This window comes from Thunnus thynnus, chromosome 2 (genome assembly GCF_963924715.1).
Source record: "Thunnus thynnus chromosome 2, fThuThy2.1, whole genome shotgun sequence".
In the NCBI taxonomy this organism is placed as follows: Eukaryota; Metazoa; Chordata; class Actinopteri; order Scombriformes; family Scombridae; genus Thunnus; species Thunnus thynnus.
Genome location: NC_089518.1, coordinates 3,315,081 through 3,459,259, shown reverse-complemented (window position 1 = coordinate 3,459,259; position 144,179 = coordinate 3,315,081). Strand labels below are relative to the sequence as shown.

At 42.2% G+C, this 144,179-nt stretch overlaps 1 protein-coding gene across 1 annotated transcript; it reads left to right on the top strand.

The window, feature by feature from the left end:
• Positions 1–45,352: 45,352 nt before the first annotated feature.
• LOC137171917 (uncharacterized) lies at positions 45,353–47,183 on the top strand. Its single transcript, XM_067576115.1, has one exon. The coding sequence runs from the start codon at positions 45,505–45,507 to the stop codon at positions 46,465–46,467; it is 963 nt and encodes a 320-aa protein (XP_067432216.1). The 5' UTR covers positions 45,353–45,504; the 3' UTR covers positions 46,468–47,183.
• The last annotated feature ends 96,996 nt before the right edge of the window (positions 47,184–144,179 follow it).

The window sequence follows — 144,179 nt, the reverse complement described above, 5'->3', positions numbered from 1 at the left end:
TGCGGAAAAAACACCGTGACCATCAAGGTAAAACAGGTCGGCGAAAACACGGCAGCTGGCTCTGAGTGGAGTGGCGGAGAGAACAGCAGAGATGACTCGGCGAAGACGCGCAGGGCAGAGCCGGTCCACGTTATCCCGAAGTAACTTCATTTCCTCTTTCTCCGGGGGAATTTGAGGACGCTGGTTGCAGCAGCGGTCTCTCTCGGGTCCAGGAATGTGTTCGGGTGAACACGGGCAAAGTCTCGTCTCGTCCGACGAGGGGAGTCTTCGATGAGGGGAAAACATGTTCGTGGGGTAGTCAAGCTAACTCACAGGGGAACAGGAGTTACCCCTAGCTCAGTGACATGGGAAAGACGTATATTTCGGGCGTGCTCGCTTATAAAGGGGTGGTGATGTCATGGCTGCGTCCTCAGGACGCTCCGCTGTGCAGGAGCGTCTCCGCCAATGAGGGACCGATATTGACTGCTCCCTGCTGAGGTGTGAAAATCGCAAAGCATTCTTGGAAATGGAGTTTGCTCCACCCTCATGGCAGGTCCATTACAGTTTTAATACGGAGCTCCGGAGCTCCAGCCTTCCTGAGTTTTTCCCTCATATAGGCTATACTTTTTCTTAATCATTACTACAATATATGATTAGATGTGTAATAGTCTCCTCAGCCAAGTTAGAAAAAATATGTGCATGTATGAACAACAGCAATTGCAGAAGATGACAGGCAAAAAGTAATCATGTTAAATAATCATGATCTCAATATTGAACAAAAATGATTGTGATTATAATTTTTGCCATAAACAAGCACCCCTAAAAACAGCTAATTGTGATTTACATACACACACACACACGCACACACACACACACACACACACACACACATACACACATACACACACACACAGAGTTTAAATATGTATGTGATCAATTGTAAATATGTTACAATGAATTGTTTTCTGTAAGAAACTCTTACTTGCACATTTTTCAGTGTGCTCCTAAAGTTATATATATGCTCCTAATTTCTTTCATTTAGGAGCACATGTACTCCTTGAAAAGAAGTAAGGATTGAACACTGCTGTCACATGTGTGAAAGCACTAAGTAACTGGAGTGTGGTGCAGTCCAAGGGCTTCTGTCACAGGCAGTAGATGTTTACTTTACCCATCCCCCCCCCTCCCATTCTCTCTCTCTCCCTCACAGTTGGAAGGAAAGATTTCAAAGTGATCTTCTTGTGAAAAATCCTCATAAATCCCATAACTTTGGCCAAATCCTACATAAAAATATCCTTTTTTTTGTAGGAATTTTCGTCGCGAATCCATTGATACAGGTTTGAAAGTGGTGGGACTTATAGTTTAGACGCCAGATGCCCCAGTTTGGCACAAAGTCCATGCCCAGAATTTGCCTCCCCATTGGTTTACATTGTAAGGTGTAATGTCGCACTCCAACTTTCAGGGCTTACTAAATCTAAACCGTTCGAGTTATTACAAAGTTTTTAATAACTTTTGCTCAACACAGTGTGATAAGTCATGTATTCAAGTTTGAAGCCGATACCATTAACGCCCTAGAAGGAGATAGCGTTTATTCAAGGTCCAAAATTGGCAAAAAATCGTACTTTGAAATGGACATTGCGGATTTCCTGTTGGATTTAGGTCAGGGGTGTCAGCGTATGATTTGTAGGTCTTGCTGAGACGAATAATTGAGTTTTGGTTCGATCTCTCTACGACATTCCTACGGGCCGTGGTGGCCGTTTCAGATACATAGGTGGCGCTAGAGAGCACATTTTGGCACTTTGGGGTTTAATTTTTACATTTTATCAAATTTTTCACCATTCCTGATGTGCGTGCCAAATTTGGTGAGTTTTTGAGCATGTTTAGGGGGTCAAATTTAGAGTTAAAGTGGCGTAATAATAAAGAATAATAATAATAAGAAAGAAACAAACGGACGAAAAACAATAGGGTCTTCGCCCTTTGGGCTCAGGCCCTAATTAAAGCTGCAAGCAGCGTTGAACGGGCCTTCGCGCCCTTGCGCACGTCGGGCCGCGGCGCAGTCAGTTGAGCTTGTGGGAACCAAGAAAACGTTTGGAGATGATCAGTGTGAGAGTCTTTTGACACACAATACTAACTACTTTCTCTCCGTGAGCGCACGCCTCTGTTTATCACAGATAATTATGGCTTATGAAATTAAAATATTGTTAACCTTAATCAATAATTCAGGCACCAACTGTAGCATGTATGAGGAACACAGTTGATTATTTGCCATAATTATCAATTATCTAAGATAATTAACTAATTATAATAATTAATAGAATTATTAATATGAACTAACAAGCACGGAGCACCACCCGGAAACCAGGACCAATAACCGAACAAGGTAATCTCATAAATGGGATTTCACCTAGAATGCTAATATCTGCGAGATATCAACATTCAAGGGTGAACAAAGAAGGGTTGAATTCAAGCTCTGACTCCTTTAATCAGCCACTTCTCACAATATGTTACACACAATAATGACAAAAGAACTTCTCTTTAAAGATATAACATTGTTTATTAAACTTAGCAAAATTAACGAAGTTAACAAATACTTCATTCAATAAACAGCTATTCTAAAATCTAATTCTACCAAACAAAACACAAACAGCTTTGCACAGAGTTGGACACTTGCAGGGGAATGCGTGTGTGTGTGTGTGTGTGTGTGTGTGTGTGTGTTAGTAGCAAGAGAGGAAGGAGGGAAAGCGATCGTGAGAGGGAGAGAAGCGGCACTTTTGACCACAGAGAGCGCACGTACGGACGGCAGTCTGTAACGTACGTTGTCTGGTTTCTGATCGACAAATCAATTTACTTTCTCACTCACGGTGGCACAAAAGTAGCAGTTGTCCCGACCGGGAAAAACACAAAATAGTCTAGCGTGGTGAACACAACTAACAGGCAGCAAACTTAAAATACTCCTCAGAGTAAAGCAGAGAAAAATGGACTCGGCGGTCCGTCAACTCACACAACAAGAACAACAGCAATAAAGCTAAAAAGGCTAAATGCTAAACAACAGCAACTGATGCTGAAAAGAACACACAACTAACACTGCCTATGCCCAGACTTATGCCTCTTACTTGGTCGCTTCAGAAAGTGCGCAGGTTGTGTGTGTGTGTGTAGTCCGTCTTAATGTCCATCTTTGTTCTTGGCTCGGAGGCAGACGGTGCTGTTCTCGCACGTCGTCGAAAACACGGCAGCTGGCTCTGAGTGGAATGGCGGAGAGAACAGCAGAGACAACTCGGCGAAGACGCGCAGGGCAGAGCCGGTCCACGTTATCCCGAAGTAACTTCATTTCTTCTTTCTCGGGGGAATTTGAGGACGCTGGTTGCAGCAGCGGTCTCTCTCGGATCCAGGAATGTGTTCGGGTGAACACGGGCAAAGTCTCGTCTCGTCCGACGAGGGGAGTCTTCGATGAGGGGAAAACATGTTCGTGGGGTAGTTAAGCTAACTCGCAGGGGAACAGGAGTCACCCCTAGCTCAGTGACATGGGAAAGACGTGTAGTTTGGGCGTGCTCGCTTATAAAGGGGTGGTGATGTCATGGCTGTGTCCTCGAGACGCTCCGCTGTACAGGAGCGTCTCCGCCAATGAGGGACCAATGTGGACTGCTCCCTGCTGAGGTGTGAAAATCGCAAAGCATCCTTGGAAATGGAGTTTGCTCCACCCTCTGTCACAGGCAGTAGATGTTTACTTTACCCATCCCCCCCTCCCATTCTCTCTCTCTCCCTCACAGTTGGAAGGAAAGATTTCAAAGTGTGGAAAATCCTCATAAATCCCATAACTTTGGCCAAATCCTACATAAAAATATCATTTTTTTGTAGGAATTTTCGTCGCGAATCCATTGATACAGGTTTGAAAGTGGTGGGACTCATAGTTTAGACGCCAGATGCCCCAGTTTGGCACAAAGTCCATGCCCAAAATTTGCCTCCCCATTGGTTTACATTGTAAGGTGTAATGTCGCACTCCAACTTTCAGGGCTTACTAAATCTAAACCGTTCGAGTTATTACAAAGTTTTTAATAACTTTTGCTCAACACAGTGTGATAAGTCATGTATTAAAGTTTGAAGCCGATACCATTAACGCCCTAGGAGGAGATAGCGTTTATTCAAGGTCCAAAATTGGCAAAAAATCATACTTTGAAATGGACATTGCAGATTTCCTGTTGGATTTAGGTCAGGGGTGTCAGCGTATGATTTGTAGGTCTTGATGAGACGAATAATTGAGTTTTGGTTCGATCTCTCTACGACATTCCTACGGGCCGTGGCGGCCGTTTTAGATACATAGGTGGCGCTCTCGAGCACATTTTGGCACTTTGGGGTTTAACTTTTACATTTTATCAAATTTTTCACCATTCCTGATGTGCGTGCCAAATTTGGTGAGTTTTTGAGCATGTTTAGGGGGTCAAATTTAGAGTTAAAGTGGCGTAACAAGAAAGAATAATAATAAAGAAACAAACGGACGAAAAACAATAGGGTCTTCGCCCTTTGGGCTCAGGCCCTAATTAAAGCTGCAAGCAGCGTTGAACGGGCCTTCGCGCCCTTGCGCACGTCAGGCCGCGGCGCAGTCAGTTGAGCTTGTGGGAACCAAGAAAACGTTTGGAGATGATCAGTGTGAGAGTCTTTTTACACACAATACTAACCAGTGTCTCTCTGTGAGCCCACCCCTCTGTTCACAGACAATTATGAATTATGAAATCAAAATATTGTTAACCTTAAAAAATAATTCAGGTACCAACTGTAGGATCTGCGAAGAACACAGTTAATTATTTGCTATAATTATCAATTATCAATAATAATTAATTATAACAATTAACAGAATTATTAATATGAACTAACAGATACGAAGCACAACCCCGAAACCGGGACCAATAACCGAGCAAGGTAGTCTCATAAATGGGAGTTCACCTAGAATGTTCATATCTGAGAGATAATCATTCAAGGGTGAACAAAGAAGGGTTGAATTCGAGCTCTGACTCCTTCAATCAGCCACTTTTCACAATATGTTACCAATAATGACTAAAGAACTTCTCTTTAAAGACATAACAGTGTTCATTAAACTTAGCAAAATTAACAAAGTTAACAAATGCTTCATTCAATAAATAGCTATTCTAAAATCTAATTCTACCAAACAAAACACAAACAGCTTTGCACAGGGTTGGACACTTGCAGGTTGGACACTTTTGTCCGACGTTATCTGACCATCAGATGTGCAAAACGATGTCGGTGCGTGTATCTGTGCGCGCGTGAGTATGGTGTTAGTCACAAGAGAGGGAGGAGGGAAAGCGATCGTGAGAGAGAGAGAAGCGGTTCTTTTTCCACAGAGAGCGCACGTACGGACGGCAGTCTGTAACGCACGTTGTCTGTTTTAAGATCGACAAATCAGTTTACTTTCTCACTCACGGCAGCACAAACACAGTAGTCCCGAGCGGGACAAACACAAAATAGTCAAGCGTGGTGAACACAACTAACAGGCAGCAAACAGGCAGCAGCGGAGCGTTAACTGCAGCATGACCGAAAGAAGCACAACCAGTTAGCCTCTGCTAGCCTCTCAGCTAACCCCGGCTCTCTGTTTAGATCCAAACGGAGCACCGAGTCCCGATTTGTTATTTAGGTTAAAGCGGAGAACAGGCAGCAGCGGAGCGTTAATTGCAGCATGACCGAAAGAAGCACAACCAGTTAGCCTCTGCTAGCCTCTCAGCTAACCCCGGCTCTCTGTTTAGATCCAAACGGAGCACCGAGTCCCGAATTGCTATTTAGGTTAAAGCGGAGAGAATCAGCGGGTCTGTCGGCCAGCTGAGTGAAGTGAAACCTGCGGAAAAAACACCGTGACCATCAAGGTAAAACAGGTCGGCGAAAACACGGCAGCTGGCTCTGAGTGGAGTGGCGGAGAGAACAGCAGAGATGACTCGGCGAAGACGCGCAGGGCAGAGCCGGTCCACGTTATCCCGAAGTAACTTCATTTCCTCTTTCTCGGGGGAATTTGAGGACGCTGGTTGCAGCAGCGGTCTCTCTCGGGTCCAGGAATGTGTTCGGGTGAACACGGGCAAAGTCTCGTCTCGTCCGACGAGGGGAGTCTTCGATGAGGGGAAAACATGTTCGTGGGGTAGTCAAGCTAACTCACAGGGAAACAGGAGTTACCCCTAGCTCAGTGACATGGGAAAGACGTATATTTCGGGCGTGCTCGCTTATAAAGGGGTGGTGATGTCATGGCTGCGTCCTCAGGACGCTCCGCTGTGCAGGAGCGTCTCCGCCAATGAGGGACCGATGTTGACTGCTCCCTGCTGAAGTGTGAAAATCGCAAAGCATCCTTGGAAATGGAGTTTGCTCCACCCTCATGGCAGGTCCATTACAGTTTTAATACGGAGCTCCGGAACTCCAGCCTTCCTGAGTTTTTCCCTCATATAGGCTATAGTTTTTCTTAATCATTACTACAATATATGATTACATATGTAATAGTCTCCTCAGCCAAGTTAGAAAAAATATGTGCATGTATGAACAACAGCAATTGGAGAAGATGACAGTCAAAAAGTGATCATGTTAAATAATCATGATCTCAATATTGAACAAAAATGATTGTGATTATAAGTTTTGCCATAATCAAGCACCCCTAAAAACAGCAAATTGTGATTTACATACACACACACACACACACAGACAGAGAGAGAGTTTAAATATGTATGTGATCAATTGTAAATATGTATGTAATGAATTGTTTTCTTTAAGAAACTCTTACTTGAACATTTTTCAGTGTGCTCCTAAAGTTATATGTATGCTCCTAATTTCTGTCGTTTAGGAGCACATGTACTCCATGAAAAAAAGTAAGGATTGAACACTGCTGTCAGATATGTAGAAGCATTAAGTAACTGGAGTGTGGTGCAGTCCAAGGGCTTCTGTCACAGGCAGTAGATGTTTACTTTACCCATCCCCCCCCTCCCATTCTCTCTCTCTCCCTCACAGTTGGAAGGAAAGATTTCAAAGTGATCTTCTTGTGAAAAATCCTCATAAATCCCATAACTTTGGCCAAATCCTACATAAAAATATCATTTTTTTGTAGGAATTTTCGTCGCGAATCCATTGATACAGGTTTGAAAGTGGTGGGACTTATAGTTTAGACGCCAGATGCCCCAGTTTGGCACAAAGTCCATGCCCAGAATTTGCCTCCCCATTGGTTTACATTGTAAGGTGTAATGTCGCACTCCAACTTTCAGGGCTTACTAAATCTAAACCGTTCGAGTTATTACAAAGTTTTTAATAACTTTTGCTCAACACAGTGTGATAAGTCATGTATTAAAGTTTGAAGCCGATACCATTAACGCCCTAGGAGGAGATAGCGTTTATTCAAGGTCCAAAATTGGCAAAAAATCGTACTTTGAAATGGACATTGCGGATTTCCTGTTGGATTTAGGTCAGGGGTGTCAGCGTATGATTTGTAGGTCTTGATGAGACGAATAATTGGGTTTTGGTTCGATCTCTCTACGACATTCCTACGGGCCGTGGTGGCCGTTTTAGATACGTAGGTGGCGCTAGAGAGCACATTTTGGCACTTTGGGGTTTAATTTTTACATTTTATCAAATTTTTCACCATTCCTGATGTGCGTGCCAAATTTGGTGAGTTTTTGAGCATGTTTAGGGGGTCAAATTTAGAGTTAAAGTGGCGTAACAAGAAAGAAAGAATAATAATAATTAAAGCTGCAAGCAGCGATGATCGGGCCCTCGCGTCCTTGCGTATGTCGGGGCTCGGCGCTGGTGAAGGGCTTCTGTCACGGGAATATAGATGTCCCCAGACCTGGGGTCCGTTTTACAAAGCAGGTTTAGTGAAAACTCAGAGTCTGTTAACCCTGAAATGAGGGAAACTCTGAGTTTTCCGTTTCAAAAAGGGAGGTAACTCAAACCAGAGAAAGAGGGATAACTCTAGCCTGTTTCAGAGAGAGGGGTAACTTAAGCTCTCGGTCAGTTACCGTAGCAACAGACTCTATGAATCTAACCTGGTCGGGACCAGGTTTTTCTCAATGAACCTCGACTTTCTCTCAGTCTCCGCCCTCTTTCAGAGCCACACACTCCATTTGATTTCCTCATTCATTCAGGCAGCAGGCGAGTTTTGGCGTAGCCTAGTTCTGCCGTCTGTCATTTAAAGAAATCATTAAAAAAAATAAATAAATTAAAAAAAAAATCAGAGTCAGTATATTAGAAGTCCATTAGGCACAGTAAGTGGCGACTTTTTTTCACTAACATGGCATGTCCTTTTGATAACGATCCCGTGGATGAAGGTGCAGCATTACTGCGCAGAGAATTAAATATTCGTCGAGAGATGGTTATCAGACCACGCATAGATGTTCTAGCATTTCCAGCCATTATCTTTTTGAGCGGTACCGTTTCACGTCACAGTCCATCATCTACATACACAACCTAAGCCGTCTTTACATTTGCAACATTACCAATCGTAGTCATGCTCTCACATCCCAGCAGATATTGTGTGTTGCGCTGCGTTTCTTTGCAAATGGTTTGCAAAAGTTTTTTGTACAATGTCGGAGCCAGCCACTGGCCTTCCTAAAGTCTGGCTTAGGGCCAGCTCCTCTGCCTCCGTTAGAGGTGGCGGTGCTGGACCACCACCCGTTTTACGGGCATCTGCCTTCTTTCTGTTGGCTGAGTAGAAGTCTGTGTTAGTTTAAATAGGATTAATTATTTAACAGAACATGATGTAGATGAGAAGACATTTATGTGTGTGAAACCAGCATTATGTTGGGGATAAAACAACTGCACAGTCAAACAGCCACTTAATATTTACTTTACAATGTAAAACATGATCAAAATGAGGTTCCCCCATGAGATTATGCCGAGGTCTCACCTGTTTGAACAATGTTTTTAAATTTCATCCTAAACTGCTGCCAAGTGCGCTTGGACCTAAATGAAATAAATTAATAGGCCACCATTCAAGCAGTTTTCCTCTGTAATATTATTGTGATTACAAAGGACTACATTTAAACTTACGCAATGACCGAGCAGCAGCCGTCTCCCTCTCTTTTGCAGCTGCAGCGGTGTTGCACTTCTTTCTGAAAACATGCTCAAACTCGTCGTATGAGCGAATTAAGATGTCTAGTTCTAGGGGGGCGAAAAACGCAGCCATCCTCTTCCCCGTTGCCATGGTGACTCGTTGAATCGGGGCTCCATTGATGCTGGCTTTTTATAGTTGTGGTGCACGCGCTTAACTCCAGGTGAAACTACTCCGAGTTGATTAAACTGACTCAAATCAGCTGTTCTGGAACCGGAAACTCAGAGTTTTCTATCTCAGAGTAGATCAACTCAGAGTTCAGGATTAGACTCAGAGTTTGTTGAACCTGCTTTGTGAAACGGACCCCTGAGCTGTTTTCAGACAGTGCAAGGGGAAATTAACGTCACATCCTCAATCACCTACTCTGCCTGCTGCAGGGGCTGCTGCATTGAAATGTGGTAGGGGGCGCTATGGAGCCAGTTTTCATCACTGACTGAATATTGGTATTTAGACGTGTTCAGGCTGGGAGTCTTATCAAACATGTAAAGTTTGGTGTAGACTCCAGCATTTACACTAAACTTATAGCAATTTCGCCTGTCATGGCGAAACATCAAAACTCAACGCCACGCCACGGCCACACGCTTCAATGCTAAGTAAATGTTTTGATAACTTTTGATCACACACTAGTGTAGATGACACACACTGATTTTGAAGTCGTTACCATGAATTCTGTAGGAGGAGTTCGTTAAAATACAAGGTATGCGAAATGGTCAAAAAAACGCGAAAAATGACCACTTTTATCAAGATGGCCGACTTCCTGTAGGACTTACGATATGGCTCCAAGAGGCTTTTTTGTGCGTCTTGACATGATACATTAGCCTCCCGAATTTCATTTTCCTAGGTTCATCTGGAAGGCGGGGCTACAATTTTGAAATTTTCAAGGGGGCGCTGTTGAGCCATATTGTCACGTCTATGCAAATGACCTATCCAGGATTTTAGCTGGTGTCGCTCCAGACATGTGTGCCAAGTTTCGTGACTGTAGACCCATCCCTTATCCCTAAAATACACCATCGTATTTCATGGCGAAGGATGTGTCGCCATGGCAACGGCGTTTGGTCATAGGTCATGACCTACCCAATGTAGCATCACCAAGGTCTTACATCTTAGCTGAGTCAATTTCAGATGCATCGGCCAAATTTCCTAGGAGTAATACAACAAAGAACGACGCATGATACTTCCTGTTGCCAGTAGGTGGCGCTATGACTCTCACTAAATATGGGCCTGAAAATGTGTTCAGACCGGGACTCTTAACAAGCATATGAAATTTGGAAAAGATCAGACCATGTGGAGTCAAGTTATAAGGCATTGAAATTTCATGGCGTCACATCGAAATTCTCCGCGTCGCCATGGCAACACCTTTCCACGAAAAGTCACCAACTTCATAATATACCATCTCCAAGGTCTTTAGGCTATTCTGAGTAAATTTGAGGTGGATCCCATCACCGTGCCACCCACAGAGCGTCAAAGTGTAAAACATGTAACTTCCTGTTGCCAGTAGGTGGCGCTATGACTCACATCCAATATTGACACATGGATGTGTTCAGGACGGGACTCTTTCCAAGCACAAAAGGTTTGGGTCTCTTAGGATCGTGCATGCCGGAGTTATGGCTGTTTGAATTTTCACGGCGAAGGATCGAAATTCGCCGCCCGACCACACCCCCTCAACAATGTCGAAAACTCACCGTTTTGATAACTTTTCATCTCCCAGGTCTGTAGATGATACTGACCGAATTTCAAGTTGCTGAGGTCAAATCCCTAGGAGGAGTTCGTTAAAGTACGCGGGCTAAAAACGGCAAAATTGGCCTGAAAATCGCAACTTTGAACCAAAATGGCCGACTTCCTGTTGGATTTAGGGTATGGCTCCAAGAGACTTTTTGGTGCGTCTGGTCATGATATATAAGCACACCAAATTTCATTGTTCTACGACCATCTGTATCGTGGGGCTCGCTTTTCTTAATTTTCTAGGTGGCGCTGTCGAGCCATTTTTCCCCGCATTTTTTGCGAGACGCATAAAATCTGCGATTTTCACCAGAACTGACGCGCACGCCAATTTCGGTGAGTTTTGGTACACGTTTGTAGAAGTTATTTGAGGTCAAAGAGTCGCAATAATAATAATAATAATAAGAATAATAATAATAATAATAATAATAATAATAATAATAATAATAATAATAATAATTCCTTTGGAAACAAGAGGGCTTCGCGCTGGTCAGCGCTCGGGCCCTAATTAAAGCTGCAAGCAGCGTTGGACGGGCCTTCGCGCCCTTGCGCACAGCGGGCCGCGGCGCAGTCAGTTGAGCTTGTGGGAACCAAGAAAACGTTTGGAGATGATCAGTGTGAGAGTCTTTTTACACACAATACTAACCAGTGTCTCTCTGTGAGCCCACCCCTCTGTTCACAGACAATTATGAATTATGAAATCAAAATATTGTTAACCTTAATCAATAATTCAGGTACCAACTGTAGGATCTGCGAAAAACACAGTTAATTATTTGCTATAATTATCAATGATCAATAATAATTAATTATAACAATTAACAGAATTATTAATATGAACTAACAGATACGAAGCACCACCCCGAAACCGGGACCAATAACCGAGCAAAATAGTCTCATAAATGGGAGTTCACCTAGAATGTTAATATCTGAGAGATAATCATTCAAGGGTGAACAAAGAAGGGTTGAATTCGAGCTCTGACTCCTTCAATCAGCCACTTTTCACAATATGTTACCAATAATGACTAAAGAACTTCTCTTTGAAGATATAACAGTGTTTATTAAACTTAGCAAAATTAACAAAGTTAACAAATGCTTCATTCAATAAATAGCTATTCAAAAATCTAATTCTACCAAACAAAACACAAACAGCTTTGCACAGGGTTGGACACTTGCAAGTTGGACACTTTTGTCCGACGTTATCTGACCATCAGATGTGCAAAACGATGTCAGCAGGCAGCAGCGGAGCGTTAACTGCAGCATGACCGAAAGAAGCACAACCAGTTAGCCTCTGCTAGCCTCTCAGCTAACCCCGGCTATCTGTTTAGATCCAAACGGAGCACCGAGTCCCGATTTGTTATTTAGGTTAAAGCGGAGAACAGGCAGCAAACAGGCAGCAGCGGAGCGTTAACTGCAGCATGACCGAAAGAAGCACAACCAGTTCGCCTCTGCTAGCCTCTCAGCTAACCCTGGCTCTCTGTTTAGATCCAAACGGAGCACTGAGTCCCGATTTGTTATTTAGGTTAAAGCGGAGAACAGGCAGCAGCGGAGCGTTAACTGCAGCATGACCGAAAGAAGCACAACCAGTTCGCCTCTGCTAGCCTCTCAGCTAACCCCGACTCTCTGTTTAGATCCAAACGAAGCACCAACTCCCGATTTGTTATTTAAGTTAAAGCGCAGAGAATCAGCGGATCTGTCGGCCAGCTGAGTGAAGTGAAACCTGCGGAAAAAACACCGTGACCATCACGGTAAAACAGTCCGTAGAGAACTACCGTGTTCAGCTGCACAGATAGGAAATCCCTCGGCTGACAGGATGTACCACTCGATGAGGAAAAATATTTTACCCTCGCCTTTTTGGTTGGCAACAACGGTTGGCAACCAGCATATTGGGTGCATTACTGCCACCCTCTCCCTGAGTTTTTCCCTCATATCAGCTATAGTCTTTCTTGATCATTAGTACAATATATGATCACATATGTAATAGTCCCCTCAGCCAAGTTAGAAAAAATATGTGCATGTATGAACAACAGCAATTGGAGAAGATGACAGTCAAAAAGTAATCATGTTAAATAATCATGATCTTAATATTGAAAAAAAATGATCGTGATTATATTTTTTGCCATAATCAAGCACCCCTAAAAACAGCAAATTGTGATTTACATACACACGCACACACACACACACACACACACATACACACACACAGAGTTTAAATATGTATGTGATCAATTGTAAATATGTTATAATGAATTGTTTTCTTTAAGAAACTCTTACTTGCACATTTTTCAGTGTGCTCCTAAAGTTATATATATGCTCCTAATTTCTTTCATTTAGGAGCACATGTACTCCTTGAAAAGAAGTAGGGATTGAACACTGCTGTCAGATATGTGGAAACACTAAGTGGAGTGTGGCCAGTCCAAGGGCTTCTGTCACAGGCAGTAGATGTTTACTTTACCCATCCCCCCCTCCCATTCTCTCTCTCTCCCTCACAGCTGCAGAGAAGGATATTAGTGTACTCTACTTGTGAAAAATCCTCATAAATCCCATAACTTTGGCCAAATTCTACATAAAAATCACATTTTTTTGTAGGAATTTTCGTCACGAATCCATTGATACAGGTTTGAAAGTGGTGGGACTTATAGTTTAGACGCCAGATGCCCCAGTTTGGCACAAAGTCCATGCCCAGAATTTGCCTCCCCATTGGTTTACATTGTAAGGTGTAATGTCGCACTCCAACTTTCAGGGCTTACTAAATCTAAACCGTTCGAGTTATTACAAAGTTTTTAATAACTTTTGCTCAACACAGTGTGATAAGTCATGTATTAAAGTTTGAAGCCGATACCATTAACGCCCTAGGAGGAGATAGCGTTTATTCAAGGTCCAAAATTGGCAAAAAATCGTACTTTGAAATGGACATTGCAGATTTCCTGTTGGATTTAGGTCAGGGGTGTCAGCGTATGATTTGTAGGTCTTGATGAGATGAATAATTGGGTTTTGGTTCGATCTCTCTACGACATTCCTACGGGCCGTGGTGGCCGTTTTAGATACATAGGTGGCGCTAGAGAGCACATTTTGGCACTTTGGGGTTTAATTTTTACATTTTATCAAATTTTTCACCATTCCTGATGTGCGTGCCAAATTTGGTGAGTTTTTGAGCATGTTTAGGGGGTCAAATTTAGAGTTAAAGTGGCGTAATAATAAAGAATAATAATAATTAAAGCTGCAAGCAGCGTTGGACGGGCCTTCGCGCCCTTGCGCACAGCGGGCCGCGGCGCAGTCAGTTGAGCTTGTGGGAACCAAGAAAACGTTTGGAGATGATCAGTGTGAGAGTCTTTTTACACACAATACTAACCAGTGTCTCTCTGTGAGCCCACCCCTCTGTTCACAGACAATTATGAATTATGAAATCAAAATATTGTTAACCTTAATCAATAATTCAGGTACCAACTGTAGGATCTGCGAAAAACACAGTTAATTATTTGCTATAATTATCAATGATCAATAATAATTAATTATAACAATTAACAGAATTATTAATATGAACTAACAGATACGAAGCACCACCCCGAAACCGGGACCAATAACCGAGCAAAATAGTCTCAAAAATGGGAGTTCACCTAGAATGTTAATATCTGAGAGATAATCATTCAAGGGTGAACAAAGAAGGGTTGAATTCGAGCTCTGACTCCTTCAATCAGCCACTTTTCACAATATGTTACCAATAATGACTAAAGAACTTCTCTTTGAAGATATAACAGTGTTTATTAAACTTAGCAAAATTAACAAAGTTAACAAATGCTTCATTCAATAAATAGCTATTCAAAAATCTAATTCTACCAAACAAAACACAAACAGCTTTGCACAGGGTTGGACACTTGCAAGTTGGACACTTTTGTCCGACGTTATCTGACCATCAGATGTGCAAAACGATGTCAGCAGGCAGCAGCGGAGCGTTAACTGCAGCATGACCGAAAGAAGCACAACCAGTTAGCCTCTGCTAGCCTCTCAGCTAACCCCGGCTATCTGTTTAGATCCAAACGGAGCACCGAGTGCCGATTTGTTATTTAGGTTAAAGCGGAGAACAGGCAGCAAACAGGCAGCAGCGGAGCGTTAACTGCAGCATGACCGAAAGAAGCACAACCAGTTCGCCTCTGCTAGCCTCTCAGCTAACCCTGGCTCTCTGTTTAGATCCAAACGGAGCACCGACTCCCGATTAGTTATTTAGGTTAAAGCGGACAGAATCAGCGGGTCTGTCGGCCAGCTGAGTGAAGTGAAACCTGCGGAAAAAACACCGTGACCATCACGGTAAAACAGTCCGTAGAGAACTACCTTGTTCAGCTGCACAGATAGGAAATCCCTCGGCTGACAGGATGTACCACTCGGTGAGGAAAAATATTTTACCCACGCCTTTTTGGTTGGCAACAACGGTTGGCAACCAGCATATTGGGTGCATTACTGCCACCCTCTTCCTGAGTTTTTCCCTCATATCAGCTATAGTCTTTCTTGATCATTAGTACAATATACGATCACATATGTAATAGTCCCCTCAGCCAAGTCAGAAAAAATATGTGCATGTATGAACAACAGCAATTGGAGAAGATGACAGTCAATAAGTAATCATGTTAAATAATCATGATCTCAATATTGAAAAAAAATGATCGTGATTATATTTTTTGCCATAATCAAGGACCCCTAAAAACAGCAAATTGTGATTTACATACACACGCACGCACACACACACACACACACACACACACACACAGAGTTTAAATATGTATGTGATCAATTGTAAATATGTTATAATGAATTGTTTTCTTTAAGAAACTCTTACTTGCACATTTTTCAGTGTGCTCCTAAAGTTATATATATGCTCCTAATTTCTTTCATTTAGGAGCACATGTACTCCTTGAAAAAAAGTAAGGATTGAACACTGCTGTCACTGCTGCAGTCCAAGGGCTTCTGTCACAGGCAGTAGATGTTTACTTTACCCATCCCCCCCCTCCCATTCTCTCTCTCTCCCTCACAGCTGCAGAGAAGATTTTAGTGTACTCTACTTGTGAAATATGCTCATAAATCCCATAACGTTGGCCAAATCCTACATAAAAATATCATTTTTTTGTAGGAATTTTCGTTGCGAATCCATTGATACAGGTTTGAAAGTGGTGGGACTTATAGTTTAGACGCCAGATGCCCCAGTTTGGCACAAAGTCCATGCCCAGAATTTGCCTCCCCATTGGTTTACATTGTAAGGTGTAATGTCGCACTCCAACTTTCAGGGCTTACTAAATCTAAACCGTTCGAGTTATTACAAAGTTTTTAATAACTTTTGCTCAACACAGTGTGATAAGTCATGTATTCAAGTTTGAAGCCGATACCATTAACGCCCTAGGAGGAGATAGCGTTTATTCAAGGTCCAAAATTGGCAAAAAATCATACTTTCAAATGGACATTGCTGATTTCCTGTTGGATTTAGGTCAGGGGTGTCAGCGTATGATTTGTAGGTCTTGATGAGACGAATAATTGAGTTTTGGTTCGATCTCTCTACGACATTCCTACGGGCCGTGGTGGCCGTTTTAGATACGTAGGTGGCGCTAGAGAGCACATTTTGGCACTTTGGGGTTTAATTTTTACATTTTATCAAATTTTTCACCATTCCTGATGTGCGTGCCAAATTTGGTGAGTTTTTGAGCATGTTTAGGGGGTCAAATTTAGAGTTAAAGTGGCGTAACAAGAAAGAATAATAATAAACAAACAAACGCACGAAAAACAATAGGGTCTTCGCCCTTTGGGCTCAGGCCCTAATTAAAGCTGCAAGCAGCGTTGGACGGGCCTTCGCGCCCTTGCGCACAGCGGGCCGCGGCGCAGTCAGTTGAGCTTGTGGGAACCAAGAAAACGTTTGGAGATGATCAGTGTGAGAGTCTTTTTACACACAATACTAACCAGTGTCTCTCTGTGAGCCCACCCCTCTGTTCACAGACAATTATGAATTATGAAATCAAAATATTGTTAACCTTAATCAATAATTCAGGTACCAACTGTAGGATCTGCGAAAAACACAGTTAATTATTTGCTATAATTATCAATGATCAATAATAATTAATTATAACAATTAACAGAATTATTAATATGAACTAACAGATACGAAGCACCACCCCGAAACCGGGACCAATAACCGAGCAAAATAGTCTCATAAATGGGAGTTCACCTAGAATGTTCATATCTGAGAGATAATCATTCAAGGGTGAACAAAGAAGGGTTGAATTCGAGCTCTGACTCCTTCAATCAGCCACTTTTCACAATATGTTACCAATAATGACTAAAGAACTTCTCTTTGAAGATATAACAGTGTTTATTAAACTTAGCAAAATTAACAAAGTTAACAAATGCTTCATTCAATAAATAGCTATTCAAAAATCTAATTCTACCAAACAAAACACAAACAGCTTTGCACAGGGTTGGACACTTGCAAGTTGGACACTTTTGTCCGACGTTATCTGACCATCAGATGTGCAAAACGATGTCAGCAGGCAGCAGCGGAGCGTTAACTGCAGCATGACCGAAAGAAGCACAACCAGTTAGCCTCTGCTAGCCTCTCAGCTAACCCCGGCTATCTGTTTAGATCCAAACGGAGCACCGAGTCCCGATTTGTTATTTAGGTTAAAGCGGAGAACAGGCAGCAAACAGGCAGCAGCGGAGCGTTAACTGCAGCATGACCGAAAGAAGCACAACCAGTTCGCCTCTGCTAGCCTCTCAGCTAACCCTGGCTCTCTGTTTAGATCCAAACGGAGCACTGAGTCCCGATTTGTTATTTAGGTTAAAGCGGAGAACAGGCAGCAGCGGAGCGTTAACTGCAGCATGACCGAAAGAAGCACAACCAGTTCGCCTCTGCTAGCCTCTCAGCTAACCCTGGCTCTCTGTTTAGATCCAAACGGAGCACTGAGTCCCGATTTGTTATTTAGGTTAAAGCGGAGAACAGGCAGCAGCGGAGCGTTAACTGCAGCATGACCGAAAGAAGCACAACCAGTTCGCCTCTGCTAGCCTCTCAGCTAACCCCGACTCTCTGTTTAGATCCAAACGAAGCACCAACTCCCGATTTGTTATTTAAGTTAAAGCGCAGAGAATCAGCGGATCTGTCGGCCAGCTGAGTGAAGTGAAACCTACGGAAAAAACACCGTGACCATCACGATAAAACAGTCCGTAGAGAACTACCGTGTTCAGCTGCACAGATAGGAAATCCCTCGGCTGACAGGATGTACCACTCGATGAGGAAAAATATTTTACCCTCGCCTTTTTGGTTGGCAACAACGGTTGGCAACCAGCATATTGGGTGCATTACTGCCACCCTCTCCCTGAGTTTTTCCCTCATATCAGCTATAGTCTTTCTTGATCATTAGTACAATATATGATCACATATGTAATAGTCCCCTCAGCCAAGTTAGAAAAAATATGTGCATGTATGAACAACAGCAATTGGAGAAGATGACAGTCAAAAAGTAATCATGTTAAATAATCATGATCTCAATATTGAAAAAAAATGATCGTGATTATATTTTTTGCCATAATCAAGCACCCCTAAAAACAGCAAATTGTGATTTACATACACACGCGCACACACACACACACACACACACATACACACACACAGAGTTTAAATATGTATGTGATCAATTGTAAATATGTTATAATGAATTGTTTTCTTTAAGAAACTCTTACTTGCACATTTTTCAGTGTGCTCCTAAAGTTATATATATGCTCCTAATTTCTTTCATTTAGGAGCACATGTACTCCTTGAAAAGAAGTAGGGATTGAACACTGCTGTCAGATATGTGGAAACACTAAGTGGAGTGTGGCCAGTCCAAGGGCTTCTGTCACAGGCAGTAGATGTTTACTTTACCCATCCCCCCCTCCCATTCTCTCTCTCTCCCTCACAGCTGCAGAGAAGGATATTAGTGTACTCTACTTGTGAAAAATCCTCATAAATCCCATAACTTTGGCCAAATTCTACATAAAAATCACATTTTTTTGTAGGAATTTTCGTTGCGAATCCATTGATACAGGTTTGAAAGTGGTGGGACTTATAGTTTAGACGCCAGATGCCCCAGTTTGGCACAAAGTCCATGCCCAGAATTTGCCTCCCCATTGGTTTACATTGTAAGGTGTAATGTCGCACTCCAACTTTCAGGGCTTACTAAATCTAAACCGTTCGAGTTATTACAAAGTTTTTAATAACTTTTGCTCAACACAGTGTGATAAGTCATGTATTAAAGTTTGAAGCCGATACCATTAACGCCCTAGGAGGAGATAGCGTTTATTCAAGGTCCAAAATTGGCAAAAAATCGTACTTTGAAATGGACATTGCAGATTTCCTGTTGGATTTAGGTCAGGGGTGTCAGCGTATGATTTGTAGGTCTTGATGAGACGAATAATTGGGTTTTGGTTCGATCTCTCTACGACATTCCTACGGGCCGTGGTGGCCGTTTTAGATACATAGGTGGCGCTAGAGAGCACATTTTGGCACTTTGGGGTTTAATTTTTACATTTTATCAAATTTTTCACCATTCCTGATGTGCGTGCCAAATTTGGTGAGTTTTTGAGCATGTTTAGGGGGTCAAATTTAGAGTTAAAGTGGCGTAACAAGAAAGAATAATAATAATAATAATAATAAGAAAGAAACAAACACACGAAAAACAAGAGGGTCTTCGCCCTTTGGGCTCAGGCCCTAATAATAAGAAACAAACAAACACACGAAAAACAAGAGGGTCTTCGCCCTTTGGGCTCAGGCCCTAATAATAATAATAATAAAGAAACAAACGGACGAAAAACAAGAGGGTCTTCGCCCTTTGGGCTCAGGCCCTAATTAAAGCTGCAAGCAGCGATGATCGGGCCCTCGCACCCCAGCGCATGTCGAAGTGACGCTCAGTCGAAGGGCTTTTGTCAGTGACTTGTTGTGTAAAGTTTGAGGCAGATCCAACCGTGTACACTCAAGTTATATCAATTTCCTCTGTCATGGCGAAACATCAAAACTCAACGCCACGCCACGGCCAAACCATCATGATCATACACTAGTCTAGATGACACACACTGATTTTGAAGTCCTTACGATGGATTCTGTAGGAGGAGTTCTTTAAAATACAAGGTATGCGAAATGGCCAAGAAAAGGCGAAAATGTACCATTTTTTTCAAGATGGCCGACTTCCTGTTCGACTTACAATAAGGCTTCAAGAGGCTTTTTTGTGCGTGTTGACATTATACATGTGCCCTGTGAATTTCATCTTTCTACGTTAATCTGGAAGGCGGGGCTGCAATTTTGAAATTTTAAAGGGGGCGCTGTTGAGCCATTTTGCCACGCCCATTCAAAGCGACCACATAGGATTTTAGCTGACATCACTCTAGACATGTGTGTCAAGTTTCATGACTGTAGAGCAATCCCTTCTCCCTGAAAAACAGTATCATATTTCATGGCGAAGGATGTGTCGCCATGGTAACAGCATTCAGTTTTGGGTCATGAGCTGCCAAATGTAGCATCACCAAGGTCTCGTTTATTAGCTGACTTAATTTCAGGTGCATCAGCCAAATTTCCTAGGAGTAATTAGACAAAGTACGACGCATGATACTTCCTGTTGCCAGTAGGTGGCGCTATGACTTTCGCTAAATATGAGACTGAACATGTGTTCAGATCGGGACTCTTAACAAGCATATGAAATTTGGAAAAGATCAGACCACGTGGAGTCAAGTTATAAGGCATTGAAATTTCATGGCGTCACATCGAAATTCGCCGCGTCGCCATGGCAACACCTTTCAACGAAGGGTCACCAACTTCATAATATAAGATCTCCAAGGTCTTGAGGCTATTCTCAGTAAATTTCAGCTGGATTCGATCACCGTGCTGCCCACAGGGTGTCAGAGCGTAAAACATGTAACTTCCTGTTGCCAGGAGGTGGCGCTATGACTCATATCCTGTAATGTCACATGGACCCGTTCAGGGCGGGACTCTTATGAAGCACAAAAGGTTTGGCTCTCTTAGGATCATGTATGCCGGAGTTATAGCCGTTTCATTTTTCATGGCGAAGGATCGAAATTCGCCGCCCAGCCACGCCCCCTAGGAAAGACTAATGAGAATTGTTTTAATAACTTTTAATCTCCTATGCCTGTAGATGATACGGACCGAATTTGAAAGTCCTGGGGTCAAATCTCTAGGAGGAGTTCGTTAAAGTATGCGGGCTGGAAATGACAAAATCGGTGCAAAATTTCAACTTTGATACAAAATGGCCGACTTCCTGTTGGAGTTAGGCTATGTGTCCTTGAGACTTTTTGGTGCGTCTGGTCATGATACATATGCATACCGAATTTCGTTCTCCTACGACAATCTGTATCGAGGGGCTCAATTTTCTTGACTTTCTAGGTGGCGCTGTCGAGCCATTTTGTCCCGCTTTATTTCGAGACCCATAAAATATCGAAATTTTCGCCAGTCCTGACATCTGTGCAAATTTTCATGAGTTTTCGTGCATGTTTAGGCCCTCAAAAATGCGTTTGTTTCGGAGGAATAATAATAATAATAATTCCTTCAGTTTCAATAGGGCTTCGCACCGGTCGGTGCTCGGGCCCTAATAATAATAATAATAATAATAAGAAAGAAACAAACACACGAAAAACAATAGGGTCTTCGCCCTTTGGGCTCAGGCCCTAATTAAAGCTGCAAGCAGCGATGATCGGGCCCTCGCACCCCAGCGCATGTCGAAGTGACGCTCAGTCGAAGGGCTTTTGTCAGTGACTTGTTGTGTAAAGTTTGAGGCAGATCCAACCATGTACACTCAAGTTATATCAATTTCCTCTGTCATGGCGAAACATCAAAACTCAACGCCACGCCACGGCCAAACCATCATGATCATACACTAGTCTAGATGACACACACTGATTTTGAAGTCCTTACGATGGATTCTGTAGGAGGAGTTCTTTAAAATACAAGGTATGCGAAATGGCCAAGAAAAGGCGAAAATGTACCATTTTTTTCAAGATGGCCGACTTCCTGTTCGACTTACAATAAGGCTTCAAGAGGCTTTTTTGTGCGTGTTGACATTATACATGTGCCCTGTGAATTTCATCTTTCTACGTTAATCTGGAAGGCGGGGCTGCAATTTTGAAATTTTAAAGGGGGCGCTGTTGAGCCATTTTGCCACGCCCATTCAAAGCGACCACATAGGATTTTAGCTGACATCACTCTAGACATGTGTGTCAAGTTTCATGACTGTAGAGCAATCCCTTCTCCCTGAAAAACAGTATCATATTTCATGGCGAAGGATGTGTCGCCATGGTAACAGCATTCAGTTTTGGGTCATGAGCTGCCAAATGTAGCATCACCAAGGTCTTGTTTATTAGCTGACTTAATTTCAGGTGCATCAGCCAAATTTCCTAGGAGTAATTAGACAAAGTACGACGCATGATACTTCCTGTTGCCAGTAGGTGGCGCTATGACTTTCGCTAAATATGACACTGAACATGTGTTCAGATCGGGACTCTTAACAAGCATATGAAATTTGGAAAAGATCAGACCACGTGGAGTCAAGTTATAAGGCATTGAAATTTCATGGCGTCACATCAAAATTCGCTGCGTCGCCATGGCAACACCTTTCAACGAAGGGTCACCAACTTCATAATATAAGATCTCCAAGGTCTTGAGGCTATTCTCAGTAAATTTCAGCTGGATTCGATCACCGTGCTGCCCACAGGGCGTCAGAGCGTAAAACATGTAACTTCCTGTTGCCAGGAGGTGGCGCTATGACTCATATCCTGTATTGTCACATGGACCCGTTCAGGGCGGGACTCTTATGAAGCACAAAAGGTTTGGCTCTCTTAGGATCATGTATGCCGGAGTTATAGCCGTTTCATTTTTCATGGCGAAGGATCGAAATTCGCCGCCCAGCCACGCCCCCTAGGAAAGACTAATGAGAATTGTTTTAGCAACTTTTAATCTCCTATGCCTGTAGATGATACGGACCGAATTTGAAAGTCCTGGGGTCAAATCTCTAGGAGGAGTTCGTTAAAGTATGCGGGCTGGAAATGACAAAATCGGTGCAAAATTTCAACTTTGATACAAAATGGCCGACTTCCTGTTGGAGTTAGGCTATGTGTCCTTGAGACTTTTTGGTGCGTCTGGTCATGATACATATGCATACCGAATTTCGTTCTCCTACGACAATCTGTATCGAGGGGCTCAATTTTCTTGACTTTCTAGGTGGCGCTGTCGAGCCATTTTGTCCCGCTTTATTTCGAGACCCATAAAATATCGAAATTTTCGCCAGTCCTGACATCTGTGCAAATTTTCATGAGTTTTCGTGCATGTTTAGGCCCTCAAAAATGCGTTTGTTTCGGAGGAATAATAATAATAATAATAATTCCTTCAGTTTCAATAGGGCTTCGCACCGGTAGGTGCTCGGGCCCTAATAATAATTCCTTCAGTTTCAATAGGGCTTCGCACCGGTCGGTGCTCGGGCCCTAATAATAATAATAATAATAATAACTCCTTCAGTTTCAATAGGGCTTCGCACCGGTCGGTGCTCGGGCCCTAATAACTCCTTCAGTTTCAATAGGGCTTCGCACCGGTCGGTGCTCGGGCCCTAATAAGAAGAAAGAAACAAACACACGAAAAACAATAGGGTCTTCGCCCTTTGGGCTCAGGCCCTAATAATAAAGAAACAAACACACGAAAAACAATAGGGTCTTCGCCCTTTGGGCTCAGGCCCTAATTAAAGCTGCAAGCAGCCTTGAACGGGCCTTCGCGCCCTTGCGCACAGCAGGCCGTGGCGCAGTCACCTAAGCTTCTGGGAACCAAGAAAACGTTTGGAGATGATCAGTGTGAGAGTCTTTTGACACACAATACTAACCAGTGTCTCTCTGTGAGCCCACCCCTCTGTTCACAGACAATTATGGATTATGAAATCAAAATATTGTTAACCTTAATCAATAATTCAGGTACCAACTGTAGGATCTGCGAAGAACACAGTTAATTATTTGCTATAATTATCAATTATCAATAATGATTAATTATAACAGTTAACAGAATTATTAATATGAACTAACAGATACGAAGCACCACCCCGAAACCGGGACCAATAACCGAGCAAGGTAGTCTCATAAATGGGAGTTCACCTAGAATGTTAATATCTGAGAGATAATCATTCAAGGGTGAACAAAGAACGGTTGAATTCGAGCTCTGACTCCTTTAATCAGCCACTTTTCACAATATGTTTCCAATAATGACAAAAGAACTTCTGTTTAAAGATATAACAGTGTTTATTAAACTTAGCAAAATTAACAAAGTTAACAAATGCTTCATTCAATAAATAGCTATTCTAAAATCTAATTCTACCAAACAAAACACAAACAGCTTTGCACAGGGTTGGACACTTGCAGGTTGGACACTTTTGTCCGACGTTATCTGACCATCAGATGTGCAAAACGATGTCGGTGCGTGTATCTGTGCGCACGTGAGTATGGTGTTAGTCACAAGAGAGGGAGGAGGGAAAGCGATCGTGAGAGAGAGAGAAGCGGTTCTTTTTCCACAGAGAGCGCACGTATGGACGGCAGTCTGTAACGCACGTTGTCTGGTTTAAGATCGACAAATCAGTTTACTTTCTCACTCACGGCAGCACAAACAGTAGTCCCGAGCGGGACAAACACAAAATAGTCTAGCGTGGTGAACACAACTAACAGGCAGCAAACAGGCAGCAGCGGAGCGTTAACTGCAGCATGACCGAAAGAAGCACAACCAGTTAGCCTCTGCTAGCCTCTCAGCTAACCCCGGCTCTCTGTTTAGATCCAAACGGAGCACCGAGTCCCGATTTGTTATTTAGGTTAAAGCGGAGAACAGGCAGCAGCGGAGCGTTAATTGCAGCATGACCGAAAGAAGCACAACCAGTTAGCCTCTGCTAGCCTCTCAGCTAACCCCGGCTCTCTGTTTAGATCCAAACGGAGCACCGAGTCCCGAATTGCTATTTAGGTTAAAGCGGAGAGAATCAGTGGGTCTGTCGGCCAGCTGAGTGAAGTGAAACCTGCGGAAAAAACACCGTGACCATCAAGGTAAAACAGGTCGGCGAAAACACGGCAGCTGGCTCTGAGTGGAGTGGCGGAGAGAACAGCAGAGACGACTCGGCGAAGACGCGCAGGGCAGAGCCCGTCCACGTTATCCCGAAGTAACTTCATTTCCTCTTTCTCGGGGGAATTTGAGGACGCTGGCTGCAGCAGCGGTCTCTCTCGGGTCCAGGAATGTGTTCGGGTGAACACGGGCAAAGTCTCGTCTCGTCCGAAGAGGGGAGTCTTCGATGAGGGGAAAACATGTTCGTGGGGTAGTCAAGCTAACTCACAGGGGAACAGGAGTTACCCCTAGCTCAGTGACATGGGAAAGACGTGTAGTTTGGGCGTGCTCGCTTATAAAGGGGTGGTGATGTCATGGCTGCGTCCTCAGGACGCTCCGCTGTGCAGGAGCGTCTCCGCCAATGAGGGACCGATGTTGACTGGTCCCTGCTGAGGTGTGAAAATCGCAAAGCATCCTTGGAAATGGAGTTTGCTCCACCCTCATGGCAGGTCCATTACAGTTTTAATACGGAGCTCCGGAACTCCAGCCTTCCTGAGTTTTTTCCTCATATAGGCTATAGTTTTTCTTAATCATTACTACAATATATGATTACATATGTAATAGTCTCCTCAGCCAAGTTAGAAAAAATATGTGCATGTATGAACAACAGCAATTGGAGAAGATGACAGTCAAAAAGTAATCATGTTAAATAATAATGATCTCAATATTGAACAAAAATGATTGTGATTATAATTTTTGCCATAATCAAGCACCCCTAAAACGGCAAATTGTGATTTACATACACACACACACACACACACACACAGAGTTTAAATATGTATGTGATCAATTGTAAATATGTTATAATGAATTGTTTTCTTTAAGAAACTGTTACTTGAACATTTTCAGTGTGCTCCTAAAGTTACATGTATGCTCCTAATTTCTGTCATTTAGGAGAACATGTACTCCTTGAAAAAAAGTAAGGATTGAACACTGCTGTCAGATATGAAGAAGCACTAAGTAACTGGAGTGTGGTGCAGTCCAAGGGCTTCTGTCACAGGCAGTAGATGTTTACTTTACCCACCCCCCCCCTCCCATTCTCTCTCTCCCTCTCAGTTGGAAGGACAGATTTCAAAGTGATCTTCTTGTGAAATATCCTCATAAATCCCATAACTTTGGCCAAATCCTACATAAAAAATCACATTTTTTTGTAGGAATTTTCGTCGCGAATCCATTGATACAGGTTTGAAAGTGGTGGGACTTATAGTTTAGACGCCAGATGCCCCAGTTTGGCACAAAGTCCATGCCCAGAGATTGCCTCCCCATTGGTTTACATTGTAAGGTGTAATGTCGCACTCCAACTTTCAGGGCTTACTAAATCTAAACCGTTCGAGTTATTACAAAGTTTTTAATAACTTTTGCTCAACACAGTGTGATAAGTCATGTATTAAAGTTTGAAGCCGATACCATTAACGCCCTCGGAGGAGATAGCGTTTATTCAAGGTCCAAAATTGGCAAAAATTCATATTTTGAAATTGACATTGCGGACTTCCTGTCGGATTTAGGTCAGGGGTGTTAGGGTATGATTTGTAGGTCTTGATGAGACGAATAATTGAGTTTTGGTTCGATCTCTCTACGACATTCCTACGAGCCGTGGCAGCCGTTTTAGATACATAGGTGGCGCTAGAGAGCACATTTTGGCACTTCGGGTGTTAATTTTTACATTATATCAAATTTTTCACCATTCCTGATGTGCGTGCCAAATTTGGTGAGTTTTTGAGCATGTTTAGGGGGTCAAATTTAGAGTTAAAGTGGCGTATAAATAAAGAATAATAAGAAAGAAACAAACACACGCAAAACAATAGGGTCTTCGCCCTTTGGGCTCAGGCCCTAAGAAGAAAGAAACAAACACACGAAAAACAATAGGGTCTTCGCCCTTTGGGCTCAGGCCCTAATAAGAAACAAACAAACACACGAAAAACAATAGGGTCTTCGCCCTTTGGGCTCAGGCCCTAATAAAGAAACAAACGCACGAAAAACAATAGGGTCTTCGCCCTTTGGGCTCAGGCCCTAATAAGAAAGAAACAAACACACGAAAAACAATAGGGTCTTCGCCCTTTGGGCTCAGGCCCTAATTAAAGCTGCAAGCAGCGTCAGATCACGCTTTTTAAAAATGAGGGATATTTCTTACAAGTGTGGTGTGCTTTTATTTTGAAAGTTTGATTGACATGTGTACTGTCAGGTGTGTAGAGACAATAAGTAACTGCAGCTGGACACAGAAAAATACTCATATATTTGAATGGAGAGTGTGAGCGAACCCACACCTTTTTGAACATTTACTGCTTCTACATAATTTTAGATACATACTTCATTTGAACTTTAAATGAGTCACGAGACTTTGACCTACAAATCTTGAATTTACATGTGTTTTCTATCTTTTATTGTTTTTGAGATATTAGAGTGTGAGTTTTAAAGTCTTTTCTTGCTCCTCCTGTGATTTTATAATGAGTGTGTATTGCGGAATGTTTCACAGCACTGAGGAAGTGACATCACCAGGAGCAGTCGGAGAGGAGGATTTTAGAGAACGCTTCTTGTGAAATATCCTCATAAATCCCATGACTTTGGCCAAATCTAACATTAAAAATCATATTTTAGTAGGAAATTTCGTTGCGAATCCATTGATACAGGTTTGAAAGTGGTCAGACTTATAGTTTAGATGTCATAAGCCTCTGTTTGACACAAAGTTCATGCCCATAGATTACCTCCCCATTGGTTTACAATGTAAGGGTGATGTGGGACTGCAACTTTCAGGGCTTATTAAATCCAAACCGTTCGAGTTATTACAAAGTTTTTAACAACTTTTTTCAGCATAGTGTCATAAGTCATCTATTAAAGTTTGAAGCCGATACCATTAACGCCCTCGGAGGAGATAGCGTTTGTTCGGGGGCCAAAATTGGGGCAAAGTCTTATTTCGAAAAGCTGATTGCAGACTTCCTGTTGGATTTAGGTCAGGGGTGTCAGTGTATGATTTGTAGGTCTTGATGAGATGAATAATTGAGTTTTGGTTCGATCTCTCTACGACATTCCTATGGGCTGTGGCAGCCGTTTTAGATACATAGGTGGCGCTCTCGAGCACATTTTGGCACTTCGGGGGTTAATTTTTACATTTTATCAAATTTTTTACCAGACCTGATGTGCGTGCCAAATTTGGTGAGTTTTTGAGCATGTTTAGGGGGTCAAATTTAAAGTTAAAGTGGCGTATTAATAAAGAATAATAATAAAGAAACAAACACACGAAAAACAATAGGGTCTTCACCCTTTGGGCTCAGGCCCTAATAATAATTAAAGCTGCAAGCAGCGATGATCGGGCCCTTGCGTCCTTGCGTATGTCGGGGCGCGGCGCTGGTGAAGGGCTTCTGTCACGGGCATGTAGATGTCCCCAGACATGGGCTGTTTTCAGACAGTGCAAGGGGAGGTTAATGTCACTTCCTCAATCACCGATTCTGCCTGCTGCTGGATCTGCTGCATTGAAATGTCGTAGGGGGCGCTATGGAGCCAATTTGCATCACTGACTGAATATTATCATGTAGACGTGTTCAGGCCTGGACTGTTCTCAAATGTCAAGTTTCAGGCAGATCCGACCATGTTCACTAGAGTTATAGCAACTTCCTCTGTCATGGCGAAACATCAAAACTCAACGCCACGCCACGGCCACACGCTTCAATGATAACTAAATCTTCTGATAACTTTTGATCACACACTAGTGTAGATGACACACACTGATTTTGAAGTCATTACGATGAAGTCTGTAGGAGGAGTTCGTTAAAATACAAAGTAAAAAAACGCGAAAAATAACCACTTTTATCAAGATGGCCGACTTCCTGTAGGACTTACAATACGGCTCCAAGAGGCTTTTTTGTGCGTCTTGACATGATACATAAGCCTCCCGAATTTCATTTTCCTAGGTTAATCTCGAAGGCGGGGCTACAATTTTGAAATTTTCAAGGGGGCGCTGTTGAGCCATATTGTCACGTCTATGCAAATGACCTATCCAGGATTTTAACTGGTGTCACTCTAGACATGTGTGCCACGTTTCGTGACTGCAGACCCACCCCTTGTCCCTAAAATACAGCATCGTATTTCATGGCGAAGGATGTGTCGCCATGGCAACGGCGTTTTGATATGGGTCATGACCTGCCCAATGTAGCATCACCAAGGTCTTACATCTTAGCTGAGTCAATTTCAGGTGCATCGGCCAAATTTTCTAGGAGTAATACAACAAAGAACGACGCATGATACTTCCTGTTGCCAGTAGGTGGCACTATGACTGTCACTAGATATGGGCCTGAAAATGTGTTCAGATCGAGACTCTTAACAAGCACATGAAATTTGGAAAAGATCAGACCATGTGGAGTCAAGTCATAAGGCTTTGAAATTTCATGGCGAGACATCGAAATTCGCCGCGTCGTCATGGCAACACCTTTCGACGAAAAGTCACCAACTTCATAATATACCATCTCCAAGGTCTTTAGGCTATTCTGTGTAAATTTGAGGTGGATCCCATAACCGTGCAACCCACAGAGCGTCAAAGTGTAAAACATGTAACTTCCTGTTGCCAGTAGGTGGCGCTATGACTTAGATCCAATATTGACACATGGATGTGTTCAGGACGGGACTCTTTCCAAGCACAAAAGGTTTGGGTCTCTTAGGATTGTGCATGCCGGAGTTATGGCCGTTTGAATTTTCACGGCGAAGGATCGAAATTCGCCGCCCGACCACACCCCCTCAACAATGTCGAAAACTAACCGTTTTGATAACTTTTCATCTCCCAGGTATGTAGATGATACTGACCGAATTTCAAGTTGCTGAGGTCAAATCCCTAGGAGGAGTTCGTTAAAGTACGCAGGCTAAAAACGGCAAAATTGGCGTCAAAATCGCAACTTTGAACCAAAATGGCCGACTTCCTGTTGGATTTAGGGTATGGCTCCAAGTGAGTTTTTGGTGTGTCTGGTCATGATATATATGCACACCAAATTTCATTGTTCTACGATGATCTGTATCGTGGGGCTCGCTTTTCTTAATTTTCTAGGTGGCGCTGTCGAGCCATTTTTCCCCGCATTTTTTGCGAGACCCATAAAATCTGCGATTTTCACCAGAACTGACGCGCACGCCAATTTTCGTGTTTTGGTACACGTTTGTAGAAGTTATTTGAGGTCAAAGAGTTGTAATAATAATAATAATAATAATAATAATAATTCCTTTTGAAACAAGAGGGCTTCGTGCTGGTCAGCGCTCGGGCCCTTATAATAATAATAATAATTCCTTTGGATACAAGAGGGCTTCGTGCTGGTCAGCGCTCGGGCCCTAATAATAATAATAATAATAATTCCTTTGGAAACAATAGGGCTTCGCGCTGTTCAGTGCTCGGGCCCTAATAATAACCCTTTTGGATACAAGAGGGCTTCGCGCTGGTCAGCACTCGGGCCCTAATAATAATAATAATTCCTTTGCATACAAGAGGGCTTCGCGCTGGTCAGCGCTCGGGCCCTAATAATAATAATAATTCCTTTGCATACAAGAGGGCTTCGCGCTGGTCAGCACTCGGGCCCTAATAATAATAATAATTCCCTTGGATACAAGAGGGCTTCGCGATGGTCAGCGCTCGGGCCCTAATAATAATAATAATTCCTTTGCATACAAGAGGGCTTCGCGCTGGTCAGCGCTCGGGCCCTAATAATTCCTTTGGATACAAGAGAGCTTCGCGCTGGTCAACGGAGTATTGGAGTATTTGGTAGTTCAGTGTTGTAAAGAGCAGTTGTTGATAAAAAGGTAGGCTAAGGCCAAGATCATGTGTGATTATCCAGTAAGTCTGTGGGCCAAGGCGTAGGTCAGCATTATGTCACCTCTTTAATTATAGCTAAACCAGTGCTTTCATGATTGAAAAGCATAATTCAGTGGATAATGCACCAGAAATGCATTTCCTGTGGAAAATGCGTGTGAATGCTGAAAACTGTAATAAATTGTAAAGCATTGCTGAAAATACTAAACACTTGTTCAGGATCCCCATCTGTACTAATAGAATTTGATCACCATGGCATATTACATTTAAGAGATTTGGCAGTTAATAAGTTGTATGGTGGTGTTTTATTTATGACCATGAGTTGGGGCTATTGGTGCCACAATTCAGTATGTCATGCAGATTCTCATGGAAAACTTGTGTACCAAGTTTCATTTCATTAACAGAATTGCAGAAATATCATGTTATTAAGTTATGTTAGCACCCACTTTGGGCAGAATTTTATGAAATGTTACACACTTCAGTAATGTCACCTTGTGTACAACATTCCCAAATTTGGTTGCAATCCCATTCAGTATTGAGAGGTTTTTCACATTAAGTGCATTAAGCCACGCCTTCAAAAGTTTACTAACCAATAACAGACAAACCGTGAGGATTATCCAAAAACAAATAAATACATTTTGTTCAGGGTCCTGTGAATGTGGTATCTACCAAGTTTGGTGAAGATTGGATGGAATATGTGCCAACATAAGCAAAACGTGTTTCTCAAAAAATCCAAAATCTTGAGTTTTCATCCACCACCCTTACCATGGCGACTGGTACTTTTATGACCTCTGCCTAGCAGGTTGAACTGATCCACCTAAATTTGGTAAGACAAGCCTTGAGACCTTGATGATGGTATATTGTGAATGTTGTGAGTTTTCATTGAACGCTTTTGCCGTGGTGATGCAGCAAATTTAGATGTTTCACCATTTCAGAACAAACTGTTGTAACTCGATTCCACATCTTCAGATCTTTCCCAAATTTCACGTTTCATAACAGTCCCGGTCTGAAGACAAGTACAGGCCCACATTTAATCATAGTAATAGTGCCACCTACTGGCAACAGGAAGTTATAGGCCCCATACTTTTACCAACTACTCTTAGCAGGTTAACCAGATCCTCCTGATATTTGATGAGATAAGGTGTAAGACGTTGATGATACTAAATGGTGAAGCTTTTGAGTTTTCATCAAAAGCTGTTGCTATGGTGACACATGAAAGAGGAAGCTATTTTTGAGCGGCTAGGGGTATTTGAAAACTCACGAAACATGGCACGTGTCAGAAGTGTTGAAACCATGACGTGTAATTAGTGGATGTTCTCTAGCACCACATAGTGAACACCGGAGGTGATAGTTATTTCTTGCATGCAATGTCCAATATTCATGAAAATGTACATCCATGTCATTTGCCTCCTGGTAAATGTATTGCTGCAACAATATTTCACTTATGTAGTATTGTCTACATGCAACAGGAATTGAAGCCAAATTACACATAGTTCATCAAATGTATACACATTTTCTAATAAGTCATATCTAGCACTACGCACTGCACACCAAAAATAATGTTATCCAGTCAAACAATTTCCGATAATCCTGAAAATTAAGAGCTGTATAAATAGATCTACAGTGCCGATACCATAGCTGCTGCTCCCTCCGATGTGTGAAATGTGCAAGCGCCCGTTCATCGCTGCTTGCAACTTTAATTATTGTTGTTATTATTATTAGTAGTAGTAGTATTATAGTACATTAGTCCATTGCATTTTTGAGGGGCTTAAGATCGAAAACTCATGAAAATTGGCACATATAGAACTGGCAAAAATTGCAAAGTTCGGCTTGGGGATTGGGCTTGGGCATTGCCAGCCAACTCCATAGTGTCCCCAAAGGCAGGGCCATTTTGAAACAAAGTTTCTTTTATGTGCATGAAATTCAGTGGGTTCATTGCTTTCATCATTATCAACATAATACATATTTTTTCATAATTTTTTGCCCAACCTGAAGTCAACCATCTTGGATTTCGTGCATCAATGTTCATTTTACAAAGACATGTTTAAGACCTTTAGGATGTGAGAAAACTCATGAAACTTTGTACCTATGCTCAAATTAGTCAGTTTTGTGATTAGTATCACAGTTGGGCTTGGGCGTGGCATATTGGCTCTATAACACCCCCTACACATGTAAGAAATTTGGTGGGCAGACATTCCTTTGCATTTTTGAGGGGCTTGAGATGCTCAAAAACTCACACAAATTGGCACACACATCAGAACTGGCGGAAATTGCCTCCTAACATTTGACAACTTTAAGAGTTTCAACAATATCGCTGTACATACTTACTACAACTTTAACTCTGGGTTACACAGTTACTTTAAACACACTCATGCTGCAGCCTTAAGTGTGATGTTCTCCTTTAACTAGTAGTAAAGTTGTAACTCAGTGTAACTATGCAAAAGTAAACAGGTCTCAATATTTATGGCCAACAATATCCAATTTTACCTACACAAACAATACATAGAGTGCTGCTTGAAAGTTTGTGAACCCTTTAAAATTTGCTCCATTTCTGCATAAATATGACCTAAAACGTGATCAGAATTCCATGCAAGTCTTAAAACTAGATAAAGTGACATCAATTAAACAAATGAGACAAAAACCTTACACTTCTTTGTATCTTTATATTGAGGAAAAGGATCCAATGTTACATATGTGTGTCAAAAGTATGTGAACCTCTAGGATTATCAATTCATTTGAAGGGAAATTAGAGTTGGGTGTTTCAATCAACTGGATGACAATCAAGTGTGAATCTGGGAGGCCCTGCCTTATTTAAAGAAGAGAAATCTGGGTCTTCACTATCAAAGTCTGAGCTTCACATGGCTCAAACAAACGTGTGTCATGGCTCAAACAAAGGACATTTCTGAGGACTTAAAAGAAGAGTTGTTGATGCTTAGCAGGCTGGAAAGGGTTACAAAACCATTTCTAAAGAGATTGGACTCCACCAGTCGACTGTCAGGCAGATCATGTACAAATGGAAGACATCCAACACCATTGTAACCCTCCCCAGGAGTAGTTGAACAACAAAACTCACACCAAGAGCAAGGGGTGTAATAGTCCGGGAAGCCACAAGGGACCCCAGGGTAATACCTAGGAAACTAAAGGCTCTCTTGCAGTGGCTACAGTCAGGAGTACATTAAACATCAGTGGTGTGCATGGCAGAGTAGCAAGGAGAAAGCAACTGCTCTCCAAAAAGAACATTGCTGCTGTCTTCGGTTCGCTAATGACCACGTGGATAATCAATCAATCAATCAATCAATCAATTTTTATTTATATAGCGCCAAATCACTACAAAAGTCATCTCAGGGCACTTTTCACATAGAGCAGGTCAAGACCGTACTCTTTAATTTACAGAGACCCAACAATTCCCCCAGGAGCAAGCACTTGGCGACAGCGGTAAGGAAAAACTCCCCTTTAACAGGTAGAAATCTCAAGCAGAGCCATCTGGGCGGCCATCTGCTTTGACAGGTTGGGTTGAGAGAGAGAAAGAAAGAGGGAAAGGGGGGGGGGGAGGGGACAGAATAACAACAATCATTACAACAACAACAACAGCAACAGCAACAGCCAGGGAAGGATGCCAACAGGACTGTGAAGGACCACGAAGGCTCAGCCCGGGACCCAGGGTTTCCGGCGAGATGAGAAAGCACAAAAAAACTCTGGGGAAGAAGCAAAGTTAGTGACATGCATTGATGTTACATGAATGCATACAGATGGAGAGGAGGAGGCGGAGGAGAGAGGAGCTCAGTGCATCATTGGAAGTCCCCCAGCAGTCTAGGCCTATAGCAGCAGAACTAAGGGCTGATCCAAGGTGAGCCTGGTCGGCCCTAGCTATAAGCTTTATCAAAAAGGAAAGTTTTAAGCCTACTCTTAAACATAGAGAGGGTGTCTGCACCCCGGACTGAATCTGGAAGATGGTTCCACAGGAGAGGAGCCTGATAGCTGAAGGCTCTGCCTCCTATTCTTCTTTTAAAGACTGTAGGAACCACCAGTAAGCCTGCATTCTGTAAGTGCAGTGTTCTAGTGGGATGATACGGCACTATGAGCTCTTCAAGATATGATGGTGCCTGACCATTAAGGACTTTGGAGAAGGATTTTAAATTCTATTCTAGATTTTACAGGAAGCCAATGTAGCAAAGCTAAAATGGGAGAAATGTGATCTCTTTTTCTAGTTTTAGTCAGTACACCTGTAGCTGCGTTCTGTACTAGCTGGGGAGTCTTTAGAGACTTGTTAGAGCAGCCTGATAATAAGGAATTGCAATAATCCAACCCAGAAGTGACAAATGCGTGGACTAGTTTTTCTGCATCTTTTTGGGACAGGATGTGCCTGATTTTTGCGATATTACGTAAGTGAAAAAAGGCAGTCCTTGAGATTTGATTTATGTGGGAGTTAAAGGACATATCCTGATCAAAGATAACTCCCAGATTCCTTACGGTGGTGCTGGAGGCCAGGGTAATGCCATCCAGAGTAGCTATATCATTAGATAATGTGTTTCTAAGGTGTTTAGGGCCAAGCACAATAACTTCAGTTTTATCTCAGTTTGGTAATAGAAAATTGCAGGTCATCCAGGTCTTTATGTCCTTAAGGCATGCTTGGAGTTTGTTTAACTGATTGGTTGGCTTTGCACTCTTCATTTATTGATATTTTTTTTCAATCTAACTTTGTGAAAAGGAGAAGGGGAACAACAGGTTATGGAGAGTCCTTATGGAGAGTCCTTTCTGGTGCTCAAACAAGTATTCCAGATCAACATAAGGGTGCCACTTTGGTCTGTGTGTTTTGCCAGGGCTGATGCTTTCCCCCTCTCTCTGCATTCCTGTACTCACAGGGTTCATACTGACTGCAGAACAGGTGGCATGATGAGTGGAAGTTGAGACTGAGGCTTCAGGCTAGTCAAGAGAGAGTGTGGCAACATACACAGCTTTTACTGTCTCAAGTTGGCAAAGATGGTGCGCTGGTCCAGTGAAATGGGATGGTTAGTGGTGTTGGTAATGGGGATGTTGATAGAAGCCCTTTTTCTCCAAATGTTGGTCTTTACCAGGCCCTCTGTGACTTCCAGGCCTTCCAGTAGTGGGTGCAGGTCACTGGGTGAGGAGAACTTTCTGACCCTTGAATATGTCTACCAGATGGGCTGGCACAGAGATGGTTGTCACCTCATTGGCAGACAATTGGACTCTTCTACGGCCTGTTATCACCACTCCAACACTTTCACATAGGCCTGGGGTCTGCATGAGTTTCACCACCATCTTGGCTATCCTGGGTCTGATGGAGAAGGTAGCACTGACAGTCTAGATACTTATAGGGTCTACTCTGGAACTAGGGCTCTGAGCTTTAACCATCTCCTTGATAACACTGTACCCTATTATAGGTCTCTCTGCCACACTGGAGTCATCCGACACATGGATGGGGACACCAAAAGCCTTTGTTTCTCCCTCCTTATTGCACAGCTTAAACTCCACTTTGACCCAGCCACTGAAAGGAATTTCAGTCTGATTAGCTGCTAACCCGATCAATGGCTCTGGTCCCAGGAGTTCTTTAATGGGCCTGAGGATGGTGTTAGGGAGATGTTCAGCCCTCCAAGCCTCATTCATGACATTGGCTTGTGCTCCACTGTCCCACAGAGCTTCCACTGCGATACCATCTATCCTGCAGTTCATCAGACATTGTTTCCAAGTGAGGCTCACTAATTTGTCTTCCGGTGTGGCTTGATGTAGTTGACATGCAGGGGTTTCAGTGCAGATGAGGAGGGGCAAATGCTGGTGAGCTAAGGCTTTCTCTCATATGGATTTATGACTCTGTCTACTGTCTGGAGCTACTGGTGGTCCCCTCTGAGCAGCCCATTCTCGTTTCCCATTTGCCTTGGCCTCCTACACCCACGGGAGATATGACCAGACTCCCCACAGTGGAAACAGTGATCACAGTGATCGACCTCTATGTGCCTGCTGACATGCTGCTGGCTGGTAGGTGGTTAGCTGGTAGGTGGATGATCTCTTTGAGTGCTAGGTGGTGGCTTCCATAGCTGCCAGAAACACTTACCTCATCTCATGAACATCAGCCTTGAGCTGCACCAACATTAGATGGGTGGCAGAGTCCTGGGCTTGAGCTTTCTTTGGTTGAGGCTGTGGCTCCTTTGCTGTCACTGGGGTGGGGCTTTTCACTGCTAATGGAGCTGTACTGGGAACTTCTGCCTTGAACTTCTGCTTGGCTTCCCTACCAGTGGTAGATTCCCTCAGCTTTTTTTTGCTTCTCTTCCTTTAGACTGACAGACTCACTCACCTTATCAATTAGTGTCTCATTTCTCACTGTGACATCACTCAGGAAGGGTCTCGCCTGGAATTTTATTGAGTCACTCAGAAGACCTGTCTCCATCACCTGGAGAAACTTTCGCTGCACTACTTCTGGGTCATAGTAGTCATCTGCCTCTCCATCTTTTGATTTCCACAGTGGCCTCTCTTTCAGCTTGATGGCACGTTGATCAGCTTGTGGTAGATGTCAGAGGTGCTCTCTGCCTTGTAGTGCCCCTTCAGAATGGTTTTAAGGGTGGAGAGAATTAAAGTGCTCTTGATTTCAAGCATGTCTCTAAGGTGGACACCTGGGCTGTGTGCTCATATTACTGCCTTTATCACTTCTGCCTCTGAATGTCCTTTCTGGAGGCCTCCTTTGATCTGGTGGACTAGACTGGTGTAGGACAGCTTGTCTTTTTGTCCTCCTTCCCCTATCTGTCCCACGATCTTATTTTCCCTCCACAGCATGACTTCAGGCACATGTGTGTGATGAGAGGTGCTGTTTCTTACATTCTCAGTTGGATGGTGGCTGAAGAATGAAAATCGGTCAATCGGGTGATGCTCATATGTTGATGGGGCATAGGGTGCTTGGGGCTGAAAAGGTGGCTCTGATCAGATGCAGTGTTGTTTGGCCCTCCTCTAACTTCTCCCATCTCTTTCATGTATGTGAGTAGGCCGTTTTGGTACACATACACACATTCTTCATCACCTTCCCTTTCTACTCTCTTTCTACTCCAGTTCACTTTCTATGGTTTTTATGAGCCGTCTCTTTGTTTTGCTGGAGAACCTCACCCCCCCGCCCCCCAGCAGGCATAGCACATTTTATGTACTCCTAAAATGATAAGTGAGATGAATGATGAGATGATGATGAGAGACAAGATGATGAGTGAGTGGTCCAACTAGTATAGGATGGCAGTGACTTCAGGTAGTAAAGACTCAATATCTAACAACATAATATCAAAATCACAGTAATATATCAAAATTTCAATATTTCAAAATACAGTAATCATGCATTCACTAGATATTTCCATTTAAAATCAACAGGCTAACAGAATCACAAAAACATACAATATGCTATCATATATATAACAATAAGCTATTAAAAATGATCAGTTCTATATAAGAGTATTGACAGTGCTTATTCTATATTAGTCTATTATCTACAATGCTTCTCATTTCCAGTATAAAACAATTATCGTATTCCCTTATAACTTCAGTCACACAACATTTACATTAACAATATAATTTCTCATTCATCCTCTTTCTTTACAAAGTATTTCAACATGTGAGCTGCCTGGTTGCCTTGGCAACGGTAAACTACAGCATTGCTAATCAGCTGTTTGGGCTCTAGCTCTAACCGTCTACATTCTATTAACCATTATAAACTGAAACTGAAAATAAACATTAATAATCATTAGGAGAAAATTAATAAAAAAAAGAAAATTAAACTACAAAACACTAACATTAAATCCTACACATACATATATCAGTGGAGGACATTACATCTGACTCCCTTCAACGTTTTAACAGGTGTAATTTGATGATAATCATTCATCATAAATGGAAAGCTAGTGGCAACTCGTCCCAGTTGAGGATACAAAGCTAGCTCAAACAAGTGTAGCTCAAGTGTTCCACATTTGCAGCTTTAATTAGGGCCCAAGCACAAAAGTGCCAGGGGCCCAACGGACCCTGGCATTGAAAGTGCAAGGAACCTATTGTTTTTGAAGGGATTATTATTATTATTATTATTATTATTATTGTTATTATTATTATTGTTGTTGTTATTGCTCTAGTATGCCATTGCATTTTTGAGGGGCTTAGGATGCTCAAAAACTCACGAAAATTGGCACATGTCAGAACTGGCAAAAATTGCAGTCTTGGAACATAGTTTCCTTGATGTGTATGAAATTTGGTGGGTTCATTGCCCTCATAATTATCGACATAATACATTCTTTCTAATATTTTTGCCCAACAGGAAGTCCGCCATTTTGGTTTTGTGCGTCACTTTTCATTTTATGAATACTTCTGAGTCCTTTAGGATGTGCAAAAACTCTGAAAGTCTGTACCTTTTGAATTAGTAAGTATTGCAATTAGTATCACAACTGGGCTTGAGTGTGGCACATTGGTGCTATAGTGCCCCTTAATTACTTTTAGCATTTTTGAGGTGTTAGGGGTGCTTGAAAACTCACAAAACTTTGCACATGCATCAAAAGTGGTGTAACTTGGTAGCTGATATGGGTCTTGGGCATGGGTGTGGCAAAATGGCTCGAGGGTGCCCCGTAAAAAATTTCAAAGTCAAAGGCCCTGCCTTTAAATTTGACATAGGTGAATGAAATTTGGCAGGTGCATGTATCTTGTCCAAATGCAAAAAGAAGCCTCTTGGAGCCATACCCTAAGTCCAACAGGAAGTGAGCCATTTTAAATTAACTTTGCAATTTTTGCTCTGTTTTTGCCATTTGCAGGCGTTGTATTTTAATGAACTCCTCCTAGAGATTTGAACCGACCAACTTCTAACTTGGTGACATCTTAAGAGCTCTGCGATGAAAAGTTATCAAAATTATGAGTTTTCGTGGAATGCCCTTGACATGGTGTGCCAGTCAACTTGCATGTCTCACCATGAAACAGGAAGTTGTAACTCCACTAGACTTTGTCCAATCTGGCCCTATGCTTGATAACCCTGTAAAGCCCACAGTTGCAAAGTTACAACAATCACTTTTGGCTATCCTAAAAAAATCTGTAATTTTTTTAAGACCACATTTACATAGTCAGCGGGTCCTATTGTTTATCCTTGCAACGCTATTGGATAGTAAATGTGTTTATAGGTCTGGCCATCTAGCCATGAACTCACACTACCTACAAACTTTCCGTCAAGCTCATCTCCTTGTTTTATTGGACTAGTATGTTGTTACATGTAGTTAAAGTGCATTTTAGCATCTCCTAGTGGTTGCTTTGGAGATTATTGTCAGCTCATTGTACTTGTTCTCTATTGGTTATTTGTGATCACATGGGTAAGGTCGTAGTCTGAGACCGGCCATTTTGATTAAAATTTTGCACAGCAAGGTGCTCCAGAAGTCTCTCTGTTTAATCCTTTGCATCCACCTGTGTTGAACCTTGGAGAAGCTTTGTTTGTAAGTTTATATTACATGTTTTATAGATAAGGATTGATGCATATTTTGTTGTTTTATTTAATATTTGGGGAGATTTATAGATAATTACCTAAATCCCCACATATAGTGCAAACATTGGTTTAATTGTGTAGTACTAAGCAAGTATTTATATTTCTACACTCTTTTTACTTACATTGAGAACATTTTCTTGTGTATTTATTTTCAGTTTCACAGAGTTTCTGGAAAAGCATTGTAAGCAAGCATGTTGATGAAGATATACAAGTAAACAGACCTCAACTTTACTTCCACATCTGAGTCATCATTTAAACCTTTCAGTGCCTAGTACACCTGTTTAGCTATCTGTCACTTCGTGTAGAGCCACGCACGCAGGGGACAGAATAGTGAAAAAACAGCATCACGGCAGGGTCAACACAGCAATTCATGCAAACAAAGATAGCTTCTCTTCATTAACTGCCCTGCTTCATCTTAATTGCCACCTTCATACCAAATAAGAGGTCTACGGCATACACAAGATAGACAATGCGGCAAACACAGAAGATCAACAGGAAGCTCAATCACAAAATGCATCTGTAAAGTCATATGTGACCAGATCTGTTGCTGAGTCTTCTAACAGCTCTAGCAAATCCTCAGCAAGCCTAGCAGCAGCTAAAGCACGTGCCAGAGCTGAGGCAGTGCATGCTCGCTCCACCTTTGTTAAAAGAGAAACCGAGCTCATGGTTGAAAAAGCCCAGTTGAGAGTAGAGGAGGCACGCATGGAGGCTACTCTGACCACATTGAAGCAAGAGAAAGAGGTTGCAGCTGCCTTAGCTGAGGCAGAGGTCCTGGAATCAGCTGCAGCAGAGCTGGAATCTAAAGCAGACTCTAGGGCAATGGACATCCATTGACTCCAGAGAGAAAAGAACGAGTGATTATGTTGAACGTCATTCTAAAATGCACTCTAGTCAGCTGTCATTACCCCATCTTGAGTCTCACACTGTACCCAGTCGGCCACATGATGTCCTTCACGTTCTGCCACACCAAGACAGCGAACAATATCCCATTCACACAGCTGAGGTTAGACAAAATACTACTCCAGCTTATGTTAAGCACAATGCTAGCTACTCCAGAGTGCATAGTATGACCCAGCCAGCTGCTGAATATTATCCTGGAATCCATCCACACAGTTTCTCATCCATGAAGGGACCTCAGCCCCACACACCCCCTGTTAGGATGCATTCAACACAGTCATCTGCCCCTGACCACGCAGGCATAAGTGACTTTGCTACTTACATGGCTCGTCATGAGCTTGTGACCTCTGGGATGATCAAGTTTGATGACCATCCCGAAAATTATTGGAGTTGGAAATCGACCTTCATGAATGTCATACAAGGACTGAAATTCACCTACAATGAAGTGCTTGACCTTCTAATTAGGTGGTTAGGCCCTCAGTCATCAGAGCAGGTTAGGAGAATCAGAGCTGTTCATGTTAGCGACCTTGCTCCTGGGCTCAGGATGGCATGGATGCGTCTCGAGGAGTGTTATGGATCACCTGAAACAATCGAGAAGGCTCTTTTGGATAAACTTGAGCGATTCCCCAAGATTAGCAACAAAGATCCCCTCAAATTGAGAGAGCTTGGTGATCTGTTAAGGGAGTTGGAGTCTGCAAAACGAGAGGGTTATTTGCCTGGGCTTACCTACTTGGATACATCTCGGGGTGTTAACCCAATAGTGGAGAAACTGCCATATGGGCTTCAAGAGAGATGGATGACACAAGGCAGTTTGTACAAGCTGCATAACCAAGTCCAGTTTCTGGCTTACACTTTCGAGGCTTACACTCGTAATGATCCAAGTTTCACCCTCAGCTCATCTGGCATGGCAGTAGTAAAGGCAGACAACCCAGCGAAAAGGTAAACACACTCTAAAGGACAAATCACATCTCACAAAACAGATATCACACCAACACCTGCCACCAAGTCAATAGAGACTGCCAGCAGTAAGTTGGACGTCGAAAGGCAGTGCCCAATTCACAAAAAGCCCCATCCCCTCAAGCGATGCAGAGGCTTCCGGGCAAAGACATTGGAGGAACGCAAGGCATTTCTCAAGGACAGTGGGATTTGTTTTAGATGCTGCTCCTCAACTGATCATATGGCTAGAGACTGCAAAATCACTATTCAGTGCAAAGAATGTGACAGTAATAGACATTTCACAGCTCTTCATCCAGGACCAGCTCCATGGACCGCCAAAGATCTTGACCTAGAGCACGGCGGGGAGGAAAAGGAGGAGGCTTCTCCTGACATAATCTCCAAGTGCACAGAAGTGTGTGGTGAAGCCAACAGCTCCTGCTTCTGCTCTAATAAAATGCCTCATAAAGGTTCATCCTAAAGGACAACCAGATAGATCAATGAGAGTCTATGCTGTACTTGATGACCAGAGTAATAGGTCTCTCGCTCAGTCAGAGTTTTTTGACCTGTTCAACCTCGAGGGTGCAGATTCTCCCTACACTCTGCGCACATGTGCTGGAGTCACAGAGATGTCTGGAAGAAGAGGAGCCGGCTTCATTGCTCAGCCCTTAGATGGACATCTTAGCATGCTTCTTCTCACGCTCATAGAGTGCAACCATATGCCGGATGATAGATCGGAAATACATACTCCTGAGGCTGCCAAACACCACTCTCACCGAAAGCCCATTGCTCACCTCATTCCTGAACTTGACCCTGAAGCACAGATTCTCCTTCTCCTTGGCCGAGATGTCTTAAGAGTTCACAAAGTGAGAGACCAGCATAACGGGCCAAACAACGCCCCTTATGCTCAAAGACTTGACCTTGGCTGGGTTATAGTTGGAGAGGTCTGCCTGGGTGCAGCTCACAAGCCTAAAGGAGTCAGCACATACCGGACTAATGTTTTGGAGAATGGCCGCCACTCTTACTTCAGCCCATGTCCCAACCACCTCGTTTTGAAAGAGAAGCTTATAGTAAGGACCGCTACAAAGCCTTTCCGCTCTCAAAGCCTACAGCAATCTCATTTCTCTGACAGCTTGGTTCAGAATACTGGTGATTGTTCACTGGGAAGCAGGATCTTCGAAAAAACAGAGGAGGACAACAAGGTCGCCCTGTCCATTGAGGACAGACAGTTCATTCAGCTGATGGACAAGGAGATGTTCATAGATGATGCTAACAGTTGGGTGGCCCCCCTTCCTTTTCACACACCAAGGCCACGCCTCCCCAACAACAGAGAACAAGCTTTGACCCGCTTCACCAGCCTCTGCCGTACGCTTGAAAGGAAGCCTGAGATGAAGAGCCATTTTTTGGCCTTCATGCAGAAAATCTTTGACCAGGATCATGCTGAATTGGCTCCACCGCTACAGGATGGAGAAGAATGCTGGTACCTTCCCAGTTTTGGCGTGTACCACCCACGCAAACCTGGTCAAATCTGAGTCGTTTTTGACTCCAGCGCTTCACACCTTGGCTTCTCACTGAACGATGTGCTGCTGACAGGACCAGACTTGAACAACAGCTTGCTGAGTGTACTAATGCGGTTCAGGCGTGAGCAGGTAGCCATCACGGCAGATATTGAACAAATGTTCCACAGCTTCGTTGTCAGGGAGGACCACAGGAACTTCCTCAGATTCCTGTGGTTCAAAGACAATGACACCACTAAGGAAGTTGTGGAATATAGAATGAAAGTCCATGTATTTGGCAATCGCCCCTCTCCAGCAGTTGCTACCTATGGGCTATGGCGAGCAGCTCTACATGGAGAGGATGAGTTTGGTGGAGATGCGAAGCAGTTCATACACAGGGATTTCTACGTCCATGATGGACTCAAGTCACTGCCATCTGCAACTGCAGCCATCACTCTACTGAAAGCAGCCCAAGGTATGCTTGCCATCTCTAACTTAAGACTCCATAAAGTAGCATCCAACTGCCCAGTTGTCATGCAGGCATTCCCATCAACAGACCATGCAAAGGACTTGAAAGACCTTGACCTAGACATCGACTTACCTCCTCTACAGCGCAGTCTTGGATTAAGCTGGAACCTTGTAAACGACACTTTCACATTCCGTGTTGCCAATAGTGAGAAACCGTTGGTCTTGTGGCTCCTATTACCATCCAAGGGAAGATCTTATTACGACAGCTCACCAGTGACACCAGTGATTGGGATGCTCCCCTCCCAGTGGATAAGGAGGCAGAATGGATTGCTTAGAGAGATTCACTGCGAGAGCAGTTTGAACCCCCCCGAGCCTACACCACAGCCTCCCTCTCTACTGCTCGGCACACAGAAATCCACATCTTGTCAGATGCTTCCGTAAAGGCTGTTGCAGCCGTGGCATGTCTAAAGGTGATGGATGTTGAAGGAAAATGCCATGTTGGCTTCATCATGGGGAAAGCCAGTTAGCCCCCATTTTGGTCCATACTGTTCCCAGGCTTGAGTTGGGTGCTGCCATCCTGGCAGTGGAGATTGCTGAGCTTGTTGTGAGTGAGCTGGACATCAACCCCAACAGTCTGAAGTTCTATACTGACAGCAAGGTGGTGCTGGGGTACATCTATAATGAAACTAGGAGGTTTTATGTGTATGTCAGCAACAGGGTGGAACGAATAAGGAAATTCACGCATCCTGAACAGTGGTGTTATGTCCACACCAGTCTGAACCCTGCAGATGTTGCCACCAGGTCAGTGCCTGTAGCTCGACTCTTGGACACCAACTGGCTTACCGGTCCAGATTTCCTGTCACATTCTGTGGAGACAGACACAACTGAAGAAACATTCTATGACCTCATTGATCCAGTGTCTGACATGGAGGTTCGCTGCCACACCACTACAGCCACAGACTCCCTCAGAGGCATTGGTTCACATCGCTTTGACAGGTTTTCCACGTGGCAACCCCTTGTCAGAGCTATGGCTTCCCTCATCCACATCGCTCAGTCCTTTAGGTCTGAAAAGGGTAGCAACAAACAAGATTGCTGTGGTTGGCATCACTGTTCGAAGTCTCACACAACTGATACACTGTCACAAGCAAAAACTATCATCATTGGATGTGTACAAAAGGAAGCATACCAAGCTGAGGTGTCTGGTCTGGAGAAAGGAAACGTCATTCCTAAGAACAGTCCCCTGAAGAAGCTCAACCCTATCCTTGATGGCAATCGAATAGGTGGTCGACTCCAACATGCTCCATTTGAGATGGAAGAGAAACATCCTCTCATCATTCCCGGCCGCAGTCATATTGCTACTCTACTCATAAATCACTATCATGAGAGAGTTAAACATCAGGGAGACTCTTCACTGAGGGAGCTATCCGTACAGATGGCATCTGGATCGTGGGGGCAAAGAAATGCATTTCCAGCATTCTGCATAAGTGTGTTACATTTAACAGTCTTCGTGGTAGGACAGCAGAACAGAAGATGGCAGATCTTCCATCTGAACATCTTAGCACTGAACCCCCTTTTACAAACGTAGGTCTGGATGTGTTCGGCCCCTGGAACATCTCCACTCGTCGTACCCGAGGAGGTGCAGCAAACAGTAAAAGGTGGGCAGTACTCTTCACATGCCTAAGTGTACGTGCTGTGCATATTGAGCTCTTAGAGTCAATGGACACATCAAGCTTTATCAATGCTCTACGGCGCTTCTTTGCTGTGCGTGGTCCTGCGAAAATGATCCGTTCTGACTGCGGCACAAACTTTAAGGGAGCCTGCAAAGAGCTGCAAATCCTCCTTCAAGATGAAACTAACGTCTCAAAGTATCTCAGTGAGGAAGGATGTACATGGCTGTTTAACCCACCCCACTCTTCCCACATGGGGGAAGTGTGGGAAAGAATGATTGGGGTTTCGAGACGGATCCTTGACTCTATGCTTTCTCAGATCAGCCCCTCGCACCTCACTCATGAAGTACTTTCAACCCTTATGGCCGAGGTTACCGCAATAATAAATGCAAGACCTCTCACACCCATCTCGACTGATGCAGACTCACCCTTTCTTCTGACTCCAGCAATGATCCTGACACAGAAGGTCTGCACCCCTCTTCCCCCTCCGGGATCCTTTGAGAATGCAGATATGTATCGCCAGCAGTGGAAACGAGTTCAGCACTTGGCAAATGGCTTTTGGGAGAGATGGAGGGGAGAATATCTCTCTACTTTTCAAAGCCGAAGCAAGTGGCAAGATAGTCAGCCCAATGTCAAGGAAGGAGACTTGGTGCTGCTAAAAGATGCTCAGGTGAAAAGAAATCAGTGGCCCATGGCTCTTGTCACCAAGGCTCACCCTGGCAGCGATGGGAAAGTCAGGAAGCTTGAGCTCAAGGTCACCAAAGGGGGAACTGTTAAAACCTTACTCAGGCCAGTGACTGAAGTAGTGGTACTTATGTCTCTCTAAGCCTTTACCATGGACAGCTCCTTGCCTTATTTTCTTCAGTCTGTGGGACTTTTCCAAAAAATTGATAGTGGTATTGTGTTCAATACCAGGCGGGGAGTATTTTGTTACATGTAGTTAAAGCGCATTTTAGCATCTCCTCGTGGTTGTTTTGGAGATTATTGTCAGCTCATTGTACTTGTTCTCTATTGGTTATTTGTGATCACATGGGTAAGGTCGTAGTCTGAGACCAGCCACTTTGATTAAAATTTTGCACAGCAAGGTGCTCCAGAAGTCTCTCTGTTTAATCCTTTGCATCCACCTGTGTTGAACCTTGGAGAAGCTTTGTTTGTAAGTTTATATTACATGTTTTATCTTTATAGATAAGGATTGATGCATATTTTGTTGTTTTATTTAATATTTGGGGAGATTTATAGATAATTACCTAAATCCCCACATATAGTGCAAACATTGGTTTAATTGTGTAGTACTAAGCAAGTATTTATATTTCTGCACTCTTTTTCCTTACATTAAGAACATTTTCTTGTGTATTTATTTTCAGTTGCACAGAGTTTCTGGAAAAGCATTGTAAGCAAGCATGTTGACGAAGATATACAAGTAAACAGACCTCAACTTTACTTCCACATCTGAGTCATCATTTAAACCTTTCAGTGCCTAGTACACCTGTTTAGCTATCTGTCACTTCGTGTAGAGCCACGCACGCAGGGGACAGAATAACTAGATTTGTCAAGAGAGGAGTTAGTAAAATGCTTTAAATATTTTTTATGATTATTACAATGTCTAGAACATGTAAATACTTAATTACTGTGAAATACATTCATGAAATTTGACTTTGAGCTTGTTTTGTCTATGTTGCAGTTCTACAATGCTGGGTGAGGTTGGTGGTCAAAATAGCATGTGCACCTTACCCATTACATGCGGACATTGCACTTCTCACATGTTCACAAATGAAAAATTACTTATAGAAATAGAATTTCTTTGATGATTCACTATAACTAAGTTATAAATGTGTTTCCTCTGTTAAAATTCTGAGTTTAGACAAAAAATGAATAAATTGTTTCTGGTTGCAGTATTTTTAACTATCTGTATCTCATCAGTTAAAAAATACATCTAACTAATTCTAGGCTTTTTCTGGCTTTGTTTGTTTGCTGAAATAGCTGTCTGTTGCATTAGTAAGAAACAGGTTCTGAATGTTCTGGAACGTTTTTGGGGATGGCTGTTGCATTGCTCAGGGACAGGTGAGAATGGTCCTGAGTTAAGGAATGTATGTATGTGTTGTGGGGGGATGCAAGTATTCCTTTAGGTATGATAAGAAGAGAGCATATTAGGCTAGTCAGATAGTATTGTGTGCATTTAGTGGAATGTGTAAATAGGATTGGGATTCATTTGCATAGATATGATTTAGCCTGGAAAATACTTAGCTCTCTATTCTGAACACTTGGTCGCACTGACCAGCGCGAAGCCCTCTTGGAACCAAAGGAATGATTATGATTATTATTATTAATATTATTATTATTATTGTTAATAATAATATTAATATTATTATTAATATTATTATTATTACAAGTCTTTGATCACCTATATCTCGGATGCACATACACAAAAAGTCACAAAAATTGGTGGGCACGTCAGTTCCGGCCAAAATCGCATAATTTTACAGATTTTGCAAAAAGGCAGGGCAAAATGGCTCGACAGCGCCCCCTAGAAAATTAAGGAAATGGAGCTCCTCGATATCATCTTGATATCATGACCAGTGCACCAAAAAGTCTCCTGGAGCCATACCCTAAGTCCAACAGGAAGTCAGCCATTTTGGATCAAAGTTGCCACATTGCCAAGGGGGTGTGGCTGGGCAGTGAACTTCAATCCTTCACCATGAAAATTGAAATGGCTATAACTACGGTATATATGATCCTAAGAGACCCAAACCTGTCATGCTTGAAAAGAGTCTGGCCCTGATCCATGTGTCAATACTAGATCTGAGTCATAGCGCCACCTACTGGCAGCAGGAAGTTGTTTGAATTGTGTTGTGAATTAAATTTTGACGCCCTGTGGGTAACATGGTGCTTGGATCCACCTCAAATTTACTCAGAATAGCCTCAAGACCTTGGAGATTGTATATTCTGAGGTTGGTGACTTTGTTTTAAGGTTTTGCCATGACAACGCAGCAAATTTTGATGTCTCGCCATGAAATTTCAAAGCCTTATAACTTGATGCCACATTTTCTGATCTTTTCCAAATTTCATATGCTTGTAAAGAGTCCGGGTCTGAAGACATGTACAGGCCCATATTAGTGACAGTCATAGTGCCACCTACTGTCGACATGAAGTAACATGTGTCATACTTTGTCTAATTACTCCTAGTAAATTTGGCCGATGCACCTGAAATTGACTCAACTAAGATGTAAGACCTTGGTGATGCTACATTCGGCAGCTCATGACTCATAATCAAATGTCGTTGCCATGGCGACACGTTATTCGCCATGAAATACGATGCTGTTTTCAGGGGCAAGGGACAACTCTACAGCTACAAAACTTGACACACATGTCTGGAGTGACACCTGTTAAAATCCTGTATAGGTCATTGGCATGGGCCAGGCAAAATGGCTCAACAGAACCCCCTTGAAAATTACAAAATTGAAGTCCTGCCTTCCAGATTAATGTAGAAAAATGAAATTCACACAGCATATGTATCATGTCCAGATGCACAAAAAAGCCTCATGGAGCCATATTGTAAGTCCTACAGGAAGTCTGTCTTCTTGGAAAAACTGGTAAATTTTTGCATTTTTTGGCCATTTGCAGGCGTTGTAATTTAACAAACTCCTCCTAGAGATTAGAACCAACCTACTTCAAACTTGGTTGGCCTCATCTTAAGACCTTAAGGGTGAAAAGTTATCAAAATCATGAGTTTTCGTCAAATGCCCCTGATGTGGCGTGCCGGTCAATTTCCATGTCTCACCATGGAACAGGAAATTGTTGTAACTCCACTGAACTTTGTCCATTCTGCCCCAAATTTCACAAGCTTGATTGGAGTCCAGAGCTGAACACATCTACATGTCAATATTGAGTCATAGTAATAGCGCCACCTACTGGCAACAGGAAGTCAGAGCTATGTGACAACGTACATCTGATCTACATGGATTTTACAAGGTGTGGTCTACACAAGATAAATGGCAAATTGACATATAATTAGTAGGTGCTCTCTAGCACCACATAGTGGACACAGGAAGTGGTATTTAAATCCTTTGTGCAACATCAGATATTCATCACACTGCATATGCATGTCAGGTGACCTTCACTAAATGTATTGCTGAATGAATGACGCATTTGTGTAGCACTGTCTGCTGGCAACAGGAAGCAAGCCTTATGTGACAAAGTTCCTTTGATTTACATGAAATTTAAAGTGTGTGGTGTACATTTGATATACATCAAAATATAGGGTTTTTCCATTGGCACTTTTGGCTACACTGACTCAAACCATGCCACGTTGATTTTCGTTTCCAAAATGAAATTTGTCTATCCATCTTTCTACAGCTTAGACTTTGACCATTAGTCACAGCCATGATGTATACAACCCGCTGCTATTTGAGTCAAGACAAGCACCTCATCAGTTAAAAGACACACTTTAAATCGAAATCTCTGTTGTGCTGCGCTGACTGGCGCAACCGATCATCGCTGCTTGCAGCTTTAATTATTATCAGGGCCCAAGCACCGAACGGTGCGAAGGCCCTCTTGTAATTGAAGGAATTTTTCTCTATTATTATTATTATTATTGTTCCGAAACAAACGCATTTTTGAGGGCCTGAACATGCACAAAAAGTTGTTAAACTTTGCACATACATCAAAAGTGGCGAAAAATTTGATATTTTATAGGTCTCAAACATGGGTGTGGCAAAATGGCTCAATAGTGCCCCCTAGAAAATTAAGAAAATTGAGCCTCTCGATACAGATTGTCATAGGAGAACGAAATTCGGTATGCACATGTATCATGACCAGACGCACCAAAAAGTCTCTTGGAGACATACCCTAAGTCCCACAGGCAGTCAGCCATTTTGGATCAAATTTGCCATTTTGATGCCGATTTTGCAGTCCCGCCCTGTACAGATCCATGTGTCAATACTGGATCTGAGTCATAGCTCCACCTACTGGCAACAAGAAGTTACATGTTTTACACTCTGACGGTAGCATGGTGATTGGATCCACCTCAGATTTACTCAGAATAGCCTCAAGACCTTGGAGACTGTATATTCTGAAGTTGGTGACTTTTTGTCCAAAGGTGTTGCCATGATGAAATGGCTCAAGGGCACCTCCTACAAAATTTCAAATTAAACAACCCACTCTTACATGTGACGTAGATGAACGGAACTTGCTATGCCTATGTATCATCTCCAGACACACAAAAAAGCCTCTTGAAGCCATACCCTAAGTCCAACAGGACTTAGGGTATGGCCATTTTGAATGGGTCAGCCATTTTGAATTTACTATGCAATTTTGGCACAGTTTTTGCCATTTCCAGGGGTTGTATTTTAACAAGTCATCTAAAGACCTTTGCGATTAAAAGTTATCAAAATCTTGAGTTTTCGTTGAACCCTGTTGCTGTGGTGACATGGCAAACTTTGATGTTTCAAGATGAAACAGGAAGTTGTTATACCTTTAATGTACATCGTCCAATCTCCCCCAAATTTCTCATGCTTGATAAAAGTCCTGACCTGAACACATCTATGTGTCAATAATGAGTCATTATCATAGCACCACCTACTGGCAACAGGAAGTTACAGGTGCTGTACATTTACTACCTCTGCCTAGCTGGCAGCAGGAAAAGCCTTAACACCTTGATGATGCCATACTGTGAAGCTTGTGAGTTTTCGTTGAACGTCATTGCCATGGCGATGCAGCAAATTCCAATGTTTTACCATTGCAAAACACACTGTTGTAACTCAACTCCACATAGTTAGATCTTTCCTAAATTTCACGTTTGATAAAAATCCTGATCATAAGATACGTACCAGACAATATTGAATCACACTCATAGCGCCACCTACTGGCAACAGGAAGTTATAGGCCCTATACTTTTACTAACTACTCCTAGCAGGTTAACCAGAGCAACCTAAAATTTGGTCACCTAGGTTGTAAGACATTGTTGATGCTGAATCATGAATCTTTTGAGTTTTCATCAAAAGCTGTTGTCATGGCGACTTATTATTTGCCATGAAACAGGAAGAAGTTTTTGAGGGGCAAGGGAAAATTAAATTTGGCGCACATGTTAGACAGGCTGTATTTAGTTGTCTGATGTCGTTGTCGGACTTGGGTGTGGCAAAATGACTCGAGGGCGCCCCCTAGAGATTTTCAAAGTCAAAGCCCCCACCTTTAAATTTGACGTAGATGCACATGTATCACACATGTATCGTGTCGAGATGCACAAAAAAGCCTCTTGGAGCCATACCCTAAGTCAACAGGAAGTCAGCCATTTTCAGTTTACTTTGCAATCTTAGTGCAGTTTTCGCAATTAACAGGAATTGTATTTTGACGAACTCATCCTAGAGATTTAACTCAGCCAACTTCAAATTTGGTCTGTGTCACCAAAGTGGAGTCCTGGCCTGTTCACATCTCCATGTCAATATTGAGTCATAGTACCACTTACAGACAACAGGAAGTCAGTCTCGTGTGACAAACATCATCCAATTTACGTGGAATTTACATGGTGTGGTGTACATATGATATACACAACAATTATAATTAGTGTGTGTTCTCTAGCGCCACATAGTGGACACAGGAAGTGATGTTTATTTCCTTTCTGCGATGTCCATTAAGAAATCAGGCCTGAACACATCTACATACTTACGATAAAGCCCTTCGACTGCGGCACAACCCAACATGCAAGAAGGTGTGATGTCCCGATCATCACTGCTTGTAGCTTTGTTCTTTTTTTTTTAAAATAATAATCACTACATTACTCAACATTTAATCATGAGAATGTATCCTTGTTTTCATTTCTTTATTTTAATTTCATCTGTCTGCATCATAGACTGTATGGTCTGCATCAGTCCAGTGGGCAGACTGGAGGACCTGTTGCCAGAAGTATTTTCTTCATTGTCAATTTTAATGATATCCTCAACATTTTTTAACACAAAAACAAAAAAGTGTCCATGATAACTCAACAATCCGATGGGTTAATGTTGTGGCCATCCATTTTAATTATTTCTCCTTCAATTCTGAGAAATCATGTTTTTTTTTGGCAATTCTGGATAAAGGAACCATCCATGATCAGTAGGCAATTTGAGGGAGGATGAGGGACGATGCATCCCCTTGTTAGTAAAATGACTGAAATGAATCCCCCTTGTTATAACCTGCCATTCGCCCTCTCCATCCCGTAGTAGTAGAGAGTGTGCAGGGCAGAGGGGTTGTTTAGTTGAATATGCTAGTCCAGTCTGCCTGACTCATTGATTCCTTATCTGACTGAGGTTTGTTTAAGTTAGAATCTATGGCCATGGCTCTGAAATATCAGTAGCATAACTGTGCTGTGTATTGATAAATCCATGGCGATGTCTGTGGTGCTGAAGTAGCAGACAGATTTTTAATTGCGCATTTTTCTCTCAGTCCCACCCCTCTGCCAGTTTTGTCTTGGATCTATACTATTGTAAATGGCAAATGGACTATACTTGCATAGCGCCTTTCTAATCCTCTGACCACAAATCGCTTTTAACAACTACAAGTCACATTCACCCATTCACACACATTCATACGCTGAATGGGTACAGGGGCTACCATGCAAGGTCCCAACCTGCCCATCAGAGGGAATCTAATCATTTACACACATTCACACACTGATGGCACAGCCATCAGGAGCAATTTGGAGTTCAGTATCTTGCCCAAGAACACTTTGACATGCAGACCGGAGGAGCCAGGAATCGAACCACTGATCTTTCGATTAGTGGATGACCCGTTCTACCTCCTAAGCCATAGCCACCCTATATACTCTATCCTATCTCATATACTCTATAGAGTAGTATCACCTTCATAATCAAAGTGATAAGTAGCAACAAGTAGCCACGGAAAAGCGAGAGGATCATAGAGACACTACTGCCTCTATTATTCCTATAATATTCCTATAATATTTCTATGATCAGTCAGTAGCATCTGTGCTGCTGAAAATACAGTAAGGAGTTTTGGACATTGTTTGCTGATCCAACAAGCACTTTTTGAAGCTTACTGAGGCTTTAAGAATAGATTTATAGTCATTGTCATAGGCATTGTATGTTTCTGCAAACTACTGATCCGTTGAATCTCTATGGTTCAATCTCTACATTTCAGTGTTGATTGCATTTGAAGCGAGCAGTGGTCTCGAACAGTGGTCTCTGCTGCTTTGATGCTTTTGCAACTTTCTGCCATGCAACTCAATTTCCAGCCAACCATCCAACCTGCCTCCTCCTAACATGGAAGCGAGCTTGTATAGATGTCATCTGAACCATGTCACTTTCCCTATGATACATATTGTAGAAATGTTGATATGCTACATATGAAACATACTGAAACATAGAGATTAAACGTATCTGTGCCTTGCAGAAAGGTACAATGCCAACATTTTATTCTGGTGACTGGACTGGACTAGTTGTATGTAAAGGGGCTTCACCATTGCTGATGTGCACCTCCTCAAAAACTGCTCTAGCTATGGAGGCTACAGAAGCCAGGTTTCCATCCAAATGTAGCACATATTTTAACAGAATTTCTAGTAAATCAGAAAAAGAAAATTTGACCTAATGCACGTTTGCATCCACTGCCATTATGTGAGTATAAGGAGATGTATCATCGAGATAAGCAAATGGTGGAGCTAATTTTCCTGTCTGGGGCCATTAAACCATAGCAGAGGAGAAAGGCACAATAAGATGATGTCATTCAAAGAGCTGCACTCAAAGCTCAAACAATCAAAAATCATGTAGAAAACATGATGGAATTATGACATTTATGTTAGTTTCATGTGTTAATTTGAGGAACGTTACACACCTCGAGATGCCACATGGGGACTGGAAGAACTGCAATTGGACAGCATGGGCTGCTTGAGTTTTTTCCTATAAGTTTGTGATGCTGGTAGAGGTTGTTAAGACTAAAGACAACATGAAGCATGTTAAAGATGTCCAGTAATCTGCTACTTTTCAGTCATACACATCTAACAGAGACATCTCCACTGCAAGACTTCTGCCCACTGATCATAGCTCTCTATCTCAGTACTTTGTTGGAGTCATGGAAATGAATGAAATGGAAAGGTGGCAGAGCTGAAACTGAAGATAAACAAACTATGCCACTTTATCAGGTAAGAAATAGTTCACACACTGTGTATGCTTAAGACTAGATGAAAAGCTTTTCCAAATAATGTTGACTTGTTTGTCTGTGCCAGTGTTTGAGGGTTATATGTATCCTACTTAAATAAAAGTTATTATTTGCATAAGAAACCAGAAGTATGAATGAAAGAAACAAAATATAAGCAAAACATAAGGCAGTGGAAGCCTGGGGAAAGCTAAAGCTGGACAAAGAGCTAAAATTACTAATTGGTTTACTGATCAGTTGTACTTTGTTCGATTGATTTGCAATTAATTCTGGTTTGCGGTCCAGAAAAGACAGAGGCTGGCGCCAACCTTGGAGCTTGCGGATACCTTATACTCACTTAGAGGGTGAAGGGGGGAGAACATCAATACAATGTTTTGAGTCTGGCCCGGGACTCACGCTGATACTGTCCTCTTCAGTTGTTGGGGCTGTGAGGCAGAGCGTATGGAACAATACATTTTCTGTCCATTTTAAAAGGGAAGTGATGGATGATTTATCCTCTTAAGTGCAGGTGGGTGGTGTGTAACCCTGATCTGCCAGTGCCATTAGCATGATCTTATGCTGTGGGATATGCATGGTGGAGTTAATGTTTTATAATCCACAGGGATGCTTTATACAGAGCTGTGCAGTAAATATAGCTCTTCTTCCAATAATATGGCTTATCACTGTATAAATACAGTATGTTGGTAGACAATAAACATCCTCTACAATGAGCATGAGGTGATTACACCAACTTCTCTGCAACTTTACTATTCCTTACAAATTAATATACCAGTGTATAGATGTTAAAGGAAAATAAGAAAATAAAATATTGAACAATAATCCTCTACATTCATTCACTGATTTTTTGCTTATTTCTGGAGGTCTTGTTTTCAAAATAACCTTGAAAACTAAGAGTATGCTAACATGACACATTACTAGGAATTCTATGGGTATTTCTTCAGAAAATTAGGGCTTGACAAATTCATTCCTGCATTATTAAAGGTTTACAGTAGGTGGATGAAAAAATGACTGACAAGTTGTAGTTAGACAGTGAAATAATGTAAAAGAAGAGGCAGCTTCCCTTGGAGTTGTAGGAGGAGGATTTCCTGTAAGGTCTGGATTATGTGGCTGTCATTTATAAATCACAGGTAGCCTCTTGCCTGTTTTAATTGACCTAATTTATATGCTCAGCTTTGACTGGGCGGTTATTTTCTCATGTAACCACCACTCTATACTGCCACACAACAAAGTATTTTATTCCCCACGTGAGGTGTTTCATTCATTGTTTTTCTTTTTCATGTCTTGGTAGCTTGTTTTACTGTAGAGAATCAGGAAGCCATTCACCATGACAACCATGTAGTTTGAAGTTAAGAGTAGAGTCAAAAACAATTTTGTACTTACGTTTCAACAAGCGTGATGGGTTGTCACTAGGTTCTTGGTCCTATATGTCAGAGGACATTTTCAGTAAAGGTGTGCTGTGGAGTTTTCTTGTAAACAAGAAAAAGTTACATTTACATTCAGTGTTGCTCACCAAAATGCATTGTGTGTATCCTTGAGGTCTAACAAAAGCATTTAATGCATTGCTTTCCTCACAAAACATTTGCAAAGTTGATTTTTGAACATTTTCAAAACCTGCATTGTTACATCCATTTTTACTTGCTAGCAGTTTTCTTGCCTTTATTGTTTGTATGTACAAATAATATCAAGAGATATGTTCAATAGAAACAATTTCTTGTCATGGTGATTTTAAAAAATGAAATGTGGGTGGCAGTACTTTTATTTTATACATACAGTATTTTGTATGTGAATGTAATTGGTTTCCTAATATTGAGTATAATGGATACTCTTGTCTGTCAACATGGTGAAAATAATAAGTTGATAGGGTGAATCCACAAAATCCCCATTATGAACATAAACCTAAATTGTTAAACCCACTAAAGAAGTGCATAATCATATTACATTTTCACATGGAAAATGGAAATGTGCTAGGGCCATTTACACCTGAAGGTGTGGATGAAGAGGAACTTCAAGTTCACATACAGATAAGAACAGATATTTGTCTGTCCATTTGTGCGCTTCCCTTCCCTCTGCTTTTCTGTCCCTGATGTGTGGTGAATGGCAGCAGTCATAATGCCCTACTATTGGAGGAACAAGAGATAAGGAAGTGAGAGAAAGGGAAGAGAGAAAGTCTTGACCACAGATGCTTTCTGAGTCCAGACTGTTAGCTTTTTAGCACTGGGTGTGTAGTGATCTAGTTACCCAACGTGCCGCCAACCACGTTCAGAGACACACTAGAAGCTTCCCCAGAGACGCAGGAGAGCAGCTCCTGTGTCTCCAGCATGGCTGAGAGAAAGATCTGTCTTAGACGTCACTGTGTCTGACCAACCGCCACCCTACTACCCACTGAAAATCAGGCATGTTTCCGATGCATCCACTGTTACTATACTAACACATACTAAAATTATAGTCGTGGGTATATTTACCATTATGTCAGTTAAGCAAAATGGCATTTAACGGCATTACTGATCTAATTTACAGAAAAACACAGAACATCAACTAGGCTACCATTATATCCTCACTGATCCTGTTGTTGTGCTGATATATTTGAATAATTATTGAGTTAACGACCCCACGTGCACACTCTAATTGGAGATGCACATATCGATCCTGCTGTTGTATGATGGCTGTTTAGTAAACTCAAAGCACCCAATTCTAAATCCTGTACAGCTGTGGGGAACAGAACATCAGTATTGATGTCTCTGTAAAATCTATAGCTATATTTTGTCATCAAGGAATGGCCTCCTCTTGTTTGGCCTATTTTAATTTTTATGATATTTTAAAACATTGACTTCTTCACTCAGGACTCTCGGAACAAGCAGTCACTTGGTTCTCAAACTACCTTAGTAATAGGTCTCAGTTCATATTATATGATACGTATTAGGTCCACTTTTATTCACTATTTATATAATTAATCTCAGTCAAAATGTGTCAGATGCTAATTTTCATTTTTATGCTAATGACACTGCTATATACTGCTGTGCGACATCTCTTGTGCAGGCCATTGAATACTTGCAAAATGCTTTTATTGTTGTCCAGAATACCCTTCTTCAGCTGAAACTTGTTCTTAACGTAGATAAGACCAAACTTATCTTACAATGTTTCTTACCAACTCTAGGAATAGGCCATACAGTATCCCTTCAGTGGTCACTCTAGAGGGAAGTGAAATAGAGTTGTTAACTCTTATAAACACCTGGGTATTTTGACTGATGACTCCATCACTTTTAAGCCACATATGCAGCATGCAGTGAAAAAGCTGAGGCTAAAATAAGGTTTTTATTTTCAAAATAAGTTGTGTTTTTCTTTTAATGTAAAAGAGCAACTTGTTGCTGTCCACTTTTTTTGCACAATGGTGATCTTTTGTATATGCATACCTCTGCTCAGTGTCTTCATATGGTTGACACAGCTTACCATGCTTCTTCGAGGTTCATAACCAATGGTATAGCTCTGACTCACCACTGTGAACAATACTCTCAGGTAGGATGGCCTGCTCTGGCCACCTGTAGTCTTTTACATTGGTACACCTTTATATATAACGCAACTCTTGGTCTGCTCCCATATTACCTATGTGTTTTTATCACACAGAAAAGTGCCGGACAGTACTCTTTGCGTTCTCAGGACTTCTTTATGCTTTCTGTCCCAAATGCCCGTATGGAAATTAGAAAAAGGGCATTTGTGTATTCTGCACCCTCAGCATGGAATATATTGCAGAATTACTTAAAACTCAACAAATTAATCTCACTAAAAGCATTTACATGCAAAATGAAAGACTAAGAGTTAGATTCCATAGGATGTAAATGTTTTTAATTTACCTGGTGATGCAACTGATTCCAAGATTTTTTTTTATTTTTTATGTGACTTTCCTTATTACTGTTTTTATTTTATTTTCAAAATTTTGTGTTTTCTGTCTGTAACTATGTGTTTTTATTTGTGCTGCTTCCTGTCTTGGCCGTGTCTCTCTTAAAAAACAGATTCTTAATCTCAATGGGACTTTCCTGGTTAAATAAAGGTTAAAAAAAAAAAGTTGCTTAGGCAGCATGAGAGCGTGAGACAGAGCCTGAAAGCAGATGTTGGCACTACCATCCACAACTCATTAGTTATCTTCACTCTACTGCCATGACATTAGCTAGCTATGTGGGTAACTAGGGAACTAATTTACTAACTTACCAATGGATAAACTGTAAGCATGTGTTTTATAGTGTCTGTCAGCATCATACTGATAAGAGAGAAAATGATAGGGCTGCTGTTCATTTACTCTCTAGAACTGTTTTACTGACAGTTTAACAAACAAACGTAATAACAAACGTAGTGCTCTCTGATGGACAAACTATGCAGTAGTGTAAAATAGCTCAAGCACCTCTTTGGCTTTCCATTATTTTTATTTCTAGGTACTTATCGACCATTAGAAACGCTGATATCAATTTATCTGTGATTTATCTGTGGCTTTACTTTCAATATATATTACATCCAATGACTGGTCACTGGTCACTGCAACAGTTGTTCAAAAGTTTAAATACTGTCTATTATGAATGAATTGAATATGAATTTCACTATACATCTCTTTGCAGATAAACAACTCATGAGTATTGACTTTTTGCACTTGTTTCAGTGGCTGTTAATTTCCCATTGTGGGTGTTTTAAGAGAAATGGAATCAGTCTTCTGAGACAGACCCCGGACCATTCCAGTGAAAGTTGCTCATTGGGTGCATATGCCATATAAGTTCAATAGCCTTCAGCCTTTTGGGGGCCACAGAGCATAATCATCAAAGTTTTAAAGGCCAAGACATGTCCACTGACTGTGACAGATCATGGTCAAGGTCCATGAAGGTTTCCAAGTGTCTAGCAAAACAAAGAAGACTCTAATTTCTGTATCTGGTTGACAACAAACCCTGTCTCTACCCGGCCTCAGTCCCAACCTCTATAGGGTTTCAGTAGTCAAGTTGTCAAGCTGCATTGTTTGTTTATTTGTTTCATCAGATGCACCATCAGCCTTAATTTTCTGATCCACAATCATATTGTGTCCCTCTTCAAACTGACTCACTGGCAAAACTGCTCATGAAAGTGCATCATACATTTTTAGATAAACAAGTTATCTATTGGTAACTTTAACTATCCTCACAGGCATTGTCAACTTCTCCCAATGTGGCTTTTGAATAAAGGCCCGCTGCTGCCTTCACATTAAAACACATATATTGTGAAGCTCATGTACTAAAAGCTGTGTTAATATCAACAATATCTCAACATATCTATTGACAAGCAAAACAGAAAACAATGGGGCTTTCACTGAGACACTGCTATCTGAGTGACAGAATGACTGCTTACAAACACTGTATTGTATTAGCAAGCAGTCATGATTAGGGTATGAATGAGGTAGCACTATGCACAGGGGATTGGAGTGGTGCTGAAAATGTAACATGATCTAAATTATTTTGACTCTAGGGTGCTCTTTTTTCTGTTCATAGTTCCTCCCAAAATTCTCTTAACATGATATGTGAAAGATCGGACAGAGACCTGGCATACCCTAATATACACTATGTAGGAAAGGCCATAGACATTATTACCCTGTGGGTGAATAATGCCACTGTGATGTCAAGGCATTTTCAGTTAGACAGGAAGCAGTGAGCGCAAAAAAATCCATGGCAGCATTGGAAAGATTTACTCTTTTAGGCCCCTGTGACCCATCCTGTGACCCCTGACATGGAAGTCAAATATTTTTCGGGGTCTTTAAATGTGCATCTTAGATAAAGCCTGTCCCTCCCATTATTGATAGTTGTATTGATTTGTGTATGTGTATCAAAAAACTACAATGCTGAAGAGGCTAATCTAAAATCATGATCTCATACACTGCAGTGGTCAGTAAAAAATATGCTGAGAAAATGTAAAGCTATTCAGTTTATTGGTGGCTATTATGTAGTTTATCAACAGTGATGGTGTCTACTTCCATAATCCACACACATTTATAGCATATAAATATAAAATATCAGTAAGAAGAAACAAGTAAATTGACACATTTCAGTAATCCATAATTTTCTGAAATAATTAGTATTGTCAAGTCTAGTGTCATCTTACTTTATCTTTTTATAAAGGTGAATGAGTCAATTAATGAGTCAATGAAATTCACAATAGAAACTGTGCAATTATACATAGCACAGTGACAATGCTGTTGCACATAAGACTAAAAAAGTCTGTAAATTATATGTAGAACAATTTATACTACAGCTCAATTACTACAGCGCTTACTGTTTTTCTTGGGGCGACTGTGGCTCAGGAGGTAGAGCGGGTCATCCACTAATCAGTGGCTCCTCCAGTCCGCATGTCGAAGTCTCCTTGGGCAAGATGTTGATCCCCAAATTGCTCCTGATGGCTGTACCATCAGTGTGTGAATGTATGTGAATGGTTAGATTCCTCTGATGGGCAGTTTGGGACCTTGCATGGTAGCCTCTTCCATCAGCGTATGAATGGGTGAATGTGACTTGTAGTGTAAAAAGTTCTTTGAGTGGTCTGAAAGACTAGAAAGGCGCTATACAAGTACAGTCCATTTTGCCATTTACCATTGCTGCATACTACACATGCTTATATATCAGATGTTCATACTGTATATCATGTCATTGTTGGGGTGGATTTTTTCAAGTCTATCGTAATACAGCACTCACATGCTATATGTATGTTGAAAGAGTAATGAGTGTCTATACTGGCCAAGAAGTGATCATTTCCTAGAACAACTATTTCAACCCCACTGATAGACAAGAACTTTGTGCTTCATGATGTTGATGTTCATAACTGCAGTTGAAGTTAGAGAAAGAGCATGAGTAGGGTTGATAAAAGGCGAACATTAATCTCATGGGACAAGAACACTGGTCTCTGTGTCTTCTGTGCTACACACACAATGTCATTGTGAGGTGTGGAACCATCCAACAGAGTGTTATTTCTAGGATATTTGGCTGACTATCTTGGAAGATTTGGAGGACAAGCTCTAGCTGAAATTTAGAATATAGCAGCTTCTCATTTTGGCGGGCATTTTGTGGACTGTGGGTTTTGTCCTCTATTACTTCATGGAATTCTGGTATGGGATTACTTCACAGCCAGTATGGAGAGGAGGAATTGCATTGCATTGTACATTGCAGCAACTAATGACTCTTTGAATGTACAAAGAGTACATTCAAAGAGTCATTCAAGAGTACATGACTATTGTATTAAGATAGACTTGACCTTTCTCCAGTAGTCTTCTTGATGCGTGCACTCCTCCCTACTTCCTGAGGTTCAGCATCTCTGTAGGTCGATTCATGACTATCTGATCCATCCAATGTCATGTCATCTCAAATTTAAAGATGACTTTGGACTGATATGGTCATACAGTCATAGGTTCACAGGAAGTACAAGAGAAGCACACAAAAATCCTGTATGTGTTTATTTTCCAGGGCAAATTTTATCTAATAAACCAGTGTTTGACAACAGATCCAACAGATCATCTGATATTTTTGTCTCTTTGCAGATTTTGTAAATTGTTCAGATTTTGTAAATTGTTCATTAATACCTAATCATTTAGATACAGCCAAACATTATTTAAACAAATACCTTTATTTTAAGCAGTTATGAAAATTTAAGTTTACTAAAGAAAGCAAATATGTCACAGTGAATCAAACACTTTGGGTTTCACTGGAGAGTTTTGTGTTTGGTGAATTCTTTTTGAGAGGTATGAAAGGAGAAAAAATCAGAGAATCACTAATTTGTATGTTTGTATGGAAATAGTCAAATTAAACAATATTGCAAATCCACATTGATCCACCTATAAATAGCATACAGATTCGTGTAAATTAATTAGATACACAGATTCCACAGAGACTACCAGTGCCCAATTGTACATGACGAGAGACACTGGGTCTTTCTTGTCCTTAAAAAAAAAAGTCAATTAGCTTTTTTGTCCCTTTACAGCAATAAACCCACAGTACATTTGGCTATTTTTCTGTTGTATTTTATGCATCTGTCCTAGCAAACACCAGCTTATTACAACTGATTGATTTGCTTTGTGAGGGCCATTATGAAATGCTGCTCTATAAATAATAAAGCAGCGATCCATAGGCAGCTTTCACATGGCCTCAGAGTGTATGTAGCTCATACAAAAGAGCGGCTGGTTGCTAGGAGCACAAAAGCACCACAGCCATTAGGGGACTGATAGAGTTTTGCCTCCTGCCATCTGGACACAACTATAATTAGACATTAATTGGGGACTCTATTAAGACACCATAGTGTGTGTGTGTGTGTGTGTGTGTGTGTGTGTGTGTGTGTGCGTGCACATGTGCGTGTGCATGTGCATACGCAAACACCTCACTAGTGTCTACTTCAGACATCTAAGATCTGACCAAACCTCATTTACATAGACTCACAATGGAGACAGGCTTTATATACATTATGGTCATTTCATAAAGATGTGTGAGGTGTCAAATAATTCAGCCAACTAACGTCAAACACATCACAAATGCCTGCTTAAGATATCTAAGATCTGATCTAACCACTGAACGCATGCCAACAATTTACATAGACCCACAATGGAGACACAGGTGTGTCACACATGTGATGTAGGTGTCACACTGGCTGTGGTCGTTTCATATAGATGTAGTGTTCATACAAATTGACAGGGCATAACATATGCTACACCTGATTTAATGCAAAATACCCCACACCTACCTGTACACGTAATCTTATATGCACACATACACCACATCAACATGCTACACCTTACAGTTTGATAAATAACTAGGCATGTATATAGGTATGTGTTGTAAGTGTAAGAAGAAAATGGATTCTTTCCTGAGTGGACTGAACTATGAGACTGTTGGATGAGTTACACATGAACGCACTCATGCACATGCCAGTATTGCTTTGCTTGCTTGATTTAATACACCTATTGAAAACTGAATTGAGAATAATGGCAGTACCATTGGTACATTTTGATGGGCATGATCAATATTTAAAAATGTATTATAATACTTGATAGATCCTGTACAAGATCTTAACATGACTTACTATCAATGATAGATTATGTAGCTAATGTGCACATCATACAATTTAACTTTGTCATTCAACCCTCATGCTGTGCTTGTTTCATGTTTTCATTGTTTGTGTTCCCATCCTAAATTGGATGGTCTGTTTCAACCGTTTGTAAAGCAAACATAAGGCATGTATTAACACCAAATGCTGTGTAAAACCTTTTAACCAACTTCATCCGCAGTCATTATCACAAGTTCTACACTCCTTTTTGGAATCCATAGTCTATAGCCCTCATTTACCTGAAATTATACCACTCGTTTTTGAGTAAAAGGAGTAGGCTACAATTTATGTGTTATTTTGACTATAGTTAACACCAGAGGAAAACATGTTGAGAGATTATCAAAGATTATAGTATCCGTAAATGTTTAGCAAGGATATTGTTTTGAAACCATTTGAAATTTTGTAATAGTACCACATTATATTGTGTTGTGTTTCTGGTCAAAATTGACCATTGTGATTTTATTCACAAAGTACAATCAAAACTTATTTCCAAATAAACATTTATTTAATTAACATCATAAAATCAGCTTCAAAACATTATTATAGTATAAAATATACAAAACAGTCCTATTTTCTCCTCACAAAAAAGCCAAATGTCCCCTGGTGCAATAGTGGAATAGTGGTAAAAACACAATGAGCTTTCTTGATATAAATTCTAGTTTAGGCATGGTAGTGTGTAGGTGTGTAGGCATTTGCTGCAGTGCACTAAATGAAACATGTGCTCCACTTACAATGCATTGCTATACACATCCCTAAATATCCTTTTCAACTGAGGTGTAGAGTGTTGATGAAGCATTCATACCTGCCAATATTTAGGTTTCAAAATATGGGAGTTTTTTTCAGTAGGGGTCAGAGGGAATGAGGTGAAAGATAACATTTTATTCAAGTTGATGACAACTAAACTCATTACTGTAAGTCCAACAAAAACATCACAAGTAAAAAGTTTATGGTTTCCAGGGCATACACTCAGTGCTTCAAGTTGGTGGTTTGTTTATTTGTATATTTTTAATTTTGTCTAGTGTGTTGATGTGTCTAACCTCTTGAGAATTACAAAGCAATCAGTTTCTGAATATGGAACTCCACAATGTTTGGATTGTGATTTACATTGCACTGCTACTGTTTTTGACGAGTACTGTCTCAACATGATGCTGCACTTACCTATACCAGAGATCAGATGTTGACGCTTCAAGCTAAAAGCAGCTCCAGATTTCCTCTCCCTACCACCACACTGTCAAATGTGTGATCTCTCAACAACAAAATTGAGAACAGTGAGACTGACCCACGAAACTGATTTCAAACTGTATACTCTAATCTGCCTAACGGAGACATGGCTAAAGTCAGAATAAAGTCTCCGTTGACGGATATACCATGATAAGTCAAGTTTGTTTATATAATATATTTCATGTGACAGGCATAAACTCAATGTGCTTAAAAACAAAAGTAAAAAAAAGTAAAAATCATATATGACAAAAACATATAACATTACATTAATATTACATATTAAAAAAACATAAAATAAGGAGATGTTACATATATAAAAACATATAAGACAACATATAAAATTCAAAGGTAAGAGGGTATTACAGTAAAGACAGTAAGATAAGAAGGTATTATTTTTATTATTATTATCATTATTATTATTATTATTAAAAAGGAATAACAATAATAATACTGATTCTAAAATGAAGGTTTTACCCATTAACCACACACTTTAAACCTAACTAAAAGCTTGCAAAAAAGATATGTTTTTAGTATGCTTTTGAAAGAAGACACTGTTGTAGCAGACTTGGGGTCTGTTTTTAGAGAATTCAAGAGAGTGGGACCATAATGACAAAAGACACCAAGAGCTGATTTAGAGTTTATTCTTGGTATAATAAGGAGACCTTTATTTGATGTTGTCTGGTGTGTATTCAGTGAGCATGTCAATGACATAGGAGGGAGCTAAGCTGTTCATAGCTTTAAAAACAATAAGTATTTTAAAATCAATTCTTTGTTTGAGCCAGCGAAGAGAAGTTAAAAAAGGAGTGATGTGTTTACACCTTTTGGTTTTAGTTAATACTCTGGCTGCACCATTCTGAAAATCTGGAGTTTATTAAGCACTTGCTTTGCCAGTCCATAAGGGCAGACAGAGATTAGCACCTGTTAAAGAAATCGATTGCTGGAGGACTATGTATATTTATGGACAACAAATGTGCCACACAGATGCGTATTTGTGAACAGATTTGCACCCCGGATTATGAAATTCTGACAGTGTCATTCAGGCTTTTTTATCTGCCATGGGAGTTTGGGCAGATCACAATTATCCTGACATATGTACTTGGACCAAAACACCAAGAGGCTGTACGTAGGATAGCTGAAATCTATAACATTGCACTCTCACGCTCACCAGACCAGCCAGTGTTCATTCTCGATGATTTTAACAACTGTGATCTAGTCCACCACCTTCCCACGCTCCATCAGTATATTGACTGTCTGATGAGACACACGAGAATTCTTGATCAGTGTTTTGGCAATTTATCAGATGCTTATAGAGCACTATGTTGTGCACCACTGGAGAAATCCGATCACAATGTTATCCATTTTCTCCCGAAAAACAGAGCTAAAGTAAAGCAAGAGCAACCTATTATTAAGGGCATTCAGTTGTGGGATGCAAGAGTGAGGAAATGCTACAGGATTGCTTTGAAAATACAGACCGGGAAATGTTTTTCAATTGCTGTAGTGATACTGATAAACTAACAGAGGCTATAACTGGATACATGAAATTTTGTAAGACCAATGTCACTACCAAGAAAACCATTAGGGTGTACTTTAATAACAAAACAGAGGCTTCTGCAGAAATGTAACAGTGTATTTAGGAGAGGGGAACTGCTTTTATTGATAAGGATTTGGACTTAGTTAAGATAAAGATGAAGAACAGGATGAATCAATTTTAAAGAACAGGATGAAATATAAAGAAAAGGTAGAGAGTCAGCTCTATACTACTAATGTCAGGGACGCCTGGAATGGACTCAGTGTTATGATGGGTAGGGAGGGGAAAAAACAAGATGTCCTACTGAATAAAGGTGTATCTTTTGCTAATGAACTGAACCATTTTTTTCTACATTTGATAACCCCCCTGCTTTAATTTTAATGATAATAACTTTGACATATTCAGTAACACCACTGATCACTCCACAATTTTACTGACAGAGGCAGAAATAGTAGCCAGCTTAGCTAGAATCAAACCTAGTAAAGCACCTGGACCTGAAGGATTAAGGGGTGATTAAATCATGTAGGTTTCAGCTCACAACAGTTTTTACAAAATTGCTCCAGTTTTTATTGAATGAACATTCTCTTCCCAAAACATGGAAACTCTCCAGAAACTCAGTAATTTTAGGCCAGTTGTGCTGACCAGCATCCTATGTAAACGTATGGAGTGGATCATAGTCAATCATCTTTCAACATTTCTCAGTGAATGGTTTGACTCACTTCTGTTTGCATACAAGAAGGGCCGAGGTACTGGAGACACATTTACACTGATGAATACTGTTAGTAAACACCTACAACAGTACAAGAGTTATGTCAAACTTTTATTTGTAGATTTTGGTTCAGCTTTTAATTGCATGCAAAATATACTTTGGTGAAAAGGCTTTGTGACATTAACACCAACAGCCACATTATACAGTGAGTTCCTCACAGACTGACCACAGAGAGTGAAGTGCAGTGGTATTACCTCTGATACAGTTATCCTGAATACAGGAGCACCTCAAGGCTGTGTGCTCTCACCTGTTTTGTTTTTCCTACACACTAATGAAATGAAAATTATGAATTCAACCTGTCAATTGTACAAATATGCTGATGACGTGGTGCTAGTCAGTCTTATACAGACAGGGGACACAGTTAATCATTCTAGATATTTCCATCATATTGGTGAGCTTACTAAGCCGTGTGAAGACAGTGTTTTTGATCACACTTTAAGTTTTACAGTCAACACAGAATACATTTTAAAAAAGCAATGCAGCACTTGTATATAGTCTGGATATTGGATTCATATGACATAAGCAAGAACATTTTAGAGACTGTATAGTGTTTAAACTTTTAATATGTGTACATGGTAAGGGGACCTGGGTGCCAAGAATAAAAATAGACTGCCCAGAATTATAAACATGGCCAGTAAATTATTGGGAAAGAGCAGAAACAACTGGGATGTATATATAAAATGCAGGTGAAACAAAAGGCCCAACAAAGTGTGTCTTATCCTGTTCATCCCCTCTTTAGTGAATTCATAAGACAGCGTTCAGGAAGACACTATAGAGGCAATGCAGCAACTAAGAACATTTACAAAAAGTCTTTCATACTAAATGCAATAACTTTGCTAAATTCAGAAACAGCATTGACACTGAAACCATGTCTGATATTGTTGTCTGTACTGTGCAGGTTGTGTTATTTATTAATGTATGTATCATGATTTGCCATGATGTGTTTTAACCAACCTGTGAAGCCAAAGGCAAATTTTCACATTTGTGGACAACATGGGTGTCACTAGAGATTTATGTTTGGGGGGGGCTAAGCCTTTGCCAGGGGGGTCTAGGAGGAGGACTTTTTTTTTAAATGGCCCCAAAATGTCTGTTTGTCATGAATTTTTAGAGTGGCAATAGGTGTAAAATCAATACAATAGATCTGTCTCTTCATAGTTTGTAATGGGCACGGATCTAATATGACTTAAATGTTTTCCATCCACTTACAACAGGCACAGATCAAGCAAAGGTACTGAAGTCAAGGAATGTTATCTCCTCTCTCTTTGATATGTTGCAGGTCCTAAGAATGTTATGCACACACAGACTGATGTTTAATGTGTGAACCTCTGTCATAAAATTCAGTATTAATTTTAACTGAAAGCTTAAATAACTCCCACTCGCTTTCTTCTTGATCACTAACCTCCATCAGACCTGCTCCTTCAGCCCTGTCAGTCTCCTCCATCTTACTCCTCTCCCTCTCCTCACCTGTTTTTAGTGACATGTTTTTTTATTAAACTCAGATTTACAAGAACTCAGGGCTTAATGAGTGATAAACCGGTTTAAGTCTGTATTTGTCTGCACTGGCAAAATCTTCTCACCTGACTGGCCTTCGGTGGAGCTTCTGCCTTTTTGAAGAAATATTGTATATCCATCTACATGTTGAGGAATTGAGGGATATAAAATTGTGTTATGATCAACACAATGTGACCTTTTCACTGACATTAACTGATTATAAACAATAATCTGTGCTTACTGATATGATTGTTTAGAAATATTTCAGAGGCATATAAAAGCAAAGTATGTAAAGAGCTGTAAATAACATTTCTATCTCATTCACACTTTGGCAGGCCGGCTCGTCAGCTAGTTAGTACAGTGGAAACTGCTTATAGTGATCACGTTTGTCTGGGTAAAATTAATCACTATAAGCAGATGATTATTATAACTGATTTTTTTGTCCTTTTTCTTTATTTCTCATGCAGACTAACATCTAATTGACATATATATATTTATTACATGAGTAAAAAATTAATGAAATGGCTAGCTTTGCTATTTATTGTAGCTGTTTCAAAATACAGTACAGCTGTTTCACTGCTGACGCCTTCCTGACTCATTTTAAGATGAGGGAGAGAGAGAGAGAGAGAGAGAGAGAGAGAGAGAGAGAGAGTAGCAGTGGTCGAGCAAGCTAGAGAGTGGATGAGGAGAGCGAGCAGTGGTAGCGAGAAAGCTGGTGAATGAGAGGAAGAAAACGTTATTTTCTAATTGTTTCATGGTGGTTACAAATAAACACCTCCACTCCCCTGATAATGGTGCAGCAGCCGCTAATTACAATATCATATGTGTATCATGGGAGTAAGGTAAAAACTAAAAATATAGTAACTGTAATTGTATTTTTCCCCCATGTTTTTATGTATGAAAGGACCCAAAATGAACACTGTAAGTGGACTATTGATTACCATAAGCAAATTAATTAAACAGTATTTGTATAGGAATGATTCGCTCCTGAGATTTTTGATCCATATAAGCGGTTGATCACTGTAACTGTAATTATATAAGCGGTTTCCACTGTATAATGTTAGTGTTGTATAGCCTATCCTCTTGTCCTCTCTTAAACCTAAAGTTGGCGAACATTAAGCAAGTAACAAATGAGTAATAACTTGATAGCTCGCTACATTGACCATCATTTGCCACAAATTCATATTGGAGCTTGGAATCTTCACTCTGTAACTGTTACTATTTCACTCTGTATATTATGCTTATCTTGGTGAGGTTTATGTTTAGATACATTGTGAATTTGGAGACACAATGGCACAATTTGATCAACTTTAATTAAAGATGAATGAAGAAAAAGCTATTGATGATTTAAACTAATAATATACATTTTTTTTGGGGGGGAGCTCAAGAAGATTTTAAAATAGGCCTAGCGATGCCCCTGGTGGATAATAAAGATTATTATTAGGACCCGAGCACTGACAGTGCGAAGGCCCTATTGTAATTCAAGGAATTTTTCTCTATTATTATTATTAGGGCCCGAGCGCCGACCAGTCTGAAGCCCTCTTCTATCCAAAGGAATTATTAGGGCCCGAGCACCGACAATGCGAAGGCCCTATTGTAATTCAAGGATTTTTCTCTATAATTAGGGCCCGAGCACCAACAGTGCGAAGGTCCTATTGTAATTCAAGGAATTTTTCTCTATTATTATTATTATTAGGGCCCGAGCACTGACCAGCGCGAAGCCCTATTGTATCCAAAGGAATTATTATTAGGGACCAAGCGCTGACCAGCGCAAAGCCCTCTTGTATTCAAAGGAATTATTGTTATTATTATTATTATTATTATTATTAGGGCCCGAGCACTGACCAGCATGAAGCCCTCTTGTTTCCAAAGGCGTTATTATTTTTATTATTATTATTATTATTATTATTATTATTATTATTAGGGCCCGAGCGCTGACCAGTGCGAAGCCCTCTTGTATCCAAAGGAATTATTACTATTATTATTATTATTATTATTATTATTATTATTATTAGGGCCCGAGCACTGACCAGGATGAAGCCCTCTTGTATCCAAAGGAATTATTATTATTAGGGTCAGAGCGCTGACCAGCACGAAGCCCTTTTGTATCGAAATGAATTATTATTATTATTATTATTATTATTATTATTATTATTAGCGTCAGAGCGCTGACCAGCGTGAAGCCCTCTTGTATCCAAAGGAATTATTATTGTTATAATTATTATTATTGTTATGGCCCGAGCACTGACCAGCGCGAAGCCCTCTTGTATCCAAAGGAATTATTATTATTATTATTATTATTATTATTAGGGCCCGAGCACTGACCAGCGCAAAGCTCTCTTGTATACAAAGGAATTATTATTATTATTAGGGTCAGAGCGCTGACCAGCGCGAAGCCCTCTTGTATCCAAAGGAATTATTACTAGTATTAGGGCCCGAGCACTGACCAGCGCGAAGCTCTTTTGTATCCAAAGGAATTATTATTATTATTATTATTATTGTTGTTATTAGGGCCCGAGCAACGAACGGTGCGAAGTCCGCTTATATCGAAAGGAATTATTATTGTTATTATTATTACTATTATTAGGGCCCGAGCACTGACCAGCGCGAAGCCCTCTTGTATCCAAAGGAATTATTATTAGGGCCCGAGCGCTGACCAGCATGAAGCCCTCGTATATCCAAAGGAATTATCATTGTTATTATTATTATTATTATTAGGGCCCGAGCACTGACCAGCACCGAGCCCTCTTCTATCCAAAGGAATTATTATTATTAGGGCCTGAGAGCTGACCAGCGCAAAGCTCTCTTGTATCCAAAGGAATTATTATTATTATTATTATTAGGGCCCGAGCACCGAACGGTGTGAAGGCCCTATTGGATCTGTAGGAATTATTATTATTAGGGTTAGAGCGCTGACCAGCGCAAAGCCCTCTTGTATCCAAAGGAATTTTCATTATTATTATTATTATTATTATTATTATTATTATTATTATTAGGGCCCAAGCACTCACCAGCATGTAGACCTCTTGTATCCAAAGGAAGTATTATTATTATTATTAGGGCCCGAGTGCTGACCAGCGCGAAGCCGTCTTGTATCCAACGGAATTATTATTATTATTATTAGGGCCCGAGCGCTGACCAGCGCAAAACCCTCTTGTATCCAAAGGAATTATTATTATTAGAGCCCGAGAGTTGACCAGCGCGTAGCCCTATGGTATCCAAAAGAATTATTATTAGGGCCCAAGCGCTGACCGGCGCAAAGCCCTCTTGTATCCAAAAGAATTATTATTATTATTATTGTTATTATTATTATTATTAGGGCTCGAGCACTGACCAGCATGAAGCCCTCTTATATCCAAAGGAATTATTAGGGCCCGAGTGCTGACCAGCGCGAGGCGCTCTTGTATCCAAAGGAATTATTATTATTATTATTATTATTATTATTATTATTATTAGGGCCCGAGCGCTGACCAGCGCGAAGCCCTCTTGTATCCAAAGGAATTATTATTAGGGCCCGAGCGATGACCGGCGCGAAGCCCTCTTGTATCCAAAGGAATTGTTATTATTATTATTACTATTATTATTATTATTATTATTAGGGCCCGAGCGCTGACCAGCGCGAAGCCCTCTTGTATCCAAAGGAATTATTATTAGGGCCCGAGCGATGACCGGCGCGATGCCCTCTTGTATCCAAAGGAATTATTATTATCATTATTATTATTATTAGGGCCCGAGCACTGACCAGCATGAAGCCCTCTTATATCCAAAGGAATTATTATTGTTATTATTATTACTTTTATTAGGGCCCGAGCACTGACCAGCGCGAAGCCCTCTTGATTCCAAAGGAATTATTACGGCCAGAGTGCTGACCAGCGCGAAGCACTCTTGTATCCAAAGGAATTATTATTATTATTATTATTATTATTATTATTATTATTATTATTATTAATATTATTATTATTATTATTAGGGCCCGAGCGCTGACCAGCGCGAAGCCCTCTTGTATCCAAAGGAATTATTATTAGGGCCCGAGCGATGACCGGCGCGATGCCCTCTTGTATCCAAAGGAATTATTATTATCATTATTATTATTATTAGGGCCCGAGCACTGACCAGCATGAAGCCCTCTTATATCCAAAGGAATTATTATTGTTATTATTATTACTTTTATTAGGGCCCGAGCACTGACCAGCGCGAAGCCCTCTTGATTCCAAAGGAATTATTACGGCCAGAGTGCTGACCAGCGCGAAGCACTCTTGTATCCAAAGGAATTATTATTATTATTATTATTATTATTATTATTATTATTATTATTATTATTATTATTAGGGCCCGAGCGCTGACCAGCGCGAAGCCCTCTTGTATCCAAAGGAATTATTATTAGGCCCGAGCGATGACCGGCGCGAAGCCCTCTTGTATCCAAAGGAATTATTATTATTATTATTATTATTATTATTATTAATAATATTATTAGGGCCCGAGCGCTGACCAGCATGAAGCCCTCTTATATCCAATCGAATTATTGTTCTTATTATTATTATTATTATTAGGGCCCGAGCACTGACCAGGGGTCCATTTCACAAAGTAGGTTTAGTGAAAACTCAGGGTCTGTTAACCCTGAAATGAGGGAAACTCTGAGTTTTCCGTTTCAAAAAGGGAGGTAACTCAAACCAGAGAAAGAGGGATAACTCTAGCCTGTTTCAGAGAGAGGGGTAACTTAAGGTCTCGATCAGTTACCGTAGCAACAGACTCTATGAACCTAACCTGGTCGGGACCAGGTTTTTCTCAATGAACCTTGAGTTTCTCTCAGTCTCCGCCCTCTTTCAGAGCCACACACTCCATTTGATTTCTTCATTCATTCAGTCAGCAGGCGAGTTTTGGCGTAGCCTAGTTCTGCCGTCTGTCATTTAAAAAAATCATTAAAAAGAAAAAAAAAAAATCAGAGTCAGTATATTAGAAGTCCATTAGGCACAGTAACAGCCACAGTAACATTTTTCACTAACATGGCATGTCCTTTTGATAACGATCCCGTGGATGAAGGTGCAGCATTACTGCGCAGAGAATTAAATATTCGTTGAGAGATGGTTATCAGACCGTGCATAGATGTTCTAGCATTTCCAGACAACTATCTTTTTGAGCGGTACCGTTTCACGTCACAGTCCATCATCTACATACACAACCTAATCCGTCCTTACATTTGCAACATTACCAATCGTAGTCATGCTCTCTCATCCCAGCAGATATTGTGTGTTGCGCTGCGTTTCTTTGCAAACGGAAGTTTTTTGTACAATGTCGGAGCCAGCCACTGGCCTTCCTATAGTCTGGCTTATGGCCAGCTCCTCTGCCTCCGTTAGAGGTGGCGGTGCTGGGCCACCACCCGTTTTACGGGCATCTGCCTTCTTTCTGTTGGCTGAGTAGAAGTCTGTGTTAGTTTAAATAGGCTTAATTATTTAAAAGAACATGATGTTGATGAGAAGACATTTATGTGTGTGAAACCAGCATTATGTTGGGGATAAAACAGCTGCTCAGTCAAACAGCCACTTAATATTTACTTTACAATGTAAAACATGATCAAAATGAGGTTCCCCCATGAGATTATGCCGAGGTCTCACCTGTTTGAACAATGTTTTTATATTTCATCCTAAACTGCTGCCAAGTGCGCTTCTCCCTCGCGGGATTGGACCTAAATGAAATAAATTAATAGGCGACCAATCAAGCAGTTTTCCTCTGTAATATTATTGTGATTGCAAAGGACTACATTTAAACTTACGCATTGACCCGAGCGGCGATGTTCTCCCACGCCGTCTCCCTCTCTTTTGCAGCTGCAGCGGTGTTGCACTTCTTTTTGAAAACATGTTCAAACTCGCCGTATTATCTTATTAAGATTTCTAGTTCTAGTGGGGTGAAAAACGCCGCCCTCCTCTTCCCCGTTGCATGGTGACTCGTTGAATCGGGGCTCCATTGATGCTGGCTTTTTATAGTTGTGGTGCACGCGCTTAACTCCAGGTGAAACTACTCCAAGTTGAATAAACTGACTCAAATCAGCTGTTCTGGAACCGGAAACTCAGAGTTTCCTATCTCAGAGTAGATCAACTCAGAGTTCAGGATTAGACTCGGAGTTTGTTGAACCTGCTTTGTGAAACGGACCCCAGTGCGAAGCCCTCTTGTATCCAAAGGAATTATTAGGGCCTGAGCCCAAAGGGCGAAGACCCTATTGTTTTTCGTGCGTTTGTTTCTTTATTATTATTCTTTATTAATACGCCACTTCAATCCTTAATTTGACCCCCTAAACATGCTCAAAAACTCACCAAATTTGGCACGCACATCAGGTCTGGTGAAAAATTTGATAAAATGTAAAAATTAACCCCCGAAGTGCCAAAATGTGCTCTCTAGCGCCACCTATGTATCTAAAATGGCCGCCACGGCCCGTAGGAATGTCGTAGAGAGATCGAACCAAAACTCAATTATTCGTCTCATCAAGACCTACAAATCATACACTGACACCCCTGACCTAAATCCAACAGGAAGTCTGCAATCAGCTTTTCAAAATAAGACTTTGCCCCAATTTTGGCCCCCGAACAAACGCTATCTCCTCCGAGGGCGTTAATGGTATCGGCTTCAAACTTGAATACATGACTAATCACACTGTGTTGAGCAAAAGTTATTAAAAACTTTGTAATAACTCGAACGGTTTAGATTTAGTAAGCCCTGAAAGTTGGAGTGCGACATTACACCTTACAATGTAAACCAATGGGGAGGCAATCTCTGGGCATGGACTTTGTGCCAAACTGGGGCATCTGGCGTCTAAACTATAAGTCCGACCACTTTCAAACCTGTATCAATGGATTCGCGACGAAAATTCCTACAAAAAAATGATATTTTTATGTAGGATTTGGCCAAAGTCATGGGATTTATGAGGATATTTCACAAGAAGCGTTCTCTAATATCCTCCTCTCCAACTGCTCCTGGTGATGTCACTCCCTCAGTGCTCTGAAACATTCCGCAATACACACTCATTATAAAATCACAGGAGGAGCAAGAAAAGACTTTAAAACTCACACTCTAATATCTCAAAAACAATAAAAGATAGAAAACACATGTAAATTCAAGATTTGTAGGTCAAAGTCTCGTGGCTCATTTAAAGTTCAAATGAAGTTTGTATCTAAAATTATGTGGAAGCAGTAAATGTTCAAAAAGGTGTGGGTTCGCTCACACTCTCCATTCAAATATATGAGTATTTTTCTGTGTCCAGCTGCAGTTACTTATTGTCTCTACACACCTGACAGTACACATGTCAATCAAACTTTCAAAATAAAAGCACACCACACTTGTAAGAAATATCCCTCATTTTTAAAAAGCGTGATCTGATCCCGACGGGCCAGAGCGCAACAGGAAGTATCATGCGTCGTTCTTTGTTGTATTGCTCCTAGGAAATTTGGCCGATGCACCTGAAATTGACTCAGCTAAGATGTAAGACCTTGGTGATGCTACATTGGGCAGGTCATGACCCATGACCAAACGCCGTTGCCATGGCGACACATCCTTCGCCATGAAATACGATGCTGTATTTTAGGGACAAGGGATGGGTCAACAATCACAAAACTTGGCACACATGTCTGGAGCGACACCAGTTAAAATCCTCGAAACTTCATTTGCATAGACGTGACAATATGGCTCAACAGCGCCCCCTTGAAAATTTCAAAATTGTAGCCCCGCCTTCCAGATTAACCTAGGAAAAAGAAATTCGGGAGGCTTATGTATCATGTGAAGACGCACAAAAAAGCCTCTTGGAGCCGTATTGTAAGTCCTACAGGAAGTCGGCCATCTTGATAAAAGTGGTCATTTTTCGCGTTTATGTATCTCATCATTGTCCGCAATCTCAATTTCAAAATATGATTTTGTGCCAATTTTGGACCTTGAATAAACGCTATCTCCTCCTAGGGCGTTAATGGTATCGGCTTCAAACTTTAATACTTAACTTATCACACTGTGTTGAGCAAAAGTTATTAAAAACTTTGTAATAACTCGAACGGTTTAGATTTAGTAAGCCCTGAAAGTTGGAGTGCGACATTACACCTTACAATGTAAACCAATGGGGAGGCAATCTCTGGGCATGGACTTTGTGCCAAACTGGGGCATCTGGTGTCTAAACTATAAGTCCGACCACTTTCAAACCTGTATCAATGGATTCGCGACGAAAATTCCTACAAAAAAATGTGATTTTTATGTAGAATTTGGCCAAAGTTATGGGATTTATGAGGATATTTCACAAGTAGAGTACACTAATATCCTTCTCTGCAGTTGAGAGGGAGAGAGAGAGAATGGGGGGGGGGGGGGGGGGGGATGGGTGGAGCAGCAGGTTCGTTATGTAGTTTATTAGACAGACAGGAATAATGTGTAGGATTTAATCATTGGTTCACAGCCTGAAGCGGAGGGTGGCAGTAATGCACCTAATATTCTGGTTGTCAATCATTGTTATAAACCAGAAATAGGAGGGTTAAATATTTTCCCGCACAGAGTGGTACATCCTGTCAGCCGAGGGATTTCCTATCTGTGCAGCTGAACACAGCAGTTCTCTACGTACTGTTTTACCGTGATGGTCAGTGTTTTTTCCGTAGGTTTCACTTACTCAGCTGGGCGACAGACCCGCTGGTTCTCTCCACCTTAACCTAAATAACATATCGGGGCTCGGTGCTCCGGTTGGATCTAAACAGATAGCCAGGGTTAGCTAAGAGGCTAGCAGAGGCTAACTGGTTGTGCTTCTTTCCGGTCATGCTGCAGTTAACGCTCCGCTGCTGCCTGTTTGCTGCCTGTTCTCCGCTTTAACCTAAATAACAAATCGGGACTCGGTGCTCCGTTTGGATCTAAACAGAGAGCCGGGGTTAGCTGAGAGGCTAGCAGAGGCTAACTGGTTGTGCTTCTTTCGGTCATGCTGCAGTTAACGCTCCGCTGCTGCCTGTTTGCTGCCTGTTAGTTGTGTTCACCACGCTAGACTATTTTGTGTTTGTCTCGCTCGGGACTACTGTGTTTGTGCTGCCGTGAGTGAGAAAGTAAACTGATTTGTCGATCTGAAACCAGACAACGTGCGTTACAGACTGCCGTCCATACGTGCGCTCTCTGTGGAAAAAGAACCGCTTCTCTCTCTCTCACGATCGCTTTCCCTCCTCCCTCTCTTGTGACTAACACCATACTCGCGCGCACAGATACACGCACCGACATCGTTTTGCACATCTGATGGTCAGATAACATCGGACAAAAGTGTCCAACCTGCAAGTGTCCAACCCTGTGCAAAGCTGTTTGTGTTTTGTTTGGTAGAATTAGATTTTAGAATAGCTATTTATTGAATGAAGCATTTGTTAACTTTGTTAATTTTGCTAAGTTTCATAAACACTGTTATATCTTTAAAGAGAAGTTCTTTAGTCATTATTGGTAACATATTGTGAAAAGTGGCTGATTGAAGGAGTCAGAGCTCGAATTCAACCCTTCTTAGTTCACCCTTGAATGATTATCTCTCAGATATTAACATTCTAGGTGAACTCCCATTTATGAGATTACCTTGTTCGGTTATAAGTCCCGGTTTCCGGGTGGTGCTCCGTATTTGTTAGTTCATATTAATAATTCTGTTAATTGTTATAATTATTTATTATTGATAATTGATAATTATAGCAACTGTGTTCCTTGCAGATCCTACAGTTGGTGCCTGAATTATTGATTAAGGTGAACAATATTTTGATTTCATAATCTATAATTACCCATAATTGTTTGTGAACAGAGGGGTGGGCTCACAGAGAGACACTGGTTAGTATTGTGTGTCTAAAGACTCTCACACTGATCATCTCCAAACATTTTCTTGGTTCCCAGAAGCTTAGGAGACTGCGCCGCGGCCTGCTGTGCGCAAGGTTGCGAAGGCCCGTTCAACGCTGCTTGCAGCTTTAATTAGGGCCCGAGCACCTACCGGTGCGAAGCCCTATTGAAACTGAAGGAATTATTATTATTATTATTATTCCTCCGAAACAAACGCATTTTTGAGGGCCTAAATATGCACGAAAACTCATGAAAATTTGCACAGATGTCAGGACTGGCGAAAATTTCGATATTTTATGGGTCTCGAAATAAAGCGGGACAAAATGGCTCGACAGCGCCACCTAGAAAGTCAAGAAAATTGAGCCCCTCGATACAGATTGTCGTAGGAGAACGAAATTCGGTATGCATATGTATCATGACCAGACGCACCAAAAAGTCTCAAGGACACATAGCCTAACTCCAACAGGAAGTCGGCCATTTTGTATCAAAGTTGAAATTTTGCACCGATTTTGTCATTTCCAGCCCGCATACTTTAACGAACTCCTCCTAGAGATTTGACCCCAGGACTTTCAAATTCGGTCCGTATCATCTACAGGCATAGGAGATTAAAAGTTATTAAAACAATTCTCATTAGTCTTTCCTAGGGGGCGTGGCTGGGCGGCGAATTTCGATCCTTCGCCATGAAAAATGAAACGGCTATAACTCCGGCATACATGATCCTAAGAGAGCCAAACCTTTTGTGCTTCATAAGAGTCCCGCCCTGAACGGGTCCATGTGACAATACAGGATATGAGTCATAGCGCCACCTCCTGGCAACAGGAAGTTACATGTTTTACGCTCTGACGCCCTGTGGGCAGCACGGTGATGGAATCCAGCTGAAATTTACTGAGAATAGCCTCAAGACCTTGGAGATCTTATATTATGAAGTTGGTGACCCTTCGTCGAAAGGTGTTGCCATGGCGACGCGGCGAATTTCGATGTGACGCCATGAAATTTCAATGCCTTATAACTTGACTCCACGTGGTCTGATCTTTTCCAAATTTCATATGCTTGTTAAGAGTCCCGATCTGAACACATGTTCAGTCTCATATTTAGCGAAAGTCATAGCGCCACCTACTGGCAACAGGAAGTATCATGCATCGTACTTTGTCTAATTACTCCTAGGAAATTTGGCTGATGCACCTGAAATTAAGTCAGCTAATAAACAAGACCTTGGTGATGCTACATTTGGCAGCTCATGACCCAAAACTGAATGCTGTTACCATGGCGACACATCCTTCGCCATGAAATATGATACTGTTTTTCAGGGAGAAGGGATTGCTCTACAGTCATGAAACTTGACACACATGTCTAGAGTGATGTCAGCTAAAATCCTATGTGGTCGCTTTGAATGGGCGTGGCAAAATGGCTCAACAGCGCCTCCTTTAAAATTTCAAAATTGCAGCCCCGCCTTCCAGATTAACGTAGAAAGATGAAATTCACAGGGCACATGTATAATGTCAAGACGCACAAAAAAGTCTGTTGACGCCTTATTGTAAGTTGAACAGGAAGTCGGCCATCTTGAAAAACTGGTCAATTTTCGCCTTTTTTTGGCCATTTCGCATACCTTGTATTTTAAAGAACTCCTCCTACAGATTTCATCGTAAGGACTTAAAAATCAGTGTGTGTCATCTAGACTAGTGTATGATCATGATGGTTTGGCCGTGGCGTGGCGTTGAGTTTTGATGTTTCGCCATGACAGAGGAAATTGATATAACTTGAGTGTACATGGTTGGATCTGCCTCAAACTTTACACAACAAGTCACTGACAAAAGCCCTTCGACTGAGCGTCACTTTGACATGCGCTGGGGTGCGAGGGCCCGATCATCGCTGCTTGCAGCTTTAATTATTATTATTATTATAAGGGCCCGAGCACCGAACGGTGTGAAGGCCCTATTGGATCTGTAGGAATTATTATTATTAGGGTCAGAGCGCTGACCAGCGCGAAGCCCTCTCGTATCCAAAGGAATTATTATTAGGGCCTGAGCCCAAAGGGCGAAGACCCTATTGTTTTTCGTGCGTTTGTTTCTTTCTTATTATTCTTTCTTTATTAATCCGCCACTTTAACTCTAAATTTGACCCCCTAAACATGCTCAAAAACTCACCAAATTTGGCACGCACATCAGGTCTGGTGAAAAATTTGATAAAATGTAAAAATTAACCCCCGAAGTGCCAAAATGTGCTCTCTAGCGCCACCTATGTATCTAAAACGGCCGCCACGGCCCGTAGGAATGTCGTAGAGAGATCGAACCAAAACTCAATTATTCGTCTCATCAAGACCTACAAATCATACGCTGACACCCCTGACCTAATTCCAACAGGAAGTCTGCAATCAGCTTTTCAAAATAAGACTTTGCCCCAATTTTGGCCCCCGAACAAACGCTATCTCCTCCGAGGGCGTTAATGGTATCGGCTTCAAACTTGAATACATGACTTATCACACTGTGTTGAGCAAAAGTTATTAAAAACTTTGTAATAACTCGAACGGTTTAGATTTAGTAAGCCCTGAAAGTTGGAGTGCGACATTACACCTTACAATGTAAACCAATGGGGAGGCAATCTCTGGGCATGGACTTTGTGCCAAACTGGGGCATCTGGCGTCTAAACTATAAGTCCGACCACTTTCAAACCTGTATCAGTGGATTCGCGACGAAAATTCCTACAACAAAATGTGATTTTTATGTAGGATTTGGCCAAAGTTATGGGATTTATGAGGATATTTCACAAGAAGCGTTCTCTAATATCCTCCTCTCCAACTGCTCCTGGTGATGTCACTCCCTCAGTGCTCTGAAACATTCCGCAATACACACTCATTATAAAATCACAGGAGGAGCAAGAAAAGACTTTAAAACTCACACTCTAATATCTCAAAAACAATAAAAGATAGAAAACACATGTAAATTCAAGATTTGTAGGTCAAAGTCTCGTGGCTCATTTAAAGTTCAAATGAAGTTTGTATCTAAAATTATGTGGAAGCAGTAAATGTTCAAAAAGGTGTGGGTTCGCTCACACTCTCCATTCAAATATATGAGTATTCTTCTGTGTCCAGCTGCAGTTACTTATTGTCTCTACACACCTGACAGTACACATGTCAATCAAACTTTCAAAATAAAAGCACACCACACTTGTAAGAAATATCCCTCATTTTTAAAAAGCGTGATCTGATCCCGACGGGCCAGAGTGCGAGATCCCGACCAACGCTGCTTGCAGCTTTAATTAGTTAATTATCTTTGATAATTGATAATTATTGCAAATAATCAACTGTGTTCCTCACAGATCCTACAGTTGGTGCCCGAATTATTGATTAAGGTTAACAATATTTTGATTTCATAATTCATAATTATCTGTGATAAACAGAAGGGTGGGCTCACAGAGAGAAACTGGTTAGTATTGTGTGTCAAAAGACTCCCACACTGATCATCTCCAAACGTTTTCTTGGTTCCCAGAGGCTTAGGTGACTCAAATATATGAGTATTTTTCTGTGTCCAGCTGCAGTTACTTATTGTCTCTACACACCTGACAGTACACATGTCAATCAAACTTTCAAAATAAAAGCACACCACACTTGTAAGAAATATCCCTCATTTTTAAAAAGCGTGATCTGATCCCGACGGGCCAGAGTGCAACAGAAAGTATCATGTGTCGTTCTTTGTTGTATTACTCCTAGGAAATTTGGCCGATGCACCTGAAATTGACTCAGCTAAGATGTAAGACCTTGGTGATGCTACATTGGGCAGGTCATGACCCATGACCAAACGCCGTTGCCATGGCGACACATCCTTCGCCATGAAATACAATGCTGTATTTTAGGGATAAGGGATGGGTGTATAATCACAAAACTTGGCACACATGTCTGGAGTGACACCAGTTAAAATCCTCGATACTTCATTTGCATAGACGTGACAATATGGCTCAACAGCGCCCCCTTGAAAATTTCAAAATTGTAGCCCCGCCTTCCAGATTAACCTAGGAAAAAGAAATTCGGGAGGCTTATGTATCATGTGAAGACGCACAAAAAAGCCTCTTGGAGCCATATTGTAAGTCCTACAGGAAGTCGGCCATCTTGATAAAAGTGGTCATTTTTCGCGTTTATGTATCTCATCATTGTCCGCAATCTCAATTTCAAAATATGATTTTGTGCCAATTTTGGACCTTGAATAAACGCTATCTCCTCCTAGGGCGTTAATGGTATCGGCTTCAAACTTTAATACTTAACTTATCACACTGTGTTGAGCAAAAGTTATTAAAAACTTTGTAATAACTCGAACGGTTTAGATTTAGTAAGCCCTGAAAGTTGGAGTGCGACATTACACCTTACAATGTAAACCAATGGGGAGGCAATCTCTGGGCATGGACTTTGTGCCAAACTGGGGCATCTGGTGTCTAAACTATAAGTCCGACCACTTTCAAACCTGTATCAATGGATTCGCGACGAAAATTCCTACAAAAAAATGTGATTTTTATGTAGAATTTGGCCAAAGTTATGGGATTTATGAGGATATTTCACAAGTAGAGTACACTAATATCCTTCTCTGCAGTTGAGAGGGAGAGAGAGAGAATGGGGGGGGGGGGGGGGGGGGATGGGTGGAGCAGCAGGTTCGTTATGTAGTTTATTAGACAGACAGGAATAATGTGTAGGATTTAATCATTGGTTCACAGCCTGAAGCGGAGGGTGGCAGTAATGCACCTAATATTCTGGTTGTCAATCATTGTTATAAACCAGAAATAGGAGGGTTAAATATTTTCCCGCACAGAGTGGTACATCCTGTCAGCCGAGGGATTTCCTATCTGTGCAGCTGAACACAGCAGTTCTCTACGTACTGTTTTACCGTGATGGTCAGTGTTTTTTCCGTAGGTTTCACTTACTCAGCTGGGCGACAGACCCGCTGGTTCTCTCCACCTTAACCTAAATAACATATCGGGGCTCGGTGCTCCGGTTGGATCTAAACAGATAGCCAGGGTTAGCTAAGAGGCTAGCAGAGGCTAACTGGTTGTGCTTCTTTCCGGTCATGCTGCAGTTAACGCTCCGCTGCTGCCTGTTTGCTGCCTGTTCTCCGCTTTAACCTAAATAACAAATCGGGACTCGGTGCTCCGTTTGGATCTAAACAGAGAGCCGGGGTTAGCTGAGAGGCTAGCAGAGGCTAACTGGTTGTGCTTCTTTCGGTCATGCTGCAGTTAACGCTCCGCTGCTGCCTGTTTGCTGCCTGTTAGTTGTGTTCACCACGCTAGACTATTTTGTGTTTGTCTCGCTCGGGACTACTGTGTTTGTGCTGCCGTGAGTGAGAAAGTAAACTGATTTGTCGATCTGAAACCAGACAACGTGCGTTACAGACTGCCGTCCATACGTGCGCTCTCTGTGGAAAAAGAACCGCTTCTCTCTCTCTCACGATCGCTTTCCCTCCTCCCTCTCTTGTGACTAACACCATACTCGCGCGCACAGATACACGCACCGACATCGTTTTGCACATCTGATGGTCAGATAACGTCGGACAAAAGTGTCCAACCTGCAAGTGTCCAACCCTGTGCAAAGCTGTTTGTGTTTTGTTTGGTAGAATTAGATTTTAGAATAGCTATTTATTGAATGAAGCATTTGTTAACTTTGTTAATTTTGCTAAGTTTCATAAACACTGTTATATCTTTAAAGAGAAGTTCTTTAGTCATTATTGGTAACATATTGTGAAAAGTGGCTGATTGAAGGAGTCAGAGCTCGAATTCAACCCTTCTTAGTTCACCCTTGAATGATTATCTCTCAGATATTAACATTCTAGGTGAACTCCCATTTATGAGATTACCTTGTTCGGTTATAAGTCCCGGTTTCCGGGTGGTGCTCCGTATTTGTTAGTTCATATTAATAATTCTGTTAATTGTTATAATTATTTATTATTGATAATTGATAATTATAGCAACTGTGTTCCTTGCAGATCCTACAGTTGGTGCCTGAATTATTGATTAAGGTGAACAATATTTTGATTTCATAATCTATAATTACCCATAATTGTTTGTGAACAGAGGGGTGGGCTCACAGAGAGACACTGGTTAGTATTGTGTGTCTAAAGACTCTCACACTGATCATCTCCAAACATTTTCTTGGTTCCCAGAAGCTTAGGAGACTGCGCCGCGGCCTGCTGTGCGCAAGGTTGCGAAGGCCCGTTCAACGCTGCTTGCAGCTTTAATTAGGGCCCGAGCACCTACCGGTGCGAAGCCCTATTGAAACTGAAGGAATTATTATTAGGGCCTGAGCCCAAAGGGCGAAGACCCTATTGTTTTTCGTGCGTTTGTTTCTTTATTATTATTCTTTCTTGTTACGCCACTTTAACTCTAAATTTGACCCCCTAAACATGCTCAAAAACTCACCAAATTTGGCACGCACATCAGGAATGGTGAAAAATTTGATAAAATGTAAAAATTAAACCCCAAAGTGCCAAAATGTGCTCTCTAGCGCCACCTATGTATCTAAAACGGCCGCCACGGCCCGTAGGAATGTCGTAGAGAGATCGAACCAAAACCCAATTATTCGTCTCATCAAGACCTACAAATCATACGCTGACACCCCTGACCTAAATCCAACAGGAAATCCGCAATGTCCATTTGAAAGTATGATTTTTTGCCAATTTTGGACCTTGAATAAACGCTATCTCCTCCTAGGGCGTTAATGGTATCGGCTTCAAACTTTAATACATGACTTATCACACTGTGTTGAGCAAAAGTTATTAAAAACTTTGTAATAACTCGAACGGTTTAGATTTAGTAAGCCCTGAAAGTTGGAGTGCGACATTACACCTTACAATGTAAACCAATGGGGAGGCAAATTCTGGGCATGGACTTTGTGCCAAACTGGGGCATCTGGCGTCTAAACTATAAGTCCCACCACTTTCAAACCTGTATCAATGGATTCGCGACGAAAATTCCTACAAAAAAATGATATTTTTATGTAGGATTTGGTCAAAGTTATGGGATTTATGAGGATTTTTCACAAGAAGATCAGTTTAAAATCTGTCCTTCCAACTGTGAGGGAGAGAGAGAGAATGGGAGGGGGGGGATGGGTAAAGTAAACATCTACTCCATTTCCAAGGATGCTTTGCGATTTTCACACCTCAGCAGGGAGCAGTCAACATCGGTCCCTCATTGGCGGAGACGCTCCTGCACAGCCATGACATCACCACCCCTTTATAAGCGAGCACGCCCGAAATACACGTCTTTCCCATGTCACTGAGCTCGGGGTAACTCCTGTTCCCCTGTGAGTTAGCTTGACTACCCCACGAACATGTTTTCCCCTCATCGAAGACTCCCCTCGTCGGACGAGACGAGACTTTTCCCGTGTTCACCCGAACACATTCCTGGAGCCGAGAGAGACCGCTGCTGCAACCAGCGTCCTCAAATTCCCCCGAGAAAGAGGAAATGAAGTTACTTACATTCCTTTTTTCCGCAGGTTTCACTTCACTCAGCTGGCCGACAGACCCGCTGATTCTCTCCGCTTTAACCTAAATAGCAATTCGGGACTCGGTGCTCCGTTTGGATCTAAACAGAGACCCGGGGTTAGCTGAGAGGCTAGCAGAGGCTAACTGGTTGTGCTTCTTTCGGTCATGCTGCAATTAACGCTCCGCTGCTGCCTGTTCTCCGCTTTAACCTAAATAACAAATCGGGACTCGGTGCTCCGTTTGGATCTAAACAGAGAGCCGGGGTTAGCTGAGTGGCTAGCAGAGGCTAACTGGTTGTGCTTCTTTCGGTCATGCTGCAGTTAACGCTCCGCTGCTGCCTGTTTGCTGCCTGTTCTCCGCTTTAACCTAAATAACAAATCGGGACTCGGTGCTCCGTTTGGATCTAAACAGAGAGCCGGGGTTAGCTGAGAGGCTAGCAGAGGCTAACTGGTTGTGCTTCTTTCGGTCATGCTGCAATTAACGCTCCGCTGCTGCCTGTTCTCGGCTTTAACCTAAATAACAAATCGGGACTCGGTGCTCCGTTTGGATCTAAACAGAGAGCCGGGGTTAGCTGAGTGGCTAGCAGAGGCTAACTGGTTGTGCTTCTTTCGGTCATGCTGCAGTTAACGCTCCGCTGCTGCCTGTTTGCTGCCTGTTCTCCGCTTTAACCTAAATAACAAATCGGGACTCGGTGCTCCGTTTGGATCTAAACAGAGAGCCGGGGTTAGCTGAGTGGCTAGCAGAGGCTAACTGGTTGTGCTTCTTTCGGTCATGCTGCAGTTAACGCTCCGCTGCTGCCTGTTTGCTGCCTGTTCTCCGCTTTAACCTAAATAACAAATCGGGACTCGGTGCTCCGTTTGGATCTAAACAGAGAGCCGGGGTTAGCTGAGAGGCTAGCAGAGGCGAACTGGTTGTGCTTCTTTCGGTCATGCTGCAGTTAACGCTCCGCTGCTGCCTGTTTGCTGCCTGTTAGTTGTGTTCACCACGCTAGACTATTTTGTGTTTGTCCCGCTCGGGACTACTGTGTTTGTGCTGCCGTGAGTGAGAAAGTAAACTGATTTGTCGATCTGAAACCAGACAACGTGCGTTACAGACTGCTGTCCGTACTTGCGCTCTCTGTGGAAAAAGAACCGCTTCTCTCTCTCTCACGATCGTTTTCCCTACTCCCTCTTGTGACTAACACTACACTCACGCGCGCACAGATACACGCACCGACATCGTTTTGCACATCTGATGGTCAGATAACGTCGGACAAAAGTGTCCAACCTGCAAGTGTCCAACCCTGTGCAAAGCTGTTTGTGTTTTGTTTGGTAGAATTAGATTTTAGAATAGCTATTTATTGAATGAAGCATTTGTTAACTTTGTTAATTTTGCTGAGTTTAATTAACACTGTTATATCTTTAAAGAGAAGTTCTTTAGTCATTATTGGTAACATATTGTGAAAAGTGGCTGATTGAAGGAGTCAGAGCTCGAATTCAACCCTTCTTTGTTCACCCTTGAATGATTATCTCTCAGATATTAACATTCTAGGTGAACTCCCATTTATGAGATTACCTTGTTCGGTTATTGGTCCCGGTTTCGGGATGGTGCTTCGTATTTGTTAGTTCATATTAATAATTCTGTTATTTGTTATAATTATTTATTATTGATAATTGATAATTATAGCAAATAATCAACTGTGTTCCTTGCAGATCCTACAGTTGGTGCCTGAATTATTGATTAAGGTTAACAATATTTTGATTTCATAATCCATAATTGTCTGTGAGCAGAGGGGTGGGCTCACAGAGAGACACTGGTTAGTATTATGTGTCAAAAGACTCTCACACTGATCATCTCCAAACGTTTTCTTGGTTCCCAGAAGCTTAGCTGACTGCGCTGCCGCCCGCCGTGCGCAAGGGCGCGAAGGCCCGTCCAACGCTGCTTGCAGCTTTAATTATTAGGGCCCGAGCACCGACCGGTGCGAAGCCCTATTGAAACTGAAGGAGTTATTAGGGCCTGAGCCCAAAGGGCGAAGACCCTCTTGTTTTTCGTGCGTTTGTTTCTTTATTATTATTATTATTAGGGCCTGAGCCCAAAGGGCGAAGACCCTATTGTTTTTCGTGCGTTTGTTTCTTTATTATTATTATTATTATTCTTTCTTTCTTGTTACGCGACTTTAACTCTAAATTTGACCCCCTAAACATGCTCAAAAACTCACCAAATTTGGCACGCACATCAGGAATGGTGAAAAATTTGATAAAATGTAAAAATTAAACCCCAAAGTGCCAAAATGTGCTCTCTAGCGCCACCTATGTATCTAAAACGGCCACCACGGCCCGTAGGAATGTCGTAGAGAGATCGAACCAAAACCCAATTATTCGTCTCATCAAGACCTACAAATCATACGCTGACACCCCTGACCTAAATCCAACAGGAAATCTGCAATGTCCATTTCAAAGTACGATTTTTTGCCAATTTTGGACCTTGAATAAACGCTATCTCCTCCTAGGGCGTTAATGGTATCGGCTTCAAACTTTAATACATGACTTATCACACTGTGTTGAGCAAAAGTTATTAAAAACTTTGTAATAACTCGAACGGTTTAGATTTAGTAAGCCCTGAAAGTTGGAGTGCGACATTACACCTTACAATGTAAACCAATGGGGAGGCAAATTCTGGGCATGGACTTTGTGCCAAACTGGGGCATCTGGCGTCTAAACTATAAGTCCCACCACTTTCAAACCTGTATCAATGGATTCGCGACGAAAATTCCTACAAAAAAATGTGATTTTTATGTAGAATTTGGCCAAAGTTATGGGATTTATGAGGATTTTTCACAAGTAGAGTACACTAATATCCTTCTCTGCAGCTGTGAGGGAGAGAGAGAGAATGGGAGGGGGGGATGGGTAAAGTAAACATCTACTGCCTGTGACAGAAGCCCTTGGACTGGCCACACTCCACTTAGTGTTTCCACATATCTGACAGCAGTGTTCAATCCCTACTTCTTTTCAAGGAGTACATGTGCTCCTAAATGAAAGAAATTAGGAGCATATATATAACTTTAGGAGCACACTGAAAAATGTGCAAGTAAGAGTTTCTTAAAGAAAACAATTCATTATAACATATTTACAATTGATCACATACATATTTAAACTCTGTGTGTGTGTATGTGTGTGTGTGTGTGTGTGTGTGCGTGTGTATGTAAATCACAATTTGCTGTTTTTAGGGGTGCTTGATTATGGCAAAAAATATAATCACGATCATTTTTTTCAATATTAAGATCATGATTATTTAACATGATTACTTTTTGACTGTCATCTTCTCCAATTGCTGTTGTTCATACATGCACATATTTTTTCTAACTTGGCTGAGGGGACTATTACATATGTGATCATATATTGTACTAATGATCAAGAAAGACTATAGCTGATATGAGGGAAAAACTCAGGGAGAGGGTGGCAGTAATGCACCCAATATGCTGGTTGCCAACCGTTGTTGCCAACCAAAAAGGCGAGGGTAAAATATTTTTCCTCATCGAGTGGTACATCCTGTCAGCCGAGGGATTTCCTATCTGTGCAGCTGAACACGGTAGTTCTCTACGGACTGTTTTACCGTGATGGTCACGGTGTTTTTTCCGCAGGTTTCACTTCACTCAGCTGGCCGACAGATCCGCTGATTCTCTGCGCTTTAACTTAAATAACAAATCGGGAGTTGGTGCTTCGTTTGGATCTAAACAGAGAGTCGGGGTTAGCTGAGAGGCTAGCAGAGGCGAACTGGTTGTGCTTCTTTCGGTCATGCTGCAGTTAACGCTCCGCTGCTGCCTGTTCTCCGCTTTAACCTAAATAACAAATCGGGACTCAGTGCTCCGTTTGGATCTAAACAGAGAGCCAGGGTTAGCTGAGAGGCTAGCAGAGGCGAACTGGTTGTGCTTCTTTCGGTCATGCTGCAGTTAACGCTCCGCTGCTGCCTGTTTGCTGCCTGTTCTCCGCTTTAACCTAAATAACAAATCGGGACTCGGTGCTCCGTTTGGATCTAAACAGATAGCCGGGGTTAGCTGAGAGGCTAGCAGAGGCTAACTGGTTGTGCTTCTTTCGGTCATGCTGCAGTTAACGCTCCGCTGCTGCCTGCTGACATCGTTTTGCACATCTGATGGTCAGATAACGTCGGACAAAAGTGTCCAACTTGCAAGTGTCCAACCCTGTGCAAAGCTGTTTGTGTTTTGTTTGGTAGAATTAGATTTTTGAATAGCTATTTATTGAATGAAGCATTTGTTAACTTTGTTAATTTTGCTAAGTTTAATAAACACTGTTATATCTTCAAAGAGAAGTTCTTTAGTCATTATTGGTAACATATTGTGAAAAGTGGCTGATTGAAGGAGTCAGAGCTCGAATTCAACCCTTCTTTGTTCACCCTTGAATGATTATCTCTCAGATATTAACATTCTAGGTGAACTCCCATTTATGAGACTATTTTGCTCGGTTATTGGTCCCGGTTTCGGGGTGGTGCTTCGTATCTGTTAGTTCATATTAATAATTCTGTTAATTGTTATAATTAATTATTATTGATCATTGATAATTATAGCAAATAATTAACTGTGTTTTTCGCAGGATCCTACAGTTGGTACCTGAATTATTGATTAAGGTTAACAATATTTTGATTTCATAATTCATAATTGTCTGTGAACAGAGGGGTGGGCTCACAGAGAGACACTGGTTAGTATTGTGTGTAAAAAGACTCTCACACTGATCATCTCCAAACGTTTTCTTGGTTCCCACAAGCTCAACTGACTGCGCCGCGGCCCGCTGTGCGCAAGGGCGCGAAGGCCCGTCCAACGCTGCTTGCAGCTTTAATTAGGGCCCGAGCACCGACCGGTGCGAAGCCCTATTGAAACTGAAGGAGTTATTATTATTATTATTATTATTATTATTATTATTATTATTATTATTCCTCCGAAACAAACGCATTTTTGAGGGCCTAAACATGCACGAAAACTCATGAAAATTTGCACAGATGTCAGGACTGGCGAAAATTGCGATATTTTATGGGTCTCGAAATAAAGCGGGACAAAATGGCTCGACAGCGCCACCTAGAAAGTCAAGAAAATTGAGCCCCTCGATACAGATTGTCGTAGGAGAACGAAATTCGGTATGCATATGTATCATGACCAGACGCACCAAAAAGTCTCAAGGACACATAGCCTAACTCCAACAGGAAGTCGGCCATTTTGTATCAAAGTTGAAATTTTGCACCGATTTTGTCATTTCCAGCCCGCATACTTTAACGAACTCCTCCTAGAGATTTGACCCCAGGACTTTCAAATTCGGTCCGTATCATCTACAGGCATAGGAGATTAAAAGTTATTAAAACAATTCTCATTAGTCTTTCCTAGGGGGCGTGGCTGGGCGGCGAATTTCGATCCTTCGCCATGAAAAATGAAACGGCTATAACTCCGGCATACATGATCCTAAGAGAGCCAAACCTTTTGTGCTTCATAAGAGTCCCGCCCTGAACGGGTCCATGTGACAATACAGGATATGAGTCATAGCGCCACCTCCTGGCAACAGGAAGTTACATGTTTTACGCTCTGACGCCCTGTGGGCAGCACGGTGATGGAATCCAGCTGAAATTTACTGAGAATAGCCTCAAGACCTTGGAGATCTTATATTATGAAGTTGGTGACCCTTCGTTGAAAGGTGTTGCCATGGCGACGCGGCGAATTTCGATGTGACGCCATGAAATTTCAATGCCTTATAACTTGACTCCACGTGGTCTGATCTTTTCCAAATTTCATATGCTTGTTAAGAGTCCCGATCTGAACACATGTTCAGTCTCATATTTAGCGAAAGTCATAGCGCCACCTACTGGCAACAGGAAGTATCATGCGTCGTACTTTGTCTAATTACTCCTAGGAAATTTGGCTGATGCACCTGAAATTAAGTCAGCTAATAAACAAGACCTTGGTGATGCTACATTTGGCAGCTCATGACCCAAAACTGAATGCTGTTACCATGGCGACACATCCTTCGCCATGAAATACGATACTGTTTTTCAGGGAGAAGGGATTGCTCTACAGTCATGAAACTTGACACACATGTCTAGAGTGATGTCAGCTAAAATCCTATGTGGTCACTTTGAATGGGCGTGGCAAAATGGCTCAACAGCGCCCCCTTTAAAAAATGAAACGGCTATAACTCCGGCATACATGATCCTAAGAGAGCCAAACCTTTTGTGCTTCATAAGAGTCCCGCCCTGAACGGGTCCATGTGACAATACAGGATATGAGTCATAGCGCCACCTCCTGGCAACAGGAAGTTACATGTTTTACGCTCTGACGCCCTGTGGGCAGCACGGTGATGGAATCCAGCTGAAATTTACTGAGAATAGCCTCAAGACCTTGGAGATCTTATATTATGAAGTTGGTGACCCTTCGTTGAAAGGTGTTGCCATGGCGACGCGGCGAATTTCGATGTGACGCCATGAAATTTCAATGCCTTATAACTTGACTCCACGTGGTCTGATCTTTTCCAAATTTCATATGCTTGTTAAGAGTCCCGATCTGAACACATGTTCAGTCTCATATTTAGCGAAAGTCATAGCGCCACCTACTGGCAACAGGAAGTATCATGCGTCGTACTTTGTCTAATTACTCCTAGGAAATTTGGCTGATGCACCTGAAATTAAGTCAGCTAATAAACAAGACCTTGGTGATGCTACATTTGGCAGCTCATGACCCAAAACTGAATGCTGTTACCATGGCGACACATCCTTCGCCATGAAATACGATACTGTTTTTCAGGGAGAAGGGATTGCTCTACAGTCATGAAACTTGACACACATGTCTAGAGTGATGTCAGCTAAAATCCTATGTGGTCACTTTGAATGGGCGTGGCAAAATGGCTCAACAGCGCCCCCTTTAAAAAATGAAACGGCTATAACTCCGGCATACATGATCCTAAGAGAGCCAAACCTTTTGTGCTTCATAAGAGTCCCGCCCTGAACGGGTCCATGTGACAATACAGGATATGAGTCATAGCGCCACCTCCTGGCAACAGGAAGTTACATGTTTTACGCTCTGACGCCCTGTGGGCAGCACGGTGATGGAATCCAGCTGAAATTTACTGAGAATAGCCTCAAGACCTTGGAGATCTTATATTATGAAGTTGGTGACCCTTCGTTGAAAGGTGTTGCCATGGCGACGCGGCGAATTTCGATGTGACGCCATGAAATTTCAATGCCTTATAACTTGACTCCACGTGGTCTGATCTTTTCCAAATTTCATATGCTTGTTAAGAGTCCCGATCTGAACACATGTTCAGTCTCATATTTAGCGAAAGTCATAGCGCCACCTACTGGCAACAGGAAGTATCATGCGTCGTACTTTGTCTAATTACTCCTAGGAAATTTGGCTGATGCACCTGAAATTAAGTCAGCTAATAAACAAGACCTTGGTGATGCTACATTTGGCAGCTCATGACCCAAAACTGAATGCTGTTACCATGGCGACACATCCTTTGCCATGAAATACGATACTGTTTTTCAGGGAGAAGGGATTGCTCTACAGTCATGAAACTTGACACACATGTCTAGAGTGATGTCAGCTAAAATCCTATGTGGTCACTTTGAATGGGCGTGGCAAAATGGCTCAACAGCGCCCCCTTTAAAATTTCAAAATTGCAGCCCCGCCTTCCAGATTAACGTAGAAAGATGAAATTCACAGGGCACATGTATAATGTCAACACGCACAAAAAAGCCTCTTGAAGCCTTATTGTAAGTCGAACAGGAAGTCGGCCATCTTGAAAAAAATGGTACATTTTGGCCTTTTCTTGGCCATTTCGCATACCTTGTATTTTAAAGAACTCCTCCTACAGAATCCATGGTAAGGACTTCAAAATCAGTGTGTGTCATCTAGACTAGTGTATGATCATGATGGTTTGGCCGTGGCGTGGCGTTGAGTTTTGATGTTTCGCCATGACAGAGGAAATTGATATAACTTGAGTGTACACGGTTGGATCTGCCTCAAACTTTACACAAGTCACTGACAAAAGCCCTTCGACTGAGCGTCACTTCGACATGCGCTGGGGTGCGAGGGCCCGATCATCGCTGCTTGCAGCTTTAATTAGGGCCTGAGCCCAAAGGGCGAAGACCCTCTTGTTTTTCGTGTGTTTGTTTCTTTCTTATTATTATTATTATTATTATTCTTTCTTGTTACGCCACTTTAACTCTAAATTTGACCCCCTAAACATGCTCAAAAACTCACCAAATTTGGCACGCACATCAGGAATGGTGAAAAATTTGATAAAATGTAAAAATTAAACCCCAAAGTGCCAAAATGTGCTCTCTAGCGCCACCTATGTATCTAAAACGGCCACCACGGCCCGTAGGAATGTCGTAGAGAGATCGAACCAAAACCCAATTATTCGTCTCATCAAGACCTACAAATCATACGCTGACACCCCTGACCTAAATCCAACAGGAAATCTGCAATGTCCATTTCAAAGTACGATTTTTTGCCAATTTTGGACCTTGAATAAACGCTATCTCCTCCTAGGGCGTTAATGGTATCGGCTTCAAACTTTAATACATGACTTATCACACTGTGTTGAGCAAAAGTTATTAAAAACTTTGTAATAACTCGAACGGTTTAGATTTAGTAAGCCCTGAAAGTTGGAGTGCGACATTACACCTTACAATGTAAACCAATGGGGAGGCAAATTCTGGGCATGGACTTTGTGCCAAACTGGGGCATCTGGCGTCTAAACTATAAGTCCCACCACTTTCAAACCTGTATCAATGGATTCGCAACGAAAATTCCTACAAAAAAATGTGATTTTTATGTAGAATTTGGCCAAAGTTATGGGATTTATGAGGATTTTTCACAAGTAGAGTACACTAATATCCTTCTCTGCAGCTGTGAGGGAGAGAGAGAGAATGGGAGGGGGGGATGGGTAAAGTAAACATCTACTGCCTGTGACAGAAGCCCTTGGACTGGCCACACTCCACTTAGTGTTTCCACATATCTGACAGCAGTGTTCAATCCCTACTTCTTTTCAAGGAGTACATGTGCTCCTAAATGAAAGAAATTAGGAGCATATATATAACTTTAGGAGCACACTGAAAAATGTGCAAGTAAGAGTTTCTTAAAGAAAACAATTCATTATAACATATTTACAATTGATCACATACATATTTAAACTCTGTGTGTGTGTATGTGTGTGTGTGTGTGTGTGTGTGCGCGTGTGTATGTAAATCACAATTTGCTGTTTTTAGGGGTGCTTGATTATGGCAAAAAATATAATCACGATCATTTTTTTTCAATATTGAGATCATGATTATTTAACATGATTACTTTTTGACTGTCATCTTCTCCAATTGCTGTTGTTCATACATGCACATATTTTTTCTAACTTGGCTGAGGGGACTATTACATATGTGATCATATATTGTACTAATGATCAAGAAAGACTATAGCTGATATGAGGGAAAAACTCAGGGAGAGGGTGGCAGTAATGCACCCAATATGCTGGTTGCCAACCGTTGTTGCCAACCAAAAAGGCGAGGGTAAAATATTTTTCCTCATCGAGTGGTACATCCTGTCAGCCGAGGGATTTCCTATCTGTGCAGCTGAACACGGTAGTTCTCTACGGACTGTTTTATCGTGATGGTCACGGTGTTTTTTCCGCAGGTTTCACTTCACTCAGCTGGCCGACAGATCCGCTGATTCTCTGCGCTTTAACTTAAATAACAAATCGGGAGTTGGTGCTTCGTTTGGATCTAAACAGAGAGTCGGGGTTAGCTGAGAGGCTAGCAGAGGCGAACTGGTTGTGCTTCTTTCGGTCATGCTGCAGTTAACGCTCCGCTGCTGCCTGTTCTCCGCTTTAACCTAAATAACAAATCGGGACTCAGTGCTCCGTTTGGATCTAAACAGAGAGCCAGGGTTAGCTGAGAGGCTAGCAGAGGCGAACTGGTTGTGCTTCTTTCGGTCATGCTGCAGTTAACGCTCCGCTGCTGCCTGTTTGCTGCCTGTTCTCCGCTTTAACCTAAATAACAAATCGGGACTCGGTGCTCCGTTTGGATCTAAACAGATAGCCGGGGTTAGCTGAGAGGCTAGCAGAGGCTAACTGGTTGTGCTTCTTTCGGTCATGCTGCAGTTAACGCTCCGCTGCTGCCTGCTGACATCGTTTTGCACATCTGATGGTCAGATAACGTCGGACAAAAGTGTCCAACTTGCAAGTGTCCAACCCTGTGCAAAGCTGTTTGTGTTTTGTTTGGTAGAATTAGATTTTTGAATAGCTATTTATTGAATGAAGCATTTGTTAACTTTGTTAATTTTGCTAAGTTTAATAAACACTGTTATATCTTCAAAGAGAAGTTCTTTAGTCATTATTGGTAACATATTGTGAAAAGTGGCTGATTGAAGGAGTCAGAGCTCGAATTCAACCCTTCTTTGTTCACCCTTGAATGATTATCTCTCAGATATTAACATTCTAGGTGAACTCCCATTTATGAGACTATTTTGCTCGGTTATTGGTCCCGGTTTCGGGGTGGTGCTTCGTATCTGTTAGTTCATATTAATAATTCTGTTAATTGTTATAATTAATTATTATTGATCATTGATAATTATAGCAAATAATTAACTGTGTTTTTCGCAGATCCTACAGTTGGTACCTGAATTATTGATTAAGGTTAACAATATTTTGATTTCATAATTCATAATTGTCTGTGAACAGAGGGGTGGGCTCACAGAGAGACACTGGTTAGTATTGTGTGTAAAAAGACTCTCACACTGATCATCTCCAAACGTTTTCTTGGTTCCCACAAGCTCAACTGACTGCGCCGCGGCCCGCTGTGCGCAAGGGCGCGAAGGCCCGTCCAACGCTGCTTGCAGCTTTAATTAGGGCCTGAGCCCAAAGGGCGAAGACCCTCTTGTTTTTCGTGTGTTTGTTTGTTTCTTATTATTATTATTATTATTATTATTATTCTTTATTATTACGCCACTTTAACTCTAAATTTGACCCCCTAAACATGCTCAAAAACTCACCAAATTTGGCACGCACATCAGGAATGGTGAAAAATTTGATAAAATGTAAAAATTAAACCCCAAAGTGCCAAAATGTGCTCTCTAGCGCCACCTATGTATCTAAAACGGCCACCACGGCCCATAGGAATGTCGTAGAGAGATCGAACCAAAACCCAATTATTCGTCTCATCAAGACCTACAAATCATACGCTGACACCCCTGACCTAAATCCAACAGGAAATCCGCAATGTCCATTTCAAAGTATGATTTTTTGCCAATTTTGGACCTTGAATAAACGCTATCTCCTCCTAGGGCGTTAATGGTATCGGCTTCAAACTTTAATACATGACTTATCACACTGTGTTGAGCAAAAGTTATTAAAAACTTTGTAATAACTCGAACGGTTTAGATTTAGTAAGCCCTGAAAGTTGGAGTGCGACATTACACCTTACAATGTAAACCAATGGGGAGGCAAATTCTGGGCATGGACTTTGTGCCAAATTGGGGCATCTGGCGTCTAAACTATAAGTCCCACCACTTTCAAACCTGTATCAATGGATTCGCGACGAAAATTCCTACAAAAAAATGATATTTTTATGTAGGATTTGGCCAAAGTTATGGGATTTATGAGGATTTTTCACAAGAAGATCACTTTGGAATCTGTCCTTCCAACTGTGAGGGAGAGAGAGAGAATGGGAGGGGGGGGATGGGTAAAGTAAATATCTACTGCCTGTGACAGAAGCCCTTGGACTGCACTACACTCCACTTACTTAGTGCTTTCACACATGTGACAGCAGTGTTCAATCCTTACTTTTTTTCAAGGAGCGCATGTGCTCCTAAATGAAAGGAATTAGGAGCATACATATAACTTTAGGAGCACACTGAAAAATGTTCAAGTAAGAGTTTCTTACAGAAAACAATTCATTTCATACACATTTACAATTTATCACATACATATTTAAACTCTGTGTGTGTGTGTGTGTGTGTACGTGTGTGTGTATGTAAATCACAATTTGCTGTTTTTAGGGGTGCTTGATTATGGCAAAAAATATAATCACGATCATTTTTGTTCAATATTGAGATCATGATTATTTAACATAATTACTTTTTGACTGTCATCTTCTCCAATTGCTGTTGTTCATACATGCACATATTTTTTCTAACTTGGCTGAGGAGACTATTACATATGTAATCATATATTGTAGTAATGATTAAGAAAAACTATAGCCTATATGAGGGAAAAACTCAGGAAGGCTGGAGTTCCGGAGCTCCGTATTAAAACTGTAATGGACCTGCCATGAGGGTGGAGCAAACTCCATTTCCATGGATGCTTTGCGATTTTCACACTTCAGCAGGGAGCAGTCAACATCGGTCCCTCATTGGCGGAGACGCTCCTGTACAGCGGAGCGTCCTGAGGACGCAGCCATGACATCACCACCCCTTTATAAGCGAGCACGCCCAAGCTACACGTCTTTCCCATGTCACTGAGCTAGGGGTAACTCCTGTTCCCCTGTGAGTTAGCTTGACTACCCCACGAACATGTTTTCCCCTCATCGAAGACTCCCCTCGTCGGACGAGACGAGACTTTGCCCGTGTTCACCCGAACACATTCCTGGACCCGAGAGAGACCGCTGCTGCAACCAGCGTCCTCAAATTCCCCCGAGAAAGAGGAAATGAAGTTACTTCGGGATAACGTGGACCGGCTCTGCCCTGCGCGTCTTCGCCGAGTCATCTCTGCTGTTCTCTCCGCCACTCCACTCAGAGCCAGCTGCCGTGTTTTCGCCGACCTGTTTTACCGTGATGCTCACGGTGTTTTTTCCGCAGGTTTCACTTCACTCAGCTGGCCGACAGACCCGCTGATTCTCTCCGCTTTAACCTAAATAGCAATTCGGGACTCGGTGCTCCGTTTGGATCTAAACAGAGAGCCGGGGTTAGCTGAGAGGCTAGCAGAGGCTAACTGGTTGTGCTTCTTTCGGTCATGCTGCAGTTAACGCTCCGCTGCTGCCTGTTTGCTGCCTGTTAGTTGTGTTCACCACGCTTGACTATTTTGTGTTTGTCCCGCTCGGGACTACTGTGTTTGTGCTGCCGTGAGTGAGAAAGTAAACTGATTTGTCGATCTTAAACCAGACAACGTGCGTTACAGACTGCCGTCCATACGTGCGCTCTCTGTGGAAAAAGAATCGCTTCTCTCTCTCTCACGATCGCTCTCCCTCCTCCCTCTCTTGTGACTAACACCATACTCACGTGCGCACAGATACACGCACCGACATCGTTTTGCACATCTGATGGTCAGATAACGTCGGACAAAAGTGTCCAACCTGCAAGTGTCCAACCCCGTGCAAAGCTGTTTGTGTTTTGTTTGGTAGAATTAGATTTTAGAATAGCTATTTATTGAATGAAGCATTTGTTAACTTTGTTAATTTTGCTAAGTTTCATAAACACTGTTATATCTTTAAAGAGAAGTTCTTTAGTCATTATTGGTAACATATTGTGAAAAGTGGCTGATTGAAGGAGTCAGAGCTCGAATTCAACCCTTCTTTGTTCACCCTTGAATGATTATCTCTCAGATATTAACATTCTAGGTGAACTCCCATTTATGAGACTACCTTGCTCGGTTATTGGCCCCGGTTTCGGGGTGGTGCTTCGTATCTGTTAGTTCATATTAATAATTCTGTTAATTGTTATAATTAATTATTATTGATAATTGATAATTATAGAAAATAATTAACTGTGTTCTTCGCAGATTCCTACAGTTGGTACCTGAATTACTGATTAAGGTTAACAATATTTTGATGTCATAATTCATAATTGTCTGTGAACAGAGGGGTGGGCTCACAGAGAGACACTGGTTAGTATTGTGTGTAAAAAGACTCTCACACTAATCATCTCCAAACGTTTTCTTGGTTCCCACAAGCTGAACTGACTGCGCCGCGGCCCGACGTGCGCAAGGGCGCGAAGGCCCGTCCAACGCTGCTTGCAGCTTTAATTAGGGCCTGAGCCCAAAGGGCGAAGACCCTCTTGTTTTTCGTGTGTTTATTTCTTTATTATTATTATTATTATTATTATTATTCTTTCTTTCTTGTTACGCCACTTTAACTCTAAATTTGACCCCCTAAACATGCTCAAAAACTCACCAAATTTGGCACGCACATCAGGAATGGTGAAAAATTTGATAAAATGTAAAAATTAAACCCCAAAGTGCCAAAATGTGCTCTCTAGCGCCACCTATGTATCTAAAACGGCCGCCACGGCCCGTAGGAATGTCGTAGAGAGATCGAACCAAAACTCAATTATTCGTCTCATCAAGACCTACAAATCATACGCTGACACCCCTGACCTAAATCCAACAGGAAATCTGCAATGTCCATTTCAAAGTACGATTTTTTGCCAATTTTGGACCTTGAATAAACGCTATCTCCTCCTAGGGCGTTAATGGTATCGGCTTCAAACTTTAATACATGACTTATCACACTGTGTTGAGCAAAAGTTATTAAAAACTTTGTAATAACTCGAACGGTTTAGATTTAGTAAGCCCTGAAAGTTGGAGTGCGACATTACACCTTACAATGTAAACCAATGGGGAGGCAAATTCTGGGCATGGACTTTGTGCCAAACTGGGGCATCTGGCGTCTAAACTGTAAGTCCGACCACTTCCAAACCTGTATCAATGGATTCGCGACGAAAATTCCTACAAAAAAATGATATTTTTATGTAGGATTTGGCCAAAGTTATGGGATTTATGAGGATTTTTCACAAGAAGATCACTTTGAAATCTTTCCTTCCAACTGTGAGGGAGAGAGAGAGAATGGGAGGGGGGGGATGGGTAAAGTAAACATCTACTGCCTGTGACAGAAGCCCTTGGACTGCACCACACTCCACTTACTTAGTGCTTTCACACATGTGACAGCAGTGTTCAATCCTTACTTCTTTTCAAGGAGCGCATGTGCTCCTAAATGAAAGAAATTAGGAGCATACATATAACTTTAGGAGCACACTGAAAAATGTTCAAGTAAGAGTTTCTTACAGAAAACAATTCATTTCATACATATTTACAATTGATCACATACATATTTAAACTCTGTGTGTGTGTGTGTGTGTGTGTGTGTATGTAAATCACAATTTGCTGTTTTTAGGGGTGCTTGATTATGGTAAAAATTATAATCACAATCATTTTTGTTCAATATTGAGATCATGATTATTTAACATGATCACTTTTTGACTGTCATCTTCTCCAATTGCTGTTGTTCATACATGCACATATTTTTTCTAACTTGGCTGAGGAGACTATTACATATGTAATCATATATTGTAGTAATGATTAAGAAAAACTATAGCCTATATGAGGGAAAAACTCAGGAAGGCTGGAGTTCCGGAGCTCCGTATTAAAACTGTAATGGACCTGCCATGAGGGTGGAGCAAACTCCATTTCCAAGGATGCTTTGCGATTTTCACACTTCAGCAGGGAGCAGTCAACATCGGTCCCTCATTGGCGGAGACGCTCCTGCACAGCGGAGCGTCCTGAGGACGCAGCCATGACATCACCACCCCTTTATAAGCGAGCACGCCCAAAATATACGTCTTTCCCATGTCACTGAGCTGGGGGTAACTCCTGTTTCCCTGTGAGTTAGCTTGACTACCCCACGAACATGTTTTCCCCTCATCGAAGACTCCCCTCGTCGGACGAGACGAGACTTTGCCCGTGTTCACCCGAACACATTCCTGGACCCGAGAGAGACCGCTGCTGCAACCAGCGTCCTCAAATTCCCCCCGAGAAAGAGGAAATGAAGTTACTTCGGGATAACGTGGACCGGCTCTGCCCTGCGCGTCTTCGCCGAGTCATCTCTGCTGTTCTCTCCGCCACTCCACTCAGAGCCAGCTGCCGTGTTTTCGCCGACCTGTTTTACCTTGATGGTCACGGTGTTTTTTCCGCAGGTTTCACTTCACTCAGCTGGCCGACAGACCCGCTGATTCTCTCCGCTTTAACCTAAATAGCAATTCGGGACTCGGTGCTCCGTTTGGATCTAAACAGAGAGCCGGGGTTAGCTGAGAGGCTAGCAGAGGCTAACTGGTTGTGCTTCTTTCGGTCATGCTGCAATTAACGCTCCGCTGCTGCCTGTTTGCTGCCTGTTCTCCGCTTTAACCTAAATAACAAATCGGGACTCGGTGCTCCGTTTGGATCTAAACAGAGAGCCGGGGTTAGCTGAGAGGCTAGCAGAGGCGAACTGGTTGTGCTTCTTTCGGTCATGCTGCAGTTAACGCTCCGCTGCTGCCTGTTTGCTGCCTGTTCTCCGCTTTAACCTAAATAACAAATCGGGACTCGGTGCTCCGTTTGGATCTAAACAGAGAGCCGGGGTTAGCTGAGAGGCTAGCAGAGGCTAACTGGTTGTGCTTCTTTCGGTCATGCTGCAGTTAACGCTCCGCTGCTGCCTGTTTGCTGCCTGTTAGTTGTGTTCACCACGCTAGACTATTTTGTGTTTGTCCCGCTCGGGACTACTGTGTTTGTGCTGCCGTGAGTGAGAAAGTAAACTGATTTGTCGATCTGAAACCAGACAACGTGCGTTACAGACTGCCGTCCATACGTGCGCTCTCTGTGGAAAAAGAGCCGCTTCTCTCCCTCTCACGATCGCTTTCCCTCCTTCCTCTCTTGCTACTAACACACACACACATACATATATACATACATACATACATACACGCATTCCCCTGCAAGTGTCCAACCCTGTGCAAAGCTGTTTGTGTTTTGTTTGGTAGAATTAGATTTTAGAATAGCTATTTATTGAATGAAGCATTTGTTAACTTTGTTAATTTTGCTAAGTTTCATAAACACTGTTATATCTTTAAAGAGAAGTTCTTTTGTCATTATTGGTAACATATTGTGAAAAGTGGCTGATTGAAGGAGTCAGAGCTCGAATTTAACCGTTCTTTTTACCCTTGAATGTTGATATCTCTCAGATATTAACATTCTAGGTGAACTCCCATTTATGAGATTACCCTGTTCGGTTATTAGTCCTGGTTTCGGGATGGTGCTTCGTATTTGTTAGTTCATATTAATAAATCTGTTAATTGTTATAATTATTTATTATTGATAATTGATAATTATAGCAAATAATCAACTGTGTTCCTTGCAGATCCTACAGTTGGTGCCTGAATTATTGATTAAGGTTAACAATATTTTGATTTCATAATCTATAATTACCTGTGATAAACAGAGGGGTGCGCTCACGGAGAGAAAGTGGTTAGTATTGTGTGTCAAAAGACTCTCACACTGATCATCTCCAAACGTTTTCTTGGTTCCCAGAAGCTCAGCTGAGTGCGCCGCGGCCGATGTGCGCATGGGCGCGAAGGCCCGTCCAACGCTGCTTGCAGCTTTAATTATTATTATTCTTTCTTTCTTGTTACGCCACTTTAACTCTAAATTTGACCCCCTAAACATGCTCAAAAACTCACCAAATTTGGCACGCACATCAGGAATGGTGAAAAATTTGATAAAATGTAAAAATTAAACCCCAAAGTTCCAAAATGTGCTCTCTAGCGCCACCTATGTATCTAAAACGGCCGCCACGGCCCGTAGGAATGTCGTAGAGAGATCGAACCAAAACCCAATTATTCGTCTCATCAAGACCTACAAATCATACGCTGACACCCCTGACCTAAATCCAACAGGAAATCCGCAATGTCCATTTCAAAGTATGATTTTTTGCCAATTTTGGACCTTGAATAAACGCTATCTCCTCTTAGGGCGTTAATGGTATCGGCTTCAAACTTGAATACATGACTTATCACACTGTGTTGAGCAAAAGTTATTAAAAACTTTGTAATAACTCGAACGGTTTAGATTTAGTAAGCCCTGAAAGTTGGAGTGCGACATTACACCTTACAATGTAAACCAATGGGGAGGCAAATTCTGGGCATGGACTTTGTGCCAAACTGGGGCATCTGGCGTCTAAACTATAAGTCCCACCACTTTCAAACCTGTATCAATGGATTCGCGACGAAAATTCCTACAAAAAAATGATATTTTTATGTAGGATTTGGCCAAAGTTATGGGATTTATGAGCATATTTCACAAGTAGAGTACACTAAAATCTTCTCTGCAGCTGTGAGGGAGAGAGAGAGAATGGGAGGGGGGGGATGGGTAAAGTAAACATCTACTGCCTGTGACAGAAGCCCTTGGACTGCAGCAGTGACAGCAGTGTTCAATCCTTACTTTTTTTCAAGGAGTACATGTGCTCCTAAATGACAGAAATTAGGAGCATACATATAACTTTAGGAGCACACTGAAAAATGTTCAAGTAAGAGTTTCTTAAAGAAAACAATTCATTACATACATATTTACAATTTATCACATACATATTTAAACTGTGTGTGTGTGTGTGTGTGTGTGTGTGTATGTGTATGTAAATCACAATTTGCTGTTTTTAGGGGTGCTTGATTATGGCAAAAATTATAATCACAATCATTTTTGTTCAATATTGAGATCATGATTATTTAACATGATTACTTTTTGACTGTCATCTTCTCCAATTGCTGTTGTTCATACATGCACATACTTTTTCTAACTTGGCTGAGGAGACTATTACATATGTAATCATATATTGTAGTAATGATTAAGAAAAACTATAGCCTATATGAGGGAAAAACTCAGGAAGGCTGGAGTTCCGGAGCTCCGTATTAAAACTGTAATGGACCTGCCATGAGGGTGGAGCAAACTCCATTTCCAAGGATGCTTTGCGATTTTCACACTTCAGCAGGGAGCAGTCAACATCGGTCCCTCATTGGCGGAGACGCTCCTGCACAGCGGAGCGTCCTGAGGACGCAGCCATGACATCACCACCCCTTTATAAGCGAGCACGCCCAAACTACACGTCTTTCCCATGTCACTGAGCTAGGGGTAACTCCTGTTCCCCTGTGAGTTAGCTTGACTACCCCACGAACATGTTTTCCCCTCATCGAAGACTCCCCTCGTCGGACGAGACGAGACTTTGCCCGTGTTCACCCGAACACATTCCTGGACCCGAGAGAGACCGCTGCTGCAACCAGCGTCCTCAAATTCCCCCGAGAAAGAGGAAATGAAGTTACTTCGGGATAACGTGGACCGGCTCTGCCCTGCGCGTCTTCGCCGAGTTGTCTCTGCTGTTCTCTCCGCCATTCCACTCAGAGCCAGCTGCCGTGTTTTCGACGACGTGCGAGAACGGCACCGTCTGCCTCCGAGCCAAGAACAAAGATGGACATTAAGACGGACTACACACACACACAACCTGCGCACTTTCTGAAGCGACCAAGTAAGAGGCATAAGTCTGGGCATAGGCAGTGTTAGTTGTGTGTTCTTTTCAGCATCAGTTGCTGTTGTTTAGCATTTAGCCTTTTTAGCTTTATCGCTGTTGTTCTTGTTGTGTGAGTTGACGGACCGCCGAGTCCATTTTTCTCTGCTTTACTCTGAGGAGTATTTTAAGTTTGCTGCCTGTTAGTTGTGTTCACCACGCTAGACTATTTTGTGTTTTTCCCGGTCGGGACAACTGCTACTTTTGTGCCACCGTGAGTGAGAAAGTAAATTGATTTGTCGATCAGAAACCAGACAACGTACGTTACAGACTGCCGTCCGTACGTGCGCTCTCTGTGGTCAAAAGAGCCGCTTCTCTCCCTCTCACGATCGCTTTCCCTCCTTCCTCTCTTGCTACTAACACACACACACACACACACACACACACACGCATTCCCCTGCAAGTGTCCAACTCTGTGCAAAGCTGTTTGTGTTTTGTTTGGTAGAATTAGATTTTAGAATAGCTGTTTATTGAATGAAGTATTTGTTAACTTTGTTAATTTTGCTAAGTTTAATAAACAATGTTATATCTTTAAAGAGAAGTTCTTTTGTCATTATTGTGTGTAACATATTGTGAGAAGTGGCTGATTAAAGGAGTCAGAGCTTGAATTCAACCCTTCTTTGTTCACCCTTGAATGTTGATATCTCGCAGATATTAGCATTCTAGGTGAAATCCCATTTATGAGATTACCTTGTTCGGTTATTGGTCCTGGTTTCCGGGTGGTGCTCCGTGCTTGTTAGTTCATATTAATAATTCTATTAATTATTATAATTAGTTAATTATCTTAGATAATTGATAATTATGGCAAATAATCAACTGTGTTCCTCATACATGCTACAGTTGGTGCCTGAATTATTGATTAAGGTTAACAATATTTTAATTTCATAAGCCATAATTATCTGTGATAAACAGAGGCGTGCGCTCACGGAGAGAAAGTAGTTAGTATTGTGTGTCAAAAGACTCTCACACTGATCATCTCCAAACGTTTTCTTGGTTCCCACAAGCTCAACTGACTGCGCCGCGGCCCGACGTGCGCAAGGGCGCGAAGGCCCGTCCAACGCTGCTTGCAGCTTTAATTAGGGCCCGAGCACCTACCGGTGCGAAGCCCTATTGAAACTGAAGGAATTATTATTATTATTATTATTCCTCCGAAACAAACGCATTTTTGAGGGCCTAAACATGCACGAAAACTCATGAAAATTTGCACAGATGTCAGGACTGGCGAAAATTTCGATATTTTATGGGTCTCGAAATAAAGCGGGACAAAATGGCTCGACAGCGCCACCTAGAAAGTCAAGAAAATTGAGCCCCTCGATACAGATTGTCGTAGGAGAACGAAATTCGGTATGCATATGTATCATGACCAGACGCACCAAAAAGTCTCAAGGACACATAGCCTAACTCCAACAGGAAGTCGGCCATTTTGTATCAAAGTTGAAATTTTGCACCGATTTTGTCATTTCCAGCCCGCATACTTTAACGAACTCCTCCTAGAGATTTGACCCCAGGACTTTCAAATTCGGTCCGTATCATCTACAGGCATAGGAGATTAAAAGTTATTAAAACAATTCTCATTAGTCTTTCCTAGGGGGCGTGGCTGGGCGGCGAATTTCGATCCTTCGCCATGAAAAATGAAACGGCTATAACTCCGGCATACATGATCCTAAGAGAGCCAAACCTTTTGTGCTTCATAAGAGTCCCGCCCTGAACGGGTCCATGTGACAATACAGGATATGAGTCATAGCGCCACCTCCTGGCAACAGGAAGTTACATGTTTTACGCTCTGACGCCCTGTGGGCAGCACGGTGATGGAATCCAGCTGAAATTTACTGAGAATAGCCTCAAGACCTTGGAGATCTTATATTATGAAGTTGGTGACCCTTCGTTGAAAGGTGTTGCCATGGCGACGCGGCGAATTTCGCTGTGACGCCATGAAATTTCAATGCCTTATAACTTGACTCCACGTGGTCTGATCTTTTCCACATTTCATATGCTTGTTAAGAGTCCCAATCTGAACACATGTTCAGTCTCATATTTAGCGAAAATCATAGCGCCACCTACTGGCAACAGGAAGTATCATGCGTCGTACTTTGTCTAATTACTCCTAGGAAATTTGGCTGATGCACCTGAAATTAAGTCAGCTAATAAACAAGACCTTGGTGATGCTACATTTGGCAGCTCATGACCTGAAACTGAATGCTGTTACCATGGCGACACATCCTTCGCCATGAAATATGATACTGTTTTTCAGGGAGAAGGGATTGCTCTACAGTCATGAAACTTGACACACATGTCTAGAGTGATGTCAGCTCAAATCCTATGTGGTCGCTTTGAATGGGCGTGGCAAAATGGCTCAACAGCGCCCCCTTTAAAATTTCAAAATTGCAGCCCCGCCTTCCAGATTAACGTAGAAAGATGAAATTCACAGGGCACATGTATAATGTCAACACGCACAAAAAAGCCTCTTGAAGCCTTATTGTAAGTGGAACAGGAAGTCGGCCATCTTGAAAAAAATGGTACATTTTCGCCTTTTCTTGGCCATTTCGCATACCTTGTATTTTAAAGAACTCCTCCTACAGAATCCATGGTAAGGACTTCAAAATCAGTGTGTGTCATCTAGACTAGTGTATGATCATGATGGTTTGGCCGTGGCGTGGCGTTGACTTTTGATGTTTCGCCATGACAGAGGAAATTGATATAACTTGAGTGTACACGGTTGGATCTGCCTCAAACTTTACACAACAAGTCACTGACAAAAGCCCTTCGACTGAGCGTCACTTCGACATGCGCTGGGGTGCGAGGGCCCGATCATCGCTGCTTGCAGCTTTAATTATTATTATTATTATTATTCCTCCGAAACAAACGCATTTTTGAGGGCCTAAACATGCACGAAAACTCATGAAAATTTGCACAGATGTCAGGACTAGCGAAAATTGCGATATTTTATGGGTCTCGAAATAAAGCGGGACAAAATGGCTCGACAGCGCCACCTAGAATTGACCCCCTCGATACAGATTGTCGTAGGAGAACGAAATTCGGTATGCATATGTATCATGACCAGACGCACCAAAAAGTCTCAAGGACACATAGCCTAACTCCAACAGGAAGTCGGCCATTTTGTATCAAAGTTGAAATTTTGTCATTTCCAGCCCGCATACTTTAACGAACTCCTCCTAGAGATTTGACCCCAGGACTTTCAAATTCGGTCCGTATCATCTACAGGCATAGGAGACTAAAAGTTATTAAAACAATTCTCATTAGTCTTTCCTAGGGGGCGTGGCTGGGCGGCGAATTTCGATCCTTCGCCATGAAAAATGAAACGGCTATAACTCCGGCATACATGATCCTAAGAGAGCCAAACCTTTTGTGCTTCATAAGAGTCCCGCCCTGAACGGGTCCATGTGACAATACAGGATATGAGTCATAGCGCCACCTCCTGGCAACAGGAAGTTACATGTTTTACGCTCTGACGCCCTGTGGGCAGCACGGTGATGGAATCCAGCTGAAATTTACAGAGAATAGCCTCAAGACCTTGGAGATCTTATATTATGAAGTTGGTGACCCTTCGTCGAAAGGTGTTGCCATGGCGACGCGGCGAATTTCGATGTGACGCCATGAAATTTCAATGCCTTATAACTTGACTCCACGTGGTCTGATCTTTTCCAAATTTCATATGCTTGTTAAGAGTCCCGATCTGAACACATGTTCAGTCTCATATTTAGCCAAAGTCATAGCGCCACCTACTGGCAACAGGAAGTATCATGCGTCGTACTTTGTCTAATTACTCCTAGGAAATTTGGCTGATGCACCTGAAATTAAGTCAGCTAATAAACGAGACCTTGGTGATGCTACATTTGGCAGCTCATGACCCAAAACGGAATGCTGTTACCATGGCGACACATCCTTCGCCATGAAATACGATACTGTTTTTCAGGGAGAAGGGATTGCTCTACAGTCATGAAACTTGACACACATGTCTAGAGTGATGTCAGCTAAAATCCTGTGTGGTCGCTTTGAATGGGCGTGGCAAAATGGCTCAACAGCGCCCCCTTTAAAAAATGAAACGGCTATAACTCCGGCATACATGATCCTAAGAGAGCCAAACCTTTAGTGCTTCATAAGAGTCCCGCCCTGAACGGGTCCATGTGACAATACAGGATATGAGTCATAGCGCCACCTCCTGGCAACAGGAAGTTACATGTTTTACGCTCTGACGCCCTGTGGGCAGCACGGTGATGGAATCCAGCTGAAATTTACAGAGAATAGCCTCAAGACCTTGGAGATCTTATATTATGAAGTTGGTGACCCTTCGTCGAAAGGTGTTGCCATGGCGACGCGGCGAATTTCGATGTGACGCCATGAAATTTCAATGCCTTATAACTTGACTCCACGTGGTCTGATCTTTTCCAAATTTCATATGCTTGTTAAGAGTCCCGATCTGAACACATGTTCAGTCTCATATTTAGCCAAAGTCATAGCGCCACCTACTGGCAACAGGAAGTATCATGCGTCGTACTTTGTCTAATTACTCCTAGGAAATTTGGCTGATGCACCTGAAATTAAGTCAGCTAATAAACGAGACCTTGGTGATGCTACATTTGGCAGCTCATGACCCAAAACGGAATGCTGTTACCATGGCGACACATCCTTCGCCATGAAATACGATACTGTTTTTCAGGGAGAAGGGATTGCTCTACAGTCATGAAACTTGACACACATGTCTAGAGTGATGTCAGCTAAAATCCTGTGTGGTCGCTTTGAATGGGCGTGGCAAAATGGCTCAACAGCGCCCCCTTTAAAAAATGAAACGGCTATAACTCCGGCATACATGATCCTAAGAGAGCCAAACCTTTTGTGCTTCATAAGAGTCCCGCCCTGAACGGGTCCATGTGACAATACAGGATATGAGTCATAGCGCCACCTCCTGGCAACAGGAAGTTACATGTTTTACGCTCTGACGCCCTGTGGGCAGCACGGTGATGGAATCCAGCTGAAATTTACAGAGAATAGCCTCAAGACCTTGGAGATCTTATATTATGAAGTTGGTGACCCTTCGTCGAAAGGTGTTGCCATGGCGACGCGGCGAATTTCGATGTGACGCCATGAAATTTCAATGCCTTATAACTTGACTCCACGTGGTCTGATCTTTTCCAAATTTCATATGCTTGTTAAGAGTCCCGATCTGAACACATGTTCAGTCTCATATTTAGCCAAAGTCATAGCGCCACCTACTGGCAACAGGAAGTATCATGCGTCGTACTTTGTCTAATTACTCCTAGGAAATTTGGCTGATGCACCTGAAATTAAGTCAGCTAATAAACGAGACCTTGGTGATGCTACATTTGGCAGCTCATGACCCAAAACGGAATGCTGTTACCATGGCGACACATCCTTCGCCATGAAATACGATACTGTTTTTCAGGGAGAAGGGATTGCTCTACAGTCATGAAACTTGACACACATGTCTAGAGTGATGTCAGCTAAAATCCTGTGTGGTCGCTTTGAATGGGCGTGGCAAAATGGCTCAACAGCGCCCCCTTTAAAAAATGAAACGGCTATAACTCCGGCATACATGATCCTAAGAGAGCCAAACCTTTAGTGCTTCATAAGAGTCCCGCCCTGAACGGGTCCATGTGACAATACAGGATATGAGTCATAGCGCCACCTCCTGGCAACAGGAAGTTACATGTTTTACGCTCTGACGCCCTGTGGGCAGCACGGTGATGGAATCCAGCTGAAATTTACAGAGAATAGCCTCAAGACCTTGGAGATCTTATATTATGAAGTTGGTGACCCTTCGTCGAAAGGTGTTGCCATGGCGACGCGGCGAATTTCGATGTGACGCCATGAAATTTCAATGCCTTATAACTTGACTCCACGTGGTCTGATCTTTTCCAAATTTCATATGCTTGTTAAGAGTCCCGATCTGAACACATGTTCAGTCTCATATTTAGCCAAAGTCATAGCGCCACCTACTGGCAACAGGAAGTATCATGCGTCGTACTTTGTCTAATTACTCCTAGGAAATTTGGCTGATGCACCTGAAATTAAGTCAGCTAATAAACGAGACCTTGGTGATGCTACATTTGGCAGCTCATGACCCAAAACGGAATGCTGTTACCATGGCGACACATCCTTCGCCATGAAATACGATACTGTTTTTCAGGGAGAAGGGATTGCTCTACAGTCATGAAACTTGACACACATGTCTAGAGTGATGTCAGCTAAAATCCTGTGTGGTCGCTTTGAATGGGCGTGGCAAAATGGCTCAACAGCGCCCCCTTTAAAAAATGAAACGGCTATAACTCCGGCATACATGATCCTAAGAGAGCCAAACCTTTTGTGCTTCATAAGAGTCCCGCCCTGAACGGGTCCATGTGACAATACAGGATATGAGTCATAGCGCCACCTCCTGGCAACAGGAAGTTACATGTTTTACGCTCTGACGCCCTGTGGGCAGCACGGTGATGGAATCCAGCTGAAATTTACAGAGAATAGCCTCAAGACCTTGGAGATCTTATATTATGAAGTTGGTGACCCTTCGTCGAAAGGTGTTGCCATGGCGACGCGGCGAATTTCGATGTGACGCCATGAAATTTCAATGCCTTATAACTTGACTCCACGTGGTCTGATCTTTTCCAAATTTCATATGCTTGTTAAGAGTCCCGATCTGAACACATGTTCAGTCTCATATTTAGCCAAAGTCATAGCGCCACCTACTGGCAACAGGAAGTATCATGCGTCGTACTTTGTCTAATTACTCCTAGGAAATTTGGCTGATGCACCTGAAATTAAGTCAGCTAATAAACGAGACCTTGGTGATGCTACATTTGGCAGCTCATGACCCAAAACGGAATGCTGTTACCATGGCGACACATCCTTCGCCATGAAATACGATACTGTTTTTCAGGGAGAAGGGATTGCTCTACAGTCATGAAACTTGACACACATGTCTAGAGTGATGTCAGCTAAAATCCTATGTGGTCGCTTTGAATGGGCGTGGCAAAATGGCTCAACAGCGCCCCCTTTAAAATTTCAAAATTGCAGCCCCGCCTTCCAGATTAACGTAGAAAGATGAAATTCACAGGGCACATGTATAATGTCAACACGCACAAAAAAGCCTCTTGAAGCCTTATTGTAAGTCGAACAGGAAGTCGGCCATCTTGAAAAAAATGGTACATTTTCGCCTTTTCTTGGCCATTTCGCATACCTTGTATTTTAAAGAACTCCTCCTACAGAATCCATGGTAAGGACTTCAAAATCAGTGTGTGTCATCTAGACTAGTGTATGATCATGATGGTTTGGCCGTGGCGTGGCATTGAGTTTTGATGTTTCGCCATGACAGAGGAAATTGATATAACTTGAGTGTACACGGTTGGATCTGCCTCAAACTTTACACAAGTCACTGACAAAAGCCCTTCGACTGAGCGTCACTTGGACATGCGCTGGGGTGCGAGGGCCCGATCATCGCTGCTTGCAGCTTTAATTAGGGCCCGAGCACCTACCGGTGCGAAGCCCTATTGAAACTGAAGGAATTATTAGGGCCTGAGCCCAAAGGGCGAAGACCCTATTGTTTTTCGTGTGTTTGTTTCTTTCTTCTTATTAGGGCCTGAGCCCAAAGGGCGAAGACCCTATTGTTTTTATTCTTTATTATTACGCCACTTTAACTCTAAATTTGACCCACTAAACATGCTCAAAAACTCACCAAATTTGGAACGCACATCAGGAATGGTGAAAAATTTGATAAAATGTAAAAAATAAACCCCAAAGTGCCAAAATGTGCTCTCTAGCGCCACCTATGTATCTAAAACGGCCGCCACGGCCCGTAGGAATGTCGTAGAGAGATCGAACCAAAATCCAATTATTCGTCTCATCAAGACCTACAAATCATACGCTGACACCCCTGACCTAAATCCAACAGGAAATCTGCAATGTCCATTTCAAAGTACGATTTTTTGCCAATTTTGGACCTTGAATAAACGCTATCTCCTCCTAGGGCGTTAATGGTATCGGCTTCAAACTTTAATACATGACTTATCACACTGTGTTGAGCAAAAGTTATTAAAAACTTTGTAATAACTCGAACGGTTTAGATTTAGTAAGCCCTGAAAGTTGGAGTGCGACATTACACCTTACAATGTAAACCAATGGGGAGGCAAATTCTGGGCATGGACTTTGTGCCAAACTGGGGCATCTGGCGTCTAAACTGTAAGTCCGACCACTTTCAAACCTGTATCAATGGATTCGCGACGAAAATTCCTACAAAAAAATGATATTTTTATGTAGGATTTGGCCAAAGTTAGGGGATTTATGAGGATTTTTCACAAGTAGAGTACACTAATATCCTTCTCTGCAGCTGTGAGGGAGAGAGAGAGAATGGGAGGGGGGGATGGGTAAAGTAAACATCTACTGCCTGTGACAGAAGCCCTTGGACTGGCCACACTCCACTTACTTAGTGTTTCCACATATCTGACAGCAGTGTTCAATCCCTACTTCTTTTCAAGGAGTACATGTGCTCCTAAATGAAAGAAATTAGGAGCATATATATAACTTTAGGAGCACACTGAAAAATGTGCAAGTAAGAGTTTCTTAAAGAAAACAATTCATTATAACATATTTACAATTGATCACATACATATTTAAACTCTGTGTGTGTGTATGTGTGTGTGTGCGCGTGTGTATGTAAATCACAATTTGCTGTTTTTAGGGGTGCTTGATTATGGCAAAAAATATAATCACGATCATTTTTTTTCAATATTGAGATCATGATTATTTAACATGATTACTTTTTGACTGTCATCTTCTCCAATTGCTGTTGTTCATACATGCACATATTTTTTCTGACTTGGCTGAGGGGACTATTACATATGTGATCATATATTGTACTAATGATCAAGAAAGACTATAGCTGATATGAGGGAAAAACTCAGGAAGAGGGTGGCAGTAATGCACCCAATATGCTGGTTGCCAACCGTTGTTGCCAACCAAAAAGGCGAGGGTAAAATATTTTTCCGGCTCTGCTGTTCTCTCCGCCACTCCACTCAGAGCCAGCTGCCGTGTTTTCGCCGACCTGTTTTACCGTGATGGTCACGGTGTTTTTTCCGCAGGTTTCACTTCACTCAGCTGGCCGACAGACCCGCTGATTCTGTCCGCTTTAACCTAAATAACAAATCGGGACTCGGTGCTCCGTTTGGATCTAAACAGAGAGCCGGGGTTAGCTGAGAGGCTAGCAGAGGCGAACTGGTTGTGCTTCTTTCGGTCATGCTGCAATTAACGCTCCGCTGCTGCCTGTTCTCCGCTTTAACCTAAATAACAAATCGGGACTCAGTGCTCCGTTTGGATCTAAACAGAGAGCCAGGGTTAGCTGAGAGGCTAGCAGAGGCGAACTGGTTGTGCTTCTTTCGGTCATGCTGCAGTTAACGCTCCGCTGCTGCCTGTTTGCTGCCTGTTCTCCGCTTTAACCTAAATAACAAATCGGGACTCGGTGCTCCGTTTGGATCTAAACAGATAGCCGGGGTTAGCTGAGAGGCTAGCAGAGGCTAACTGGTTGTGCTTCTTTCGGTCATGCTGCAGTTAACGCTCCGCTGCTGCCTGTTTGCTGCCTGTTAGTTGTGTTCACCACGCTAGACTATTTTGTGTTTGTCCCGCTCGGGACTACTGTGTTTGTGCTGCCGTGAGTGAGAAAGTAAACTGATTTGTCGATCTGAAACCAGACAACGTGCGTTACAGACTGCCGTCCGTACGTGCGCTCTCTGTGGAAAAAGAACCGCTTCTCTCTCTCTCTCACGATCGCTTTCCCTCCTCCCTCTCTTGTGACTAACACCACACTCACGCGCGCACAGATACACGTACCGACATCGTTTTGCACATCTGATGGTCAGATAACGTCGGACAAAAGTGTCCAACCTGCAGGTGTCCAACCCCGTGCAAAGCTGTTTGTGTTTTGTTTGGTAGAATTAGATTTTAGAATAGCTATTTATTGAGTGAAGCATTTGTTAACTTTGTTAATTTTGCTAAGTTAAATAAACACTGTTATATCTTTAAAGAGAAGTTCTTTAGTCATTATTGGTAACATATTGTGAAAAGTGGCTGATTGAAGGAGTCAGAGCTCGAATTCAACCCTTCTTTGTTCACCCTTGAATGATTATCTCTCAGATATTAACATTCTAGGTGAACTCCCATTTATGAGACTACCTTGCTCGGTTATTGGTCCCGGTTTCGGGGTGGTGCTTCGTATCTGTTAGTTCATATTAATAATTCTGTTAATTGTTATAATTAATTATTATTGATAATTGATAATTATAGCAAATAATTAACTGTGTTCTTCGCAGATCCTACAGTTGGTACCTGAATTATTGATTAAGGTTAACAATATTTTGATTTCATAATTCATAATTGTCTGTGAACAGAGGGGTGGGCTCACAGAGAGACACTGGTTAGTATTGTGTGTCAAAAGACTCTCACACTAATCATCTCCAAACGTTTTCTTGGTTCCCACAAGCTCAACTGACTGCGCCGCGGCCCGATGTGCGCAAGGGCGCGAAGGCCCGTTCAACGCTGCTTGCAGCTTTAATTATTATTATTATTATTATTCCTCCGAAACAAACGCATTTTTGAGGGCCTAAACATGCACGAAAACTCATGAAAATTTGCACAGATGTCAGGACTGGCGAAAATTTCGATATTTTATGGGTCTCGAAATAAAGCGGGACAAAATGGCTCGACAGCGCCACCTAGAAAGTCAAGAAAATTGAGCCCCTCGATACAGATTGTCGTAGGAGAACGAAATTCGGTATGCATATGTATCATGACCAGACGCACCAAAAAGTCTCAAGGACACATAGCCTAACTCCAACAGGAAGTCGGCCATTTTGTATCAAAGTTGAAATTTTGCACCGATTTTGTCATTTCCAGCCCGCATACTTTAACGAACTCCTCCTAGAGATTTGACCCCAGGACTTTCAAATTCGGTCCGTATCATCTACAGGCATAGGAGATTAAAAGTTGTTAAAACAATTCTCATTAGTCTTTCCTAGGGGGCGTGGCTGGGCGGCGAATTTCGATCCTTCGCCATGAAAAATGAAACGGCTATAACTCCGGCATACATGATCCTAAGAGAGCCAAACCTTTTGTGCTTCATAAGAGTCCCGCCCTGAACGGGTCCATGTGACAATACAGGATATGAGTCATAGCGCCACCTCCTGGCAACAGGAAGTTACATGTTTTACGCTCTGACGCCCTGTGGGCAGCACGGTGATCGAATCCAGCTGAAATTTACTGAGAATAACCTCATGACCTTGGAGATCTTATATTATGAAGTTGGTGACCCTTCGTTGAAAGGTGTTGCCATGGCGACGCGGCGAATTTCGATGTGACGCCATGAAATTTCAATGCCTTATAACTTGACTCCACGTGGTCTGATCTTTTCCAAATTTCATATGCTTGTTAAGAGTCCCAATCTGAACACATGTTCAGTCTCATATTTAGCGAAAGTCATAGCGCCACCTACTGGCAACAGGAAGTATCATGCGTCGTACTTTGTCTAATTACTCCTAGGAAATTTGGCTGATGCACCTGAAATTAAGTCAGCTAATAAACAAGACCTTGGTGATGCTACATTTGGCAGCTCATGACCCAAAACTGAATGCTGTTACCATGGCGACACATCCTTCGCCATGAAATATGATACTGTTTTTCAGGGAGAAGGGATTGCTCTACAGTCATGAAACTTGACACACATGTCTAGAGTGATGTCAGCTAAAATCCTATGTGGTCGCTTTGAATGGGCGTGGCAAAATGGCTCAACAGCGCCCCCTTTAAAATTTCAAAATTGCAGCCCCGCCTTCCAGATTAACGTAGAAAGATGAAATTCACAGGGCACATGTATAATGTCAACACGCACAAAAAAGTCTCTTGAAGCCTTATTGTAAGTCGAACAGGAAGTCGGCCATCTTGAAAAAAATGGTACATTTTCGCCTTTTCTTGGCCATTTCGCATACCTTGTATTTTAAAGAACTCCTCCTACAGAATCCATCGTAAGGACTTCAAAATCAGTGTGTGTCATCTAGACTAGTGTATGATCATGATGGTTTGGCCGTGGCGTGGCGCTGACTTTTGATGTTTCGCCATGACAGAGGAAATTGATATAACTTGAGTGTACACGGTTGGATCTGCCTCAAACTTTACACAACAAGTCACTGACAAAAGCCCTTCGACTGAGCGTCACTTCGACATGCGCTGGGGTGCGAGGGCCCGATCATCGCTGCTTGCAGCTTTAATTATTATTATTCCTCCGAAACAAACGCATTTTTGAGGGCCTAAACATGCACGAAAACTCATGAAAATTTGCACAGATGTCAGGACTGGCGAAAATTTCGATATTTTATGGGTCTCGAAATAAAGCGGGACAAAATGGCTCGACAGCGCCACCTAGAAAGTCAAGAAAATTGAGCCCCTCGATACAGATTGTCGTAGGAGAACGAAATTCGGTATGCATATGTATCATGACCAGACGCACCAAAAAGTCTCAAGGACACATAGCCTAACTCCAACAGGAAGTCGGCCATTTTGTATCAAAGTTGAAATTTTGCACCGATTTTGTCATTTCCAGCCCGCATACTTTAACGAACTCCTCCTAGAGATTTGACCCCAGGACTTTCAAATTCGGTCCGTATCATCTACAGGCATAGGAGATTAAAAGTTATTAAAACAATTCTCATTAGTCTTTCCTAGGGGGCGTGGCTGGGCGGCGAATTTCGATCCTTCGCCATGAAAAATGAAACGGCTATAACTCCGGCATACATGATCCTAAGAGAGCCAAACCTTTTGTGCTTCATAAGAGTCCCGCCCTGAACGGGTCCATGTGACAATACAGGATATGAGTCATAGCGCCACCTCCTGGCAACAGGAAGTTACATGTTTTACGCTCTGACGCCCTGTGGGCAGCACGGTGATGGAATCCAGCTGAAATTTACTGAGAATAGCCTCAAGACCTTGGAGATCTTATATTATGAAGTTGGTGACCCTTCGTCGAAAGGTGTTGCCATGGCGACGCGGCGAATTTCGATGTGACGCCATGAAATTTCAATGCCTTATAACTTGACTCCACGTGGTCTGATCTTTTCCAAATTTCATATGCTTGTTAAGAGTCCCGATCTGAACACATGTTCAGTCTCATATTTAGCGAAAGTCATAGCGCCACCTACTGGCAACAGGAAGTATCATGCGTCGTACTTTGTCTAATTACTCCTAGGAAATTTGGCTGATGCACCTGAAATTAAGTCAGCTAATAAACAAGACCTTGGTGATGCTACATTTGGCAGCTCATGACCCAAAACTGAATGCTGTTACCATGGCGACACATCCTTCGCCATGAAATATGATACTGTTTTTCAGGGAGAAGGGATTGCTCTACAGTCATGAAACTTGACACACATGTCTAGAGTGATGTCAGCTAAAATCCTATGTGGTCGCTTTGAATGGGCGTGGCAAAATGGCTCAACAGCGCCTCCTTTAAAATTTCAAAATTGCAGCCCCGCCTTCCAGATTAACGTAGAAAGATGAAATTCACAGGGCACATGTATAATGTCAAGACGCACAAAAAAGTCTGTTGACGCCTTATTGTAAGTTGAACAGGAAGTCGGCCATCTTGAAAAACTGGTCAATTTTCGCCTTTTTTTGGCCATTTCGCATACCTTGTATTTTAAAGAACTCCTCCTACAGATTTCATCGTAAGGACTTAAAAATCAGTGTGTGTCATCTAGACTAGTGTATGATCATGATGGTTTGGCCGTGGCGTGGCGTTGAGTTTTGATGTTTCGCCATGACAGAGGAAATTGATATAACTTGAGTGTACATGGTTGGATCTGCCTCAAACTTTACACAACAAGTCACTGACAAAAGCCCTTCGACTGAGCGTCACTTCGACATGCGCTGGGGTGCGAGGGCCCGATCATCGCTGCTTGCAGCTTTAATTATTATTATTATTATAAGGGCCCGAGCACCGAACGGTGTGAAGGCCCTATTGGATCTGTAGGAATTATTATTATTAGGGTCAGAGCGCTGACCAGCGCGAAGCCCTCTCGTATCCAAAGGAATTATTATTAGGGCCTGAGCCCAAAGGGCGAAGACCCTATTGTTTTTCGTGCGTTTGTTTCTTTCTTATTATTCTTTCTTTATTAATCCGCCACTTTAACTCTAAATTTGACCCCCTAAACATGCTCAAAAACTCACCAAATTTGGCACGCACATCAGGTCTGGTGAAAAATTTGATAAAATGTAAAAATTAACCCCCGAAGTGCCAAAATGTGCTCTCTAGCGCCACCTATGTATCTAAAACGGCCGCCACGGCCCGTAGGAATGTCGTAGAGAGATCGAACCAAAACTCAATTATTCGTCTCATCAAGACCTACAAATCATACGCTGACACCCCTGACCTAATTCCAACAGGAAGTCTGCAATCAGCTTTTCAAAATAAGACTTTGCCCCAATTTTGGCCCCCGAACAAACGCTATCTCCTCCGAGGGCGTTAATGGTATCGGCTTCAAACTTTAATACATGACTTATCACACTGTGTTGAGCAAAAGTTATTAAAAACTTTGTAATAACTCGAACGGTTTAGATTTAGTAAGCCCTGAAAGTTGGAGTGCGACATTACACCTTACAATGTAAACCAATGGGGAGGCAATCTCTGGGCATGGACTTTGTGCCAAACTGGGGCATCTGGCGTCTAAACTATAAGTCCGACCACTTTCAAACCTGTATCAGTGGATTCGCGACGAAAATTCCTACAACAAAATGTGATTTTTATGTAGGATTTGGCCAAAGTTATGGGATTTATGAGGATATTTCACAAGAAGCGTTCTCTAATATCCTCCTCTCCAACTGCTCCTGGTGATGTCACTCCCTCAGTGCTCTGAAACATTCCGCAATACACACTCATTATAAAATCACAGGAGGAGCAAGAAAAGACTTTAAAACTCACACTCTAATATCTCAAAAACAATAAAAGATAGAAAACACATGTAAATTCAAGATTTGTAGGTCAAAGTCTCGTGGCTCATTTAAAGTTCAAATGAAGTTTGTATCTAAAATTATGTGGAAGCAGTAAATGTTCAAAAAGGTGTGGGTTCGCTCACACTCTCCATTCAAATATATGAGTATTCTTCTGTGTCCAGCTGCAGTTACTTATTGTCTCTACACACCTGACAGTACACATGTCAATCAAACTTTCAAAATAAAAGCACACCACACTTGTAAGAAATATCCCTCATTTTTAAAAAGCGTGATCTGATCCCGACGGGCCAGAGTGCGAGATCCCGACCAACGCTGCTTGCAGCTTTAATTAGTTAATTATCTTTGATAATTGATAATTATTGCAAATAATCAACTGTGTTCCTCACAGATCCTACAGTTGGTGCCCGAATTATTGATTAAGGTTAACAATATTTTGATTTCATAATTCATAATTATCTGTGATAAACAGAAGGGTGGGCTCACAGAGAGAAACTGGTTAGTATTGTGTGTCAAAAGACTCCCACACTGATCATCTCCAAACGTTTTCTTGGTTCCCAGAGGCTTAGGTGACTCAAATATATGAGTATTTTTCTGTGTCCAGCTGCAGTTACTTATTGTCTCTACACACCTGACAGTACACATGTCAATCAAACTTTCAAAATAAAAGCACACCACACTTGTAAGAAATATCCCTCATTTTTAAAAAGCGTGATCTGATCCCGACGGGCCAGAGTGCAACAGAAAGTATCATGTGTCGTTCTTTGTTGTATTACTCCTAGGAAATTTGGCCGATGCACCTGAAATTGACTCAGCTAAGATGTAAGACCTTGGTGATGCTACATTGGGCAGGTCATGACCCATGACCAAACGCCGTTGCCATGGCGACACATCCTTCGCCATGAAATACAATGCTGTATTTTAGGGATAAGGGATGGGTGTATAATCACAAAACTTGGCACACATGTCTGGAGTGACACCAGTTAAAATCCTCGATACTTCATTTGCATAGACGTGACAATATGGCTCAACAGCGCCCCCTTGAAAATTTCAAAATTGTAGCCCCGCCTTCCAGATTAACCTAGGAAAAAGAAATTCGGGAGGCTTATGTATCATGTGAAGACGCACAAAAAAGCCTCTTGGAGCCATATTGTAAATCCTACAGGAAGTCGGCCATCTTGATAAAAGTGGTCATTTTTCGCGTTTATGTATCTCATCATTGTCCGCAATCTCAATTTCAAAATATGATTTTGTGCCAATTTTGGACCTTGAATAAACGCTATCTCCTCCTAGGGCGTTAATGGTATCGGCTTCAAACTTTAATACATGACTTATCACACTGTGTTGAGCAAAAGTTATTAAAAACTTTGTAATAACTCGAACGGTTTAGATTTAGTAAGCCCTGAAAGTTGGAGTGCGACATTACACCTTACAATGTAAACCAACGGGGAGGCAAATTCTGGGCATGGACTTTGTGCCAAACTGGGGCATCTGGCGTCTAAACTATAAGTCCCACCACTTTCAAACCTGTATCAATGGATTCGCGACGAAAATTCCTACAAAAAAATGATATTTTTATGTAGGATTTGGCCAAAGTTATGGGATTTATGAGGATTTTTCACAAGAAGATCACTTTGAAATCTTTCCTTCCAACTGTGAGGGAGAGAGAGAGAATGGGAGGGGGGGGATGGGTAAAGTAAACATCTACTGCCTGTGACAGAAGCCCTTGGACTGGCCACACTCCACTTACTTAGTGTTTTCACACATGTGACAGCAGTGTTCAATCCTTACTTCTTTTCAAGGAGCGCATGTGCTCCTAAATGAAAGAAATTAGGAGCATACATATAACTTTAGGAGCACACTGAAAAATGTTCAAGTAAGAGTTTCTTACAGAAAACAATTCATTTCATACATATTTACAATTTATCACATACATATTTAAACTCTCTCTGTGTGTGTGTGTGTGTGTGTGTGTGTGTATGTAAATCACAATTTGCTGTTTTTAGGGGTGCTTGATTATGGCAAAAATTATAATCACAATCATTTTTGTTCAATATTGAGATCATGATTATTTAACATGATTACTTTTTGCCTGTCATCTTCTCCAATTGCTGTTGTTCATACATGCACATATTTTTTCTAACTTGGCTGAGGAGACTATTACACATCTAATCATATATTGTAGTAATGATTAAGAAAAAGTATAGCCCATATGAGGGAAAAACTCAGGAAGGCTGGAGTTCCGGAGCTCCGTATTAAAACTGTAATGGACCTGCCATGAGGGTGGAGCAAACTCCATTTCCAAGAATGCTTTGCGATTTTCACACCTCAGCAGGGAGCAGTCAACATCGGTCCCTCATTGGCGGAGACGCTGCTGCACAGCGGAGCGTCCTGAGGACGCAGCCATGACATCACCACCCCTTTATAAGCGAGCACGCCCAAACTACACGTCTTTCCCATGTCACTGAGCTAGGGGTAACTCCTGTTCCCCTGTGAGTTAGCCTGACTACCCCACGAACATGTTTTCCCCTCATCGAAGACTGCCCTCGTCGGACGAGACGAGACTTTGCCCGTGTTCACCCGAACACATTCCTGGACCCGAGAGAGACCGCTGCTGCAACCAGCGTCCTCAAATTCCCCCGAGAAAGAGGAAATGAAGTTACTTCGGGATAACGTGGACCGGCTCTGCCCTGCGCGTCTTCGCCGAGTCATCTCTGCTGTTCTCTCCGCCACTCCACTCAGAGCCAGCTGCCGTGTTTTCGCCGACCTGTTTTACCTTGATGGTCACGGTGTTTTTTCCGCAGGTTTCACTTCACTCAGCTGGCCGACAGACCCGCTGATTCTCTCCGCTTTAACCTAAATAGCAATTCGGGACTCGGTGCTCCGTTTGGATCTAAACAGAGAGCCGGGGTTAGCTGAGAGGCTAGCAGAGGCTAACTGGTTGTGCTTCTTTCGGTCATGCTGCAATTAACGCTCCGCTGCTGCCTGTTCTCCGCTTTAACCTAAATAACAAATCGGGACTCGGTGCTCCGTTTGGATCTAAACAGAGAGCCGGGATTAGCTGAGAGGCTAGCAGAGGCTAACTGGTTGTGCTTCTTTCGGTCATGCTGCAGTTAACGCTCCGCTGCTGCCTGTTTGCTGCCTGTTAGTTGTGTTCACCACGCTTGACTATTTTGTGTTTGTCCCGCTCGGGACTACTGTGTTTGTGCTGCCGTGAGTGAGAAAGTAAACTGATTTGTCGATCTTAAACCAGACAACGTGCGTTACAGACTGCCGTCCATACGTGCGCTCTCTGTGGAAAAAGAACCGCTTCTCTCTCTCTCACGATCGCTCTCCCTCCTCCCTCTCTTGTGACTAACACCATACTCACGTGCGCACAGATACACGCACCGACATCGTTTTGCACATCTGATGGTCAGATAACGTCGGACAAAAGTGTCCAACCTGCAAGTGTCCAACCCTGTGCAAAGCTGTTTGTGTTTTGTTTGGCAGAATTAGATTTTAGAATAACTAGGCCTATTTATTGAATGAAGCATTTGTTAACTTTGTTAATTTTGCTAAGTTTAATAAACACTGTTATATCTTTAAAGAGAAGTTCTTTAGTCATTATTGTGTGTAACATATTGTGAAAAGTGGCTGATTGAAGGAGTCAGAGCTCGAATTCAACCCTTCTTTGTTCACCCTTGAATGATTATCTCTCAGATATTAACATTCTAGGTGAACTCCCATTTATGAGACTACCTTGCTCAGTTATTGGTCCCGGTTTCGGGGTGGTGCTTCGTATCTGTTAGTTCATATTAATAATTCTGTTAATTGTTATAATTAATTATTATTGATAATTGATAATTATAGCAAATAATTAACTGTGTGCTTCGCAGATCCTACAGTTTGTACCTGAATTATTGATTAAGGTTAACAATATTTTGATTTCATAATTCATAATTGTCTGTGAACAGAGGGGTGGGCTCACAGAGAGACACTGGTTAGTATTGTGTGTCTAAAGACTCTCACACTGATCATCATCAAACGTTTTCTTGGTTCCCAGAAGCTCAGCTGACTGCGCCGCGGCCCGCTGTGCGCAAGGGCGCGAAGGCCCGTTCAACGCTGCTTGCAGCTTTAATTATTATTATTATTATTATTATTATTATTATTATTATTATTATTAGGGCCAAAGCACTGACCAGCATGTAGCCCTCTTGTATCCAAAGGAATTATTATTAGGGCCTGAGTGCTGACCAGCGCGAAGCCGTCTTGTATCCAAAGGAATTATTATTATTAGAGCCCGAGAGCTGACCAGCGCGAAGCCCTATTGTATCCAAAGGAATTATTATTAGGGCCCAACCGCTGACCAGCGCAAAGCCCTCTTCTATCCAAAGGAATTATTATTATTATTATTATTATTATTATTATTATTATTATTATTAGGGCCCGAGCACTGACCAGCATGAAGCCCTCTTATATCCAAAGGAATTATTATTGTTATTATTATTACTATTATTAGGGCCCGAGCACTGACCAGCGCAAAGCCCTCTTGTATCCAAAGGAGTTATTGTTATTATTAGGGCCCGAACACCGAACGGTGCGAAGGCCCTATTGGATCTGTAGGAATTATTTTTATTATTACGGTCAGAGCGCTGACCAGCGCGAAGCCCTCTTGTATCCAAAGGAATTATTATTAGGGCCCGAGCGCTGACCAGCGCGAAGCCCTCTTGTATCCAAAGGAATTAATATTAGGGCCCGAGCGCTGACCAGCGCGAAGCCCTCTTGTATCCAAAGGAATTAATATTATTATTATTATAAGGGCCTGAGCACTGAACGGTGCGAAGGCCCTATTGGATCCAAAGGAATTATTATTAGGGCCCAAGCACTGACCGGCGCAAAGCCCATTTGTATCCAAAGGAGTTATTGTTATTATTAGGGCCCGAACACCGAACGGTGCGAAGGCCCTATTGGATCTGTAGGAATTATTTTTATTATTAGGGTCAGAGCGCTGACCAGCGCGAAGCCCTCTTGTATCCAAAGGAATTATTATTAGGGCCCGAGCGCTGACCAGCGCGAAGCCCTCTTGTATCCAAAGGAATTAATATTAGGGCCCGAGCGCTGACCAGCGCGAAGCCCTCTTGTATCCAAAGGAATTAATATTATTATTATTATAAGGGCCTGAGCACTGAACGGTGCGAAGGCCCTATTGGATCCAAAGGAAATATTATTATTAGGGTCAGAGCGCTGACCAGCGCGAAGCCCTCTTTTATCCAAAGGAATCATTATTATTATTAGGCCTGAGAGCTGACCAGCGCAAAGCCCTATTGTATCCAAAGGAATTATTATTAGGGCCCAAGCACTGACCGGCGCAAAGCCCTCTTGTATCCAAAGGAAATATTAGGGCCTGAGCCCAAAGGGCGAAGACCCTATTGTTTTTCGTGTGTTTGTTTCTTTCTTATTAGGGCCTGAGCCCAAAGGGCGAAGACCCTATTGTTTTTCGTGCGTTTGTTTCTTTATTATTCTTTCTTTATTAATCCGCCACTTTAACTCTAAATTTGACCCCCTAAACATGCTCAAAAACTCACCAAATTTGGCACGCACATCAGGTCTGGTGAAAAATTTGATAAAATGTAAAAATTAACCCCCGAAGTGCCAAAATGTGCTCTCTAGCGCCACCTATGTATCTAAAACAGCCGCCACGGCCCGCAGGAATGTCATAGAGAGATCAAACCAAAACTCAATTATTCGTCTCATCAAGACCTACAAATCATATGCTGACACCCCTGACCTAAATCCAACAGGAAGTCTGCAATCAGCTTTTCAAAATAAGACTTTGCCCCAATTTTGGCCCCCGAACAAACGCTATCTCCTCCGAGGGCGTTAATGGTATCGGCTTCAAACTTGAATACATGACTTATCACACTGTGTTGAGCAAAAGTTATTAAAAACTTTGTAATAACTCGAACGGTTTAGATTTAGTAAGCCCTGAAAGTTGGAGTGCGACATTACACCTTACAATGTAAACCAATGGGGAGGCAATCTCTGGGCATGGACTTTGTGCCAAACTGGGGCATCTGGCGTCTAAACTATAAGTCCGACCACTTTCAAACCTGTATCAATGGATTCGCGACGAAAATTCCTACAAAAAAATGTGATTTTTATGTAGGATTTGGCCAAAGTCATGGGATTTATGAGGATATTTCACAAGAAGCGTTCTCTAATATCCTCCTCTCCAACTGCTCCTGGTGATGTCACTCCCTCAGTGCTCTGAAACATTCCGCAATACACACTCATTATAAAATCATAGGAGGAGCAAGAAAAGACTTTAAAACTCACACTCTAATATCTCAAAAACAATAAAAGATAGAAAAAACATGTAAATTCAAGATTTGTAGGTCAAAGTCTCGTGGCTCATTTAAAGTTCAAATGAAGTTTGTATCTAAAATTATGTGGAAGCAGTAAATGTTCAAAAAGGTGTGGGTTCGCTCACACTCTCCATTCAAATATATGAGTATTTTTCTGTGTCCAGCTGCAGTTACTTATTGTCTCTACACACCTGACAGTACACATGTCAATCAAACTTTCAAAATAAAAGCACACCACACTTGTAAGAAATATCCCTCATTTTTAAAAAGCGTGATCTGATCCCGACGGGCCAGAGTGCAACAGGAAGTATCATGCGTCGTTCTTTGTGGTATTACTCCTAGGAAATTTGGCCGATGCACCTGAAATTCACTCAGCTAAGATGTAAGACCTTGGTGATGCTACATTGGGCAGGTCATGACCCATGACCAAACGCCGTTGCCATGGCGACACATCCTTCGCCATGAAATACGATGCTGTATTTTAGGGACAAGGGATGGGTTTACAATCACAAAACTTAGCACACATGTCTGGAGTGACACCAGTTAAAATCCTCGATACTTCATTTGCATAGACGTGACAATATGGCTCAACAGCGCCCCCTTGAAAATTTCAAAATTGTAGCCCCGCCTTCCAGATTAACCTAGGAAAAAGAAATTCGGGAGGCTTATGTATCATGTGAAGACGCACAAAAAAGCCTCTTGGAGCCGTATTGTAAGTCCTACAGGAAGTCGGCCATCTTGATAAAAGTGGTCATTTTTTGCGTTTATGTATCTCATCATTGTCCGCAATCTCAATTTCAAAATATGATTTTGTGCCAATTTTGGACCTTGAATAAACGCTATCTCCTCCTAGGGCGTTAATGGTATCGGCTTCAAACTTTAATACTTAACTTATCACACTGTGTTGAGCAAAAGTTATTAAAAACTTTGTAATAACTCGAACAGTTTAGATTTAGTAAGCCCTGAAAGTTGGAGTGCGACATTACACCTTACAATGTAAACCAATGGGGTGGCAATCTCTGGGCATGGACTTTGTGCCAAACTGGGGCATCTGGTGTCTAAACTATAAGTCCGACCACTTTCAAACCTGTATCAATGGATTCGCGACGAAAATTCCTACAAAAAAATGTGATTTTTATGTAGGATTTGGCCAAAGTTATGGGATTTATGAGGATTTTTCACAAGTAGAGTACACTAATATCCTTCTCTGCAGTTGAGAGGGAGAGAGAGAGAATGAGGGGGGGGGGGGGGGATGGGTGGAGCAGCAGGTTCGTTATGTAGTTTATTAGACAGACAGGAATAATGTGTAGGATTTAATCATTGGTTCACAGCCTGAAGCGGAGGGTGGCAGTAATGCACCTAATATTCTGGTTGTCAATCATTGTTATAAACCAGAAATAGGAGGGTAAAATATTTTCCCGCACAGAGTGGTACATCCTGTCAGCCGAGGGATTTCCTATCTGTGCAGCTGAACACAGCAGTTCTCTACGTACTGTTTTACCGTGATGGTCACGGTGTTTTTTCCGTAGGTTTCACTTACTCAGCTGGCCGACAGACCCGCTGGTTCTCTCCACCTTAACCTAAATAACATATCGGGGCTCGGTGCTCCGGTTGGATCTAAACAGAGAGCCAGGGTTAGCTAAGAGGCTAGCAGAGGCTAACTGGTTGTGCTTCTTTCCGGTCATGCTGCAGTTAACGCTCCGCTGCTGCCTGTTTGCTGCCTGTTCTCCGCTTTAACCTAAATAACAATTCGGGACTCGGTGCTCCGTTTGGATCTAAACAGAGAGCCGGGGTTAGCTGAGAGGCTAGCAGAGGCTAACTGGTTGTGCTTCTTTCGGTCATGCTGCAGTTAACGCTCCGCTCCTGCCTGTTTGCTGCCTGTTAGTTGTGTTCACCACGCTAGACTATTTTGTGTTTGTCCCGCTCGGGACTACTGTGTTTGTGCTGCCGTGAGTGAGAAAGTAAACTGATTTGTCGATCTGAAACCAGACAACGTGCGTTACAGACTGCTGTCCATACGTGCGCTCTCTGTGGAAAAAGAACCGCTTCTCTCTCTCTCACGATCGCTTTCCCTCCTCTCTCTCTTGTGACTAACACCACACTCGTGCGCACAGATACACGCACCGACATCGTTTTGCACATCTGATGGTCAGATAACGTCGGACAAAAGTGTCCAACCTGCAAGTGTCCAACCCTGTGCAAAGCTGTTTGTGTTTTGTTTGGTAGAATTAGATTTTAGAATAGCTATTTATTGAATGAAGCATTTGTTAACTTTGTTAATTTTGCTAAGATAATAAACACTGTTATATCTTTAAAGAGAAGTTCTTTAGTCATTATTGGTAACATATTGTGAAAAGTGGCTGATTGAAGGAGTCAGAGCTCGAATTCAACCCTTCTTTGTTCACCCTTGAATGATTATCTCTCAGATATTAACATTCTAGGTGAACTCCCATTTATGAGACTACCTTGCTCGGTTATTGGTCCCGGTTTCGGGGTGGTGCTTCGTATCTGTTAGTTCATATGAATAATTCTGTTAATTGTTATAATTAATTATTATTGATGATTGATAATTATAGCAAATAATTAACTGTGTTCTTCGCAGATCCTACAGTTGGTACCTGAATTATTGATTAAGGTTAACAATATTTTGATTTCATACTCCATAATTATCTGTGATAAACAGAGGGGTGGGCTCACAGAGAGACACTGGTTAGTATTGTGTGTCAAAAGACTCTCACACTGATCATCTCCAAACATTTTCTTGGTTCCCAGAAGCTTAGCTGACTGCGCCGCGGCCCGCTGTGCGCAAGGGCGCGAAGGCCCGTCCAACGCTGCTTGCAGCTTTAATTATTATTCTTTATTAACACGCCACTTTAACTCCAAATTTGACCCCCTAAACATGCTCAAAAACTCACCAAATTTGGCACGCACATCAGGTCTGGTGAAAAATTTGATATAATGTAAATTAACCCCCAAAGTGCCAAAATGTGCTCGAGAGCGCCACCTATGTATCTAAAACGGCCGCCACGGCCCGTAGGAATGTCGTAGAGAGATCGAACCAAAACTCAATTATTCGTCTCATCAAGACCTACAAATCATACGCTGACACCCCTGACCTAAATCCAACAGGAAGTCTGCAATCAGCTTTTCAAAATAAGACTTTGCCCCAATTTTGGCCCCCGAACAAACGCTATCTCCTCCGAGGGCGTTAATGGTATCGGCTTCAAACTTTAATACATGACTTATCACACTATGTTGAGCAAAAGTTATTAAAAACTTTGTAATAAATCAAACGGTTTAGATTTAGTAAGCCCTGAAAGTTGGAGTGCGACATTACACCTTACAATGTAAACCAATGGGGAGGCAATCTCTGGGCATGGACTTTGTGCCAAACTGGGGCATCTGGCGTCTAAACTATAAGTCCGACCACTTTCAAACCTGTATCAATGGATTCGCAACGAAAATTCCTACAAAAAAATGTGATTTTTTATGTAGGATTTGGCCAAAGTTATGGGATTTATGAGGATATTTCACGAGAAGCGTTCTCTTAAATCCTCCTCTCCAACTGCTCCTGGTGATGTCACTCCCTCAGTGCTGTGAAACATTCCGCAATACACACTCATGATAAAATCACAGGAGGAGCAAGAAAAGACCTTAAAACTCACACTCTAATATCTCAAAAACAATAAAAGATAGAAAACACATGTAAATTCAAGATTTGTAGGTCAAAGTCTCGTGACTCATTTGAAGTTCAAATGAAGTTTGTATCTAAAATTATGTGGAAGCAGTAAATGTTCAAAAAGGTGTGGGTTCGCTCACACTCTCCATTCAAATATATGAGTATTCTTCTGTGTCCAGCTGCAGTTACTTATTGTCTCTACACACCTGACAGTACACATGTCAATCAAACTTTCAAAATAAAAGCACACCACACTTGTAAGAAATATCCCTCATTTTTAAAAAGCGTGATCTGATCCCGACGGGCCAGAGTGCGAGATCCCGACCAACGCTGCTTGCAGCTTTAATTAGTTAATTATCTTTGATAATTGATAATTATTGCAAATAATCAACTGTGTTCCTCACAGATCCTACAGTTGGTGCCCGAATTATTGATTAAGGTTAACAATATTTTGATTTCATAATTCATAATTATCTGTGATAAACAGAAGGGTGGGCTCACAGAGAGAAACTGGTTAGTATTGTGTGTCAAAAGACTCCCACACTGATCATCTCCAAACGTTTTCTTGGTTCCCAGAGGCTTAGGTGACTGCGCCGCGGCCCCATGTGCCCAAGGGCGCGAAGGCCCGTTCAACGCTGCTTGCAGCTTTAATTATTAGGGCCCGAGCGCTGACCAGCGCGAAGCCCTCTTGTTTCCAAAGGAATTATTATTATTATTATTATTATTATTATTATTATTATTATTAGGGCCCGAGCGCTGACCAGCGCGAAGCCCTCCTGTTTCCAAAGGAATTATTAGGGCCTGAGCCCAAAGGGCGAAGACCCTCTTGTTTTTCGTGCGTTTGTTTCTTTATTATTAGGGCCTGAGCCCAAAGGGCGAAGACCCTATTGTTTTTCGTGCGTTTGTTTCTTTATTAGGGCCCGAGCACCGACCGGTGCGAAGCCCTATTGAAACTGAAGGAGTTATTATTATTATTATTAGGGCCCGAGCACCGACCGGTGCGAAGCCCTATTGAAACTGAAGGAGTTATTATTATTATTATTATTATTATTATTCCTCCGAAACAAACGCATTTTTGAGGGCCTAAACATGCACGAAAACTCATGAAAATTTGCACAGATGTCAGGACTGGCGAAAATTTCGATATTTTATGGGTCTCGAAATAAAGCGGGACAAAATGGCTCGACAGCGCCACCTAGAAAGTCAAGAAAATTGAGCCCCTCGATACAGATTGTCGTAGGAGAACGAAATTCGGTATGCATATGTATCATGACCAGACACACCAAAAAGTCTCAAGGACACATAGCCTAACTCCAACAGGAAGTCGGCCATTTTGTATCAAAGTTGAAATTTTGCACCGATTTTGTCATTTCCAGCCCGCATACTTTAACGAACTCCTCCTAGAGATTTGACCCCAGGACTTTCAAATTCGGTCCGTATCATCTACAGGCATAGGAGATTAAAAGTTGCTAGAACAATTCTCATTAGTCTTTCCTAGGGGGCGTGGCTGGGCGGCGAATTTCGATCCTTCGCCATGAAAAATGAAACGGCTATAACTCCGGCATACATGATCCTAAGAGAGCCAAACCTTTTGTGCTTCATAAGAGTCCCGCCCTGAACGGGTCCATGTGACAATACAGGATATGAGTCATAGCGCCACCTCCTGGCAACAGGAAGTTACATGTTTTACGCTCTGACGCCCTGTGGGCAGCACGGTGATCGAATCCAGCTGAAATTTACTGAGAATAGCCTCAAGACCTTGGAGATCTTATATTATGAAGTTGGTGACCCTTCGTCGAAAGGTGTTGCCATGGCGACGCGGCGAATTTCGATGTGACGCCATGAAATTTCAATGCCTTATAACTTGACTCCACGTGGTCTGATCTTTTCCAAATTTCATATGCTTGTTAAGAGTCCCAATCTGAACACATGTTCAGCCTCATATTTAGCGAAAGTCATAGCGCCACCTACTGGCAACAGGAAGTATCATGCGTCGTACTTTGTCTAATTACTCCTAGGAAATTTGGCTGATGCACCTGAAATTAAGTCAGCTAATAAACAAGACCTTGGTGATGCTACATTTGGCAGCTCATGACCCAAAACTGAATGCTGTTACCATGGCGACACATCCTTCGCCATGAAATACAATACTGTTTTACAGGGAGAATGGATTGCTCTACAGTCACGAAACTTGACACACATGTCTGGAGAGACACCAGCTAAAAACCTATGTAGTTCCTCTTAATGGGCGTAACAAAATGGCTCAACAGCGCCCCCTTTAAAATTTCAAAATTGAAGCCCCGCCTTCCAGATTAACGTAGAGAGATGAAATTCACAGGGCACATGTATAATGTCAAGACGCACAAAAAAGTCTGTTGACGCCTTATTGTAAGTTGAACAGGAAGTCGGCCATCTTGAAAAACTGGTCAATTTTCGCCTTTTTTTGGCCATTTCGCATACCTTGTATTTTAACGCACTCCTCCTACAGATTTCATCGTAAGGACTTCAAAATCAGTGTGTGTCATCTAGAGTAGTGTATGATCATGATGGTTTGGCCGTGGCGTGGCGTTGAGTTTTGATGTTTCGCCATGACAGAGGAAATTGATATAACTTGAGTGTACATGGTTGGATCTGCCTCAAACTTTACACAACAAGTCACTGACAAAAGCCCTTCGACTGAGCGTCACTTCGACATGCGCTGGGGTGCGAGGGCCCGATCATCGCTGCTTGCAGCTTTAATTAGGGCCCGAGCACCGACCGGTGCGAAGCCCTATTGAAACTGAAGGAATTATTATTATTATTATTATTAGGGCCCGAGCGCTGACCAGCGCGAAGCCCTCTTGTTTCCAAAGGAATTATTATTATTATTATTATTATTATTATTATTATTATTATTATTATTATTATTGCGACTCTTTGACCTCAAATAACTTCTACAAACGTGTACCAAAACTCACCGAAATTGGCGTGCGCGTCAGTTCTGGTGAAAATTGCAGATTTTATGTGTCTCGCAAAAAATGCGGGGAAAAATGGCTCGACAGCGCCACCTAGAAAATTAAGAAAAGCGAGCCCCACGATACAGATGGTCGTAGAACAATGAAATTTGGTGTGCTTATATATCATGACCAGACGCACCAAAAACTCTCTTGGAGCCATACCCTAAATCCAACAGGAAGTCGGCCATTTTGGTTCAAAGTTGCGATTTTCAGGCCAATTTTGCCGTTTTTAGCCCGCGTACTTTAACGAACTCCTCCTAGGGATTTGACCTCAGCAACTTGAAATTCGGTCCGTATCATCTACAGACCTGGGAGATGAAAAGTTATCAAAACGGTGAGTTTTCGACATTGTTGAGGGGGTGTGGTCGGGCGGCGAATTTCGATCCTTCGCCGTGAAAATTCAAACAGCCATAACTCCGGCATGCAGGATCCTAAGAGACCCAAACCTTTTGTGCTTGGAAAGAGTCCCGTCCTGAACACATCCATGTGTCAATATTGGATATGAGTCATAGCGCCACCTACTGGCAACAGGAAGTTACTTGTTTTACACTTTGACGCTCTGTGGGTGGCACGGTGATGGGATCCACCTCAAATTTACTCAGAATAGCCTAAAGACCTTGGAGATGGTATATTATGAAGTTGGTGACTTTTCGTGGAAAGGTGTTGCCATGACGACGCGGCGAATTTCGATGTCTCGCCATGAAATTTCAAAGCTTTATAACTTGACTCCACATGGTCTGATCTTTTCCAAATTTCATATGCTTGTTAAGAGTCCCGGTCTGAACACATTTTCAGGCCCATATTTAGTGAGAGTCATAGCGCCACCTACTGGCAACAGGAAGTATCATGCGTCGTTCTTTGTTGTATTACTCCTAGGAAATTTGGCCGATGCATCTGAAATTGACTCAGCTAAGATGTAAGACCTTGGTGATGCTACATTGGGTAGGTCATGACCCATGACCAAACGCCGTTGCCATGGCGACACATCCTTCGCCATGAAATACGATGGTGTATTTTAGGGATAAGGGATGGGTCTACAGTCACGAAACTTGGCACACATGTCTGGAGCGACACCAGCTAAAATCCTGGATAGGTCATTTGCATAGACGTGACAATATGGCTCAACAGCGCCCCCTTGAAAATTTCAAAATTGTAGCCCCGCCTTCCAGATGAACCTAGGAAAATGAAATTCGGGAGGCTAATGTATCATGTCAAGACGCACAAAAAAGCCTCTTGGAGCCATATCGTAAGTCCTACAGGAAGTCGGCCATCTTGATAAAAGTGGTCATTTTTCGCGTTTTTTTGACCATTTCGCATACCTTGTATTTTAACGAACTCCTCCTACAGAATTCATGGTAACGACTTCAAAATCAGTGTGTGTCATCTACACTAGTGTGTGATCAAAAGTTATCAAAACATTTACTTAGCATTGAAGCGTGTGGCCGTGGCGTGGCGTTGAGTTTTGATGTTTCGCCATGACAGGCGAAATTGCTATAAGTTTAGTGTAAATGCTGGAGTCTACACCAAACTTTACATGTTTGATAAGACTCCCAGCCTGAACACGTCTAAATACCAATATTCAGTCAGTGATGAAAACTGGCTCCATAGCGCCCCCTACCACATTTCAATGCAGCAGCCCCTGCAGCAGGCAGAGTAGGTGATTGAGGATGTGACGTTAATTTCCCCTTGCACTGTCTGAAAACAGCTCAGGGGTCCGTTTCACAAAGCAGGTTCAACAAACTCTGAGTCTAATCCTGAACTCTGAGTTGATCTACTCTGAGATAGAAAACTCTGAGTTTCCGGTTCCAGAACAGCTGATTTGAGTCAGTTTAATCAACTCGGAGTAGTTTCACCTGGAGTTAAGCGCGTGCACCACAACTATAAAAAGCCAGCATCAATGGAGCCCCGATTCAACGAGTCACCATGGCAACGGGGAAGAGGATGGCTGCGTTTTTCGCCCCCCTAGAACTAGACATCTTAATTCGCTCATACGACGAGTTTGAGCATGTTTTCAGAAAGAAGTGCAACACCGCTGCAGCTGCAAAAGAGAGGGAGACGGCTGCTGCTCGGTCATTGCGTAAGTTTAAATGTAGTCCTTTGTAATCACAATAATATTACAGAGGAAAACTGCTTGAATGGTGGCCTATTAATTTATTTCATTTAGGTCCAAGCGCACTTGGCAGCAGTTTAGGATGAAATTTAAAAACATTGTTCAAACAGGTGAGACCTCGGCATAATCTCATGGGGGTACCTCATATTGATCATGTTTTACATTGTAAAGTAAATATTAAGTGGCTGTTTGACTGTGCAGTTGTTTTATCCCCAACATAATGCTGGTTTCACACACATAAATGTCTTCTCATCTACATCATGTTCTGTTAAATAATTAATCCTATTTAAACTAACACAGACTTCTACTCAGCCAACAGAAAGAAGGCAGATGCCCGTAAAACGGGTGGTGGTCCAGCACCGCCACCTCTAACGGAGGCAGAGGAGCTGGCCCTAAGCCAGAATTTAGGAAGGCCAGTGGCTGGCCCCGACACTGTACAAAAAACTTTTGCAAACCATTTGCAAAGAAATGCAGCGCAACACACAATATCTGCTGGGATGTGAGAGCATGACTACGATTGGTAATGTTGCAAATGTAAAGACGGCTTAGGTTGTGTATGTAGATGATGGACTGTGACGTGAAATGGTACCGCTCAAAAAGATAATGGCTGGAAATGCTAGAACATCTATGCGTGGTCTGATAACCATCTCTCGACGAATATTTAATTCTCTGCGCAGTAATGCTGCACCTTCATCCACGGGATCGTTATCAAAAGGACATGCCATGTTAGTGAAAAAAAGTCGCCACTTACTGTGCCTAATGGACTTCTAATATACTGACTCTGATTTTTTTTTTAATTTATTTATTTTTTTTAATGATTTCTTTAAATGACAGACGGTAGAACTAGGCTACGCCAAAACTCGCCTGCTGCCTGAATGAATGAGGAAATCAAATGGAGTGTGTGGCTCTGAAAGAGGGCGGAGAATGAGAGAAAGTCGAGGTTCATTGAGAAAAACCTGGTCCCGACCAGGTTAGATTCATAGAGTCTGTTGCTACGGTAACTGACCGAGAGCTTAAGTTACCCCTCTCTCTGAAACAGGCTAGAGTTATCCCTCTTTCTCTGGTTTGAGTTACCTCCCTTTTTGAAACGGAAAACTCAGAGTTTCCCTCATTTCAGGGTTAACAGACTCTGAGTTTTCACTAACCCTGCTTTGTAAAACGGACCCCAGGTCTGGGGACATCTATATGCCCGTGACAGAAGCCCTTCACCAGCGCCGAGCCCCGACATACGCAAGGACGCGAGGGCCCGATCATCGCTGCTTGCAGCTTTAATTATTATTATTCCTCCGAAACAAACGCATTTTTGAGGGCCTAAACATGCACGAAAACTCATGAAAATTTGCACAGATGTCAGGACTGGCGAAAATTTCGATATTTTATGGGTCTCGAAATAAAGCGGGACAAAATGGTTCGACAGCGCCACCTAGAAAGTCAAGAAAATTGAGCCCCTCGATACAGATTGTCGTAGGAGAACGAAATTCGGTATGCATATGTATCATGACCAGACGCACCAAAAAGTCTCAAGGACACATAGCCTAACTCCAACAGGAAGTCGGCCATTTTGTATCAAAGTTGAAATTTTGCACCGATTTTGTCATTTCCAGCCCGCATACTTTAACGAACTCCTCCTAGAGATTTGACCCCAGGACTTTCAAATTCGGTCCGTATCATCTACAGGCATAGGAGATTAAAAGTTGCTAAAACAATTCTCATTAGTCTTTCCTAGGGGGCGTGGCTGGGTGGCGAATTTCGATCCTTCGCCATGAAAAATGAAACAGCTATAACTCCGGCATACATGATCCTAAGAGAGCCAAACCTTTTGTGCTTCATAAGAGTCCCGCCCTGAACGGGTCCATGTGACAATACAGGATATGAGTCATAGCGCCACCTCCTGGCAACAGGAAGTTACATGTTTTACGCTCTGACGCCCTGTGGGCAGCACGGTGATCGAATCCAGCTGAAATTTACTGAGAATAGCCTCAAGACCTTGGAGATCTTATATTATGAAGTTGGTGACCCTTCGTCGAAAGGTGTTGCCATGGCGACGCGGCGAATTTCGATGTGACGCCATGAAATTTCAATGCCTTATAACTTGACTCCACGTGGTCTGATCTTTTCCAAATTTCATATGCTTGTTAAGAGTCCCAATCTGAACACATGTTCAGTCTCATATTTAGCGAAAGTCATAGCGCCACCTACTGGCAACAGGAAGTATCATGCGTCGTACTTTGTCTAATTACTCCTAGGAAATTTGGCTGATGCACCTGAAATTAAGTCAGCTAATAAACAAGACCTTGGTGATGCTACATTTGGCAGCTCATGACCCAAAACTGAATGCTGTTACCATGGCGACACATCCTTCGCCATGAAATATGATACTGTTTTTCAGGGAGAAGGGATTGCTCTACAGTCATGAAACTTGACACACATGTCTAGAGTGATGTCAGCTAAAATCCTATGTGGTCGCTTTGAATGGGCGTGGCAAAATGGCTCAACAGCGCCCCCTTTAAAATTTCAAAATTGCAGCCCCGCCTTCCAGATTAACGTAGAAAGATGAAATTCACAGGGCACATGTATAATGTCAACACGCACAAAAAAGCCTCTTGAAGCCTTATTGTAAGTCGAACAGGAAGTCGGCCATCTTGAAAAAAATGGTACATTTTCGCCTTTTTTTGGCCATTTCGCATACCTTGTATTTTAAAGAACTCCTCCTACAGAATCCATCGTAAGGACTTCAAAATCAGTGTGTGTCATCTAGACTACTGTATGATCATGATGGTTTGGCCGTGGCGTGGCGTTGACTTTTGATGTTTCGCCATGATAGAGGAAATTGATATAACTTGAGTGTACACGGTTGGATCTGCCTCAAACTTTACACAACAAGTCACTGACAAAAGCCCTTCGACTGAGCGTCACTTCGACATGCGCTGGGGTGCGAGGGCCCGATCATCGCTGCTTGCAGCTTTAATTAGGGCCCGAGCACCGACCGGTGCGAAGCCCTATTGAAACTGAAGGAATTATTATTATTAGGGCCTGAGCCCAAAGGACGAAGACCCTATTGTTTTTCGTGCGTTTGTTTATTATTATTCTTTCTTGTTACGCCACTTTAACTCTAAATTTGACCCCCTAAACATGCTCAAAAACTCACCAAATTTGGCACGCACATCAGGAATGGTGAAAAATTTGATAAAATGTAAAAATTAAACCCCAAAGTGCCAAAATGTGCTCTCTAGCGCCACCTATGTATCTAAAACGGCCGCCACGGCCCGTAGGAATGTCGTAGAGAGATCGAACCAAAACTCAATTATTCGTCTCATCAAGACCTACAAATCATACGCTGACACCCCTGACCTAAATCCAACAGGAAATCCGCAATGTCAATTTCAATATACGATTTTTTGCCAATTTTGGACCTTGAATAAACGCTATCTCCTCCTAGGGCGTTAATGGTATCAGCTTCAAACTTTAATACATGACTTATCACACTGTGTTGAGCAAAAGTTATTAAAAACTTTGTAATAACTCGAACGGTTTTGATTTAGTAAGCCCTGAAAGTTGGAGTGCGACATTACACCTTACAATGTAAACCAATGGGGAGGCAAATTCTGGGCATGGACTTTGTGCCAAACTGGGGCATCTGGCGTCTAAACTATAAGTCTGACCACTTTCAAACCTGTATCAATGGATTCGCGACGAAAATTCCTACAAAAAAATGATATTTTTATGTAGGATTTGGCCAAAGTTATAAGAGTTATGAGGATATTTCACAAGAAGTCTACAGTGACATCCTTCTCTGCAGCTGTGAGGGAGAGAGAGAGAATGGGAGGGGGGGGATGGGTAAAGTAAACATCTACTGCCTGTGACAGAAGCCCTTGGACTGCACCACACTCCACTTACTTAGTGCTTTACACATGTGACAGCAGTGTTCAATCCTTACTTCTTTTCAAGGAGTACATGTGCTCCTAAATGACAGAAATTAGGAGCATACATATAACTTTAGGAGCACAATGAAAAATGTTCAAGTAAGAGTTTCTTAAAGAAAATAATTCATTATAACATATGTACAATTGATCACATACATATTTAAACTGTGTGTGTGTGTGTGTGTAAATCACAATTTGCTGTTTTTAGGGGTGCTTGATTATGGCAAAAATTATAATCACGATCATTTTTGTTCAATATTGAGATCATGATTATTTAACATGATTACTTTTTGACTGTCATCTTCTCCAATTGCTGTTGTTCATACATGCACATATTTTTTCTAACTTGGCTGAGGGGAGTATTACACATGTGATCATATATTGTACTAATGGTCAAGAAAAACTATAGCCTATATGAGGGAAAAACTCAGGAAGGCTGGAGTTCCGGAGCTCCGTATTAAAACTGTAATGGACCTGCCATGAGGGTGGAGCACACTCCATTTCCAAGGATGCTTTGCGATTTTCACACCTCAGCAGGGAGCAGTCCACATCGGTCCCTCATTGGCGGAGACGCTCCTGCACAGCGGAGCGTCCTGAGGACGCAGCCATGACATCACCACCCCTTTATAAGCGAGCACGCCCAAACTACACGTCTTTCCCATGTCACTGAGCTAGGGGTAACTCCTGTTCCCCTGTGAGTTAGCTTGACTACCTCACGAACACGTTTTCCCCTCATCCAAGACTCCCCTCGTCGGACGAGACGAGACTTTGCCCGTGTTCACCCGAACACATTCCTGGACCCGAGAGAGACCGCTGCTGCAACCAGCGTCCTCAAATTCCCCCGAGAAAGAGGAAATGAAGTTACTTCGGGATAACGTGGACCGGCTCTGCCCTGCGCGTCTTCGCCGAGTCGTCTCTGCTGTTCTCTCCGCCACTCCACTCAGAGCCAGCTGCCGTGTTTTCGCCGACCTGTTTTACCTTGATGGTCACGGTGTTTTTTCCGCAGGTTTCACTTCACTGAGCTGGCCGACAGACCCGCTGATTCTCTCCGCTTTAACCTAAATAGCAATTCGGGACTCGGTGCTCCGTTTGGATCTAAACAGAGAGCCGGGGTTAGCTGAGAGGCTAGCAGAGGCTAACTGGTTGTGCTTCTTTCGGTCATGCTGCAGTTAACGCTCCGCTGCTGCCTGTTTGCTGCCTGTTAGTTGTGTTCACCACGCTAGACTATTTTGTGTTTGTCCCGCTCGGGACTACTGTGTTTGTGCTGCCGTGAGTGAGAAAGTAAACTGATTTGTCGATCTTAAACCAGACAACGTGCGTTACAGACTGCCATCCATACGTGCGCTCTCTGTGGAAAAAGAACCGCTTCTCTCTCTCTCACGATCGCTTTCCCTCCTCCCTCTCTTGTGACTAACACCATACTCACGCGCGCACAGATACACGCACCGACATCGTTTTGCACATCTGATGGTCAGATAACGTCGGACAAAAGTGTCCAACCTGCAAGTGTCCAACCCTGTGCAAAGCTGTTTGTGTTTTGTTTGGTAGAATTAGATTTTAGAATAGCTATTTATTGAATGAAGCATTTGTTAACTTTGTTAATTTTGCTAAGTTTAATAAACACTGTTATATCTTTAAAGAGAAGTTCTTTAGTCATTATTGGTAACATATTGTGAAAAGTGGCTGATTGAAGGAGTCAGAGCTCGAATTCAACCCTTCTTTGTTCACCCTTGAATGATTATCTCTCAGATATTAACATTCTAGGTGAACTCCCATTTATGAGACTACCTTGCTCGGTTATTGGTCCCGGTTTCGGGGTGGTGCTTCGTATCTGTTAGTTCATATTAATAATTCTGTTAATTGTTATAATTAATTATTATTGATAATTGATAATTATAGCAAATACTTAACTGTGTTCTTCGCAGATCCTACAGTTGGTACCTGAATTATTGATTAAGGTTAACAATATTTTGATTTCATAATTGTCTGTGAACAGAGGGGTGGGCTCACAGAGAGACACTGGTTAGTATTGTGTGTAAAAAGACTCTCACACTAATCATCTCCAAACGTTTTCTTGGTTCCCACAAGCTCAACTGACTGCGCCGCGGCTTGACGTGCGCAAGGGCGCGAAGGCCCGTCCAACGCTGCTTGCAGCTTTAATTAGGGCCCGAGCACCGACCGGTGCGAAGCCCTATTGAAACTGAAGGAGTTATTATTATTATTCCTCCGAAACAAACGCATTTTTGAGGGCCTAAACATGCACGAAAACTCATGAAAATTTGCACAGATGTCAGGACTGGCGAAAATTTCGATATTTTATGGGTCTCGAAATAAAGCGGGACAAAATGGCTCGACAGCGCCACCTAGAATTGAGCCCCTCGATACAGATTGTCGTAGGAGAACGAAATTCGGTATGCATATGTATCATGACCAGACGCACCAAAAAGTCTCAAGGACACATAGCCTAACTCCAACAGGAAGTCGGCCATTTTGTATCAAAGTTGAAATTTTGCACCGATTTTGTCATTTCCAGCCCGCATACTTTAACGAACTCCTCCTAGAGATTTGACCCCAGGACTTTCAAATTCGGTCCGTATCATCTACAGGCATAGGAGATTAAAAGTTGCTAAAACAATTCTCATTAGTCTTTCCTAGGGGGCGTGGCTGGGTGGCGAATTTCGATCCTTCGCCATGAAAAATGAAACGGCTATAACTCCGGCATACATGATCCTAAGAGAGCCAAACCTTTTGTGCTTCATAAGAGTCCCGCCCTGAACGGGTCCATGTGACAATACAGGATATGAGTCATAGCGCCACCTCCTGGCAACAGGAAGTTACATGTTTTACGCTCTGACGCCCTGTGGGCAGCACGGTGATGGAATCCAGCTGAAATTTACTGAGAATAGCCTCAAGACCTTGGAGATCTTATATTATGAAGTTGGTGACCCTTCGTCGAAAGGTGTTGCCATGGCGACGCGGCGAATTTCGATGTGACGCCATGAAATTTCAATGCCTTATAACTTGACTCCACGTGGTCTGATCTTTTCCAAATTTCATATGCTTGTTAAGAGTCCCAATCTGAACACATGTTCAGTCTCATATTTAGCGAAAGTCATAGCGCCACCTACTGGCAACAGGAAGTATCATGCGTCGTACTTTGTCTAATTACTCCTAGGAAATTTGGCTGATGCACCTGAAATTAAGTCAGCTAATAAACAAGACCTTGGTGATGCTACATTTGGCAGCTCATGACCCAAAACTGAATGCTGTTACCATGGCGACACATCCTTCGCCATGAAATACAATACTGTTTTTCAGGGAGAAGGGATTGCTCTACAGTCATGAAACTTGACACACATGTCTAGAGTGATGTCAGCTAAAATCCTATGTGGTCGCTTTGAATGGGCGTGGCAAAATGGCTCAACAGCGCCCCCTTTAAAATTTCAAAATTGCAGCCCCGCCTTCCAGATTAACGTAGAGAGATGAAATTCACAGGGCACATGTATAATGTCAACACGCACAAAAAAGTCTGTTGACGCCTTATTGTAAGTTGAACAGGAAGTCGGCCATCTTTAAAAACTGGTCAATTTTCGCCTTTTTTTGGCCATTTCGCATACCTTGTATTTTAACGCACTCCTCCTACAGATTTCATCGTAAGGACTTCAAAATCAGTGTGTGTCATCTAGAGTAGTGTATGATCATGATGGTTTGGCCGTGGCGTGGCGTTGAGTTTTGATGTTTCGCCATGACAGAGGAAATTGATATAACTTGAGTGTACATGGTTGGATCTGCCTCAAACTTTACACAACAAGTCACTGACAAAAGCCCTTCGACTGAGCGTCACTTCGACATGCGCTGGGGTGCGAGGGCCCGATCATCGCTGCTTGCAGCTTTAATTATTGTTATTATTATTATTCCTCCGAAACAAACGCATTTTTGAGGGCCTAAACATGCACGAAAACTCATGAAAATTTGCACAGATGTCAGGACTGGCGAAAATTTCGATATTTTATGGGTCTCGAAATAAAGCGGGACAAAATGGCTCGACAGCGCCACCTAGAAAGTCAAGAAAATTGAGCCCCTCGATACAGATTGTCGTAGGAGAACGAAATTCGGTATGCATATGTATCATGACCAGACGCACCAAAAAGTCTCAAGGACACATAGCCTAACTCCAACAGGAAGTCGGCCATTTTGTATCAAAGTTGAAATTTTGCACCGATTTTGTCATTTCCAGCCCGCATACTTTAACGAACTCCTCCTAGAGATTTGACCCCAGGACTTTCAAATTCGGTCCGTATCATCTACAGGCATAGGAGATTAAAAGTTGTTAAAACAATTCTCATTAGTCTTTCCTAGGGGGCGTGGCTGGGCGGCGAATTTCGATCCTTCGCCATGAAAAATGAAACGGCTATAACTCCGGCATACATGATCCTAAGAGAGCCAAACCTTTTGTGCTTCATAAGAGTCCCGCCCTGAACGGGTCCATGTGACAATAAAGAATATGAGTCATAGCGCCACCTCCTGGCAACAGGAAGTTACATGTTTTACGCTCTGACGCCCTGTGGGCAGCACGGTGATGGAATCCAGCTGAAATTTACTGAGAATAGCCTCAAGACCTTGGAGATCTTATATTATGAAGTTGGTGACCCTTCGTTG

Bases quoted from the DNA above. Each gene is read 5' to 3' on its own strand.
- LOC137171917 (XM_067576115.1), top strand. From the start codon at position 45,505: ATGGCAGATCTTCCATCTGAACATCTTAGCACTGAACCCCCTTTTACA.